This window comes from Mus caroli, unplaced genomic scaffold, assembly GCF_978045245.1.
Source record: "Mus caroli unplaced genomic scaffold, Mus_caroli_1 scaffold_4, whole genome shotgun sequence".
Classification (NCBI taxonomy): domain Eukaryota; kingdom Metazoa; phylum Chordata; class Mammalia; order Rodentia; family Muridae; genus Mus; species Mus caroli.
In genome coordinates this window covers 149,874,358-150,011,824 of record NW_028227259.1, presented here as the reverse complement: position 1 = coordinate 150,011,824, position 137,467 = coordinate 149,874,358, and the positions used below count along the sequence as shown (strand labels likewise).

Genomic DNA, 137,467 nt, shown 5'->3' with positions numbered 1-137,467 from the left:
CAGTTACCCTTTTTTACCATGGGATGGGGAAATTGCGCCTGTTCAGGAACTGATGCAACTTTTGTTGAGGGATTGCTGTGCTTTCAAATGACTCAAAATATTTCTCAGAATAGTGGCTGCGTTCAAATGTATAATCAAACAGCAGCATGGCTTGATATGCCAATTAATAGTTCTACTAAAGCTAATGCCACATGGATTCAAGGGGTGTGGCCTGCCAGTATTTCCAAAGGCAATGATACCATACCTCCCCAACCTAGATGGGCTCCCTTTTGCAAGGGTACCTGTGATTCCCTTCTGCCATGGACTGGGTGTCAGTCTAGAAAGGCAGCTTGGGCTGTAAAGAAATAGTTTACCTTTTCTCCTTATATTAGCACAGTTCGTAGTGGCTCATTTTCAGTATATAATTGGACCTATCAAAATCCAGCTCAAGTAGGAGCTAGTAATCCTTTTAATGTGTGTTTGTTGTGTGGTGTGAATGGTAGTTGCACAGATCTTTCTCCTCTGAGTATGCTATTGGGAGGGGCATGGGGTAATGCAAGTTTTTATTGGAATGGGTCTAGTGTGTTTGAAACCTCTGTATCTCAACTTGCTGGGGGGCACATTGCTTCCTTTAAGGCTACACCTGTTTGTTTGTGGCCTCCTTTTGTGTTTATTGTTTATAATGGTTGTTATGAGAATAATGTTTGTACTGGCTATTTTTGTGTCAACTTGACACAGCTGAGTTATCACAGAGAAAGGAGCTTCAGTTGAGGAAATGCCTCCATGAGATCCAACTGTAAGGCATTTTCTCAATTAGTGATCAAGGGGGAAAGTCCCCTTGTGGGTGGGACCATCCCTGGGCTGGTAGTCTTGGGTTCTATAAGAGAGTAGGCTGAGCAAGCCAGGGGAGGCCAGCCAGTAAAGAACATCCCTCCATGGCCTCTGTATCAGCTCCTGCTCCCTGACCTGTCTGAGTTCCAGTCCTGACTTCCTTTGGTGATGAACAGCAGCATGGAAGTGTAAGCCGAATAAACCCTTTCCTCCCCAACTTGCTTCTTGGTCATGATGTTTGTGCAGGAATAGAAACCCTGACTAAGACAAATGTTGTTAATTGCAGTCTTGATATTTGTTATTATAGTATTGCTGGAATGCATCTGAATATCATTTAGCTGTTGTGACTAGGATGCCTCGCTTTGTACCTTGGACTGTTCAAGCTCCTTCTGCTATGACTTTGTTTAGACCTAAGAGGGATTTTTGGCATTACTGCACTCAGTGTCACTACTCCACCGCAGCCACGGCTGCAGCCATATCCCTTACCTCTGTGGTACAAACTGCTGCAGCTGTGAATAATTTATCAGTGGCTGTTGCAGAAGCTTTGGATGTTCAGGGAAATATTAATAGCCAGCTGAAAGCAGGAATTTTATTGCTGAATCAAAGGGTTGATTTAGTCCAGGAACAAGTGGATGTTTTGATGGAGTTAGCACAATTGGGTTGTGAGTGGAAATATTTGGGACTGTGTGTTACATCTATATCGTTTGTTAATGCTAGTCATGCTGCTCACTTATCACGCAATATATCCCAGTACCTTACAGGAAATTGGTCTCAGCATTTTGATGGATTAGTTCAGGAATTGAGACAATCCATCATCCATATTAACTCCACCCATGTGGATGTGTCCATGGCTGAAGGACTGGCCAGCTGGATGTACAGCTGTCTCCCACTTGAAAGAGTGGGCTGGAATTGGTGGACTTTCCCTTTGTCTGATATCCCATTATATGAGCTCTTTACAATTATTACCAGAAACCTAGTAAATTGAAGAAGGTTCCCTTGTAAAGCAAAACCAAGAGCATTTTCAGTGAAACTCCATTTTGTATGAGACAAGGAGCTAAACTCCAGTTCCAGGAAGAAAATCACAAATCCATCTGAGCAAATAATGTATGACACCACCACCACCCCCCCCAGCAACAGCTAGTCAAGCTACAAGAGCCAGATCAAGGTACATAGAGATAACCTAAGACGTCCTGCAGAGAACAGATAACCTGATCATCCTGTCTGTGAGGTGGATCTGAATCCATGTTCAGCTCCTGCAGATTAAGCCAGAAATGAAGTTTTAAAATACTAACTTGCTGACCCATACTGAAATTCCCCTAGCATGCTGTAACCACACTAAATACCCTGCACCTCTAAACTCCAGCCCTCACTCTGACCTGCTGTGACAGGGATGATGAGAAGCCTTGCAAGCAAGCTCGTAATGGAGACTCCATATATAATTGCATTCGAATTGGTCTTTGGGGCCCTCCAATTTGGGTATAACATGCTAAGTTCAGTTTAAATTGTATCTTTGCTCTAAACCTTTTATCTGTTCTTCCCGTTCCTCCTCTCAAGTTTTTCTAGCTATGAAATTTCACCCAAATGAAAGACAGGGATCCTATATTTCTAAATCTTCCACTTTTGTTAAAGAATTTTGGCATTACATTTTTTTTTACTCAGTTGAATAATCTAATCTTCCATGATAGATAGATAAATAGATAGACAGACAGACAGACAGAAAGAAAGACAGATCGATCAGCAATGGAACTATAAAACCCCAGGTGTCATTATAGTTAGAGAAATAAGTTATAACTTATTTCCTTGTCAGGTATCACACATATCACTGGAGACATCCATTATGGTTAACCTTTATTAGGAGCAGTCATATACCCATGTGCTCCCAGAAAATTCCTTGGAGATAATAGCTGTGGGGAATTGCAGACTGGTCACCAGTGGAGCTGAGGTCTGAACCCCGATGGTCATAAATCACCTACATGACAAGGTAGGTGTTCCCTCATGCTCCTGGAACTCTGGCCTCTGCCTAAGGTACCACCTCCCACAGCCCCCACAAGAGAAGCATGGTCAGTAGTCAGACAATGGCCCAAGCTTCTGACCTTCAGGCTAAATTCCTCCCCAGATACCTAGTAACAGTAAAGTCCATAAAAAGGGGTGTTCGGCACCCACCTTGCTCTCCTTCTCCTGTGTTCCTTTACCTCTCATCTTTCTCACATCTCTTTCCCCTTTCCTTTCTCTTTGTCTTCTTCCTCCTCTCTCCTCTCCCCCTCTCTTTTTACTTTCTCTATTTCCCCTGGCATTTCTATAATAAAGCTCTTAAACCATAGAGAGTCTCTACTCCATCAAGATCTGCTGCACCACCCTCGCAGGTGTTGAGAACCTCTTCCTTCATCCCTCTCTCCATATAACCCCTCAAAGACAGGGTGTCACCTCAGGATTCCCGGTTGGGGTACCCCTTTTACACCCCCTCGCTGAGTGGTGTCAGAGGCTTATATGCCCACCCGGGGCCCACTGGAAAGCATCTGGAAGATCTGCCTGCGACTGCCTGCACAGAGCACATTAACTCTGGCCAGACATTTGGCACCTTTCCCTTTCCCTTCTTCCCCAAGGCTTTCCTCAGGACCCCCCCTTTTTTGTTTCCAGCAAATAGCCATGTCTGTCATTAAGCAACTCAACAGAAGTATTTCTCTACCTAGAAAAGCCTCCATGCATATTTTCTAAACAACCAGCACACTCCCCAAGAGCTTCCTTGTCCATAGACAAGGAAGGTCCAGGTCTTGGTTACCGTTATGAGACTCTTTGTCTTTGGTATTATCATGAGCATTTATCATCAGATGAAGAAAGTCCACTTGGTGCTGGAAGTAGAAAGAGAAGTTGGAAAAATGGAAGGTCAATGGTAAGGTTAGAGGTCAGAGCTGGATCAGGAGTGCAGAAGCTTAATTCTCTCCTTTCTGAGAACTTAGCTCCCTTAAATTCACAACTGTGGCTACACTTGCTTGAGTCATCAAGGAACAAAAGCAGGGATGGCTAAACCAGGAAGCATCCAGCTTCCACATCAACTCCTGTTACAGTAAAATGTAAAAGATACATATTGGGCTTAGTCTGTTGCTGCTATGTGTTCAAATGCTAAATACTGTCCCCAAGATCTGGTTACCCCTAATCAGGCAATCACCCTATACCCCAAGTGATACTATGTAAACCTTGCTCCCCAAGTCAACTGGTCAATAAAAGGCCAAAACCTGTGAAGGACAATAAAGAGTGAAAAGGGAATTTGAGGATAAATTGAGGGGTCCCAATAGAAATAAAGTAGGGAGAGAAGAAGAGGAGGTTGGCATGAGAGGAGAGGGGCCAGGAGAAACAGCAAGTAACAAAGGACATATGCCTGGCATATAAGTTAGAATGGCTCCAAAGCCTGCCCACTCTAGGCAAACAGCTTCTAAATAGAACACCAGGATTGTGTGTCTTTTCTATGGACTAGCTAGAATCCATTATTAATTTACAGATACAATTTTAAACACTTTCATTCTCTGAAAACTTTTCTGAAGGACAGAAAAATAGTATTCCCCCTTTTAATCATTTGTTATTTGAGAGTTTCATACATGTACACAACCAGATACAGTCATCTCAAGCCCACTGTTTCCTCCACCAAAATCCTTCTGTGTGATCTGTAACATTTCTTCCTCCACACACCATGCCTTTTTCTTAATCACCCAGAGTCCAACTAGTGATGTGCACATGTGCATGGCTTTGGGGCCATCCACTGCAGAATGGGAAACCTACCCATGTCCCACACCCTCCATCCACAGATATCAACGGTCAATTGTTCATTGGCAAAGTGCATTGGATGGAGAGATCCATTCCCATGCATGCTGGAGTTCTGTCTTGCTCAGGACTTCTCCCATGCCAATTTTTTTTTTTTTTTTGGTTCTAATGCAGGATGTTCTACTTTTCATTCGTATTACTAAGGGTTAATTCCTGGCTTATTCTCAGTCATCCTTGAAAAAAAAATGCAACTTCTCCTACATCAGAAAATATAAATATCCTTTCTATCTAATTCTAGCTTTCTCTCTCTACCGTTAACACACAGCACACATGTTCACAGCCCAATATGTTATCAAACTGTGAACCTCTAATGAGACCACCACTTATTACCTTCTGCTTAGAATCCAGGCAGTTTTCCTTTGTTCTGTCACAATGTTTTGGAAAAATGCTATTGAATCCTTTGGGAACACAGAGATCTTTAACATTTCCTATATTGGATTGAGAAATGAAAAGAATACTGGAACAAAAAAAAAAGGTTGTAATTGAAATGGACATTTGATTTAAGGAAATCATAAAGCAATCCTTAGAATAAGTCACCAGTGTCTCAACCAGAAGCCATTCTCTCTGTGACCTTGCTCACTCTGGGTCAGCACCATTATTCTCCTTCTGCACTTGCAGTGGGAGGTAGATATGTCAGAGTATGGGTGACTAAAGCTTGTCTGGTGCTCTCAACTCATGCTTACTTGCAAAATCCAGGTCTTCTGGTTGTACATGTGCTCTTAACCAATGAGCCATCTCTCCAGCCCCACTGCGTTTGATTTTGAAGGAAGTAAAAGTCTGAATTAGCAGGACATTCAGTGGGATGGTATTAAAATCTGTCATGAAGTTCAGCATTAGGACAGGGAGCTGGTGGGAGTAAAGAAAGGTCAGTGTTCAGGGCTCCATGAAGTCAAAGGTGTTGAGGTTGTTAACCAAAGGAAAAGAAGAGGCACCATTGATGGGACATACTAAGAAACTGGGTATGATTATATAGGCCTCATTCAGGATTGCATGAGCCTGAGGCCAGCCTGGTTTACATAGTGAGACTCTATCCCTAAAAGCCAAACCACTACCACCACCAAGATAAAGGGATTTATTTGGAGACAAAGTCCTAGGGTACCAAGTTCCTTAAGTGGTCACTGATAGAAAGAGGGGAGCTGGTTTCAGACATGCCCTGATAGCAGGACCTCATTGTTCCAGTGGGAGAGTGCACCTTCAGGTCTGAGGGGGGCTGGCATTAAAGGACCATAGATAGCATGACAGAGCCTGAATACTAGTGAATTGTAGGTCCTGCCATAACCATAGGCAGACTTGACGGGCTTGAGAGGAGAGATGGCAATCTACAGGTCTTTCAGATCCCCAGAAAGAAGTGAATTTCTGTTTTATGAAGGTTTGGGGGAAGGTGGTGGTAAGTTCATACTGTGCTTTCTAGCCTAACCTAGCCCACATGACCCCTGGCATGCAGGAAGCCCTGGGTAAGAGTTAATAGGAGAAGTTTAGCTCTGCCTGCCTGTCTGCCTGTGGAAGGAGATAGGCTTTTTCACATCTGCAAGTGGGAGAGAGTTGGAGACTACAAGGTTGGACAGTTGCGGTCCTCAACTTGTGGGTTTGACCCTTTTGGAGTCGCGAATCAGGTATCCTGCATATCAGATATTTATACTACGATTCTTAACAGTAGCAAAGTTAGAGTTATGAAGGATCAATGAAATAAGCTTATGGTTAAGGGTCACCACATATTAGGACCTGGATTAAAGGGGCACAGCATTAGGAAGATTGAGAACCACTGTCCTAGAGCTGGCAGAGAAATCTAGAGAGAGTTGGGGTAGTGCCTGGTTTCTGGGCATAAAGAGCTGCAGTTGGAGGTGTGATGGAACATCACCACAGTGTTTACCTCCTTTGTCACACAGATGCTGGGAGCAAGGAGAAGGAGGCTAAGCCCCAGCAGGAAGACCTGAAGAGAGGATTTTGTTGGGTTGATTTCAGATGGCTTTTGAGAAGCCACCATCCAGATTCCTGGACCAGGGTGCACTTGTGAGCAGGAGCCTGGGAGCTCTGGGACCACTCTGCCTGGGCTTCCTGCTCCTCAGCATGAGGTCCCCATGCCGATGCCCTTAATGCCCATAATTCTTTCTGGAAGCCTGTCCAGTGCCTCAAGTGTGGAAAAGGCTTTAGTTGGAGCTCCAAACTTATAAGGCATCAGCAGACCCACGAAGAAGAGAAATTCTTTGGCTACACGGAGTGCGGGAAAGGTTTCACCCTGACAGAGTACCTCATCACACCTGGGCAAGAGGCCCTACATGTGTCGCAAGTGCTGGAAGACCTTCAGTCAGAGGCATCACCTGGAGGTGAACAGGGGAGAAGCCCTACAAGTGCTCAGATAGTTGGAAGGGCTTCAGCAGGAGGCAGCTTCTGTTGGTGAATTGCAGGACCCACACCAGGGAGAAGCCCTTACACCTGTGAGTGTGGCAAGACTTTCAGCCGGATGCCAACCTGCATGTGGATCAGTGTGCACACACAGATAGAAAGCCTTATGGCTGCCAGGTGTGCAGTAAACACTTCAGCAAGGGGGAGCGACTGGTGAGACACCAGAAGATCCACACTGGGAAGAAGCCCTACCTTGCTGCAGCTTCAGCAAGAGGTCCATCCTCAAGTGTCATCAGAAGACCCAGCATCCCCACAACCCTCTGGTGCAGTGAGCCTACTAAGGGAACAGGTCTGCCATAGGAGCGACTTGTGTTGTACAGAGTGGTCTGGGCAGTGCTCAGTGAGGGACAGCAGAACGTGCTCAAGTAGGAGGAAGGCAGAGCCTGGAGTAGGTATGAGAAGCTGGCAAAGGGCCCACAGTTTCCCCCACCTCTTATGGGGAAACAATACCGTGAGATTCAGGTTTTCTTATCCTTCCTCCCACAGCAGGGATGGGAACCCACCTCCTGAGCAAGTTTATGCAAGTTTAGAGGAAAGGGAGAATTTTATTGCAAATAGCAACTTGAATCTAGGTTTCTTCTTCTTCTTCTTCTTCTTCTTCTTCTTCTTCTTCTTCTTCTTCTTCTTCTTCTTCTTCTTCTTCTTCTTCTTCTTCTTCTCCTTCTCCTTCTCCTTCTCCTTCTCCTTCTCCTTCTCCTTCTCCTTCTCCTTCTCCTTCTCCTTCTCCTTCTCCTTCTCCTTCTCCTTCTCCTTCTCCTTCTCCTTCTCCTTCTCCTCCTCCTCCTCCTCCTCCTCCTCCTCTTCCTCCTCCTCCTTCTCCTTTTCCTCTTCCTCCTTCTTCTCCTTCTCCTCCTCCTCCTCCTTCTTATTCTTCTTATTCTTCTTATTTTTCTTCTTCTCTCTCTTTCTCTTTGTCTCTCTCTCTGTCTCTCTCTGCCTCTCTCTCTCCCTCCTTCCCTCCCTCCCTCCCTCCTTCCCTTTCTCTGCCTTTTCAGTTTTTGCTCCTTGTTTTGAGCTAAGGTCTCATTTTATCTAAGCTTCTTTCAGACTACCTGTGTAGCTGAAGATGATCTTGAACTACTGATTCTCCTGTCTCCACCTTCCCAGTGCTGTGATTGCAGGACTGTGCCACCATGCCTGGTATATGTTATGTTGGAGATGAAACCCAGGGTTTGTGCATGCTAGGTGAGGTACTCTACTGACTGAGGGATGTTTCCAGCCTTGAAGCTCTCCATGTCTGTGAGATCATTAGCCCAGGCCTGCCCTCTGTCCAGCTGTCTTTCATTTACAAATATTTATTAAACATCTACTTTGCTACTGGATCTTGTGAATGCTATGGGGATGGAAACAATGATACCGTGGAGTGTGCGAGCAAAGCTGGAGCAGAGCTTGTAAGTATCCCAAAGCATGTGTTGTTGCAAGTGCCACACCAGAACTTCTGCATACTCCTTCCTGTGCCAGCCTGTCCTGTGTGTGCCCTCACATACTCTCCACCTCAGGTGGGGACTTCTCTCATAAAGCCTTGTTTATGTCACTTTCTTGGCAGCCTTACTGTCATGGACTGGAACATTCTACTCTCATCTATAAAGTCTTCCCATCCCATTATTCCTTGCACTAATCACAGCCACTGGCAAATTAATATTTTACTACTGATCACTGAATAAACGTGAAATTATTTTAAGACAGTTAGTAACTTTGCTGTAAATTCCTGGTGAATTATTCTGAAAGAAAAACTAATATTAATGCCCTATATTTAATGGAACTTTAGTATATGTACTACCTCTGAGTGAAAGAGAGTGAGGTTGTGTGTGGGTGGGCACAGGGTATTAAACCTATGGCCTAACTCATGTTATGCAAGTTATATTCCCAGCTCTATCCCTTCCCCCACACACACAAAAAAGTTTATTTTGAGGCAAGGTCTTGCTATTTTGCTCAGGCTGAACTTGGAGTTGCTTTTTGGCCCACTCAGGCTTTGAAATCTCTTGCTTGATCATGTGAAGTGTATGGAAATCCACACCTTCTCCACCAGGCTTGGCTAACCTTTATTCTAATCTCCTTCATGCTGTAAGTGTTTATTGAGATCCCACAGTGTGCTAGGAGCTCTGTAAACTAAAGTCAGATGAATCAGTGAATCAAACAGGGACTGTCCCTGGGCATAGGGCTGGGAAGACATCTTAGTGGTTAAGAGAGTTTCTGTTCTTGAAGAGAAGACCCAGGTTAGGATTGGCAGCTCACACCAGGTTGTAACTGCACCTCCAGAGCATCTGACACACACTTCTAGGCTTCTGTCTTCTTTCCTATTTGGTCACCTTCACTCACATATGCACAGACCTCTCATAAATATGAACAAGATTAAAAAATATTACAGGCTCAAGAGTTCAGCCATTATGATTGGACATTGCTCTTGCAGAAGACCTGAGTTTAATTCCCTGCTCCCACACTGAGTGGCTAAAAACTTTTTTAACTCTAGCTCCAGAGAATCATACATGCTCTTCTTTCCTCTGCACACAAATGCATACTCAAAGAGAGGCACATGTACATGTAAATAACATTTTAAAGAAATCCCTGGGCTTGTAGGCGTCACATCTTAGTGAATGAACTTGATCTTCAGATTCCTCTAAGTCTGAGGGGTTTTCATTTGTTTGTTGTATTTTTAAGATAGGGTCTTACTATGTAGACCAGGCTAGCCTCTAACTCAGAGATCTGTAGCTATGAGCTAAAATAATTCCTTTTTCCCCTTAAGATTTTTTTTGGGGGGTGTTTTTGGCCAAGTCTTTGAGCACAACAACAGAAATGAAAATATAATGGTTGGTATTCAGGTCCTTGAATATCTCAGACAACAAGAGTTCAAATAATCAGAGGAGATTATCAGTATCATAAGGATGGTAGTAAATATAATTCAGGGCAAGAAGCCGAAAGAGCTTAAACCCCACCCTTAATCCCAGCACTTGGAGAACAAAGGCAGGTAACAGCTTTATCTGAGATGCCCACAGTAAGCAATGCTGAAATCTATGTACAAAGTCAGCTCATTCTGTTCCTGATTCCAGAGAACACTAAGGGCTCCCTGCCACCCATGCCCAGTTGAATGCTTCTGATAAGAGGCTGAATTTGACCTTTGAGTAATCAGTGTATTCCAAAGCCAGGCAGAGATGAGGGTTTTATAAGCTAAAAATAATGGTTGTGCATTTCTCTGAATGAATAAATTATATACACTCCACAATAGCCACAAGTAGTATAAAATATCTTGGGGTAGCTCTAAACAAGCAATTGAAAGGAGTATATGATAAAAATTTCAGTCTTTGAAGAAGGAAATTGAAGATATCAAAAGATGTAAAGATCTTCCATGCTCATGGATTGGAACAATAGCCATCCAACCAAAAACAATCTACAGATTTATCACAATCACCATCAAGGTTCCAACACAATTTTTACAGACCTTGAAAGCACAATACTTAACTTCATATAAAACAGCAAAATATTCAGGATAGTTAAAACAGTACTATACAATAAAAGATTTTCCAGAGGTATCACCATCCCTGATCTCAAGCTGTTCTATTGCATAAAAACAGATACATTGATCAATGGTATCCAATCAAGTACCCATACATAAATCCATGTCTGATTTTTAATAAAGAATCCAAAAATGTACAATGGAAGAAAAAGAAGGCATCTTCAACACATGTTGCTGGTCTTACTGGATGTTGGTAAGTAGAAGACTAGATCCATAATCTATAACTGTGAACAAATCTCAAATCCAAGTGGATCAAAGACCTCAACATAAAACTAGATACACTGAAACTGATAGAAGAAAAAGTAGAGAACAGCCTTGAACCCATTGGCACAGGAGACAACTTTCCAAACAGAATACCATGACACATTAACTATACAATGACTCCTCCTTCCTCAAAAGTTAATGACCCATTTAAATGTGATGCAGAAACACAATTTTCTTGCATTCAAAATGAAATGTGGTTTTCGGAGTTGGCACACATCATTATCCTGAATAGATAGTTAGTGTTTAAAAGGGTAACTCCATTTTTTTCCTTTTTATTTTTTGAAAATCACATGAAAGCATAATGAATTCCGGTCATTTTCACCTCACATTGTCTTGTCTCTTCTAACTCCTACTCATGTGGAATTCTTGTCTATAATTATCCAGTCTTCCTCATGTTTTTATGTGGTTTTGGATTTTTTGTGACTTTTTATTTTATTTACTGTTGCTTGCATAATCATAAATATTAAGTTAAGTACTGGAGAATGGTCAACTATCCAGTGGCTGCACCATTGAAGGAAAACTTCTCCCTCCTCCTCCAACAATTTATTATCATACATCTTTAGGCAGGAGGCATGGGCTTCATTTCCCAACCGTGATAGAAGGATGATGTGTCTAATCTTGTGTATTTATTCACAGATGCTGTATGTTGATGAGTCCAATGTGCTTTAAGAAGATAGTACTTCACAGCACCTATTGTATGCCCTTACACTTACATTCTTTCTGATCTTAATTCTGTGTTGCTTCCTGAGCTTTGGGTGGGCTGAGAACTCCAACAATGCTTATTCTCAACACTGTTACCAGTCAAGAGTTTCTGTGTTAAATGTCTGCTACTGAAACTGAAAGTTTAATGACCAAGGTTGAGATCAGCACTAAGTTTTGAGTGTAAACATAAATATTTAGAAGACATTTGATACAATGCCCACTTAGCAAAACAACAGCAGTACACTATTATCTAGTGCCTATGATATCTGCAGCCATGGGATTTTGACCTTATTTACAGTACCAGGCATTCTTTTCCTCTGTTATTAGGACCTTCAATCCAATCATAAAATGGTTGGTTCCCCCTATCCTATAACACCACTATTACACTAGTGTGTGCCCACACATGGATGTATTTTTTAAAGAGCATTTTTCTTATCTCTACCATATGGAGACTCTTATAAGGGAAGTGTAATGAAAAGGACCTTTAGTATAAAATCCTCAGAGACAAATACCTGCAAGCAGAAGTTCAATGAACCTTTCCCAAACTACCTATGTTTACTAGATAGATGTCAAAAGGCAACTTCACATGTGTATTCTTATGCTTTTATCATTTGTTGTCATCTACTATTGTGTCTCCAGGTTCAGCAAGGAGAACAAGGGCAACATTGATCCTTATTTATACCTACCTTTGATTATGGACCCAGAAACTAAATTGGTATGAGGTTTACTCTCTTCAACATGAAACTCACTCACATTAAAGTTCTGCAGAATTTCACTTTCCAGCCTTGTAAAGAAATACAGGTGAGGGAGAAAACTATCACTCAAAATAGTGTTCTATGGGAGGCATTTGTTCCAACTGAAGGTTCTATGTATAAAAATGATTATGCAGGTTTGAGGATAATTTTTTTCTGATGCAATGAGCTATTTGTATCTAGGTATTAATTAAGGGTGCTTTGTAATAATAGAACTTAACATTATGAGGAGTCAGTGTAGGACAGTATGACAGGATTCCATGCATTCTCTTTGTATCAAGTGGAGATTGGGTATGTCATGTGCCATCCAGAGGTTCAATGTTCATGTCTTTAATGTCTGTTCATTTTGCACTCTTCTTCCAGAGCTAACAAAAGTCCTCTTATCACAGTCCTTTCAACCAGTGGATGTACATTAGAATTACAGAAGAACTTTAAAACTCATACATGAGGTCTGAGATATTTCTCAGTTGGCAAAAAGCTTGTCTGTCATGGACAAATCTCTGGTTCTACTTCCCAGAATTACATGAACAAGTCTTGATGGTAGATACTTGTAATTTGTACACCCAGGAGTTAGAGGATAGAAAATCAGAATTTCAAGTAATCTTTAGCTACTTAGTGAATTTGAAGCCAACATACTCTAGTGACTCAAAAGGAATCCAGAAACTTAAGATGCTTGGTCTTTTTTGAAATTCTCATACAACTCAGCCAGAGTGTGGATTTAAAAGCTCATTTCTCATTTCCCAGGTCATGCCAAGTTGAAAATCATAATTTTAAAAGACAGTTGCTGGGTATCATAAGATGCCTCAATCATTAAGAGCACTTGCTGTTCTTGGAAGGAACTTGAATGTAGTTTCCCATATCCACATGGTCCAGTTCCAGGGTCTCTGTTGGCCTACTCTATCTTCTCTTGAGACTTCGGAGTTGTAATATATATGCAATTTGCAGGCAGACCACTCCTATACATAAACTATTAGTCCTTAAAGAGTTACATGTTATGATGAATTTCAATCTTATGGAACCTCTTGATGATTCCAGTTCATTTCTCAGGAGCTCTGCTTTAGAAAATAGGTAGTTGTCATATTTCCAAATTTTCTTTCTTATTCTATCCTCATACTTCAAGTTCCTGTTCATGCTCTAAATGAATCTGCTTCTTAATTTTATGTCCTATGTACTCCATGTTTTACTTTTGGATCTTGCACATTATTTTCACCATCTATGTGTCATTAATCCCCCCAGTATTTTCCATTTTTGTATTGAAGGATATCTTCTGTCTTTTGTTTATTACCTCGTATTATTCCTTCCATAAAATCCAAATGGTTCTTGGATGATAACTTTCACATTGAAAACTTTTCATACCCCTTCCGTTCCATGCCAGCACCAGGGCACCTTGGGCCAAGAGACTGTGGACACCCCCAAGGTCCCCACAGGACCATCCACAGGACCTTAAGACCTCTGGTGAGTGGAACACAACTTCTGCTCCAATCCAATTGTGCGGGACCTGAGACTGCATTAATTAGGGAAGCAGAAAACCCGGCCTGATCAGGGTCACAAATCCCTTCTGGTCCATGCCTGCACCAGGGCAAGGTGGGCCAAGAGTCTGCAGGCACCCCCAAGGTCCTCACAGGACTCTCCACGGGATCTTAGAACCTCTGGTGAGTGGATCACAACTTCTGCCAGGAGGCAGATTCAAACACCAGATATCTGGGCACCTTCCCTGCAAGAGGAGAGCTTGCCTGCAGAGAGTACTCTGAACACTGAAACTCAGGAGAGAGCTAGTCTCCCAAGTCTGATGATAGAAGCTAACATAATCACCTGAGGAACAAGCTCTAACCATAGACAACTATAACAACTAACTCCAGACATTACCAGATGGCGAAAAACAAATGTAAGAATCTTACTAACAGAAACCAATACCACTCACCATCATCAGAATGCAGCACACCCACCCCACCCAGTCCTGGGCACCCCAAAACTCCCGAATAGATAGTCCCGGATTTAAAAGCCTATCTCATGATGATGGTAGAGGGTACCAAGAAGGACTTTAATAACTCACTTAAAGAAATACAGGAGAACACTGCTAAAAAGTTAGAAGAGTTTAAGGGGAAACACAAAAATCCCTTAAAGACTTGCAGGAAAACATGACCAAACAGGTGATGGAATTGAATAAAACCATCCAAGACCTAAAATGGAACATAGACACAATAAAGAAAACCCAAAGTGAGGCAACGCTGGAGATAGAAAACCTAGGAAAGAAATGTGGAACCATAGATTCAAGCATCAGCAACAGAATACAAGAGATGGAAGAGAGAATCCCAGGTACAGAACATTCCATAGAGAACATTGGCACAATAATCAAACAAAATGCAAAATGCAAAAAGATCCCAACTCAAAACATCCAGGAAATTCAGGACACAATGAGAAGACCAAACCTATGGATAGTAGGAGTATATGAGAATGAAGATTTTCAACTTAAAGGGCCAGCAAATACCTTCAACAAAATTATAGAAGAAAATGTCCCAAACCTAAAGAAAGAGATGCCCATGAACATACAAGAAGCCTACGGGACTCCAAATAGACTGGACCAGAAGAGAAAATCCTCCCGACAAATAATATAATGCACTAAATAAAGATAGAATATTAAAAGCAGTAAGGGAAAAAGGTCAAGTAACATATGAAGGCAGGTCTATCAGAATTACACCACCAGACTTTTCACCAGAGACTATGAAAGCCAGAAGATCCTGGACAGATGTTACACAGACACTAAGAGTACACAAATGCCAGCCCAGGCTATGACACCCAGCCAAACTCTCAATTAACATAGATGGAGAAAGCAAAGATTTCCAAGACAAAACAAAATTCACACATTATCTTTCCACGAATCCAGCCCTTCAAAGGATAATAACAGAAAAAAAAAACAATACAAGGACAGAAACCACGCCCTAGAAAAAAGCAAGAAAGTAATCCCTCAACAAACCAAAAAGAAGACAGCCACAAGAACAGAATGCCACCTCTAAAAACAAAAATAATAGGAAGCACCAATTACTTTTCCTTAATATCTTTTAACATCAATGGACTCAATTCCCCAATAAAAAGACATAGACTAACAGACTGGCTACACAAACAGGACCCAACATTCTGCTGCTTACAGGAAACCCATCTCAGTGAAAAAGACAGACACTACCTCAGAGTCAAAGGCTGGAAAACAAATTTCCAAGCAAATGGTCTGAAGAAACAAGCTGGAGTAGCCATTCTAATATCGAATGAAATCGACTTCCAACCCAAAGTTTTCAAAAAAGACAAGGAGAGACACTTCATACTCATCAAAGGTAAAATCCTCCAAGAGAAACTCTCAATTCTGAATATCTATGCTCCGAATGCAAGGGCAGCCACAATCATTAAAGAAACTCTAGTAAATCTCAAAGCACACATTACACCTCACACAATAATAGTGGGAGATTTCAACACAACACTTTCATCAATGGACAGATCGTGGAAACAGAAACTAAACAGGGACACAGTGAAACTAACAGAAGTTATGAAACAAATGGACTTAACAGATATCTAAGAACATTTTATCCTAAAACAAAAGGATAAACCTTCTTCTCAGCACCTCATGGTACCTTCTCCAAAACTGACCACATATTTGGTCACAAAACAGGCCTCAACAGATACAAAAATATTGAAATTGTCCCATGCATCCTATCAGACCACCATGGCCTAAGGCTGACCTTCAATAACAACGTAAATAATAGAAAGCCAATATTCACGTGGAAAATGAACAACGCTCTCATCAATGATACCTTGGTGAAGGAAGGAATAAAGAAAGAAATTAAAGACTTTTTAGAGTTTAATGAAAATGAAGCCACAACATAGCCAAATTTATGGGACACAATGAAAGCATTTCTAAGAGGGAAACTCATAGCTCTGAGTGCTTCCAAAAAGAAACTAGAGAGATCACACATTACCAGCTTGACAACACACCTAAAAGCTCTAGAACAAAAGGAAGCAATTTCACTCAAGTGGAGTAGATGGCAGGATATAATCAAACTCAGGGGCGAAATCAACCAAGAGGAAACAAGAACTATTCAAAGAATCAACCAATCGAGGAGCTGGTTCTTTGAGAAAATCAACAAGATAGATAAAACCTTAGCCATATGCACTAGAGGGCATAGGGACAGCATCCTAATTAACAAAATCAGAAATGAAAGGGGAGACGTAACAACAGATCCTGAAGAAAACTAAAACACCATCAGATCCTTCTGCAAAAGGCTATACTCAACAAAACTGGAAAACCTGGACGAAATGGACCAATTTCTATACAGATACCAGGTACCAAAGTTAAATCAGGATCAAGTTAACAATCTAAACAGTCCAATACCCCCTAAAGAAATAGAAGCAGTCATTAATAGTCTCCCAACCAAAAAAAAAAAAAAAAATCCCAGGACCAGATGGGTTAAGTGCAGAGTTCTATCAGACCTTCAAAGAAGATCGAATTCCAGTTCTGCACAAACTATTCCGCAAAATAGAAGCAGAAGGTAATTTACCCAACTCATACTATGAAGCCACAATTACTCTGATACCTAAACCACAGAAAGATCCAACAAAGATAGAGAACTTCAGACCAATTTCCCTTATGAATATAGATGCAAAAATACTCAATAAAATTCTCGCTAACCGAATCCAAGAACACATTAAAACAACCATCCTGGCCAAGTAGGTTTTATACTAGGGATGAAGGGATGGTTTAATATACGGAAATCCATCAATGTAATCCATTATATAAACAAACTCAAAGACAAAAACCTCATGATCATCTCGTTAGATGTGGAGAAAGCATTTGACAAAATCCAACACCCCTTCATGACAAAAGTCTTGGAAAGATCAGAAATTCAAGGCCCATACGTAAACATGATAAAAGCAATCTACAGAAATCCAGTAGCCAACATCAAAGTAAATGGTGAGAAGCTGAAAGCAATCCCAATAAAATCAGGGACTAGACAAGGCTAGCCACTTACTCGCTACCTATTTAACATTGTACTTGAAGTGCTAGCCAGAACAATTAGACAACAAAAGGAGATCAAGGGGATACAAATTGGAAAAGAAGAAGTCAAAATATCACTTTTTGCAGATGATATGATGGTATATAACTGATCCTAAAATTTCCACCAGAGAACTCCTAAACCTAATAAACAGCTTCGGTGAAGTAGCTGGATATAAAATTAACTCAAACAAGTCAATGGCCTCTCTCTGCACAAAGAATAACCATGCTGAGAAAGCAATTAGGGAAATAACACCCTTCTCAATGGTCACGAATAATATCAAATACCTGGGCATGACTCTATCTAAGGAAGTGAAAGATCTGTATAAGAACATCAAGTCTCTGAAGAAAGAGATTAAAGAAGATCGCAGAAGATGGAAAGATCTCCCATGCTGATAGATTGGCAGGATCAACATTTTAAAAATGGCTATCTTGCCAAAAGCAATCTACAAATTCAATGCAATCTCCATCAAAATTCCAACTCAATTCTTCAACGAATTAGAAAGAGCAATCTGCAAATTCATCTAGAATAACAAAAAACCTAGGCTAGCAAAAACTCTTCTCAAGGGTAAAAAAACCTCTGGTGGAATCACCATGCCTGACCTAAAGCTTTACTACAGAGCAATTGAGATAAAAATGCATGGTGCTGGTATAGCAACAGACAAGTAGACCAATGGAATAGAATTGAAGACCCAGAAATGAACCCACACACCTATGGTCACTTGATCTTCGACAAGGGAGCTAAAACCATCCAGTGGAAAAAAGACAGCATTTTCAACAAATGGTGCTGGCACAACTGGTGGTTATCATGTAGAAGAATGCGAATCGATCCATTCCTATCTCCTTGTACTAAGGTCAAATCTAAGTGGATCAAGGAACTTCACATAAAACCAGAGACACTGAAACTTATAGAGGAGAAAGTGGGGAAAAGCCTTGAAGATATGGGCACAGGGAAAATATTCCTGAATAGAACAGCCAAGGCTTGTGCTGTAAGATCGAGAATTGACAAATGGGACCTCATGAAACTGCAAAGCTTCTGCAAGGCAAAAGACATCGTCAATAAGACAAAAAGACCACGGACAGATTGGGAAAGGATCTTTACCTATCCTAAATCAGACAGGGGACTAATATCCAATATATATAAAGAACTCAAGAAGGTGTACTACAGAAAATCAAATAACCCCATTAAAAAATGGGGCTCAGAGGTAAATAAAGAATTCTCACCTGACGAATACCGAATGGCTGAGAAGCCCCTGAAAAAATGTTCAGCATCCTTAATCATCAGGGAAATGCAAATCAAAACATCCCTGAGATTCCATCTCACACCAGTCAGAATGGCTAAGATCAAAAATGCAGGTGACAGCAGATGCTGGCGAGGATGTGCAGAAAGAGGAACACCCCTCCATTGTTGGTGGGATTGCTAGCTTGTACAACCACTCTGGAAATCAGTCTTGTGTTTCCTCAGAACATTGGACACAGTACTACCGGAGTATCCCGCAATACCACTACTGGGCATATATCCAGAAGATGTTCCAACTAGTAAGAAAAACACATGCTCTACTATGTTCATGGCAGCCTTATTTATAATAGCCAGAAGCTGGAAAGATCCCAGATGCCCCTCAACAAAGGAATGGATACAAAAAAATGTGGTACATTTACACAATGGAGTACTACTCAGCTATTAAAAAGAATGAATTTATGAAATTCCTAGGCAAATGGTTGGATCTGGAGGGCATCGTCCTGAGTGAGGTAACACAATCACAAAAGAACTGAAATGATATGTACTCACTGATAAGTGGATATTGGCCCAGAAATATAGTGAGATATAAAATACAATTTGTAAAACACATGAAACTGAAGAAGAACCAAGACCAAAGTGTGAACACTTTGCCCCTTCTTAGAATTGGAAACAATCACCCATGGGAGGATTACAGAGACAAAGTTTGGAACTGAGCCAAAAGGATGGACCATGTAGAGACTGTCATATCCAGGGATCCATCCCATAGTTAGACTCCAAACAATGACAGCATTGCATACACTAGCAAGCATTTGCTGCAAGGACCCTGATATAGCTGTCTCTTGTGAGACTATGCCAGGGCCTAGCAAACACAGAAGTGGATGCTCACAGTCAGCTATTGGATGGATCACAGGGCCCCCAATGGAGGAGCTAGAGAAAGTATCCAAGGAGCTAAAGAGACCTGCAACCTCGTTGGTGCAACATTATGAACTAACCAGTACCCTGGAGCTCTTGACTCTAGCTGCATATGTATCAAAAGATGGCCTAGTTGGCCATCACTGGAAAGAGAGGCCCATTGGACTTGCAAACTTTATATGCCCCAGTACAGGGGAATGCCAGGGCCAAAAAAATGGGTGGGTACGGAAGTGGGGGAGGTGTGGGGGGGGACTTTTGAGATAGCATTGGAAATGTAATTGAGGAAAATATGTAATAAAAAAAAAATATATATATATATATATATATATATATATATATATATATATATATAAAAGAGACCCGAATTCCATGCTGTGTTTGCCTGTGAATCACTGTATCCATCTGAGTAAGATGCTGGATATACACTCTTAGAGGACAGCCATGCTAGCCTCTTGCCTACATGCTTTACAGAATATTATTATCAGTGTCAGGGATTGCTGTTTGCCCAGGAGATTAGTCTCAAGTCGGGCTGTTATTGATTGGCCATTCCCTCAGTATATGCTCTCGTTGTTCCTGCATTTCTTGTGGACAGACCAAATTTTGGGATAAAATATTTTTGGGTAAGTTGGTGTCCTTATTTATCCACTGGGGGTCCTACCTGAGTACATGAGGTGGCGTATTCAGTTTCCATATCAACATTGCTGTGCTTCTCAGCTAAAGTCCCCCACATTGATTCCTGAGATCCTTCCCTATTCCAGGTCTCTGTCATCCCCTAGAGATGCCCCAATAGCTCACCTTCAGGACCTGCAGATTTTCATTCACTCTTCAGTCCCTGTGACTTTCTCTCCTGTCTCTTCCCACACCAGAACCTGAACCCTCATGATGCCTTCCTCCACATTCCTGGGCACATTATTTTAATCCCAGTGCTCAGAAGGCAGAAGCAGCAGATCTCTACAACTTTCAGGCCAGACTGATCTATAGAGCAATTCCAGGACATCCAGGGCTAGCTACACCATGAAACACTGTCTCATAAAACAAATAAGTATTTATTACATATTTATTTCCTTACATATAAGCATATACGTGTATGGGCTGAAGAGACTAGAAGACAACCTGTGGAAATTCATTCTTCTATTCCATCATATAGATGCTGGGAATTGAACTCAGGTTGTCAGATTTGGAGACAGGTGTCTTTGTTCTCTGAGATACCTTGAAAGCCTATAGCTTTTTCTTTCATCATTAGTGAGACAGCTGATATCCACATTGTATTCTGTGCTAGGCATCCTGAATTTGGGTTGAATCCAGGTTGTCATGTCATGTCCTCTGTGTTGGTTGTTGTTGTTGTTACTATTTAGCTTAGGACTTTTTTGGTGTCATTCTCACAAGAAAGGCACATATTTATTGCTTTGTTCTCTTTTTTGAGTTTGATTTAAAGCAAGTTATAAATGTGGTGGGCATGGTACGCTCCATACTAAGTCTTTGGGTTGATATGGCTTTATGAAATCTTTTGGATTATATCCAAATGACCAGCGCTGTTTCCTCACGAGCAAGAAAGCGCACGGGACACAAGGATCCTTCTGCTGCCAATCTTTATTGCATATGTATGAGGAAGACCACGAGCCCTAGAAAGGTGGCGCTTATATACACCCTAGCGTGGCGTATCCACACCTGACTGGTCTCTTACCCACGATGTCATAGACACGCCCCAGGGTGGGCTATGACTTGGCGTGAACACTCTCTTTGCACATGTGCACATAGCTTGTTCTTTGTTTAAGTGGCATAAGGCACTGCGGAAGCCAGTGCCATCTTGTGATGGCAAAGGTTATGGCGGCTCTCCACATCTCCCCCTTTATGTTTTATTAAAACAAGGCTGGTCTAGGCCTCTGCAGTTATGTCCATCTGCTGTGGCTCCTGTTTTAGGTCGTTCCTCTAATGTCACAGCCTTACCCTTTATAGGGTAACCCTATCACCACCGGGCCCCATGTCTTAGGTTGGTCTGTGCACGAGGAAAGTTGCCCATCTCTGGATACCACAGTGCTGCATGACAATAACTGCTAGATGGCCTAGGGTGAACTCTACAAGTGAGGCCAGCCAGGTTTTAAGGAAAAATTTTAGTGGAGAAATCATGATCACCCTGTCACGTGCAATGAAGAAACCTCAGCGATGTGCAAGGGCTGATCAATGATCATTGAGTCTCTCTCATCCCAGTGCAATGGATCCGCAGATCCGTGGGGTGCAAGAGCAGAGAACTCAGATGCCAATTAAGTCTTAAGCATGGATAGCCAAATTTCAGGGAAGGCCCCTTGTTCAATGGCCACAAGTGCTTGAGTGATCACGACCTTGTCACATTTCTGTTGAGATCTGAGCTTGCAAACCAACCAAAGCTTGAACACTAGGCCACAACCTAAGGCCGCGACAAACAAAACAACTCCCACCCATTCTTTAAAATAAGAAAAATGCAGAGGTAAGCCAAGAGGTGAAGTCTCCAAGGGTCACTGATTCCACTCTGGTTCCATTACAGTTCAGGATCTGTATCTGCAGCTTTGTCTGCAACCTTTCCAGCTCCTGCGACCAGTTCCTCTTCAGATAATTCGATAAATCTGTACTTTTAATAAAAGAATTATTAATATACCTAACAGGATTAATGCACGTATGCAGAGTTGATGCCACACAACTCATTTGTATGACATCCATCATCTGTTCCATGTTATGTTGTAAAATATCTACTCTTTGATTCACTAACATTAGTCCTGAGGCAATATGAGAATCCACCCTTTGCAGGGTAAGCAATGCCTCAGACGTTTTTTCTGTTATCTGACTTATGGTATCAGCAGTATTGACTTGATAGGCCATAGCAATTTCTGTGGTAACCGCAGATGCTGCAGACACTGCAATGGCAGTAACAATGGCGGCTGTGATTCCAAAATCTCTCTTCCACCGGACAAGACCCATGATTGGGAACTTCTCTAGATCTGCCTCAAAAGGCACAGGGACACAGTTTGGTAAATGTACCACTAAGGCTAAGAAATTAGTTCCATTCCAGCATTGTGTCAAAAAACAAGTGACATTTGTACAATCTAACCATTCTGTATTATTTTGAAATTCAGCTAATATAAAGAAAAATGGAGGATTGACACAGACTTCTACTAGAGAAATAGTCATATTTCTGATAACTCTTTTAGATGTCACATTATCCAAATGAGTAGAGATATTGGAAAGTGTGGCAGAAACATTCAATATCCCATGAAAGGTTCCAGTCAGCAGTGCAAAGGCTGACAAACTGGTACTAGCACCTGCCTCATTACTTAAAATCCATTGGTAATATGGCCAAATATTTTCTTTTCCTGTAGCATCTCCTTTATCATACATTACAGCATAATCTAATGGTGGTGACAAAACAAAACCCTTTGCTAATTCTTTCTGAGGAAAAACATTTGATTGACAAGGTGAAAAAACTATAGGAAATGTCAGGTCTGGATGGCACTAAGGCATGCTGCGTATAGCAGTAGCATTGCCAACAGGCTATCGTGATCTTTTGGGAATAGTCACATTTCCCTTTATCATGATAGTGGTGATGTTTATAGGTGAAGTTACATTATTTCCAACATCACCTGATCCTGACTGTGCTCCTTGAGCAATTTGAGTTAAAGCATTAAATAACACTCCAGAGCTCACTTTATTTTGGATAATGGGATCTGCCCAATTAGAGATAGTCTTTTTCTTTAAAAATATACAGGGTGTAAAAGGTTTATCCACATTATGCACAAAGCATAGTGTATAATTTAAATGAAAACTAGTACTCTTATATACCCGTGGCTCTTGAGGAGTTTGTCGTGCATAAGGCACATCCAAACAACATTCCTTTGCCAAAAACAAAGGCTAGGTAGAAGAATTGGAATGTACCAGTAAAGGTACTGGCCATGATCTTACTATGGCCCACAACGGTATACTTATCCCTGTCTCAATCATCAGGAGTAAGAGGATCATCTTGGGGTTAATCTTGCTCTTTCATGGTCCTTGTCAGTCGCGTCGGGACCCAAAGTGGATTTTCTTCACCCTGTGGAAAAACACAAATAGCTACCAGGGATCTGATTAAGATAGGATCCGGGCCATACCATTTATAATCAAGGACATTTTTCCATTTGACCATTTCATTGAGCGATTGAGGCCATTGTCCGTGCCTTTAAGCTGGTGATCTCCCAGCATCATCCAGTTTTAAGAAATTAAGAGTAAATATTGCAAGGAATAGAGCCATCTTTGGTGTCATAGCCTCTATTCCCCCTCTTTGTTTTTGCAAATATTGTTTCAAAGTACAATGAGCTCTTTTAGTGATGCCTTGGCCCTGTGGATTATAGGGCAATCCAGTAATATGTTTCACTTGCATTTGTTTGCAAAATTGACTAAATTTAGAAGAGGTATATGCAGTACCATTGTCTGTCTTTAGCACTTGGGCTGCCCTATGCAGCCCAAGCCTCTAAGCAGTGGGATATGACATGAACTGCTTTTTTCCCCTGTCAAGGGAGAGGCATATAGGACATCAGAGCTGGTATCGATGGACACATGTACATACTGTAATTTACCAAAAGCTGGGATATGCATCTGTAGGAAGCCGTGATAATACGTGCCGTCATTAGATGGCGCTAAGCTCCATTGTGCGCATGTGCTGGAGCAAATGCCTGCCAAGTCACTAGTCCATCCCCCGGGACATTTGAGACTGTGGGTGGAACCGCCAGTAGTATTAACACATCACACCTGTGGGTATATATAGCAACACGTTTCTATCCTTCTTTGTTCTACCTCACGATTATGAATAAAGTGTAACCACGAAAGGTCTTGACTTGTGTTCTGTGTGCGTTCCTGCGGGACGGGAATAGCGCAGGACATATTGGTTCCGAAACCCGGGAAAAAGACGCCTGATCAACGCTCAGCGGCCAGAGGAGAACCCCTCCCACAACATCGGAGGAAGACCTGAACGTGGTGGAAGGTAAGCTCCAAAAGACATACTGGCTTTGATCTCTCTAATCCCTCCCTGTAACTGGAAGCTTTTGTTCTCGTGTTGGTGGTGTTAACCCTATACCTCCCGGTTCTTTCCTACACTCACCAGAGGTGGTTCTGAATTTTGACTGCTGCTAAGCACGCTCAGACGGACGTACATAAGCCGCAGTGCTTGTCCTGTACTTAAGCTCTCCTGTATATAAAGGAGCAGTATGGGAACTTCACATTCTGTGATTACAGCTTTGCAGTCTGTCTTAAAACAACGTGACATAAAAGTATCTACAAAAACACTACAAACATTCATTAAGGAAATTGAACGTATCTCACCTTGGTACACGTGTTCAGGATCATTAACACCTACCTCCTGGGAGAAATTAAGGGAAGACTTAATTAAGGAACAACAGAATGGGAAATTAAAGATAGGGACCATGGCATTATGGAAACTAGTGAAAACATGCCTGGAAGATGAGAAGTGTCTTTCAAATGTTATGACAGTACAAGGGATTTTAGAAGAATTACAAGACAGTATGCCAGAATTGGAGCGGGACCATAGGTTAAGAGCTCAAAAAAGGAAATGTGCACGTGAAAAGTTAAGCCCTTCCACAGACCTTGGATCTGAGAAAGTAAAAGGTTTGGGAATAAATTCCCAGGGAGAGGAAAAAGAAGAGAAGAAAGTTCAGGAAAAGAAAAGCCTTTATCCAGTAAAGGAACTGGAGGCTTTGAAGCTTGATAGATTAAAAACAGAAGAGCTTAGCTCCTCTGAGGAAGAAGAGTTAGAATATGAGAGAGCTCACTATAAAAAAGAAAGATATCCAGAAGAAAGGCAAGTAAAGAAATCAGAGAAAAAATTAAAAGTTACTGGGGACACAGAGCAGGCCACCTCTAGGCCTTCTGGTCTCAATACTCCTCCACCTTATGTGGAGAATTTTTCTGATTCTTTCCTCTCCGGGGAGGAAAAGAAAAAACTTTATCAGGCATTCCCTGTCTATAAAGTTGCTGATGGAGGGCGAGTACATGCACCTGTGGAGTATATTCAGATAAAAGAACTTGCTGAGTCTGTACATAATTACGGAGATAGTGCCAATTTTACCATATCTCAAGTTGAAAGGCTTATGACCTTGGCCATGACTCCAGGAGACTGGCAGACAACAGTGAAGGCTGCACTCCCTAATATGGGGCAGTACATCGAATGGAAGGCGCTGTGGCATGACGCTTCTCAGGCACAGGCAAAAGTCAATGCCACTGCTGAAGGCGATCAGAGAAACTGGACATTTGAATTGTTAACAGGACAAGGGCAGTATGTTAATAATCAGACAAATTATGATTGGGGAGCATACAATCAAATCTCCGCTGCTGCCATTAAGGCGTGGAAAGCACTTTCCAGAAAGGGAGAAGCTGGAGGATACTTGACAAAAATCATACAAAATCCTCAGGAGTCATTCTCAGACTTTGTAGCTAGGATGACAGAGGCAGCAGGCAGAATCTTTGGAGACCCTGAACAGGCAATGCCGTTAGTGGAACAGTTGATTTATGAACAAGCCACACAGGAATGCAGAGCAATTGGGGGTGCAGCCCATTCCCACTGACTACAAAGGGCCTCTGCCATCTGGAAGCGTCAGCCTGATACTGGGCCGGGCATCCCTTACTTTACAAGGCCTCACTGTTCACCCTGGAGTCGTAAATCAAGACTATGAAGGGGGACTTCAAGTTCTTTGTTCTTGTCCTCAAGGTGTTTTTTCTATATCACAAGGAGATAGAACAGCTCAGCTAATAATCTTGCCAAGCCTACATGGCTACTCCCCCTCCTCTGGTGTCCTTCAAGCTGCTAGAGAAATTGGCTCTACTGGCAATGATTCTGCTTACTTAATAATGCCTCTTGATTCCAGGCCATCCTTAGAGTTAGTTATAGAAGGGAAACAGTTCAAAGGGATTTTGGATACAGGAGCAGATAAAAGTATCATCTCCTCCCACTGGTGGCCAAAAGCTTGGCCCGTTACTCAGTCATCACATTCACTACAAGGGTTAGGATATCAGTCCTGCCCCACTATCAGCTCTCGCTCCTTGAGCTGGCAAGCACCTGAAGGTCAAACGGGACGATTCACTCCCTATGTCTTACCACTCCCAGTTAATCTTTGGGGGAGAGACATCTTACAGGCAATGGGAATAACCTTGACTAATGAATACTCACCACAAGCTGTTCAAATGATGAAGAAAATGGGCTATAAAGAGGGAAAGGGACTAGGGAAAGGAGAGCAGGGTAGACTTGAACCTATTCCTCAAAAAGGTAATAATGGAAGACAAGGCTTGGGTTTTTTCTAGGATCAGCTGTTGAGGGTTCCATGCCCATACCATGGCTTACAGAGGAAGTTGTATGGGTTCCTCAATGGCATCTATCCTCTGAAAAATTAGAAGCAGCCACAAAACTGGTCTCTGAACAGCTACGCTTAGGTCATGTAGAGCCCTCTACCTCACCTTGGAATACACCTATTTTCGTAATTAAGAAAAAATCTGGCAAATGGCATTTATTACATGATCTTAGAGCAATCAATGCACAAATGCGCCTTTTTGGGCCAGTTCAACGAGGGCTTCCATTGCTCTCTGCACTACCTAAAAATTGGGAAATTATAATTATAGATATTAAAGATTGTTTTTTCTCTATACCTTTATGTCCTCAAGATAGGCAAAGATTTGCATTTACCATCCCAGCCATTAATCATTTAGAGCCTGATCATAGATACCAATGGAAGATCCTACCTCAGGGGATGGCAAATAGTCCTACCATGTGTCAACTGTACGTGCAAATGGCACTTAAATCAGTTAGAAATAATTTTCCATCTCTGCTCATAGCAATTTATATGGATGACATACTCCTTTGCCATAAAAATTTACAGTTATTGCAAGAAGCATACCCTATATTAATAAAAACGTTAGGGCAATGGGGATTGCAGGTGGCCACTGAAAAGGTGCAAGTTGCTCAAATAGGAGCCTTTTTAGGAACACTCATTTATCCTGACAAAATTGTTCCTCAAAAATTAGAGATTCGCAGAGATCATTTACATACCTTAAATGATTTCCAAAAATTATTGGGAGATATTAATTGGCTCAGACCATTTTTAAAGATTTCCTCTGCTGAGTTAAAACCTTTATTTGATATTTTGGAAGGGGATTCTCATATCTCCTCCCCTAGAGCCCTTAATCCTGCTGCCAATCAGGCATTGCAGACAGTAGAAAAAGCTTTGCAAAAGGCTCAATTACAACGCATTGATGAGTCACAACCTTTTGATTTGTGTGTCTTTAAGACAGCCCAGTTGCCAACCGCAGTTTTGTGGCAAAATGGACCTTTATTGTGGGTTCATCCAAATGCATCTCCTGCTAAAATAATAGATTGGTATCCTGATGCAGTTGCACAGCTTGCCCTTAAAGGCCTAAAAGCAGCTATTACCCACTTTGGACAAAATCCTAAAATCCTAATTGTACCTTATACTGCTGCACAAGTTCAAACCTTGGCAGCCACATCTAATGATCGGGCAGTTTTAGTCACCTCCTTTTCAGGACAGATTGACAATCATTATCCAAAACATCCAATTTTACAGTTTGCCCTGAATCAGGCTATAGTGTTTCCACTAGTAACAGCTAAGGACCCACTTACAGATGGGATAGTGGTATACACTGATGGATCAAAAACTGGTATAGGTGCTTATGTGGTAAATAATGAGATAGTAACTAAGCAATATAATGAAACCTCACCCCAAGTTGTGGAATGTTTAGTGGTACTGGAGGTTCTTAAAACATTCCCAGGACCGCTTAACATCGTATCAGATTCTTCCTATGTAGTGAATGCCGTTAATATTCTTGAGACAGCTGGTGTAATAAAATCCTCTAGCAAAGTTGCCAATATTTTTCAACAAATACAATTTGTCTTATTAAATAAAAGATTCCCTGTTTATAGTACTCATGTCAGGGCACATTCAGGCCTCCCTGGCCCTATGTCTCTGGGAAATGATTTGGCAGATAAAGCCACTAAGGTTATAGCTGTTGCTCTGTCTTCCCAGGCAAAAGCAGCAAAAGAATTTCATAAGCGCTTTCATGTGACAGCTGAGACTTTACGTCACCGCTTTGCATTAACTAGAAAAGAAGCTCGAGAAATTGTTACTCAATGTCAGAATTGCTGTAAATTTTTACCTGTCCCTCATGTGGGAATAAACCCACGTGGCATAAGGCCTTTACAGGTCTGGCAAATGGATGTCACGCATGTTTCCTCCTTTGGGAGAAATCAATATTTACATGTTTCTATTGACACCTGCTCTGGTGTAATGTTTGCCACACCTTTAACAGGTAAAAAAGCCTCTCATGTTATACAACATTGCCTCGAGGCATGGAGTGCTTGGGGAAAACCCAAACTCCTTAAGACAGACAATGGACCAGCTTATACCTCTCAAAAATTTCAACAGTTCTGTCGCCAGATGGAAGTGACTCATCTGACTGGTCTCCCATATAATCCTCAAGGGTAAGGCATTGTGAAACGGGCTCACCATACTCTCAAGTCCTACTTAATTAAACAAAAGGGGGGAGTCCAGGAGGCTCTACCCCCAGTATCAAGAATAGCTGTTTCTATGGCACTCTTCACTCTTAATTTTTTAAATCTCGATGCTCAAGGCCACACTGCGGCTGAACGTCATTGTTCAGAGCCTGACAGGCCAAAAGAGATGGTAAAATGGAAAGATGTTTTGACTGGTCTCTGGAAAGGCCCAGATCCTATATTAATAAGATCCAGGGGAGCTGTTTGTGTTTTCCCACAGGAAGAAGACAACCCATTCTGGCTGCCAGAACGACTGACACGAAGAATTCTGACACCTGAAAATGACTCCTGGATGGATCCCTTGGAAACTACCTCTAGCCCTCGTGCTACCTCTGTGGATTTGGGTTCCTAGTATATTTGGAGACTATAGATGGGCAATTCTGTCTGCCTTCCCTAAGCCCATGCCTGTCCGTCATGATACAGCTGTTTTTCCCAAGTTTTTTACGACCAATAAAACTTTAGGCCTGCCATACCTACCATATGACCCTATCTGGGCACCACTGGGAGAAAAATGCTCCTTTAAGGAACGAGGTTCTCTCTGTTTCCACATTAATGAATTGGGAGATTGTATCAGACTCACCAGATGAGCTTTGGGAATGTTTATTAAGCACCGAGGAGGTTGGGTAAATACAACCCAAGACACCTCCAACAGAGATATAACCCTTACAAATCGGATTTTCTGGCAGGAGGCAATTTGGGTTAATGGTACATTTCTACTACCAAACTTTTCAGACAAAGAACGCCCCAATCAACCAAAACTGGCTCCTCATTGTGACTTGGAAGATAAAGGGCTGATCCCACCTTGGTCTGATTGTCAATCCTCCATCACTCGTTGGGCAGATAAGAGTAAAACCTTTTCCCTTTCTCCCAACATGATAGGTGACCCAGAAAAGAAATATGTTATGAAAAAGGGACTTTTCATACAAGACTTTAAAATGCATCCTTTTCATAAATGGGTACTTTGTGGGATTAATGGTAGCTGTACAGATATTAATCCCTTGGTTTTCCTCCAAGGAGGAGCTGCTGGAAAAGCGATTTTTACTGGTATTTCAAAATTTGCTCAGTTTCATCAAGTTCTATTACCTGATAGAACCATTTATCAAAATTCTACTACTGAAATCACTGGACTTAATAAGACCCTGGTAAAACAAATTAATTATCCATATACTCCAGTTTGTGTGTACACCCCTTTCTTGTTTATTCTTTCTAACGGATCCTTTAAATCCTGTACTAATGAAACCTGCTGGATGGCACAATGCTGGAACCTTAAGTGGGCCAGCTGTGCAATGCTTGCCAAGATTCCACGATGGATTCCTGTCCCTGTGGAGACTCCTTCCACCATATCTTTGCTCAGGCAAAAGCGAGACTTTGGCATCACTGCAGCTGTTGTGGTGGCAATAGCTGCCAGTGCGGTGGCAGCTATGGCTGCTAGAATTGCTATGACAACATCAGTCCAGTCAAGCACAACTATCGAGCAGTTGTCCTCCTCTGTGACAGATGCGATTGATCAACATTCAGTGCTCAGTGCCCAATTAAAAGGTGGGCTAATGATAGTGAACCAGCGCATTGATCTGGTGGAGGAAAGGCTGGAAATTCTGCTCCAAATGGCACAGCTTGGCTGTGATAGGAAATCAGGAGCCTTATGTTTTACTAGTGTCCAATATGAAAGTTGGACGCGTGCAGCTAATCTATCTAAAGAATTGTCTTTGTTTCTTACAGGAAACTGGTCTAAAGGATTTAATGAAAAGCTTAAGGCGCTACGTGTAGCAGTGATGGCGATTAATTCCACGAGCGTGGACCCGTCATTGGTTGATGGAATCAAAAGACTTACTTCCTGGACGTCTTCTGCATTCTCATATTTTAAGGAATGGGTGGGAGTAGGCCTATTTGGGGCAGCCCTGTGTTGTGGATTAGTGTTTTTACTATGGCTGGTTTACAAACTCAGATCTCAACAGAGACGTGACAAGGTGGTAATTGCTCAAGCACTTGCTGCCATAGAGCAAGGCACCTCTTCTGATATTTGGCTATCCATGCTCAGAACTTGATTGGCATCTGAGTTCTCTGCTATTACATTCCAAGGATCTGTGGATCCATTGCACTGGAATGAGAGAGACTCATTGATCATTGATCAGCCTTTTACATCACTGAGGTTTCCTCATTGCACGCGATGGGATGAGCATGATTTCCCCACTAATTCATTTTTTGGCTGGCCTCTTTTGTAGAGATCGCCCTAGGTCATTTAGCAGTTACTGTCACACAGTACTGCGGTATCCAAAGACGGGCAACTTTCCTCATGCACAGACCAACCTAAGGCACGGGGCCCGGTGGCGATAGGGTTTTCCAACGACAGGTAAGGCTGTGACATTGGAGGAACGACCTAAAACAGGAGCCACAGTAAATGGACATAACTGCATTGCCTAGACCAGCCTTGTTTTATTATAACTAAAAGGGGGAGATGTAGGAAGCCGTGATAATACGTGCCATCACTAGATGGCGCTAAGCTCCATTGTGCGCATGTGCCGGAGCAAATGCCTGCCAAGTCACTAGTCTGTCCCCCGGGACATTTGAGACTGTGGGTGGAACCGCCAGTAGTATTAACACGTCACACCTGTGGGTATATATAGCAACACGTTTCTATCCTTCTTTGTTCTACCTCACGATTATGAATAAAGTGTAACCACGAAAGGTCTTGACTTGTGTTCTGTGTGCGTTTCCTGCGGGACGGGAATAGCGCAGGACATGCATCACATCCATCTGCCAAACATCTAGGGGTCGCAATCCTCGAGGATTAATGGCCACGCAAGGTGCATTAAGAAATTCTACACATTTACCACACTGTAGGACAATATCTCAAGCTTCTGTTCGTGTGAGCTTAAACTTCTGTCGCAGTGTAGAAGCATGGACATGATAAAGTCAATGAAAATTCTTAGCACCTTCTATAGAACTTTGTGATAGGAAAACCAGATCTCTGGTGGCTGAATCAGCAATTGCATTTCCCTTAGCCATAGTTTTAGGTAAAGATGTATGTGTTCTAATATGTTGAATATAAAAGGGATGCTCACGCATTAAAATACAATCTTGTATTTTCATCAAAATTTCAGATACTGAACTAGACTGCTTAAAATTCTGGCAGTCTCTAATGTTAATACAGCATTAACTACATAAACAGAATCAGAGATAATATTTATGGGCATAAGGAGCCTTTTAAAAACTTTCCACCAATTGAGGGGCTCCTGGTATAAATTGCAACCTCACAGCTTTTCATAACTCACATAACTTCCAATTCCTGTTTTGGATCCATCTGTATAAATATCAATAGCTCCCTTTATAAGGGTATTAGCCGTCACCTTTGGAAAGATCACTGGATGCAATTGCATAAAATGTAAGAAAGGATGTTTAGGATAATGATTATTAATTAAACCAGAATAAGCACATCTAAGAATGGCCCATTCATCTATAGTAGCACACAATATTTGCATTTGTGCAGCAGTATATGGGCTCATTTATACAATTCAACTGAGCCTTTTGGATAGCTGTTTCTACCTTCCTAACAGTTTCAGAAGCCTCGGGTGTTAGTTGTCTCAATGAGGTGATATGTGATTCTTCTAAAATTTGAAATAAAGATTTTAATTCTGAAGTAGGGATCCTTAAATAAGGTCTAATCCAATTTATATCTCCTAATAATTTTTGAAAATCATTCAATGTCTTTAAATGATCTTTTCTTATACTAATCTTTTGTGGGGAAACACATCGTGAAGTAATAGTGGCTCATAAAAAATGACTAACATTAGACTGCTGCACCTTTTCTGGTGCAATAATCAAGCCATTATTTTTTAAGTTTCATTAAGCAATCCATAAGCTTGCTGTATACTTTCTTCTTTAGGTCCACAAATTACAATATCATTCATATAGTGACATACCTTTAAAGAGGGGAAACCATCTCTAACTGGCTGCAAAGCCTTTCCCACATATAACTGACATATGGCAGGGCCACCCACCATTCCTTGGGGCAATACCCACCATTGATACCCTTCATCAGGCTCCGCATGATTAATAGAAGGCAAGATAAATGCAAATCTAGGTTCATCTTTCCCACTTAATGGAATTGAAAGAAACAATCCTCAACATCCACCACTATAATTCTCCAATCCTTAGGAAGAGCTAAAAGTAGGGGTCCTTTGTACAGGACCCATAACTTGCATTTGTGCATTAATGGCTCTTAGGTCATGTAACAATCTCCATTTACCTGACTTCTTTTTTTACAACAAAAATAGGGGTATTCCAGGGTGATTGTGTGGGTTCCACATCTCCCAGGTCTAATTGTTCTTATACTAATTCTTTAGCTGCTTTTAACTTCTCAGAGGATAAAGGTCACTGAGGCATGTCATGGAATGGGCAAAGGCTCCTCAGTGGCCCCTAGAAAAAACCCAGCCCTTTTTTATCTTTCTTTTCTGTGACTTTAACTGGAGAAACTCTACCTTGTAAGTTTTCTCCAAGACCTAGTCCAGGTATATATCCCATTCCTTCCCCAGCCCTCATTGTTAATTTGCTGGTTCCCCTTACCTTGCTCTTGCTTAGAGGGATGAGTGCAGGTTGTTTTTTACCCAACGGGCAGCAGCCCAGTTGGAATGAGGTGCTGGATCCCTGACTAATCATGCATGACATCAGACAAGGGTGATTCTGTCAAATGTGAAGACCTTCACATCTGCAACACAACCCCACACCTAAATCTCAGGGGACACTGAGGAAAGGGGGCAGTAAGATTTTAAGAGTCAGAGGAGTCAGAAGTCTGCTGCTGGATGGTGTCTCTCAGAAATGCCAGGGGAGCCACCCTCATGAAACATTGACAATATGATTACCTAGACAAGATCTGAACAATGACATCTGGAATAGACATGTTAAAGTGGTCAGGTAACAAAAACCCTCTTCTAAATGAAGAACCACAGGCAATTATGATTCCTGAGAAAGGGAGACTAAATCTTCCCTTGAGATAAGTCCCACCATTCATTGTCTACACCAAGTGATCAGCCCTGAAATCATATATGTTTAAGCCACACTAAATAAACTCAACAGGATGTATTCATATATCTACATTTATATACATGGAACAATAATAATGATGATGATAAAAAGGGCCATGAATTTGAGAGGGAGTTGGGAGATTAGAGGAATTGGAGTGAGGAGATGTTCTAATTTTACTTTAATTAATAATTTTAAAAAGAGATAATTTGAACTTTAGAACTGATTTGGACTTTTTGAACGTGATCTCTTAGATCCTCATTGTATTAGGAATGAATTGTGTAACTTTGATTGAATCAGTTATCATTTGGGGCATGATTGGTTCACTTGTGACAGAGTTATCCTTCACAGAGTTGTAGATTGGAAGTTATTAGCTACTGTGGGCAAAGTTCTCAGGACAGTTAATATTAGCAGTCACTGTCTGATGTCAGCTTGGTGAGTTTTAGGTGCTCATGTATGTATGCATGTATCTCTGATTGTGTGGCCTTTTGCACTCTGAGGTTCCAGTTAGAAGGTAATGAATTTTATGACCTCAACTCCACAGTGTTGTTTGTATGATTTTCTAAAAGTCCATCTTCTTATTTAGTATGCCCTCCTATACTTAGGAGCTTTTGGATCCTGGTTTGGCTTGGAGATTTGGGGTTTTTTTGTTTTTTGTTTTTGTTTTCTACTAAATTAAAAAAGAAGTTTTGGTAGCAGCAACCCCTCCCTCCTCTCCCAGTCACAGCATCACAAATCCCTCCCCCATTGCCCTCCCTCCTTCTCTTCAGAGAAGGTAAAGCTCCTACTGGGTATCTCCCCTGGGACACCAATTCATAGCAGGACTCCTTGCATTCTCTGCCATTGAGGCCCTACTGGGCAGTCCAGATAGGGGAAGGGGATCCAGTGGCAGGCAACAGAGTCAGAGGCAGTCCCTGTTGCAATTGTTGGGGGAATCTCATGAAGACCAAGTTGAACATCTTCTATGAATGTGTAGCTGCCCTAGGTCCAATCCCTGCATGAGTTTTGGTTAGTGGCTCAGTCTCTGTCAGTCCCAAGGTTTCAGGTTAGTTAACTCTGTAGATCTTCTTGTGGTGTTGTTAACCCCTCTGGCTCACACAATCCTATCCTTCACACTTCCACAGGACTCCTTGGGCTTTCTCTGATGATGTTTTACTGTGGCTGGCTATATTTCAATAGCTAATTTTAAATTTAAATCAATATCTCTCCCTGTCTCTGTCTCTGTCTCTGTCTCTGTCTCTCTCTCTCTCTCTCTGTGTGTGTGTGTGTGTGTGTGTGTGTGTGTGTGTGTGCGTGTGTGACAACTTTTTGTGTATAGAATGTATTCTGGTTAAATTCTCTCATTACCCCAATCCCATCAGCTTTAGTTTTTCCCTGAATATCTCCTTCCCATATTGTGAAATGTTTTGTGTCCTGAAGACTTTAGTGCCATGTGTGTGACTCTGGGCATGGAACTGTCCATTAGAGTCTTGGTCACCAGTCACAAGGGGATCACAACTGAGTATAATTCTTCCCTCTCTCAATAGACAGCAGTGAGTGGCAGAACATGTCTGTTTATCACTGGCACTACAGTAAAGGGAAAACAGGTGTTGAATTCTGATGGATAGATGTAGTAAAGGAATTTTTATGAGACCTGGTCTCCCATATCTCAGGAAGGTCTAAAACATTTTATATGGTTTTGAATTTTGTCTTTGAACTTCTGACGCCCCTGCTTCTACTGTATGGTGTATTTTTAAATCAAGCCAGCCTTGGTGAGGGGGTGTTTCATATTGTTGAATTTGCTTGAATTTCTGATAGAAACCAAGATTCTTTGGCCTTACTCACATGGCACTGTTGTTTACTGATGTCACACAGAACGTTATCTTAAAGGAGGTCAACATAGGCTATGAATGAACATATATAAACTGTCCAGGCAAAGAGATGACCAAAGGCCAAGAGATGCAGGGGTAATCCATCTACTGGCTGAATTCCTGGTGCCACCCATCTCCCCAGCACATAAGTACTTCAGGCTGTCCTCAGTGCAGCAGAGTAGGCAGAAGGGAAGACCTGCAGAGAGTCACACACACATCTGGAGGGAGAACGCTGAGGAGTAAAATTGCTGACACACAAGCAGGGATGAACCTGCTTTCAGCTCTCTCACTGGATACATGGGTCCTCCTGGCAATCATCCTGGTGCTCCTCTACCGGTGAGTGATCTTCCCAGTTCCTTCCCATACCATGTCCTCAGGATTGGGGTGATACTCAGACCTCTACTCTATTATTATCAGGAAGATCAAAATGATTATCAGAAGCAGGGGCTGGAGAGATGATGGCTCAGTGTTTAAGGGCACTGACTGTCCATTCAGAGGACACAGGTTTGAACCCCACATCCAAATGGAGCTCAGAATCATCTGTAACTATAGCTCCAGGGGATTTGACAACTTCCACATTCATAGCTGGTATGGTACTTAAGGGTGGTAGCTGTTGTAACCTGGCTAGCTCCTAAACAATTGAGACAGAGACCTACTAAGTTCATTAGCAAGCTTTAAGCACTATGACTGGGCAAGTTCTAAGCTATTCTAACCGACAAAGCTATCAACATTCCTGCCACAGGCCCCATTTTCCTTGCAGTGTGACCTTTCCCTGTCTTTCTCCATTCCATGTGTGTTTTCATGGTGAGCGCTCTTGGTGATTTCTTCTCATGCCTGACCTCCTGGAAACCTTCTTCTTCCTCTACCTGCCTGCAGGCCCTTCTTCTCTTGGACCCTAACATGCCTGTGACAAACAACTTGTTCTATTCTGCCCAGTAATTTGATGTAATTTATTAACCAATAAGAGATAGCTGGGGAGTATTCTTTAAACCCCATTGATACAAGGGATTCTTTATTCCTGATGAGATTGCCCATTTCTGACCAGTATCAAAGTCAGGGGTACAGAAACCAGCATCTGAATACAGAGAATGAAAGACCCTCCTCCAACATATAGCAAAAGATGAAATTAATGCTTCTAAAAAGTTTTCAAATTTTCATGCTTTCATTTATTTTGGTTAGGGGCAGCAAATGCTATAGTGTATGTGTGTGCATGTATCTGTTTTTGTATGTGTGTGCTTGTATGTGTCTGTCTGTCTGTCTGTCTGTCTGTCTGTCTGTCTGTCTGTCTGTCTCTCTCTCTCTCTCTCTCTCTCTCTCTCTCTCTCTCTCTCTCTCTCTGTGTGTGTGTGTGTGTGTGTGTGTGTGTGTGTGTGTGTGTGTGTGTGTGTGTGTGTGTGTGTGTCTAGGTCAGAAGTTAACTTTAGAGAGTCAGTTCTCTCCTATTATGTGGGTCCCAAAGACCAAACTCAGATTATCAATATTATCAGCCAATGCCATTTCTTGTGGAGTGATCTTGAAGGCCTCAAATAAAATGAGGACCAAGTTAATTTTTCATTTTAATGTTTTGGCCATATGGGAAATCAAGCCAGACCTATATATGCTAGGGAAAATGTTTACTTCTGAGCTCTAGCCCCAGTGGTACTAACTCTTCTTAAAGTTAATACTGACTTTATCCAGATCTGCTAGGCACCCAACCCAAGCTCTTCTACAACTTCCTCTTTTAGGGTTGAAATTTCTATGCCCAGCTTTAGTTACTTAGTTTGTATAATTGCACAGAAATATATATATATTAAAGGTTCAGGCACTAAGCTGACAGATTCTGAGCTATTCTAACCTGCCTGGCCTACTCCCCAACCTAATTCCCAACATTGTGGCATATTACCTGCCATTGTAGTCTTGCTCTGGCACCTCTCTCTTCTTTGTGTCCTGATTACTGAGTCCCCAGGTCCCAACTGAGATCCTTTCCCTCACTCTGGGCACAGAATTCTCATTTTTTTCTCTCTTGCCCAGCTATAGGCTGTTGTATCCTTGATTTGACCAATCAGAAGAAGCTGGATAAGAATATATTACAAAATACTGACTCAGGAGGTGCTTCATGATAAGGACAATACCAAAGTCTGAACCAGAGCTCTGCAGTGCATTTCTGGGTACACAAAACAGGAATTGAATGTACAGTGAACAAAACCATCTCCCAGTGGTTTAATGATATCACTTAGGCTAGTTATGACCTAACTTAGTTTTGGTTATCCCTAGATCCATGATAACTCAGCAAACTTGGATATCAGCAATTGGCTAACATGAAAATTCACTATTCACAAAGCTGTCTAGGAAATGGGGAACGAGGGAGCCCAGTTGTTGATTTGTTTCAGTTTTTGATGATGGTCTTGCTTGTCTCTTCTCTTCTGTGTGTGTGTGGATTCCAGTGTTTTTGTTTCCCTTATAGATATGGGACCCGTACACATGGACTTTTTAAGAAACAGGGAATTCCTGGGCCCAAACCTCTGCCATTTTTAGGCACTGTGCTCAATTATTACAAGGTGAGTGTTGATTTAGTTTTCCTTTTGGCTTCTGCTTGCGGCCAATAATATCTTAGTTCTATTAAATGCTTCTAATGAGGAAACCCTGAGATATCAGGTCCTCATACTCTGTTTTCTCTTGATTCCTGTCAATGTCCAATGGTCCTCTGGAACTACTTTTGCCATATAAAACTAATAAGATATCTGCATGTGTCTATATTTTATAGTATGTATTTAGGTATCTGTATGTCTATGAATATCCATAAATGTGATCAGGGGCATATGCATGTCTACGTGTGTGGATGTGGATGCTGCGTGTGTGTGTAATTTTATAGTATGTCTATGGGCATTTGCATGTGTCTGAGTGCCCATATGTGTGTGCAGGTGAATATGCATGTATATGTGTGCATTTGAGTTCAGAGGTTGACACTGTGTGTTTTCCTGATTGCTCTTCAGTTTATCCTTTGAGTCAGAGTCTCTCACTTTGACCTGGCTCTCTCTGACTTAATTAGTTTAGCTATCCAGATTGCTCTCGGGGTCCCTTGTCTCTGACTCTTGCAAATAGGTTCTATTACCTCCTGCCAGGTATTTACACAGACCTTCATGGTCAAATTCTATTATTCACAGAATGCTTTTCCCACTGAAGCATCTCCATAGCTCCCATTGTCACTACTCCATTTATTTATTTTTGGTAGAGGTTGTGAATATGCCACAGCACAGCAGGGCACATGTAGGTCAGAGTTCAGGTTGTGGGAGTCAGTCTGCTTTTGCTGAAATTTTAGTCTTAGGGTTAGAGCTCAGGTTATCAGGCTTGGTAGCAAGATCCTTTTCATTTGGAGCCATCTCACTGGCTCTAGTGTCAATTAATTGAAATTTACCTTGAATAAATTGCCCAGATCTCCCTGTCAATCAGGCTTGATACTGAGGATGTGATACTCTGATCTTGTGAGCAGTAAAGGAAGAGTTTGTTTCTTGCTCAGGATAGAGTCCAGGGAGGCACTGCTGTAGTTATTTGGAGAAAATCTTGAAGGGGTTTCCAACTTCTAGGACACCAATCTATATTTACTACATTAAAATTCTCTTTCTATGAGGTATTATGAGTGACACTTTTGTTATTTTTTCTGAATATTTCTGAAGCAGCAGTCTATCACACATCTCCCAGGACCCACATTTTGGAGGCATTTTATATACTTGATTTCTGTGCTTAATTGTTAACCCCATGAAGATTTTTCTATAACAGTAGACTGAGCATGTACTATTTATGTTTAGGTTTTTCAGAAGTAGAAAATGTAGCTTCTCTCTTTATTTAGGTATGGGGATCCTGGTTAGTGTCTGTTTCATCTAGAAAGATTTTATGTGTGTAATGCACGTGTGTGCGCATGTGAGTGCAGCACCTATGGAGGACAGAAGAGGGCTCTGGATTCCCTGGAGCTGGAATCACAGGTGGAGGCAAGATACAGGATATGGATTCTGGGGACGGAACTTGGACCCTTTGCAAGGTCAGCCAGTGCTCTAGGCTTAGTGACATGTTGTAGGTTTTGTTGTTCTTTTTGTTTTTCTTTTGCTGTTGTTGTTGTTGTTTTGGTACTGAGGATGAGATACAAATCTCACACATGCTTGGCAAACTGCTCTACTCTAGGTACTGCAATGTACCTACAGCCACCTCTCTTCCTTTAAAGGTAGCAATCTTAGGCATGAGTCTCAGTAGCAAGTGAGAATATTTGAGATAGGATGATGGCTGTCAGTCAGCTTAGATCCTTACCTACATAGAGTGTTTATTTTCTTCTTTTTCTTTTAAGGATTTGTTAAAATCAAAGACCCTAGGAAAAGTATGATTTAACAAACTTATTAGAAAATTGAGTAATGAGAATGTAATGTCCTTTGTAGGTAACCTGCTTTGAAACCTGCCCCATGGTCATCCCCCCAGACACACATTCCCAAACTCACACCCAGAGGTTGAGTGGCAAAGTTTGTGCTACTGTCTGCTCTGGATTTTCTTCCTACAGGATCTGTGCTTCTCTTGCACATTCTGTAAAACAATTGTATATTATTATTATTATTATTATTATTATTATTATTATTATTACTAGAGTGTGTTGTGTGTATGCATTTGAGTTGGTGTGCACAGTCCAAAGCACCAGGTGACATGTGTCCTGTTTTCTCATTCTGTCCTTCCCCACCAACCCATCCTGCTCCTGACACATCAAACATTTCTAAATAAGAGCTTTTCTCTGTCACAGACAATAAACCTGACTTCATGGGATCTGAGGATTTTCATGCTCTGGCTACAGAATGGTCAGTACATAGAGGTCAGTAATGGATTTCATGCTATTTCTCTTTCCAGGGTTTATGGAAATTTGACATGGAGTGCTATGAAAAGTATGGAAAAACATGGGGGTGAGCATTCTGGAAAGTTCCATCTAGTTGACTGTTTTTAGGAAGAGGCACTGCACTTGTGCAAGGATGGGAGCAGCCTGAAATGTATCCATGAGTAAAGGTGATAATGCCTCCTATTAACTGCCAGGGTTCAAAGGTCTAATTGACATGAAAACATTGCACACTGAGGCTTTTTGACAGGCTTTCATGTTCCATGGATTCAAGGTTTTTTTTTCTTCCAGTAATTATTAATTTTTTCAGTTTACAACCTGGTCACTTTCGCATTGCCCATGTCCTTCACACAACCTCCCCTCCCGAATCCTCTGAGAGTGTGGGGATTTTGAGTCTCTCTCCAGGCTTCAAATTTTATGTACTGTCTCTTCTAATTTGTTTTCTTCTCTGAAACTTTCTTTTCCTGACATGCTATGCATTGCTTCAGGTCCCAATGATATGCTCTGGCAAACGTCTTGTTCCATCTCCTTGCCACATTGTGTCATTTCCATATAGAAGCCCACATTCTTCATTTAATTATTGACTTTAGTATGCCATTTGACAGTAGGGGCAGTCTAATCTAGCTAAGGTCTTGGTAAATGATTCATGCTTAGTCATTCTTCTCATAGAGACTTCATTGTTTATGTTTTATTTTGCATCATATTTTTTCCTGGATTGGGGACAAGTATGCTGGTACATATATGCATGTCAGAGGATAACTTGTGGAAGTTAGTTCTCTAATTCCAGGTTACTGCACTCATGTCATCAGGCTTGAAACAGGTGCCTTCATCTGTTGAACCATCTCCTCAGCCCATTCCAAGATTTTTTGATAAAGGTGTATATCAGATGACAGCTTGTACCAGTCAGTTCTCACTTTCCAACACATAGATCCCAGGGACTGAGCTGACCTCATCAGGTGCCTCTACCTTTGGACCATTTATTTTTCTCCTTCCAGGAACTAGCTGTGTGCAAATCTTCAGACAGGGTCAGGACCCTAATCCATTTGCCAGAATGTTGACAGTCATGCAGAGGGCATGTGGAGGCTCTCCAGCTACAGTGAAATCAGGAATACAGAAGAAATCCTATCCAGCTCTCCCCTCTGCTTCCTGACTCTCATGCTCTTTCTGTCCTGTCTTCCAGACTACCTGAGCTTTGGAGAAGTAGATACAAGCACCTCAGTTAAATTCTGTGTTTTAATATCATTGTATCAAAACCAGGATCTGCACTCTAGGCAGGTACCCTAATACTGAGCTGCATCCCAACACCAGATGTTGACATATTCTAGCATTTTTAATATTATTTTTTTTTCTTTTTCAAGTCAGGGTTCCTCTGTGTATAGCCCTGGTTGTCCAGAACTTGCTTTGTGAACCAGGCTGGCATTGAACTCAGAGATCTGCCTGCCTCTGGCTCTGGTGTACTGTAGAGGTATTGGAGATTCCTGGAGCTAGTGTTAGAGGTGATTGTGAGCTACCCAATGTAGGTGTTAGGATCCAAACTTAGGTCCTCTGCAAGAGCAGCATCTGCTCTTAACTGTGGAGCCATCACTCCAGTCACTTGCAATATTTCAAATATGCAAATTCATAGAAAATGGTATAGGTGATTCTCACATATACACATCTAGACTTGCCAAATTTCCACCTATTATTTCTAAGTGTGGTGCCTTACAGAGCTGGTTTGTCTTGAAGTGGCTCTTTTTGTCTTGAATGACATTAATTATCATTTTCCAAAGACTCCATTGAGGACATGGTCAGAATTCCTAAGCTGAACTGGGAACTCCTGTGACCATGTATTGTATAAGCAGAGTGAGGGTCCTGAAGCATTAGGATCAAAGTCTGGCTGTGGCTCTCACATCAGAACCTGGTTCATCAGCTGTCTTCCCCACACAGGTTGTTTGATGGTCAAACGCCTCTCCTAGCCATCACGGACACAGAGACGATTAAGAATGTGCTAGTGAAGGAATGTTTTTCTGTCTTCACAAACCGGCGGGTAGGTCACATTGGTTTTTCATTCATTAATTTATATATTCATTTTACATACTGTTTGCAACACCCTTTCCTCTTTTTCTCCCAGTCCCACACACACACACACACAAACACACACACACACACACGTGTGTGTGCATATATATATATATATATACATATATTCATTTTACATCCTTATTGCAGCACACTTCCTGTTTTTATCCCAGTCCTACCCTTACTGATTCCTCCTCCATAGTCCCATCTTCTTCTCTCCAGAAAAGGGGAAGTCCCCCTTGTGTACCATCTTGCCCTGGGACATTCACCAGCATCAGGACTAAGTGCATCCTCTCCCACTGAGGCACAACCAGTCAGTCCAGCTAGGGGGAGGAGATCTAGTGTCAGGCAACTGATTCAGAGACAGTCCCAGCTCCAATTGTTAGAAGATCATCACAAAGACCAAGCTGTACATCTGACACTAATGTGTAGGGAGCCTAAGTCCAGCCACTATAAGTAATTTGGTGATTCAGTCTCTGTGAGTCCCCATGGTCCCAGGTTATTTGACTCTGTATGTCTTCTTTGGGGTCTCTGACCCTTCCAGCTTACACAATCCTATCCCTGAATCATCCACATGACTCCCCAAGTTGTAGATGATGTTTGGCTCAGGCTCTCTGCCTTAGTCAGGGTTTCTATTCCTGCACAAACATCATGACCAAAATGTAAGTTCAGAATGAAAGGGATTATTAAGCTTACACTTTCCATATTGCTGTTCATCACCAAAGAAAGTCAGGACTGGAACTCAAGCAGGTCAGGAAGCAGGAGCTGATGCACAGGCCATAGAGGGATGTTCTTTATTGGCTTGCTTCCCATGGCTTGCTCAGCTTGCTTTCTTATAGAACCCAAGACTACCAGCCCAGAGATGATACCACCAACAAGGGCCCCTTCCCCTTGATCACTAATTAAGAAAAGCCTTACAGCTGGATCTCATGGAGGCACCTCCACAGCTGAAGCTCCTTTCACTGTGATAACTCCATCTTCTGTGAAGTTGACACAAAAGCAGTTAGTAGAGTATCTGCATCTGTTTTCATCTGTTGCTGGATGAATCTTCTCAAGAGTCAGGTATGCTGGGTCTCTTCTAGAGTATCATTTCTAATATCACTTACACACTGATAAAACACACACACACAAACAGACAGATATATACAACACACACACAGACACATGCATAGATACAGACATAATGACATAGCACAGGAAGGCAGACACATACAGATACACTATACAGATAGACACATAAAGACAGACAGGCATACAGAAAAACAACAGACAGACAGACAGACAGACAGACAGACAGACAGACAGACAGACAGACACACACACACACACACACACACACACACACACACACACACACCAGCTAATTTCAATATGCATTGGCTAGTTTAATGGTTTGGTACTTCTAATCTTTTCTGAGGCTAGCAAACATTCCATTCTGGTATTGCAGAGTTAACATTCTTTAAAATCAGTATTTCAACTCTGCTACTGCAGACCCAATTGGGAATGTGGTCACTAGAGTCACTTATCTGAATTCTTACATGGCTGGCCTGCCCTATGCTCCTCTCAAGGTGATTTAGCTTCTTCCTCTCTTTCCCAAGCCCAGGAATCCTAAAAGTCCTGCCTCTATCTGTTATGTACATGAATTGGCTGTTGGCATCTTTATTTACCAATTGGAGCCAACTGTGGGTAGGGTCCCTCAGTGTCTTATGTACAGGTACTCCTGTTAGCATTTTGGGGGATGAAAATTGCGTTATAACACAAGAAACATTAGGCTGAACCCATACAATAGTGAAGTAATCCTTTAAAAAATCCAAATACTAAATACTTTGTGTCCAAGGCTTAGGGAGATGGCTCGATCATTGGGTTAAAGGACCTGAGTTTGGATCCTCAGCATCCACCAAAAGCTGGGCAGAGTAACATTCATGTGTGACTCTTGAGATGTATGTTGAAACAGATAGATCTCAGGGAATTGTATGCTAGTGACTCTACCCAAATCAGAGACTTCTACATTCACAGAGAGACCTTGCCCAAAAAATTCCATAGAGAGTTGTAGGGGAAGACACCTGACCTCTGGTTTCCACATGAGCACACATGGGAATTTGTACCTGTAAGGTTATGGGGGGTCCTGCTTCTGATCCTATATAGGGCATGGTCACTTGGGTAGTCCAGATGTGGGAAATTGACCATGCTTAGCCCATGCTGTGGCCAGGTGGGTGTTGAGTGGTAGAGCAGCCACAGAACACCATACCAGGGGTGAGAAAGCACAGTCTGAGGTGTGGGACACCAAGAACTGGCTCAGGGGTCCTCAAGCTTACAAGGAAGCTAGAACTGTCTGGGTCTCAGGTTCATGGATATCCAGGCACCACTGGAAACTGTGGAAGAGCTGAGAATGGAGTGGGGGCCCCACAGGCTGGATCAAGCCTGGGGCCACGTGTTGGGAAAAGAAAAGGGGGGCCCTGGGGAGAAGGGCGAATGGAAACCCACACCCGCCAGAGTTTTACATATTCTCTGGTCTGTCAGGCGTGGGAGGGCTGCATGTCCCTTCCACTCATCCCTGGGTAATCATCTAAGCCTCTGACCCATTCTTCAGGGGGTGGTGGCAAGGGACAGCCCTACCTGGGAGTCCCAGAGCTACTTTGCTAAATCCACTGGGGTTATGGGAGAGAGGGATGAGGGAAGCGGTTCCCAACACTGACAAGAGTGAGTGCAGAGGATCTTGGCTGGAGCACAGGAAGGACTGCTAATGAGAGATTAGAAACAACCCATTAGGAGAAAGCCTGTCCCATCCCCCAAGCACAGTAGGCCTTGATGAGCAGAGGCATTCTATGGTTTAATATCTTTATTGTAGAAAGACAGGGAGGAGGAGAGGAAAGGAGGGGAGGGGAGGGGAGGGGAGGGGAGGGGAGGGGAGGGGAGGGGAGGGGAGGGGAGGGGAGGGGAGGGGAGAGAAGACTAGAGAGATAGAGAGAGTAGAGAGAAGAGAGAGGAGAGGAGAAGAGAGGAGAGAGGAGAGGAGAAGACAAAGAGTGAGGAGAGAAGACAAAGAGAGAGGAGAGGGAGTGAGGAGTAAGAGGGAGACAAGTAAGAGAGTGAGCAGCAAGAGCATAAGATAGCGAGGTGGGGGCCTAACAGCCCCTTTTATGGTCTTTACTGTTGCTAGGTAACTAGGTAGGAGTTTAGCCTGAAGGTCAGAAGCTTGGGCCACTGCCTATGTGACTTCTAGCCATGCTTCTCTTGTGGGGGCTGTTTGCGTGGTAACTTATGCAGGGTCCAGAGTTCCAGGTGCATAAGGGAATGCCTAACGTGTCATGAAGGAGAATTATCACCCTTTAGGGTTCAGACCTCAGCTCAAGTGGAGACTAGCCTGTCTTAGCATAGCCCAATTCCCCATAGCCAGGGGATAAAAGAGGGAGCTCTGGCTGGTCCAGCAGGGAAAGTCTTTGGCTTGATGGCTAGCTGCATTCTTGAGCTTAGGCTTGGTGGCACCCATATGTGAGAGCACAGAGAGACTTTCTACAGGAGACTAGATGGTGGCTCTATAGGCAAAGGCCTTCTGCATGGCTCCCCATGGCAGATCCAGATAAAGAAAGGCAGTCCAAGGTTTTAAGACATTTATTATCAAGGCAGAAAGTGGATTGTGAAACCATACCCCACTTCTCAGGTGTGCCTAAGGTTAAATATCTTTTGCAGGGAGGAGTGTCTGGGAAAGAATGCTTAATGGATAAGCCCTCCAGGCCTTTAGATACCTCACTAAAATGAAGATTTCTCATGAGCCTATGTGACCACAGGTCATGTCCTCTACATATGGAGAGGCTTGGGGCAATGCCCTTATGTGACTGAGGCCACAAACCTATGTGAGCTACAACTAGTGACAGGGTCCTGATGCCCAGTAACCAGCAAAGCACCTATAGTCTTTTCATAGTTTCTGGGGCTTCAAGCATTAGTTCAACCAGGAACCAAGCTACCTTTCATAGTTCTACATGCACCAGCATTCATATGTACACACCACACACACACACACACACACACACACACACACAGAGAGAGAGAGAGAGAGAGAGAGAGAGAGAGAGAGAGAGAGAGAGGCTGAAGACATCCTCTTCACATTGTTCATGTTGTAAATACAAAGCTGGAGAACTTGTCTGATACAAAATTAACTTTCTAACTTTCTCCAAGCCAAATTCCAACCACACAGCTCTAGAGATGGACTAAGGCTTGTTTTCACCTTGTCCCCAACCCCTGGACAAAGTTTTCCAACCACAGAGAAATTTCTTTTTAAAAGAATCCTGGAACATAAGGGGTTGAAAGCACAATAGGAAGATGAGTACATAGCTCATTTCTCATAGGCTGTGAGGCATTCTGAGGTTCTTTCTTTCTTTTTTGACTCTAGGATTTTGGCCCAGTGGGGATAATGAATAAATCTATCTCAATATCTAAGGATGAGGAATGGAAGAGATATAGAGCTTTGCTGTCCCCCACATTCACCAGTGGAAAACTCAAGGAGGTGAGTGAAATTCTTTTAACTGCAGCCTGAGTTACTGGAGTCTTCATCCTAACTGTGGATGCTTCTCTGTTTTGTGTAGATGTTCCCTGTCATTGAACAGTATGGAGACATTTTGGTAAAGTACTTGAGGCAAGAGGCAAAGAAAGGCAAGCCTATTACTATGAAAGAGTGAGTGCTGGTCCATCACTGTGGTTCTGGGAGAGGAGGGGTAACTGGGGTGCAGATCACATGGTCTAGCTGCTTGTCTTTGCCCCTTTAGACACTAGATGAAATTATACATAGTTAAAAGAGAAGAAATGTGACAGTAAGAAGTTTGCAGTGATACAGGGTAGAACAGCTGGGAAGGGATTGGTCCATACTGAGGTGGCTTTGCCTGTCTCCTGAGAGTTTTTTTTCCAGTCTCTGGCACATGTGAAATTCCGATGCCTCTCTCTCCTCAGTGTTTTAGGTGCCTACAGCATGGATGTGATCACCAGCACATCATTTGGAGTGAACGTGGATTCCCTCAACAACCCAGAGGATCCCTTTGTGGAGAAAGCTAAAAAGCTTTTAAGATTTGATTTTTTTTTTTTTTGATCCTTTGCTCTTCTCAGTTTGTGAGTGGACAGTTGTGGATTTTGATCATTGCTGTTGTCTGTGGCCTTGTTTGTTTTTCTGCATTTCTTATCCTCAATTTCCCCAAATGATCAGCTGTAGTGGTGTATAGTTCACCTGTCATATAATTAATCGCCTAAAAGCACAGTTTAGTATTTTGAGAACATGTAGTCAGATTACCTCTGTTTTCTTACTTCTTTTTTCTTTGAGACAGGGTCTTACCATGTAGCTCTAGCTGGCCTGGATATAACTGTGTATACCAGGCTGGTCTTACAGAGATCCCTGTACCACTGCCTCTTGAGGGCTGTGATTACAGTGTGCAGCCCTGAGTCCCGGGTTTATTTTAGAATTATTTTGTATAAATACTAATTGGACACTCTGTAAGTCCAGAACTCTCCATGGTTTCAATAACATACATTCATAACATCTGTCTTGATTACACCCACTGCTAACTCTTACTTTTCACATTGCTTAGACACCCAATACTTCTTCCTCCCAATTTTCTGTACTTTTCTCTGCTTTGGTAGCTAGTCGAGTCCATTTGGTGCTGCATGCTAGGATTCTGAGCAGTATTATTGGCTTGGTCTACTGCAGGCAGTCAGTTCAAGAGAGGGCTATGTCATGTCCACAATGCAGCATTTCACAGTCCTCATTCCTGCCTCTGAATTTAGTTCCACATCCCATTTCATGATCTTCCATGAGCCTTGATGTGTGGGGTGCTGATATAGATGCTCCGTTTAGGGTTCAGCATTCAACAGGTCCTTATTCTCTGTCTCCGATCTCTTTTGGGATCATCATTTACTGAAGGCACCCTGACCCATAACCATGGTCAATCAAATAGGACTTTGTTCATGCTATGGTGTAACTTTAAAGCAATATTGACCTAAGCAACCACCAGTTCACTTGCTCAGTACCTGTGTATTCTGGGCATTTCACATCAATGGGATCATAGACTATCTTGTCTCTGTGACATGCCTCTTTTATTTAACACAATATTAAATGGATCAAGTGTCACCATGTCCTGTGTCCATGAATAATTTATTCTCCCTATCTGTTGATGGACATGAAAGTTAGTCTCACATATTTGCCATGAATTTCTCTGCCATGAACCTTCATAAAAAAGATTATGTTTAAATATTTAGTTTTATGTTTGGGGGGTTATTTTGGAATCATCATTGCCGAGTCAAAAAGTAACTGAATTTTTAACTTATTAAGCAACTGAACATACATTGTCTATAGTAGCTCTGGCTACTGTACACATAAATATCTGTCATAAACGCAGGTCTTAGATGTTTTAATATATGATTTTAGATCTTCCTTTCTCTCTCTCTCTCTCTCTCTCTCTCTCTCTCTCTCTCTCTCTCTCTCTCTCTCTCTCTCTCTCTCTTTCTCTCTCTCTCTCTCTCTCAATTTTTAGGATCAGAGTTTTATCTGTCTATCTTTGGGTATCCCAGAACTCACTCTGCAGAATAGGCTGGTCTTGTACTCACCAATCTCAACCTGCCACTTCCTTTTGAGTGCAGGGATTAAGGCAAGCACCAATACTTCCTGGCTAGGTCTTCTCATACATAGCTTAATTGCTTTATCATTTTTATACAATTTATTTATTTTTGTTTTCTGTGTATGGGTGTACTACTTGCATGCATGCAGTGCCTAAAGAGGCCATAATGGAGTCTTGAATCTACTTGTATTTGAGTTACAGTTGGTTGAGAGCATCTACTTGTATTTGAGTTACAGTTGGTTGAAAGCAGCCATGTGGATGATGGGAATAAAACCTGGCTCTTCTGGGAGTGCCAATTGTTGGGGTGTTTTGTATATATATTCTGGGTACAATTAACCATGGTGTGTTATTTGGGGTTTTAATACTTTCCCTATCAACTATATTTCCATATACAGCTCATGTGTCCCCTATGCCTACATTTCATCCTTGTCACTTAGTATCCTCTGTTTCTCCTTTTAAGCATTGTATGATAAATATATTTAGACCTGTTTACATATTTATTCATAGAGGCTAGAATCTGGAAGTATGGGAAAGTATGTGATCTTTAATTCTTCCTGATTTTTTTGACACCTGTCTTTGACCTTGGGTTTTTCTTTTTTTCTTTTTCTGAGACAGGGTTCTCTGTGTCGCCTTGACTGTTCATATGTGTATACATGTACATGCACGTGCCTTTGTGATTGTGTGTCATGTGGAGATCAGAGGACAGCTAACAGCAGTTGGTTCTTTCCTTCTACCGAGTGAGATCCATGGATCAAACTCAGGTATTAGGCTTGCCTGGAGAAACTTGTAGCTCTTGATCCATCTTAGTGGCTCCTGAAATTTCTTTCTGAATCCCAATGAACTCCAGGAACAGAGTTAAATTTAAGAGTCAGGCCGCGGGCAGCACCCTTTTGGGCCCGCAGACATCTGGCACCCTCCCAGTCGGAGGACAGTGACCTGCCCTGCAGGGAGCGCCATCTTGGCTCCGGGACTCCGCCGAGCTTAGTCTGTACAGGTCAGAGTGGGGACCACGGGGGCTGACGGCTTCTGGGGCAGGCGGGAGCCACAGAGCTGCTGAGGCAGCACCCTTTAGGGGCCGCAGACATCCGGCACCCTCCCAGTCGGAGGACAGTGACCTGCCCTGCAGGGAGCGCCATCTTGGCTCCGGGACTCCGCCGAACTTAGTCTGTACAGGTCAGAGTGGGGACCACAGAGGCAGACAGCTTCTGGGACAGGCAGGAGCCACAGAGCCGCTGAGGCAGCACCCTTTTGGGGCCGCAGACTTCCGGCACCCTCCCAGCCGGAGGACAGAGACCTGCCCTGCAGAGAGCGCCATCTTGGCTCCGGGACTCCGCCGAACTTAGTCTACAGGTTAAAGTGAGGACCACAGAGGCAGACAGCTTCTGGGACAGGCGGGAGCCACAGAGCCGCTGAGGCAGCACCCTTTTGGGGCCGCAGACATCCGGCACCCTCCCAGTCGGAGGACAGTGACCTGCCCTGCAGGGAGCGCCATCTTGGCTCCGGGACTCCGCCGAACTTAGTCTGTACAGGTCAGAGTGAGGACCACAGAGGCAGACAGCTTCTGGGACAGGCGGGAGCCACAGAACCGCTGAGGCAGCACCCTTTTGGGGCCGCAGACATCCGACACCCTCCCAGCCGGAGAACAGTGACCTGCCCTGCAGGGAGCGCCATCTTGGCTCTGGGACTCCGCCGAACTTAGTCTGTACAGGTCTGCCGACAGAGGATACTCAGAATCCCCAGAAGAACAACCTCTGAACAGAGACAACTATAACAACTCCAGAGATTACCAGATGGCGAGAGGTAAAGGTAAGAATCTTACTAACAGAAACCAAGACCACTCACCATCATCAGGACCCAGCACTCCCACTTCGCCCAGTCCAGGGCACCCCAACACACCTGAAAAACTAGACCTGGATTTAAAAGCATATCTCATGATGATGGTAGAGGACATCAAGAAGGACTTTAAAGAACTACAGGAGAACATGGCTAAAGAGTTACAAGTCCTTAAAGAAAAACAGGAAAACACAACCAAACTGGTAGAAGTCCTTAAAGAGAAACAGGAAAACACATCCAATCAGATGATGGAAATGAACAAAACCATACTAGACCTAAAAAGGGAAGTAGACACAATAAAGAAAACCCAAAATGAGGCAACACTGGAGATAGAAACCCTAGGAAAGAAATCTGGAACCATAGATGCAAGCATCAGCAACAGAATACAAGAGATGGAAGAGAGAATCTCAGGTGCAGAAGATTCCATAGAGAACATGGGCACAACAATCAAGGAAAATGGAAAATGCAAAAAGATCCTAACTCAAAACATCCAGGAAATACAGGACACAATGAGAAGACCAAACCTACGGATAATAGGAGTGGATGAGAATGAAGATTTTCAACTCAAAGGACCAGCAAACATCTTCAACAAAATTATAGAAGAAAACTTCCCAAATCTAAAGAATGAGATGCCCATGAACATACAAGAAGCCTACAGAACTCCAAATAGGCTGGACCAGAAAAGAAATACCTCCCGACACATAATAATCAGAACAACAAATGCACTAAATAAAGATAGAATACTAAAAGCAGTAAGAGAAAAAGGCCAAGTAACATATAAAGGCAAGCCTATCAGAATTACACCAGATTTTTCACCAGAGACTATGAAAGCCAGAAGATCCTGGACAGATGTTATACAGACACTAAAAGAACACAAATTCCAGCCCAGGCTACTATACCCAGCCAAACTCTCAATTAACATAGATGGAGAAACCAAAGTATTCCATGACAAAACCAAATTCACACATTATCTCTCCACGAATCCAGCCCTTCAAAGGATAATAACAGAAAAAAACCAATACAAGGACAGGAACCACGCCCTAGAAACAACAAGAAGGTAATCCCTCAACAAACCTAAAAGAAGACAGCCACAAGAACAGAATGCCAACTTTAACAACAAAAATAACAGGAAACAACAATTACTTTTCCTTAATATCTCTTAATATCAATGGACTCAACTCCCCGATAAAAAGACATAGACTAACAAACTGGCTACACAAACAAGACCCAACATTTTGCTGCGTACAAGAAACTCATCTCAGAGAAAAAGATAGACACTACCTCAGAATGAAAGGCTGGAAAACAATTTTCCAAGCAAATGGTCTGAAGAAACAAGCTGGAGTAGCCATTCTAATATCAGATAAGATTGACTTCCAACCCAAAGTCATCAAAAAAGACAGGGAGGGGCACTTCATACTCATCAAAGGTAAAATCCTCCAAGAGGAACTATCAATCCTGAATATCTATGCTCCAAATACAAAGGCAGCCTCATTCATTAAAGAAACTTTAGTAAATCTCAAAGCACACATTGCACCTCATACAATAATAGTGGGAGACTTCAACACACCACTTTCACCAATGGACAGATCATGGAAACAGAAACTAAACAGGGACACAGTGAAACTAACAGAAGTTATGGATCAAATGGATCTGGCAGATATCTACAGAACATTTTACCCTAAAACAAAAGGATACACCTTCTTCTCAGCACCTCATGGTACCTTCTCCAAAATTGACCACATAATTGGTCACAAAATAGGACTCAACAGATACAAAAACATTGAAATTGTCCCATGCATCCTATCAGATCACCATGGACTAAAGCTGATCTTCAATAACAAAATAAATAATAGAAAGCCAACCTTCACGTGGAAACTGAACAACACTCTTCTCAATGATACCTTGGTCAAGGAAGGAATAAAGAAAGAAATTAAGGACTTTTTAGAGTTCAATGAAAATGAAGCCACAACATACCCAAACTTATGGGACGCAATGAAAGCATTTCTAAGAGGAAAACTCATAGCTCTGAGTGCCTCCAAAAGGAAACTAGAAAGAGCACACATTAGCAGCTTGACAACACACCTAAAAGCACTAGAACAAAAGGAAGCAAATTCACCCAAGAGGAGTAGACGGCAGGAAATAATCAAACTCAGGGGTGAAATCAACCAAGTGGAAACAAGAAAAACTATTCAAAGAATCAACCAATCAAGGAGCTGGTTCTTTGAGAAAATCAACAAGATAGATAAACCCTTAGCCAGACTCACTAGAGGGCACAGGGAAAGCATCCTAATTAACAAAATCAGAAATGAAAAAGGAGACATAACAACAGATCCTGAAGATATCCAAAACACCATCAGATCCTTCTACCAAAGGCTATACTCAACAAAACTGGAGAACTTGGATGAAATGGAGAAGTTCCTAGACAGATACCAGGTACCAAAGTTGAATCAAGATCAGGTTAATGATCTAAACAGCCCTATATCCCCCAAAGAAATAGAAGCAGTCATTAATAGTCTCCCAACCAAAAAAAGCCCAGGACCAGATGGGTTTAGTGCAGAGTTCTATCAGACCTTCAAAGAAGATCTAATCCCAGTTCTTCACAAACTATTCCACAAAATAGAAACAGAAGGTACTCTACCCAACTCATTCTATGAAGCCACAATTACTCTGATACCTAAACCACAAAAAGACCCAACAAAGATAGAAAACTTCAGACCAATATCCCTTATGAATATTGATGCAAAAATCCTCAATAAAATTCTTGCTAACCGAATCCAAGAACACATCAAAACAATCATCCATCCTGACCAAGTAGGTTTCATCCCAGGGATGCAGGGATGGTTCAATATACGGAAATCCATCAACGTAATCCAGTATATAAACAAACTCAAAGACAAAAACCACATGGTCATCTCGTTAGATGCGGAAAAAGCATTTGACAAGATCCAACACCCATTCATGATAAAAGTCTTGGAAAGATCAGGAATTCAAGGCCCATACCTAAACATGATAAAAGCAATCTACAGCAAACCAGTAGCCAACATCAAAGTAAATGGTGAGAAGCTTGAAGCAATCCCTCTAAAATCAGGGACTAGACAAGGCTGTCCACTTTCTCCATACCTATTCAACATTGTACTTGAAGTCCTAGCCAGAGCAATTCGACAACAAAAGGAGATCAAAGGGATACAAATTGGAAAAGATGAAGTCAAAATATCACTCTTTGCAGATGATATGATAGTATATATAAGTGACCCTAAAAATTCCACCAGAGAACTCCTAAGCCTGATAAACAGCTTCGGTGAAGTAGCTGGATATAAAATTAACTCAAACAAATCAATGGCCTTTCTCTACACAAAGAATAAACAGGCTGAGAAAGAAATTAGGGAAACAACACCCTTCTCAATAGTCACAAATAATATAAAATATCTTGGCGTGACTCTAACTAAGGAAGTGAAAGATCTGTATAATAAAAACTTCAAGTCTCTGAAGAAAGAAATTCTAGAAGATCTCAGAAGATGGAAAGATCTCCCATGCTCATGGATTGGCAGGATCAACATTGTAAAAATGGCTATCTTGCCAAAAGCAATCTACAGATTCAATGCAATCCCCATCAAAATTCCAAATGAATTCTTCAACGAATTAGAAAGTGCAATCTGCAAATTCATCTGGAATAACAAAAAACCTAGGATAGCAAAAACTCTTCTCAAGGATAAAAGAACCTCTGGTGGAATCACCATGCCGGACCTAAAGCTCTACTACAGAGCAATTGTGATAAAAACTGCATGGTACTGGTATAGTGACAGACAAATAGACCAATGGAATAGAATTGAAGACCCAGAAATGAACCCACACACCTACGGTCACTTGATCTTCGACAAGGGAGCTAAAAACATCCAGTGGAAGAAAGACAGCATTTTCAACAAATGGTGCTGGCACAACTGGTTGTTAACATGTAGAAGAATGCGAATCGATCCATTCCTATCTCCTTGTACTAAGGTCAAGTCTAAGTGGATCAAGGAACTTCACATAAAACCAGAGACACTGAAACTTATAGAGGAGAAAGTGGGGAAAAGCCTTGAAGATATGGGCACAGGGGAAAAATTCCTGAATAGAACAGTAATGGCTTGTGCTGTAAGATCGAGAATTGACAAGTGGGACCTCATGAAACTACAAAGCTTCTGCAAGGCTAAAGACACCATCAATAAGACAAAAAAACCACCAACAGATTGGGAAAGGATCTTCACCTATCCTAAATCAGATAAGGGACTAATATCCAATATATATAAAGAACTCAAGAAGGTGGACTCCAGAAAGTCAAATAACCCCATTAAAAAATGGGGCTCAGAACTGAACAAAGAATTCTCACCTGAGGAATACCGAATGGCAGAGAAACACCTGAAAAAATGTTCAACATCCTTAATCATCAGGGAAATGCAAATCAAAACAACCCTGAGATTCCACCTCACACCAGTCAGAATGGCTAAGATCAAAAATTCAGGTGACAGCAGTTGCTGGCGAGGATGTGGAGAAAGAGGAACACTCCTCCATTGTTGGTGGGATTGCAAGCTTGTACAACCACTCTGGAAATCAGTCTGGCGGTTCCTCAGAAAATTGGACATAGTCCTACCGGAGGATCCAGCAATACCTCTCCTGGGCATATATCCAGAAGATGTCCCAACCGGTAAAAAGGACACATGTTCCACTATGTTCATAGCAGCCCTATTTATAATAGCCAGAAGCTGGAAAGAACCCAGATGTCCCTCAACAGAGGAATGGATACAGAAATTATGGTACATTTACACAATGGAGTACTACTCAGCTATTAAAAAGAATGAATTTATGAAATTCCTAGCCAAATGGATGGACCTGGAGGGCATCATCTTGAGTGAAGTAAAACAATCACAAAAGAACTCACACAATATGTATTCACTGATAAGTGGATATTAGCCCAAAACTTAGGATACCCAAGATTTAAGATACAATTTGCTAAACGCATGAAACTCAAGAAGAATGAAGACCAAAGTGTGGACACTGTGCACCTTCTTAGAATTGGGAACAAAACACCCAGGGAAGGAGTTACAGAGACAAAGTTCGTAGCGGTGATGAAAGGATGGACCATTTAGAGACTGCCGTATCCAGGGATCCATCCCATAATCAACTTCTAAACGCTGACACCATTGCATACACTAGCAAGATTTTGCTGAAAGGACCCAAATATAGCTGTCTCTTGTGAGATGATGCCGGGGCCTAGCAAACACAGGAGTGGATGTTCACAGTCAGCTATTGGATGTATCACAGGGCTCCCAATGGAGAAGCTAGAGAAAGTACCCAAGGAGCTAAAGGGATCTGCAACCCTATTGTTGGAACAACATGATGTACTAACTAGAACCCCGGAGCTCTTGTCTCTAGCTGCATATGTATCGAAAGATGGCCTAGTCAGCCATCAATGGAAAGAGAGGCCCATTGGACTTGCAAACTTTATATGCCCCAATATAGGGGAATGCCAGGGCCAAAAGAATGGGAATGGGTGGGTAGGGAAGTGGGGGGCGCTATGGGGGACTTTTGGGATAGCATTGGAAACGTAATTGAGGAAAATATGTAATAAAAATATTAAAAAAAAAAAGAAAGATGGCCTATAAAAAAAAAAAAAAAGAGTCAGGCCGCAGCTTTGGCTACTACACAGAAGGAGAAGTATGGCGCTGACCCAGTGTAAGCAAGTTCACAGAGAGAATGACTTCTGTTTGAGAAACTGGTGATTCATTCTAGAGATTGCTTTATAATTTCTTTAAATACATTTTCCATCTCAATTAAAACTTATCTTTTTTCTTTTCTAGTACTTTTTCCATTCCTGACACCAGTATATGAGATGTTAAATATCTGCATGTTCTCAAAGGATTCAATAGAATTTTTCAAAAACTTTGTGGACAGAATGAAGGAAACCTGCCTGGATTCTAAGCAGAAGGTAAAAGGTGATGGTTTCATGGTTCAAAGTTTGATAACATGTTGGGCTGTGGACATGTAAGCTGTGTGCTAGTGCCAGATAGAAAAGGCTATATTTAGAGAGAGAGAATATATTAATGTTTTCTCATGGAGAAGTTGGAGTTTTAACAAGTTGATTGAGAATAATCTAGAAATTAATCCTTAGCAATACGGATGAAAGCTAGAACATCCTGCATTAGGACTGAAAAAAATTGGCATGGCGCTAGACCTGAACAAGGTCAAGACTTTCAGAACTCTAGTGAGGATGGGAGAGGATCTCTGTATGCAGTGCCGTTTGCTGAGGAACAATTGGCAGTTCATAGCTGTGGATGGAGGGTGTGAACATAGGTAGGTTTCCCATGAGGCAATGGATGGCCTCACAGCCGTGCACATATGCACAACACTAGTTGGACATAGTGGGTGACTAAGAAGAGGGCATGGAATGTAGAGGAAGAAATGTTACAGACAGTATAGAAGGAATTGTTTGGAGGAAACCCTATGGTGGAGATGACCATATCTGATTGTGTATGAGTATGAAACTCCAATAACAAATAAAAACTATCAAAAGGGGGGATATTATTTTCATCTCATTCAAAAACAATTTTAGAGAATAAAAGTGCTTGTTTAAAATTTTATCTATTGTAATTTATTGTAAAAGTGGTTGGTGTGGAAGCTAGATTCTTCCTAATTAGTCCACTCTTGCTTTTGTTCCTTAATGACTCTAGCAACCATAGCCACAGTTGTGAATTTAAGGGAACCACCTTCTCAGAGGGAGAGAATTAAGGTTCTGCACTTGTGATCCAACTCTGACCTTTGAACTTACCATTGACCTTCCATTTTTGTCACCTCTCTTTCTGCTTCTAGCACCAAGTGGATTTTCTTCAGCTGATGATGAACGCTCACAATAATTCCAAAGACAAAGACTCTCATGAAGGTAAGCAAGCCCTTCCTGGTCTATGGACAAGGAAACTCTTGGGGAGCAGGTGGGTTGCTCAGAAAATATGCAAGGAGGTTTTTCTAGGTAGAGGGAAACCACTGTTGAGTTGCTGAAAGACAGGCATGTTTATTATCAACATGGAATATTCTGGATTCATATGGGCATAAGTTTACTCCTAACATGAAGGGTGGCCATGATGGACCTTTCCAGTGGTCTGTCTGTTACCTGGGTGATCACATGTGATGATTGTGTCTTTCCCAGCAAAAATCTCAGAGCTCAGCCTAGACATCTGTGTCTAAACATCCAATCAGGGGCATGGACCCAAGTGGTGTTGAAGTTCTCTGGGACTCCCTGTTGAACATGTGTTCTCTAGCCTAATACATGGTAAAGATAGACTTCACTGTGTGATGTGTAAATAGCTTCTGGAGAAATCCTCTTTGTACAAATGGATTTGTCCTTTTCATTCTTTTATGTATTTAAAATCACTCATAGCTGGCCAGTGATGGAGCATGCCTTTAATCTTTGTACTTGGGAGAAAGAGGCAGGTGGATCTCTGTGAGTTCAAGGCCAACCTGGTCTACATCAGATTACAGGACAGGCAGAGCTACACAGACAAACCCTATCTCAAAAACACATAAAACTCTCACAGATTTTTATCTTCTTTGTGTAGTACATGTATGTGCCGGAGTATGGTCATACGTTCACACATTTAGGTGTATGTACACAGAACAGATGAAAGCACCCAGTGTCTTATACAATCCCTCTCTGCCTCATTTCCTTGAGACAGGGTCTTTTTTTTTTTTAAGCCCGGGACAAACTTGGCTGCCAGCAGGTCCCAACAATCCACAGTGTTGTGGTTACAAGTATGTGCTGCCCCACCTGGCTTTTTACATGGGGACTGTGGACTCAAACTCAGGTTTACCCATTGAGTCATCTCTCTAGACTCCCATATGTGGTTATTCTTTTAATTTATAATCATTATTATTGTCATGACTGATGGCATTCCAGTTCCAGATTTTAGTCTATAGATGTGCATCAGTAACTAATGGAAAGGGAGTCTTCCATTCTTACCTATCTGATTGTTTCCCATACGCTCACTTGTTTATATGTAGTTATGACCTTTTGTGTCCCCATGTTTAATATTTAAAGTGGCATGTATTTTGTGTTTCAAGTCCTTTCCTGTCTGCCCACTTGAAACCCTTTCATGTGATCGGCTAACTTCAAATTCTTTTACACCTCCTCCTCCTTTTGCTACAGGCTCCTATGTAGCCCAGGCTGACCCACATTCACAATGTGCCTGAGAATGAACTTTAACTCCTGAGACTACAGACATGTACTACCGTGCAGCACAGTTTTAGCAGAACCACTGAATCTGGAATGAATCTGGAGTGATGGCCCCTCAGCTTTGAAGTAGACTTCTGTCAGTGATTGTTATCTGAGATTTTGTGGTGTTCTTCGGAAATATTTCCGGAGTCTTTGCATACCATAGTCTGTAGGCATGCCTGGAAAGCCAGGAAATTTCCCATGACTGAAACCTGCTTAGGTGATGGGTCTTTCAAGACAATCCCTCTATCAGTTAAGAGAGTTTGGTGTATGGAAATTGACTTGCTAAAGGTGGCTTTTGTGTAACAATAAAATGAGCTTCTAGGAAGCTGTCAGTGATCAGTCCTTGAGGGGCTGATCCCCCTTCTGCTATTAAGCAGACATTTTCCATCACCGACTTTCTTCTTTCCTGTCAATCTTCCAGTGTAAACAAGAATATAGACATTACCACACTTGATTCACAAAGTGCTGGGGACTGAACCCAAGGCTTCATGAACACTAGCGAAGTACCACCATCTACTTTACATCTCAGCCCTTCTATTTAGTTTTTGTTTCATAAAATAAATATTCACTTTAAAAATAGGCACCAATTGTGGATTTATAGTCCAGTTTCAGTTTAGTAGCAAGCCCTTACACTAATTGGGAGGAAAGAATTTACAAACAATAGAATTAAAGCATTCATGGTAGAAGATGTACTACTGCCTGTAACTCTACGTTTGTGGACTCCAATGCCATCTTCTGGCCTCCCTGGACAAACACACATAAATAAATAAAATTTAAAATGATCTCAACCCATACCAGGGACCTTCTATAATTGCTTCTCTAGGGGTTTCTGACTTCCATGGACACCCTCCCCACACATGTGGCACCCTCCACACAGATACACACAAACAGAAATACTCATAAATTAAAATAAATTTTACAAACATGAAAGTCCATGTCTTGAAGCTGCCCAGTGGGGATTGTGAAAATCAGCAGAAACACTAGGAAAACCTGCCTGAAGGCTTCTTTTCTTTTTCTGGATGTGTCATTTTGCTGGCATGGTGATGACAGTCTCAGTGTGACTGAACAGCATTTCCATAGTCTGTCTAGGAAAATGGGGGCTCATTTGATTTTCTCTTCATCTCCTCTGTGATAGCACATCATGCCATGACTTACCTGAAATGTGTTTTTACTTTCAGCCCTTTCTGACATGGAGATCACAGCCCAGTCAATTGTCTTTATTTTTGCTGGGTATGAAACCACCAGTAGCACACTTTCCTTCACCCTGTATTGTTTGGCCACTCACCCTGATATCCAGAAGAAACTGCAGGAAGAGATTGACGAGGCTTTGCCCAATAAGGTGAGATGATGCTGTAGAAGGGAAAAGGAGAAATCTCAATGAAGACACAGTTTGGTCAACTGCAATGGTGTGTGTGTGTGTGTGTGTGTGTGTGTGTGTGTGTGTGTGTGTAAGAGAGTGACACAGAGAGAGAGACAGAGAGAATCAGAGAGATACACAGAGAGACAGAGAGAGGAATAGAGTGTGTGAGAGTCAGAGTGGGGGATAGAGAGAAAGTTTGTGTGTATATGTGTGTGTAAGAGATTATGTGTCTATGTGTGAGAAGGAGAGAGACAGAGAAAGAAAGAGAGTCTCTGTGTGTGAGTGAGAGACAAAGACTGTGTGAGTGAGTTGGAGTGTATGTATGTTGTGTGGGTGGTGTATATGTATTATTTTCTCTGTATATGAATTTTGTGTGTGTGACTAAGTGAGTAACCATTCACATCACTGAGCCAACCTTCCGATTCTGGTGATTTTTTTCTTTACATATATGTATGTATGTATGGGCATATATATGTACTTATATATGTGTATGAGTATATAATTGTATGGGGGCATGTGTGCTGCAGCATGTGAGTGGAGGTTAAAGGATAACCCGAAGGAATTTGTTCTCTCTTTCTGCTGCATGAGTTTTAAGAGTCCAAATCGGGTAAGTAGGCTCAATGGCAGGTGCCTTGGCTCTCTGATCTGTCTGAGCAACCCTTCATAATTTGTAACAAGAGCACAGCACTGGTTTTTCCCAGAACCATTTAGAAATTATCATGAACGTGACACAGATGGAGAAATGGGCAATAAAGACTCTCATGGCAACAGAAGGTTGTTGTGACACAGAGCTGGGCCTGGTGTGTCTGTTTTTCTAGGACCACAAGAGTACCAAGCAAGCAACATGCACACAACCTGTGTGATGTTAAAGATGTGCACTTAACATATAACTCTCTAGATGGTTCCATGATATTGCTAGTTCTGCCATGTTGTCCCTGCTGTGTCCTGAGAGAGGCTAGCCTTGGCCTAGATTAATCCACTTGGGTTGACTCAACTCTGTGCCATGATTTCCCCTATCTATTTATGGTTATAGGAGAAGTCAAGGTGTGAGCCTTGGTGCTTAAATTATGAGCTAAACACCCCCACCTCTCTATGTATGTGTTTGTGTGCATATGTGTGTGTATAGGTCATAGACCTACGTTGTGTACATTTCTAAACCACTTTCCACCATGATTTATGATACAGGCTCTCTTACCAAACCTGGAGCTTATCGATTGGGTTGGGTTGTCTAGTCAATGCAAACCAGGCATAGTTTGTCTCAGTCTACCTACTGCTGGAATTAGAAATGGGTGCCACTGTGTCAGGCTTTATAATGATTTGTATCTGAACTCTCATCATTAGGTTTGCATAGTAGACTCTTCACTAATTGAGCATCTTCCAGGCCCCCAGTGACAGTTATTCCATTTGTAAGGAGCTTGAGAGATGGCACAATGGTTAAGAACACTTCCTGCTCTGCCATAGGATCCATTCATATTTGAGTCCCAGCATGAAAATGAAGGCTTTCAACTACTCTAACTCTGGTTACAGGAGATCTGATGCCCTCCTTTTGCTTCTGTGGGCACTGTACTTATATAGTGTACATAAACATATACAAGCAAAATATCTACATATATGAATTAAAACAATCTTAGAAACCTTTTTAAATGAATTGTAAGTACTAACTAATTACTTTGAGCTGCTGAGCATGAATTTGGGGAGGCTGAGAACTCAACACTAGACACAGTTGAAAATTAAACTAAAATTGCACCAGAAAACTTTTTTCTTTCTTCCCAGGCACCTCCCACCTACGATACTGTGATGGAGATGGAATACCTGGATATGGTGCTTAATGAAACCCTCAGATTATATCCCATTGCTAATAGACTTGAGAGAGCCTGTAAAAAAGATGTTGAACTCAATGGTGTGTATATCCCCAAAAGGTCAACAGTGATGATTCCATCTTATGCTCTTCAACATGACCCACAGCTCTGGCCAGAGCCTGAAGAATTCCAACCTGAAAGGTACTAGAACCTCAGGAGCAGGAACCAACTCTGTATTCTTCAGGCCTGTATATACTATGATGTCTCTCATAGGAAGATGATCTAAGCATGATTTTACAAACCTTTTCATTGTGTTAGGAGAATGGCAGAGAAAGAGAAGAAAAGAGAGGAGAGGGGAAGTGAGACTGGTAGAAAGTCTAACTAATTACACACAGAATCTTTACCTCCTTCTTTTTCAAGTAGTTAATGACCCACTTAATTGTGAGGCAGGAACCCATTTTTCCTCTAGTTAAAATGATATGTATTTTCAGAATTGGAATACAGCATCATCCCAAATGGATTTTTAGTGTTTAACGATGTAGTTCATTTCTTGATTCTTCTTATTTTTTGACAATCTCATGAATGGATAATGAATTCTGGTCATTTTCACCTCACATTGCCCTGTCTCTTCTCCCTCACACTCATGTGGAATTCCTGTCTGGCTTCAACCTGTCTTATTTCTGTATTTATATATATTTGGATTTTTGTGACTTGTGAGTTTACTTAGGGTTGTTTACATAAGCATAGATGTACGGGTTATAACTTGGAGAATGGTCAACTCACCAGTGGCTGAACCATTGAAGAAAAACTCCTCCATCATCCACTACGCATTTATTGTCAAGAGCTCCTTCATGAGGTGGCATCTCATGAACTTTATTTCCCTCCCATAATGCAATTATTATGTGTCTAGTCTTGTGTAGGTGCTCACAGATGCTGTGAAGTCATGAGTGCAATGGGTGTGTCATATGCAGAAGATAGTACTTCCCAACATTCATTTTATGCCCTGCCTCTGACATTTCTTCTTCCCCTCCTTCTGTGATGTTTCCTGAGCCTGGGTGGGACTGAGCACTCCACCACCACTTTTCTGCACTATAACCAATCATGAGTTTCTGTGCTGTTTCTCACTGAAAACTGCAGCTTTTCTGACCAAAGCTGAGATCAGCACTAATTTTTGTGTGTAAAGATAAATATCAAAAAGGCATTTTGGTACCATGTTCACTTAGCAAAATATCGCCACATTCTCTATGATTTCTGCAGCTATAGAACTTTTAACAAATTTTCAGTGCTAGGCATTAATTTCCCCAGAGACCTGGCTCTCTAACCAATCAGAAAATGGTTGGTTTCCCCTACCCCATAATACCACTATCACACTAGTGTGTACCCAAACAATTATGCAGTTTTTCAAACAGCATTTATGTTATCTCAACATATGGAGAAACTTATAAGGAAGAGGAATCGAAAGAAAATTTAGTGTTAAGTTCTCAGAGCCAAATACCTGCAAGTAGAAATTCCATAAACCTTTCCCAACCCCCCTGTGTGTTACTGGATAGATGTCAAAAGGAAACTTCATATGTGCAGCTCTTATGCTTTTATCCTCTGTCAACTAGTCATTTATTGTGCCTCCAGATTCAGCAAGGAGAACAAGGGTAGCATTGATCCTTATCTATACCTGCCCTTTGGAAATGGACCCAGGAACTGCATTGGCATGAGGTTAACTTCATTATTTAATCATTTGTTGTCATCTATTATTGTGTCTCCTGGTTCAGCAAGGAGAACAAGGGAAACATTGATCCTTATATATACCTACCCATTGGAAATGGACCCAGAAACTTCATTGGTGTGAGGTTTGCTCTCTTGAACATGAAACTCACTCTTACTAAAGTTCTGCAGAATTTCAATTTCCAGCCTTGTAAAGAAACACAGGTGAGGGAGAAAACTATCACTCCAAATACATACAACTTCATACAACTCACTCAGAGTGTGGCTTTAAAAGCTCATCTCCAAATAGTGTTCTATGGGAGGCATTTTTTCCAACTGAAGGTTCTATGTATAAAAATGACTATGCAGGTTTGAGGAATTTTTTCTAATGCAATGAGCTATTTGTATCTAGGTATTAATTAAGGGTCATTTTGTAATAATACAACTTAGAATTATGAGGAGTCAGTGTAGTCCAGTGTGACAGGATTCCATGCATTCTATTTGTATCAAGTGGAGATTGGGTATGTCATGTGCCATCCAGAGGTTCAATGGTCATGTCTTTAATGTCTGTTCATATTGCACTCTTCTTCCAGAGCTAACAAAAGTCCTCTTATCACAGTCCTTTCAACCAGTGTATGTACATTAGAATTACAGAGGAACTTTAAACACATACATGAAGTCTAGGATATTTCTCAGTTGGCAAAAAGCTTGTCTATCATGTCCAAATCTCTGGTTCTAATCCCCAGAATTACATGAAGAAGTCTTGATGGTATATACCTGTAATTTGTACACTCAGGAGTTAGAGAATAGAAAATCAGAACTTCAAGTAATCTTTAGCTACTTAGTGAATTTGAAACCAACATGCTCTATGTGACTCAAAAAGAATCCAGAAACTCAAGATGCTTGGTCTTTTTTGAAATCTTCATACAACTCACTCAGAGTGTGGCTTTAAAAGCTCATCTCCGATTTCCCAGCTCATGCCAAGTTGAAAAATCATAATTTTAAAAGACAGTTGCTGGGTATCATAAGATGACTCAATCATTAAGAGCACTTGCTGTTCTTAGAAGGGACTTGAATTTAGTTTCCAGTATCCACATGGTAGCTCACTACTATTTAAATCCAGTAAATCCAGTTCCAAGGTCTCTGTTGGCCTACTCTATCTTTTCTTGAGACTTCCTACTTGTACTATATATGCAATGTGCAGACAAAACACTCCTATACATAAACCATAAGTCTTTAAAAAGTTAATGTTTTGATGAATTTCAATCTTATGGAACATCTTGATTATTCCAGCTCATTTCTCAGGAGCTCTGCTGTAGAAAATAAGTAGTTGTCATATTTCCAAATTTTCTTTCTTATTCTGTCCTCATACTTCAAGTTCCTGTTCATGCTCTAAATGAATCTGCATCTTAATTTTATATCCTATGTACTCCATGTTCTACTTTTGGATCTTGCACATTATTTTCCCCATCTATGTGTCATTAAAGTATTTTCCATGTTTCATCTCTCTGTATTGAAGGATATGCGCTATTTTTATCACCTCATTTTATTCCTTCCATAAAATCCAAATGGTTCTTTGATGATAATTATCACATTGAAAACTTTTCATAAATGTTTGAATGCATGGCTTACAGTTTTAATTTTTCATAAAAACATTAATTAAAAATTAACTGTACCATTTATGTGAATATTTGTATGTACATATTTTTATCCCTTAATCAAAAACATGTATAGTACTGAAATTATAAAAGAATAAAATAAGACTTATAGAAAAAGCATTTGCATTGCATTTTACTAAATAACTTGTTCTTGTTTCATGTAAAGGGAAAGGTGAAATGTATACGACTTGTATATTAAGAGTGTGGCTTCTTTATATTAATGGGTTTTTCTTTTTCTGGACAAAGAGACAGATATTTTTGTTCTTTGATCAGTTCCTTACAGCATTTGTATAGCTTTATCCACATACACCTTTACTTAAATTAGTTCTTTAAATTGTACTTGGATTTAGACAGATGAAACAAGGTTCTAGTTTTGAGACCCAGTGGCCTACCTGGCATTGGGGCAGATGTTCTTTCAAGCTCCAGTCATTTTAAAACTGACACTTATCTGCCTCCATGACAACTTTGTTCCCCTTTCTTTTCCTGTGACTAGTTTTCTTCATTGGAGGCTTTTCCCATTCATCACTGAAGAGCAAGAGGCTAAATCATTATTGAAACCTCTTGTAGAATTAGAGGTTTCTATTCATCCCATCGTTGGAAGTCAAGAATAGATGCTAGAAAATCAAGCAAAGTATCTGTCTTCTAGAAGACTTGCCCTGAATATGCTGAGGTGTAGTGGTGAGATATGATCTGAGAGTTAGGGACTGTCAATAGAGTTGCAATGTATCCTCTCATGGTTATCTTGCAAGTTGTAAAACCAAACATAACTTCTCATGACTTAAAAAATACTATGACATAAAAACTAATAAGGTTAAAAACTTCAACTGAGGGACTCTGTTCTGAAATACTGTGTCATTTTTGTATTGGGGGGGGTGGGAGAGTTTCAGAGAACAAAATTGGTTGTACTAATGCTATAATTGTTAAACAGTGCAGCTGAGTCGAGTGTTTGACAGTGTGAAAAAGTTTTGTCATCTACAAAATTCATGCCAGAGACAACAAATTGAGTTCCAAAAAACTGGATCTTCCTGCCAACCCCTGAGTTTATAATGTTTTAGATTAGTTTATGGTTTTGTGTTGTGCTGCATTCAGAGTGATTCTGGATGGAGGTGGTTTTTGTGGTATGACCACATGCAAGTGGTCATCCCTAAACTGATGTACACAAAGCAGCATTAAATAGACTTGTATCTGTATCTATATCTGTATCTGCATCTGCATATGTATATATGTATATTGTTGAGAGGAAGTTGGGTAATAGAAGTTGGAGAGGGGATGGAGATTGGAGGAAATAATGTAAATACAGTTCTCTTGTATAACAATCTCAAGAAATAAAAACAAAGGCAAGGTTTTCTTCATATTGTTGGAGAATATTGTTCTTAGATTGATGAAAACTAATAGTTTTATGTTTCTATACACAAATAGCTGTTCACTATCATTTTATTTCCAAACTTCTGGGAATACAAGATTTTTCTTTTTTTAAGGACTCATTGTGTGTGTGTGTGTGTGTGTGTGTGTGTGTGTGTGTGCTCCCACGTGTGTGTGCCTTGCCTGCAGAGGCCAGAAAATGGTTCCACTGGAACTAACATTAAAAGTAGCTAGGAAGCTCTAGATGGTGGTGGTGGTACTTGCTTCTTTTGGTTGTTGTTCTCTCCCCTATTAATTAATGTATTCACTCTATATCTTGGTCGCTGTCCCCCTCCTTGTCTCCTACCACAGTCATTCCCCCCACTTCCCCTCCCCTTCTTTTCTGAGAGGGTGGAGCCCCAACCCCACCCTGTGTACCTCCCTCACTCTGGTACATCAAGTCTCTGCAGGGTTAGGCACTATTCTTCCACTGATGCCATGCCGCTGACCCTTTTGATCCCTTGTCTGCATAGAATGGGTCTCTAGTTGCAGGTGGACAAGGAGTTGGCGAATGAATGACAGACAGATGCAACACAGGAGATTGTGTAAATCTGAATGTAATGTCAAAAAGTGAACACCAGTCTTGTATAATACAGAACACAAAGGGGTAGCATGTCACAGCAAGCAAAGTACATTGAAGTTACCTGACACAAAACAAAGGAATGACTTCAAAAGGACTTACAGGAACCAGGTAATATTTACAGCAAAGATAAAACAGCTCTGCTTAAGGTCAGATAGGGACAGGTAAGGATTTCACACCCTAGTCACAATTTGTGCTACTCCTTTCAGCATTGTGAAAGCTAGCACAAAGGGATTCTGCTCTAGCAGACCTTCTCATGAATAATGCAATACCACAACCCCATTATTTCCTAAGCCTTGATAAATTCTTGTATGAGTGTAACTTGGCTGTTCCTTTAAGTATCTGTGGAGAATCTCCATTTTTTCAGAATTCACCAACTCAATTCTAATATGCAATTTAGCCTGTTATACCTGGCTGTAGTGAAGATTCCTGTCTCAGTGGGATTCCCTAACTCTTACATGGTAAACCTACCTATTAGCCAGGCGATTGTGTATTCCCTTGTTTGATTAAGACTGGCTACTGTCCTAAGTAATCACTCTGCAGACTAGCCCTGAGCTATTCTAGCTCCATTCTTTGTAATGCCTAATTAGTTTCACTGTCTCTACTAGAAGTAAATTTGAATATTACTGAATAGATAACCTTCTCACTGAATTCCTACTGAATTCGAAATTTGTTGGCTTCAAGGATTTTGTAGGAAGTTGGAACATTGGCAAAGGCTTAGCTATGTCAGAATTCAATCTTTAAAGGCACTTAGAGAAAAATAATACTAAAAGAGAGCACGTGGATCCATACACCAGACTAATGCAGGGCTAGGGTATGAGTATACAGGTTATGAGAACGCCAAGTTTCCAGGAGGTTAAGTTTCTCTGAAACTCTTTGCCTTGTGAGTGTTTCCAGGCTTCTTGGCCTGTCAAGCAAACTACACTGGAGTGTGCAAAGCAAGGCCAGACAATAAAGCTGAGTTAGGTACCATAGAGAGGTGTAAGGGGAAGTCTTGTCTCTAAGGTCTTGTTCCCCAATTTATTCTTAACTTGTCAATAAAGAAGCCCAGGGGATAACTGCTGAAAGGAAGGTACAGGTGGGACTTCTCAGTCCCAAAAGAAAAAGGAGACACAAGGAAAGAGACAGAGGCCTTTTCTGCCTTACTCTGGAATGAAGAGAAAACAGCAGTCCAGAAAGAGGTATGTTGGAGTATGCCTGATTATTTAACACCCTTCCAAAAACAAACAAGAAAAATATCATAATAAAGTGATTACAATGCATGCAACAGAAAAATAACTGACAATGGACAAAAGCCAAGAGGAAGAATGAAAGTATAATGCCATGAAATCCATGGCAGGGAGGCTGTTTCCCTTGAAATTGGATTAAGGAAGATGGACTAATGACCCTGCAGTCACCAGCAACCAAGTAGAGAATTACACTGACCAACCAAGAACAAATGGAATTGTAAAATATAGCAAAGCTGAAAATAGAACATTTTAAATTTAATGTACTTACTATTATTTAATCCTGGAGAAGAAACTCAAGGCCTTGTACATATTAGGCAAATGCTCTGCCACTGAGATAAGTGAGCACAAATAAAATTTTATCATTATTTTAAAAAAGAAAAAACCAAAACAGCAGCCATGTAAGATATCACAGCAGCTAGGGCCTGCCTGTGGCCTCTGCTTCAGGTGTGGGCCAAGGATATTGGTGGGGGCTAGCTGATGCAAGCCACTAAATTTAGGGATGTGCGAGAGAAAAAGATAATAAATTGATGAGGGCACACATTTCCAGGCAGTAGATATCTGGGCCAAGTAATTATAACTGGAGGCAAGTTCTAAAGGTAATGGAGCAGTGTTTGTGTATTGTATCTAGGGATTCAAAAGTCTTGGGAGTGAGCTGGTAAGGCAACCCCTTAAGGAGCAAAGGCAAGTAGAAAAGGAAATCAGGAGTGGGCTGATTGTGACAGATCCCAGGGCAAAACTGGATGGAAAAAAAGGGATCCAGGAGGGGCCAGAGCCTGGGCAAAGGTAGAGAATGCTTATAAAACTACACAGAACAAACAGGCAATAGTTCTAGGGACAATCCTTGATCCAGTTGTTGAAGGATCTATGTGAAGCCTTTGCACATTTGTTACAACTGTATTTGGGTTCGTTGGCTAGGTTCAGCCCATCTATGTTCTTTGCTGGCTCATGGGGAGCTCTCAAGTTTCCAGAATTTTTGAGACTGTTGGTCTTCTTGTGGAGCTCCTTTTCCCTTTGGGGCCCACAATCTTTCCCCCAGTTTTTCCCTAAGAGTCCCCGAATTCCATGCTGTGTTTGCCTGTGAATCTCTGTAGCCATCTGAGTAAGATGCTGTATACCCTCTTAGAGGACAGCCATGCTAGATTCCTGCCTACATGCTTTACAGAATATCATTAACAGTGTCAGGGATTGATGCTTGCCCAGGGGATTGGTCTCAAGTTGGGCTGTTATTGATTGGCCATTCCCTCAGTATATGCTCTGTCATTGCCCGTGCATTTCTTGTGGACAGACAAATTTGGGAATAAACATTTTTTTGAGTGGGTTGGTGTCCTTATTTCTCCACGGAGGGCCCTGCCTGAATAAATGAGATGAACTCTTCAGGTTCCATATCAACATTGCTGTGCTTCTCAGCTAAGGTCAACCACATTGACTCCTGAGATCCTTCCCTATTCCAAGTCTCTATCATCCCCTAGAGATGCCCCAATAGCTCACCTTCAGGAGCTGCAGATTTTCATTCACTCTTCAGTCCCTGTGGATTTCTCTCCTGTCTCTTCCCATACCAGATCCTGAGCCCTCATGATGCCTTCCTCCACATTCCTGGGCACATTATTTTATCCCAGCACTCAGAAGGCAGAGGTAGGCAGACCTCTACAACTTTCAGGCCAGACTGGTCTATAGAGCAGTTCCAGGACATCCAGGGCTAGCTACACCATGAAACACTCTCTTAAAAAACAAATAAGCATTGATTACATATTTATTTGTTTATATATAAGCATATACGTGTGTGGGCTGAAGACACCAGAAGACAAGTTGTGGAAATTCATTCTTCTATTCCATCACATAGATGCTGGGAACTGAACTCAGGTTGTCAGGTTTGGAAACAGGTGACTTTGTTCTCAGAGCTACCTTGTAAACCTATAGCTTTTTTTTTCACTGTTAGTGGGACAGCTGATATCCACATTGTATTATGTGCTAGTCGTCTTGAATTTGAGTTGAGTCCAGGTTGTCATGAAATGTCCTCTGGGTTTGTTGTTGTCGTTGTTGTTGTTACTATTTAGCTTAGGACTCTTTTTGATGTCGTTCTCACAAGAAAGGCACCCATTTATTGCTTTGTTCTCTTTTTTGAGTTTGATTTGGAGCAAGAAATAAATGTTCTGGGCATGGTGCCCTCCATACTAAGTCTTTGGGTTGCTATGGCTTTGTGAAATCTTTTGGATTATATCCTAAAAAAATTTTTTAAATCCAGTAACAATCACTTTTTGCTACTTCATTCCCTTGTGTAGTTCTCCACTTCTATAACATGGGCTTTAGAGATTTAAGAAAAATCTTTATGTGTATGGGTGTCTTGCTGGCATGCATATCTGTGCACTATATGTATGCCTGTGGAGGCCAAAATAGGACTAGAAAAAAACAGGCGCTGGAGCTAAAGACCATTGTGAGCCATGAGAATGTTACTGGAATTGAACCCAGGTCCTTTACAAGAGCAGACAATAATCTTAACTTCTGAGTCATTGCTTCAGCTCCAAAATGGGGACAATAGCTTACTTATCTCAGGGAGTCGCCATGAGGACCACGAAGAAAGTGTAAAGGCACTTGTAAGATCTGATGTGCTATGTGTGTGTTAATGACTAGCGAACCTCAAGACCATCTCTTGGAAGGATTGGAAAGTAACTATTATGTGGAAATACTTGTTTGTTTTCTTTCCTATAAAAGCAATAGAATGGCTTATCCTTTAGAGCAAGAAAGGAATTGTAGAATTCCCGTTTCACCTTCCCCAGCCCTCATTGTTAATTTGCTGCCCCCCCCCTTACCTTGCTCCTGCTTAGAGGAATGAGTGCAGGTTGTTTGTTACCCATTGGGCAGCAGCCCAGTTGGAATGAGGTGTTGGATCCCTGACTAATCATGTATGACATCAGACAGGGATGATTCTGTCAAATGTGAAGACCTTCACATCTGCAACACAACCCCACACCTAAGTCTCAGGGAACACTGAAGAAAGGGGGCAGTAAGATTTTAAGAATCAGAGGAGTCAGAAGTCTGCTGCTGGATGGTGTCTCTCAGAAATGCCAGGGGAGCCACCCTCATGAAACATTGACAATATGATTACCTAGACAAGATCTGAACAATGACATCTGGAATAGACATGTTAAAGTGGTCAGGTAACAAAATCCCCTCTTCTAAATGAAGAACCACGGCAATTTTTGTCTCCTGAGAGAGGGAAACTAAATCTTCCCTTGGGATAAGTCCTTCCATTCATTGTCTGTACCAAGTGATCAGCCCTGAAATCATATATGTTTAAGTCACACTAAATGAACTCAACAGGATGTATTCATATATCTACTTTTATATACATGGAACAATAACAATGATGATGATAAAAGGGCCATGAATTTGAGAGGAAGTTGGGAGATTAGAGGAATTGGAGTGAGGAGATGATCTAATTTTATTTTAATAAATAATTTTAAAAAGATAGAGAATTTAACTTTAGAACTGATTTGAATTTTTTGAACGTGATCTCTTAGATCCTCATTGTATTAGGGATGGATTATGTAACCTTGATTTAACAGGTATCATTTGGGGCATGGTTTATTCACTTATGACAGTTATCCTTCACAGAGTTGTAGATTGGATGTTATTCACTGCTGTGGACAAAGTTCTCAGGACAGTAAATATTAGCAATCGCTGTCTGATGTCAGCTTGGTGGGTTTTAGGTGCTCATGTATGTATGCATGTACCTGTGATTGTGTGGCCTTTTGCACTCTGGGGTTCCAGTTAGAAGACAATAAATTTTATGACCTCAAGTCCACAGTGTTGTTTGTATGATTTTCCTAATGTCCATCTTCTTGTACTTAGTATTCCCTCCTATACTTAGGAGCATTTGGATCCTGGTTTGGCTTGGAGATTTTTGATTTTTTTTGTTTTTTGTTTTTGTTTTCTACTAAATTAAAAAAAAAAAGTTTTGGTAGCAGCAACCCTTCCCTCCTCTCCCAGTCACAGCATCACAAAGCCCTCTCCCCATTGCCCACCCTCCTTCTCTTCAGAGAAGGTAAAGCTCCTACTGGGTATCTCTCCTGGGACACCAATTCACAGCAGGACTCCTTGCATTCTCTGCCATTAAGGCCATACTGGGCAGTCCAGATAGGGGAAGGGGATCCAATGGCAGGCAACAGAGTCAGAGACAGTCTCTGCTGCAATTGTTGGGGGAATCTCATGAAGACCAAGTTGAACATCTTCTATGAATGTGTAGCTGCCCTAGGTCAACCCCTGCATGCTTTTTGGTTAGTGGTTCAATCTCTGTCAGTCCCAAGGTTCCAGGTTAGTTAACTCTGTAGATCTTCTTGTGGTTTTGTTAACCATGGATTTCATGTTGTTGAACTTGCATGAATTTCTGTTAGAGATTAGTTCTGATAGAAGATCCTTTGGCCTTACCCACATGGCACTGTTGTTTACTGATGTCACACAGAACATTACCTTAAAGGAGGTCAACATAGGCTATGAATGAACTTATATAAACTATCCAGGGAAAGAGACGACCAAAGTCCAGTTGATGCAGCGGTAATCCATCCACTGGCTGAATCCCCGGTGCCACCCACCCTCCCAGCATATAAGTACTTCAGGCTGTCCTCAGTGCAGCAGAGTAGGCAGAAGGGAAGACCTGCAGAGAGTCACACATACATCTGGAGGGAGAACACTGAGGAGTAAAATTGCTGACAGATAAGCAGGGATGAACCTGCTTTCAGCTCTCTCACTGGACACATGGGTCCTCCTGGCAATCATCCTGGTGCTCCTCTACCGGTGAGTGATCTTCCCAGTTCCTTCCCATACCATGTCCTCAGGATTGGGGTGATACTCAGACCTCTATTCTGTTATTATCAAGAAGATCAAAAGGATTATCAGAATCAGGGGCTAGAGTGATGATGGCTCACTGTTTAAGGGCACGGCTGTTCATCCCGAGAACACAGGTTTGAACACCAACATCCAAATGGAGCTCAGAATCATCTGTAACTATAACTCCAGGGGATTTGACAACTTCCACATTCATAGCTGGTATGGTATTTGAGGGTGGTAGCTGTTGTAGCCTGGCTAGCTCCTGAATAATTGAGACAGAGACCTACTAAGTGCATTAGCAAGTTTAAGCACTATGACTGGGCAGATTCTAAGCTATTCTAACCCACAAAGCTATCAACATCCCTGCCACAGGCCCCATTTTCCTTGCAGTGTGACCTTTCCCTGTCTTTCTCCATTCCATGAGTGCTTTCATGGTGAGCTCTCTTGGTGATTTCTTCTCATGTCTGACCTCCTGGCGACCTTCTTCTTCCTCTACCTGCCTGTGGGCCCTTCTTAACTTGGACCCTAACCTGCCTGTGACAAACAACTTGTTCTATTCTGCCCAGTAATTTGAAGTTCAGTCCTTTATTAACCAATAAGAGATAGCTGGGGAGTATTCTTTAAACCCCATTGATACAAGGGATTCTTTATTCCTGATGAGATTGCCCATTTCTGACCAGTATCAAAGTCTCGGGGTACAGAAACCAGCATCTGAATACAGAGAATGAAAGACCCTCCTCCAACAGATAGGAAAAGTTGAAATTAACGCTTCTAAAAAGTTTTCAAATTTTCATGTTTTCATTTATTGTGGTTAGGGCCAGCAAATGCTATAGTGTTTGTGTATGTGTGTGTGTGTGTGTGTGTGTGTGTGTGTGTCTGTGTCTGTGTGTGTGTGTGTCTGTGTGTGTGTGTGTCTGTGTGTGTGTGTCTGTGTGTGTGTGTCTGTGTGTGTGTCTGTGTGTGTGTGTCTGTGTGTGTGTGTGTCTGTGTGTGTGTCTGTGTGTGTGTGTCTGTGTGTGTGTCTGTGTGTGTGTGTCTGTGTGTGTGTGTGTCTGTGTGTGTGTGTGTCTGTGTGTGTGTGTCTGTGTGTGTGTCTGTGTGTGTGTGTCTGTGTGTGTGTCTGTGTGTGTGTGTGTGTCTGTGTGTGTGTGTCTGTGTGTGTGTCTGTGTGTGTGTGTCTGTGTGTGTGTCTGTGTGTGTGTGTGTAGGCCAGAAGACAACTTTTGAGAGTCAGTTCTCTCCTATTATGTGGGTTCCGAAGACCAAAAACAGATTATCAACATTATCAGTCAATGCCTTTACTTGTGGAGTCATCTTGAAGGCCTCAAATGAAATGAAGACAAAGTTAATTTTTCATTTTAATGCTTTGGCCATATGGGAAATCAAGCCAGACCAATATATGCTAGGGAAACTGTTTACTTCTGAGCTATAGCCCCAGTAGTACTAACTCTTCTTAAAGTTAATACTGACTTCATGCAAATCTGCCTGGCACCCAAAACAAACTCTTCTACAACTTCCTCTTTTACTGTTTAATTTTCTATGCCCATACTTACATTCGTAGTTTGCATAATTACACACACACACACAAACACACACACACACACACACACACACATATTAAAGGTTCAGGCACTAAGCTGACAGATTCTGAGCAATTCTATATTCTAACCTGCCTGGCCTACTCTCCAGCCTAATTCCCAGCCCTGAGGACTGTAACCTGCCATTGTAGTCTTGATGGCACCTCTTTCTTCTTTGTGTCCTGATTACTGAGTCTTCAGGTCCCACCTGAGATCCTCTCCATCTCTCTGGGCCCAGAAGCCCCACATTATTCTCTCTTGCCCAGCTATACTCTGTTGTATCCTTGATTTGGCCAATCAGAAGATGCTGGATAAGAATGTTTTACAAAACATCGACTCAGGAGGTGCTTCATGATAACAACAATACCAAAGTCTGAACCAGAGCTCTGCACTGGATCTTTGGGTACAGAAAACAGCAATTGAATGCACAGTGAACAAATCCATCCCCCAGTAGTTTAATGATATCACTTAGGCTAGTTATGACCTAACTTAGTTTTGGTTATCCCTAGATCCATGAGAACTCAGCATACATGAATACCAGCAATTGGCTAACATGCAAATTCACCATTCACAAAGCTCTCTGAGAACTAGGAAAGAAGGGAGCCCAGTTGTTGATTTGTTTCAGTTTTTGATGATGGTCTTGCTTGTCTCTTCTCTTCTCTGTGTGTGTGGATACAAGTGTTTCTGTTTCCCTTATAGATATGGGACCCGTACACATGGAATTTTTAAAAAACAGGGAATTCCTGGGCCCAAACCTCTGCCATTTTTAGGCACTGTGCTGAATTATTACAAGGTGAGTGTTGATTTACCTTTCCTTATGGCTTCTGCTTGTGGCCAATAATGTCTTAGTTCTATTAAATGCTCAAATGAGGAAACCCTGAGATATCAGGTCCTCATACTCTGTTTTCTCTTGATTCCTGTCAATGTCCAATGGTCCTCTGGGACTATTTTTGTATATAAAATTAATAAGATATTTGCATGTGTCTATATTTTATATTAAGTATACAGGTATCTGCATGTATATGAATGTCCATAAGTGTGTTCAGAGGCATATGCATGTATATGTGTGTGTGGATGTGGATGCTCTGTGTGTGTGTAATTTTATACTATGTATATGGGCATTTGCATGTGTGTGAGTGCCCATATGTGTGTGCAGGTGAATATGCATGTATATATGTGCATATGAGGAGGTCAGAGGTGGGCACTGTGTGTCTTCCAGATTGCTCTTCAGTTTGTCCTTTGAGTCAGAGTCTCTCACTTTGACCTGGCTCTCTCTGACTTGATTAGTTTAGCTATCCAGCTTGCTCTTGGGGTAACTTGTCTCTGTCTCTTGCAAATGGGTTCTATTACCTCCTGCCAGGTATTTACACAGAACTTCAGGGTCAAATTCTGTTTTTCACAGAGTGCTTTTCCCACTGAAGCATCTCCATAGCTCCCATTGTCACTACTCCATTTATTTATTTTTGGTAGAGGTTGTGTATATGCCACAGCACAGCAGGCACATGTAGGTCAGATGACAGTTTGTGGGAGTCAGTCTGCTTTTGCTGAAATCTTAGTCTTAGGGATAGAGCTCAGGTTATCAGGCTTGGTAGCAAGTTCCTTTTCATTTGGAGCCATCTCACTGGCTCTAGTCTCAATTAATTGAAATTCACCTTGAGTAAAATGCCCAGATCTCCCTGTCATTCAATCTTGATACTGAGGATATGATACTCTGGTGAGCAGTAAAGGAAGACTGTGTTTCTTCCTCAGTGTAGAGTCCAGGAAGGCACTGCTGTAGTTATTTGGAGAAAATCTTGAAGGGGTTTCTAAGTTCTAGGACACCAATCTATATTTACTAGATTAAAATTCTCTTTGTATGAGATCTTATGAGTGACAGTTTTGTTCTTTTTCTGAATATTTCTGAAGCAGCAGCTTATCACAGATCTCCCAGGACCCACATTTTGAAGACATTTAATATACTTGAGTTCTCTGCTTAATTTTTAAACCCATGAAGATTTTTCTATAGCAGTAGACTCAGCATGTACTATTTATGTTTAGGTTTTTCAGAAGTAGAAAATGTAGCTTCTCTCTTTATTTAGGTATGGGGATCCTGGTTAGTGTCTGTTTCATCTAGAAAGATTTTATGTGTGTAATGTTGAATGTGTGTGTGCATGGGAGTGCAGCACCTATGGAGGACAGAAGACGGTTCTGGATTCCCTGGAGCTGGAATCACAGGTGGAGATGAGATGCAGAATGTGGATTCTGAGGACAGAACTTGGACCCTTTGCAAGGTCAACCAGTACTCTAGGCTTAGTGACATGTTGTAGGTTTTGTTGTTCTTTTTGTTTTTCTTTTGCTGTTGTTGTTGTTGTTGTTTTGGTACTGAGGATGAGATACAAATCTCACACATGCTTGGCAAACTGCTCTACTCTAGGTACTGCGATGTACCTACAGCCACCTCTCTTCCTTTAAAGGTAGCAATCTTAGGCATGAGTCTCAGTAGCAAGTGAGAATATTTGAGATAGGATGATGGTTGTCAGTCAGCTTAGATCCTTACCTGCATAGAGTGTTTATTTTCTTCTTTTTCTTTTAAGGATTTGTTAAAATCAAAGACCCTAGGAAAAGTATGATTTAACAAACTTATTAGAAAATTGAGTAATGAGAATGTAATGTCCTTTGTAGGTAACCTGCTTTGAAACCTGCCCCATGGTCATCCCCCCAGACACACATTCCCAAGCTCACAACCAGAGGTTGAGTGGCAAAGTTTGTGCTACTGTCTGCTCTGGATTTTCTTCCTACAGGATCTGTGCTTCTCTTGCACATTCTGTAAAACAATTGTATATTATTATTATTATTATTATTTATTATTATTATTATTATTATTACTAGAGTGTGTTGTGTGTATGCATTTGAGTTGGTGTGCACAGTCCAAAGCACCAGGTGTCATGTGTCCTGTTTTCTCATTCTGACCTTCCCCAGCAAACTATCCTGCTCTTGACACATCAAACATTTCTGAATAAGAGCTTTTCTGTGTCAGAGATAATAAACCCGACTTCATGGGATCTGAATATTTTCATGCTCTGGCTACAGAATGGTCAGTACATAGAGGACAGTAATGAATTTCATGCTATTTCTCTTTCCAGGGTTTATGGAAATATGACGTGGAGTGCTATGAGAAGTATGGAAAAACATGGGGGTGAGCATTCTGGAAAGTTCCATCTAGTTGACTGTTTTTAGGAGGATTGTGCAAGGATGGGGGCAGCCTGAAATGTAGCCATGAGTAAAGGTGATAATGCCTCCTATTAACTGCCAGGGCTCAAAGGTCTAATTGACATGAAAACATTGCACACTAAGGCTTTTGACAGGCTTTCATGTTCCATAGATTTGAGGCTTTTTTCATCTAGTAACTATTAATTTGTTCAGTTTACAAGCTGGTCACTTTGGCAATGCCCATGTCCTTCACACAACCTCCCCTCCTGAATCCTCTGAGAGTGTGGGGATTCTGAGTCTCTCCCCAGGCTTCAAATTTTATGTACTGTCTCTTCTAATTTGTTTTCTTCTCTGAAACTTTCTTTTCCTGACATGCTATGCATTTCTTCAGGTCCCACTGATATGCTCTGGCAAATGTCTTGTTCCATCTCCTTGCCACACTGGGTCATTTCCATATAGAAGCCTACATTCTTCACTTAATTATTGACTTTAGTATGCCATTTGACAGTAGGGGCAGGCTAATCTAGCTAAGGGCTTGGTAAATGATTCATGCTTAGTCTCTCTTCATATAGAGACTTCGTTGTTTATGTTTTAATTTGCATCAATTTTTTTCCTGAACTGGAGACAAGTATGCTGGTACATACATGCAGGTCAGAGGATAACTTGTGGAAGTTAGTTCTCTACTTCCAGGTTACTACACTCATGTCATCAGCCTTGAAACAGGTGCCTTAATATGTTGCACCATCTCCTCAGACCCTGCCAAGTTTTTTGATAAAAGTGTGTATCTAATGACACCTTGTACCAGTCAGTTCTCTCTTTCCAACACATAGATCCCAGGGACTGAGCTGACCTCATCAGGTGCCTCTACCTTTGGACCATTTATTTTCTCCATCCAGGAACTAGCTGTGTGCAAATCTTCAAACTGGGTCAGGACCTTAATCCATTTGCCAGAATGTTGACAGTCATGCAGAGGGCATGTTGAGGCTCTCCCAGCTACAGTGAATTCAGGAATACAGAAGAAATCCTATCCAGCTTTCCTCTCTGCTTCCTGACTCTCATGCTCTTCTTGTCCTGTCTTCCAAACTACGTGAGCTTTGGAGAAGTAGATATAAGCACCTCAGTTAAATTCTGTGTTTTAATATCAGTGTATCAAAACCAGGATCTGCACTCTAGGCAGGTACCCTAAGACTGAGCTGCATCCCAACATCAGATTATGACATATTCTAGCATTTTTAATATTATTTTTTTCTTTTTCAAGTCAGGGTTCCTCTGTGTGTAGCCCTGGTTGTCCAGGACTTGCTTTGTAAACCACGCTGGCATTGAACTCAGAGATCTGTCTGCCTTTACCTCTGGTGTACTCCAGAGGTATTGGAGATTCCTGGAGCTGGTGTTAGAGGTGATTGTGAGATACCCAATGCGGGTGTTAGGATCCAAACTTAGGTCCTCTGCAAGAGCACCATCTGCTCTTAACTGTGGAGCCATCGCTTCAGACCCATGCAATATTTCAAATATACAAATTCATAGAAAATGGTATAGGCAATTCTCACATATACACATCTAGACGTGCCAAATTTCCACTTGTTATTTCTAAGTGTGGTGCCTTACAGAGCTGGTTTGTCTTGAAGTGGCTCATTGTGTCTTGAATGACATTAATTATCATTTTTCAAAGACTCTATTGAGGACAAGGTCAGAATTCCTAAACTGAACAGGGAATTCCTGTGACCGTGTATTGTATAAGCAAAGTGAGGGTCCTGAAGCATTAGGATCAAAGTCTGGGTGTGGCTCTCACTTCAGAACCGGGTTCATCAGCTGTCTTCCCCACACAGGTTGTTTGATGGTCAAATGCCTCTCTTTGTCATCACGGACCCAGAGATGATTAAGAATGTGCTAGTGAAGGAATTTTTTTCTGCCTTCACAAACAGACGGGTAGGTCACATTGGTTTTTCATTCATTAATATGTATATTATATATATATTCATTTTACATCCTGATTGCAGCACACTTCCCTCTTTTCCTCCCAGTCCTACCCTTACTGATCCCTCCTCCCATAGCCCCATCCTCTTCTCCCCAGAGTAGGGGAAGTCCCTCTTGTGTACCACCTTGCCCTGGGACATCCAACAGCATCAGGACTAAGTACATCCTCTTCCACTTAGGCCCAACCAGGCAGTCCAGCTAGAGGGAGGAGATCTAGTGGCTAGCAACTGATTCAGAGACAGTCCCAGCTCCAATTTTTAGGAGACCCACACAAAGACCAAGCTGCACATCTGCCAATAATGTGTAGGGAGCCTATGTCCAGCCCCTGTAAGTACTTTGGTTAGTGATTCAATCTCTGTGATCCCCCATGGGCCCAGGTTATTTGACTCTGTATGTCTTCTTTGGGGTCCCAGACCCATCCGGCTTTCACAATCCTATCCCTGACTCATCCACATGACTCCCCAAGTTGTGGATGATGTTTAACTGAGGGTCTCTGTCTTAGTCAGGGTTTCTATTCCTGCACAAACATGACCAAGAAACAAGTTGTGAATGAAAGGGTATATCAGCTAACACTTTTAACATTGCTGTTGATCACCAGTGGAAGTCAGGACTGGAACTCAAGCAGGTCAGGAAACAGGAGCTGATGCAGAGGCCATGGAGGGATGTTACTTACTGACTTGTTTCTCTGGCTTGCTCAGCGTTCTTTCTTTCTTTTTTTTCATTTTTTATTAGATATTTTCTTCATTTACATTTCAAATGTTATCCCTAAAGTCCCCTATACCCCCCCCACCCTGCTCCCTAAACCACCCACTCCACTCCTGCTTCCTGGCCTTGGCATTCCCCTGTACTGGGGCATATGAACTTTATAAGCTCAAGGGTCTCTCCTCCCATTGATGGCTGACTAGGCCATCCTCTGCTATATATGCAACTAGAGACACAGTTCTGTGGTCTGGTTAGTTCATATTGTTGATCCTCCTAGAGGGTTGCCGACCTTTTTAGCTCCTAGGTAACATTCTCTAGCTCCTTCTTTAGGGCCCTTTGTTCCATCCAATAGATAACTGTGAGCATCCACTTCTGTATTTGCCAGGCAGTGGTACACAAGAGATAGCTATATCAGAGTCCTGTCTGCAACATCTTGCTGGCATATGCAACATTGTCTGGGTTTGGTGGTTGTATATGGGATGGATTCCCAGGTGGGGCACTCTTTGGATGGTCCTTTCTTCTGTCTCAACTCTGAATTTTTGTCTCTGTAACTCTTTCCGTGGGTATTTTGTTCCCCATTCTTTTGTTTGTTTGTTTGTTTGTTTTGTTTTTCCAATTTTTTATTAGGTATTTACTTCATTTACATTTCATATGCTATCCCAAAAGTCCCCTATACCCTGTCCCCCCACTCCCCCACCCACCCACTCATTTTCTAAGAAGGAAGGAAGTATTCACATTTTGGTCTTCCTTCTTCTTGAGTTTCATGTGTTTTGCAAATTGTATCTTGGATAGTCTAAGTTTCTGGGCTAATATCTACTTATCAGTGAGTGCATATCATGTGAATTCTTTTGTGATTGTGTTACCTCACTCAGGATGATACCCTCCAGATACATCCATTTGCCTAAGAATTTCATGAATTCATTGTTTTTAATTGCTGAGTAGTACTCCATTGTGTAAATGTACCACATTTTCTGTATCCATTCTTCTGTTGAGGATCATCTGGGTTCTTTCCAGCTTCTGGCTATTATAAATAAGGCTGCTATTGAACATACTGGAGCATGTGTCCTTATTACCAGTTGGAACATCTTCTGGGTATATGCCCAGGAGTGGAATTGCTGGGTCTTCCGGTCGTACTATGTTCAATTTTCTGAGGAACTGACAGACTGATTTCCAGAGTGATTCTTTCAGCTTGCAATCCCACTAGCAATGGAGGAGTGTTCCTCTTTCTCCACATCTCCACCAGCATCTGCTCTCACCTGAATTTTTGATCATAGCCATTCTGACTGCTGTGAGGTGGAAGCTCAGGGTTCTTTGTTTTGCATTTCCTTGAAAATTAAAGATGATGAACATTTTTTAGGTGCTTCTCAGCCATTCAGTATTCCTCAGTTGAGAATTCTTTATTTAGCTCTGTACCCCAATTTTAATAGGACTATTTGATTTTCTGGAGTCCACCTTCTTAAGTTCCTTATATATATTGGATATTATTCCCCTGAACTCCTAAACCTGATAAACAAATCAGTTGCCTGCCTTTTTTTTATTTGTTTGTTTGTTTGTTTGTTTGTTTGTTTTTCAAGACAGTATTTCTCTGTATAGCCCTGGCTAACCTTGAACACACTTTGTAGACCAGGCTAGCCTAGAACTCAGAAATCCTCCTGCCTCTGGCTCCCAAGTGCTGGGGTTAAAGATGTGTGCCACCATACCCACCTAGTATCCATTCTTTACACAAAGGATAAACAAGCTGAGAAAGAAATTAGGGAAACAACATCTTTCACAATAATCACAAGTAATATAAAATACCTTGTTGTGACTATAACTAAGGAAGTGAGATATCTGTATGATAAGAACTTCAAGTCTCTGAAGAAAGAAATCGAAGAAGATCTCAGAAGATTGAAAGATCTCCCATGCTCATGGATTGGCAGGATTAACATAGTCAAAATGGCTATCTTGCAGAAAGCAATCTACAGATTCAATGCAATCCCCATCAAAATTCCAACTCAAATCTTTACTGAATTAGAAAGGGCAATTTGCAAATTCATCTGGAATAACAAAAAACCTAGGATACCAAAAACTGTTCTCAACAATGAAAGAACCTCTAGTGGAATGACCATGCCTGATCTAAAGCTGTACTACAGAGCAATTGTGATAAAAACTGCATGGTACTGGTACAGTGACAGATAGGTAGATCAGTGGAATAGAATTGAAGACCCAGAAATGGGTCAAAGTAACATTTGGTTACTTATTCTTTGACAAAGGAGCTAAAACCATCCAGTGGAAAGAAGACAGTATCTTCAACAAGTGGTGCTGGCTCAACAGGCAGTTAGCATGTAGAAGAAAGTGAATTGATCCATTCTTATCTCCGTGTACAAAGATCAAGTCTAGGTGGATCAAGGAACTTCACATAAAACCAGAAATTCTGAAACTTATAGTGGAGAAAGTCAGGAAACGCCTGGAATATATGGGTACAGGGAAAAAATTCCTAGACAGAACAGCAATGGCTTCTGCTGTAAGATTCAGAATCAACAAATGGGACCTCATAAAATTGCAAAGCTTCTGTAAGGCAAAGACACTGTCAATAAGACAAAAGGCCACCAATAGATTGGGAAAGGATCAGTTTGCTTTCTTATAAAACACAAGACTACCAGCCCAGAGATGGTACCACCCAAACAGGGTTCTCCCCCTTGATCACTAATTAAGAAAAAGCCTTACAGCTGGATTTGAAGCCTCTCAAGAGTCAGTTATGGTAGGTGTCTTAGTCGGAGTTTCTATTCCTGCACAAACATCATGACCAAGAATCTAGATGGGGAGGAAAGGGTTTGTTCAGCTTACACTTCCATACTGCTGTTCATCACCAAGGAGCCAGACTGGAACTCAAGCAGGTCAGGAAGCAGGAGCTGATGCAGAGGCCATGGAGGGATATTCTTTACTGGCTTTCTTTCCCTGGCTTGCTCAGCCTGCTCTCTTACAGAACCAAGACTACCAGCCAAGAGATGGCACCACCCATAAGGGGACTTCCCTCTTGATCACTAATTGAGAAAAGCCTTACAGCTGGATCTCGTGGAGGCATTTCCCCAACTGAAGCTCATTTCCCTGTGATAACTCCAGCCTGTGTCAAGCTGACACAAAACTAAGCAGTACATTAGGTCTCTTCTTAAAGCAGAGTATCATATATAATATCTCTCATCATATGGTTCTCAAGTTTGGTCAGTCTTTACTTGGTCATTCACTCATCTTTATCCCTGCACAGCTTTTAGCAAGACAGTTTTGGGGTAAACAATTTTGTGTATGAATTGATGTGCCACTCCTTCATGTGGAAGGCCTGCCTGGTTACAGGGGGTGGCCCCATCAGTCTCTGTATCCACAGCTACTAGGAGTGTTAGCTAAGAATCATTACCAAAGACTTTCAGAACCACCTCCATCAAAGGTTTCTGGCTAGTCCCAGAGATTCCTACTGCTGATTCCTGTTATCTTTCCCAGCCCTCTCTAATCTCACCCCCAACACTTGATCCTCATCCTTGTTCCCCTCTCCACTCCCTCTCCCATCCAGTTCCCTCCCTCCATACACTTTCAATGTCTATTTTGTTTTCCCTTCTGTGCGATGCATGCTTCCTCCTTCAGAACCTCCTTATTAATTAGTTTCTTTTGGTCTGTAGATTGTAGCATAGTTTCCCTGTATTTTATGGCTAATGTTCACTCATAGGTGAGTTCATAGCATGTGAGTATTTTGGGGTCTGGGTTACTTCAGTGAGGTTGATATTTTCTAGTTCCATTTATTTGCCTGATAGGGTCTTGCTTACTAGCTACATTAGCCAAACCAGAACATTCTAGATTCAAGGAGAAATTTTGCTTCAGAAATACCATAGTGAATAGAGTACCATAGAGAAAGATGGCGGACCTCTAGTCTCCACATGAGCACACATTGACATGTGCACTGGCATTCATGTGTACACTCACAAATAAATTCTCTCTCTCTCTCTCTCTCTCTCTCTCTCTCTCTCTCATAAACACACACACACACACAAACATGAGAGAGACCCATATACAGAGACAGATACAAACACAAAGACACACAGAGAGGCAGGCACATACATAGAGACAGACATACACACAGAAACAAACACACACACACACAGATATATACAACACATGTAGAAACATGCATAGAGACAGACATAATGACATAACACAGGAAGACAGACACACACAGATACACTATACAGATAGACACATAGAGAAAGACAGAAAGACACACACAAACACCAGCTAATTTCAATATGCCTTGGCTAGCTTAATGGTTGGGTACTTCTAATCTTTTCTGAGGCTAGCAAACACTCCATTCTGGTATTCAAGAGTTAACATTCTTTAAAATCTGTATTTCATCTCTGCTACTGCAGACCCAACTGGGAATGTGGCCACTAGAGCCACTTATCTGAAATCTTACATGGCTAGCCTGTCCTATGCCCCTCTCATGGTGATTTTGCTTCTTCCTCTCTTTCCCGAGCCCAGGAATCCCAAAAGTCCTGCCTCTGTCTGTTCTTTCCAGGCACTGGCTGCTGGCATCTTTATTTACCAATTGGAGCCAACTGGGGGCAGGGTCTCTGAGTATCTTATGTGCAAATGCTCCTGTAAGCAGTTTTGGGGAGTAAAATTAACATTATAACACAAGCATCATTAGGGCAAACCCATACAATAGCAAAATGATCATTTGAAAAAACCCAAATATTTAATCCTTTAAGTATCCCAATCTAAGGAGATGGCTTGATCAGTGGGTAAAGGACCTGAGTTTGGATCCTCAGCTGGGCAGAGCAAAGCTGGGCAGAGCAGCATTCATGTGTGACTCTAGAGATGCATGGTGATACAGGTAGAGGATTGTTTACTAGTGACTCTAGCCAAACTGGAGACTTCTAAATTCACAGAGAAACCTGCCAAAAAATGCCATAGAGAGTTATAGGGGAAGATGCCTGACCTCTGGTCTCTACATGAGCACACAAGGGTATTTGCACCTGAAAGGTTATGGGGGTCCTGTGTCCGATCTGCCACAGGGCACGGTTACTTGGGGAGTCAGGACATTGGAAGTTGACTGTGCTTACCCCATCCTGTTGCTGGGTGGATGTCGGGCTGTAAAGAATACCTGTAACACCATTCTGGGGGTGTAAAAGCACAGTCTGAGGTGCAGAGCACCCAGAACTGACTCAGGGGTCCTTACAAGGAAGTTGAGGCTGTCTGGGTCTCAGGCTTTTGAACATCCAGGCACCACTGAAAACTGTGGAAGAACTCAGAATGGAGTGGGGGTCCCACAGACTGGATCAAGCGTGGGTCAGGGGATAAAGGAGAGAGCTCTGGCTGGTCCAGTAGGGAGAGTCTTTGGCTTGATGGCTGGTAGCAGGCTTGAGCTTAGGCTTGGTGGCACCCCTATCTGGGAGCACAGAGAGGCCTTCTACAGGAGATTAGATGGTAGCTTTATAGGCCAAGGCCTTCTCCATGGCTCCCCAAGGCAGATCCAGATAAAGAAAAGCAGTCCAAGGTTTTAAGACATTTATTGTCAAGGCGGAAAGTGGATGTGTGAAACCATACCCCATTTCTCAGGGTGGGCCTAAGGTTAAATATCTTCTGGAGTGAGGAGTGCCTGGGAAGGACACTTCTTGAAAACGGCTTTATGGCTAAGCCCTCCAGGCCTTTAAGCACCTCGATAAAATGTAGATCTCTCTTGAGCTTATGTGACCACAGGTCCTGTCCTCTACATATGGAGAGGACTGGGTCGTTGTCTTTATTCTGATGACACCTACAGTCCTTTCATAGTTTCTGGGGTTTCAAGCCTTAGCTCAACTGGGGACCAGGCTACCTAGCAAGGTCCCATATGCAGCAGAATTCATATGTACACAATGAGTGCGCTTGCACACACACACACACACACACACACACGAGAGAGAGAGAGAGAGAGAGAGAGAGAGAGAGAGAGAGAGAGAACAGACAGACAGACAGACAGACAGACACAGAGAGATTAAGAGACAGAGAGAATGAGAGAGACAGAGACAGACAGACAGACAGACAGAGACAGAGAGATACAGAGACAGAGAGAGACAGAGAGACAGAGAGGATGAAGAAATCCTCTTCACATTGCTCATGTTGTAAATACAGTGCTAGAGAACTTGTCTGATGCAAAATGAATTTTCTGTCTTTCTCCAAGCCAAATGCCAACCGCACAGTTCTAGAGACTGACCAAGGCTTGTTCTCATCTTGTCCCCAACCCCTGGACCTAGTTTTCCAACCGAAGAGAAATTTCCATTTAAAAGTATCCTAGAATATAAAGAGTTGGAACCACAATGGGAAGACGAATGCATAGCTCATTTCTCATAGGCTGTGAGGCATTCTCAAGCTGTGTTTTTATTTTTTGGCTCTAGGATTTTTTCCCAGTGGGTATAATGAGTAAATCTATCTCAATATCTAAGGATGAGGAATGGAAGAGATATAGAGCTTTGCTGTCCCCCACATTCACCAGTGGAAAACTCAAGGAGGTGAGTGAAATTCTTTTAACTGCAGCCTGAGTTACTGGAGTCTTCATCCTAACTGTGGATGCTTCTCTGTTTTGTGTAGATGTTCCCTGTCATTGAACAGTATGGAGACATTTTGGTAAAGTACTTGAGGCAAGAGGCAGAGAAAGGCAACCCTGTTACTGTGAAAGAGTGAGTGTTGGTCCATCACTGTAGTTCTGGGAAAGGAGGGGTAACTGGGGTGCAGATCACATGGTCAATATGCTTGTCGTTGCCCCTTCAGACACTAGATGACATTATATACAGTTTAAAGAAAAGAAATGTGACAGTAAGAAGTTTGCAGTGATAGAAGGTAGAACAGTTGGGAAGGGCTTGGTCCATACTGAGGTGGCTTTGACTGTCTCCTGAGAGTTCTTTTCCAGTCTCTGACACGTGATAAATTCCTATGCCTCTCTCTCCTCAGAGTGTTAGGTGCCTACAGCATGGATGTGATCGTCAGCACAACATTTGGAGTGAACATTGATTCCCTCAACAACCCAGAGAATCCTTTTGTGGAGAATGCCAAGAAGGTTTCAAAATTTGATTATTTTGATCCTTTGTTCTTGTCAGTAGGTGAGTGGACAGTTCTGGATTTTGATCATTGCTGTTGTCTGTGGCCTTGTTTGTCATTTCTGCCTTTCCCTTCCTCAATTACCCCAAATGATCGGCTGTAGTGATGTGTAGTTCACCTGTAATGTAGTTCATGACCTAAAGGCACAGTAAAGTATTTTGAGTACCTGTAGTCCAATTACTGTTTTTGAACTTCTTTTTTCTTTGAGACAGGGTCTTACCATGTAGCTCTAACTGGCCTGGGAATTACTGTGTATACCAGGCTGGCCTTGAACTTACACTGATCCCTCTACCTCTGCCTCTTGAGGGCTGCAATTACAGTGTGCACCCCTGAGTCCTGGGTTTATTTTAGAATTCTTTCATTTGTATAAATACTAATTAGTATAAATACAAATTGGATACTCTGTAAGTCCAAAACTCTCCATGGTTACAATATCATACAGTCGTTCCATTTGTCTGGATTATACCCACCCCTCTTACTTTTCACATCACATAGACACCTAACACATCTTCCTCCCAATTTCCTGTCCCTTTCTCTGCTTTGGTAGATGGTTGAGTACATTTGGTGCTGTGTGTTAGGATGCCGAACAATATTATTGCCTTGACCTGCTGCAGGCAGTCAGTTCAGGAGAAGGTCATGTTATGTTCAAAATATGGCATTTCATAGTCCTCATTCCTGCCTCTGAATTTAGTTCCACATCCTCTTTCATGATGTCCCTTGAGCCTTGATGTATGGGGTGCTGCTATAGATGCTCCATTTACGGCTCAGCACTCAACAGTCCCTTATTCTCAGTACTCGGATCTCTTTGGGAATCATCATTGACTGAAGGCCTTCCTGGCCCATAGCCAAGGTCAATCAAAGAGGACTATGTTCTAGCCATGTTGTAACTTTCAAACAATATTGACCTAAGCAACCACCAGTTCACTTCCTCTGTATCTGTGTATTCTGGGCATTTCACATCATTGGGATCATAGACTATCTTGTCTCTGTGACAGCCCTCTTTCATTTAGCACAGTATTAAATGGATCAAGTGTCACCATGTCCTGTGTCCATGAGTAATTTATTCTCCCTATCTGTTGGTGGACATGAAAGTTAGTCTCACATGTTTTCCATGAATTATTGTGCCAGGAGCCTTCATATACAAGATTATGTTTAAATATTTAGTTTTAGGTTTTGGAGGTTATATTCAGAATCAGCATTGCTGAGTTAAAAAGTAACTGAATTTTTAACATATTAAGCAACTGAACATACATTGTCTATAGTAGCTGTGGCTACTGTATATATAACTGTATGCCATAAATGCAGGTCTTAGATGTTTTAATATATGATTTTAGATCATCTTCCTTTCTTTCTGTCTCTCTTTATCTCTGTCTCTGTTTCTCTCTCTGTCTGTCTCTCTCTGTCTATGTCTCTCTCTCTCTCTCTCTCTCTCTCTCTCTCTCTCTCTCTCTCTCTCTCTCTCTCTCTCTCTCTCAATTTTTAAGGTCAGGGTTTTTCCTGTCTTTCTTGTGGTATCCCAGAACTCACTCTGTAGAGTAGGCTGGTCTTGAACTCTCCTAACTCAACCTGCCCCTGCCTTTTGTGTGCAGGGACTATAGGCAAGCACCACCACTGCCTGTCTATATTTTCTCATACATAGATTAATTGCTTATCATTTTTATAAGATTTATTTATTTTTATTTTCTGTGTATAAGTGAATTACCTGAATGCATGCAGTGCCTAAAGAGGCCATAATTGAGTCTTGAATCTACTTGTATTGGGGTTACAGATGGTTGAGAGGAAGCAACCATGTGGATGTTGGGAATCAAACCTGGCTCTTCTGGGAGTGCCAACTCTTGGAATATATGTGTGTGTGTGTGTGTGTGTGTGTGTGTGTGTGTGTGTGTGTGTGTGTAAAGTGTGTGTATTCTGGGTACAATTAACCATGGTGTGTCATTTAGGGTTTTAATACTTTCCTTATCAACTATATTTCCATATACAGCTCATGTGTCCCTATGCATACATTACATCCTTGTCACGTAATATCCTCTGTGTCTCCTTTCAAACATTGTGTGATAAATACACTTAGACATGTTTTCATATTTATTCATATATGGTAGAATCTGGAAGTGTGGCAAAGTGTGTGATCTTTAATTCTTCCTGCTTTTCGGTGACCTGTCTTTAAGCTTTTTTTTTCTTTTTCTGAGACAGCGTTCTCTGTGTCGCCTTGACTGTTCATATGTGTGTACATGCACATGCACATGCCCATGAATTGTTCACTGTGTGGCATGTGGAGATCAGGGGACAGCTTAGGTAGGTTTCTCATGAGGAAATGGATGGCCTCATAGGTTCTTTCCTTCCACAGAGTGGGATCCAGGGATCAAACTCTTCTCTGGAGAAACTTGTTGCTATTGAGCCATCTTAAATTTTCATTCTGAATCCAAATGAACTCCAGGAACAGAGTTAAACTTAAGACTCAGGATGCAGCTTTGGCTACTCCAAAGTGCAGAAGGAGAAGTATGGTGCTGACTCAGTGTGAGCAAGTTTACAGAGAGAATGACTTCTGTTTGAAACAAAAGGTGACTTATACTAGGGATTTCTTTATGATTTCATTAAATGAATTTTCCATTTCAATTAATATTTATCTTTTTTCTTTTCCAGTACTCTTTCCATTCCTCACACCAATATATGACATGTTAAATATCTGCATGTTCCCAAAGGATTCAGTAGAATTTTTCAAAAACTTTGTGGTCAGAATGACAGAAAACCGCCTGGATTCTAAGCAGAAGGTAAGAGGTGGTGGTTTCATGAGAGGTTCAAACTTTGATAACATGTTTGTCTGTGAACATGTAGGCTGTGTGCTAATGGCAGATAGAAAAGGGTAGATTTAAAGAGAGAAATTATATTAATATTTTCTCATGGAGGAGAAGTTGGAGTTTTAACAAGTTGATTGAGAATAAGCCAGGAATTAATCCTTATCAATAAGAATAAAAGCTAGAACACCTTGCATTAGGACTGAAAAAATTGGCATGGTACTAGACCTGAACAAGGTCATGACTGTCAAAAATTCACTGTAGATGGGAGGATCTCTGTATGTACTGCCCTTTGTTTAGGAACCATTGGCAGTTGATAGCTGTGGAGGCAGGGTGTGAACACAGGTAGGTTTCTCATGAGGCAATGGATGGCCTCATAGCCATGCACATATGCACAACACTAGTTAGACATAGTGGGTGACTAAGAAGAGGGCATGGAGTGTGGAGAAAGAAATGTTACAGACAGCATAGAAAAATTGTTTGAGAGAAACAGTGAGTTGGAGATGACCATATCTGATTGTGTACGTGTATGAAATTCTCCAATAAAAAAATTAAAATGAACAGAAAGGGGATACTATTTTCATCTCTCTCAAAAACATTTTAGAGAATAAAAGTGCTTGTTTAAAATTGTAACTATTGTAATTTATTGTAAAAGTGGTTGATGTGGAAGCTAGATTCTTCCTAGTTAGTCCACTCTTGCTTTTGTTCTCTGATGACTCAAGCAACCACAGCCACGGTTGTGAATTTCAGGGAACCACCTTCTCAGAGGGAGAGAATTAAGGTTCTGCACTTGTGACCCACTTCTGACCTTTGAACTTACCATTGACCATCCATTTTTGTAACTTCTCTTTCTGCCTTTAGCACCGAGTGGACTTTCTTTATCTGATGATGAAAGCTTATAGTCATTCCAAAGACGAAGACTCTCATAAAGGTAAGCAAGCCCTTCCTGGTCTGTGGACAAGAACTCTCTTGGGAGTGAGTGGGTTAATCAGAAAATATGCAAGGAGGCTTTTCTATGTAGGGGGATACTACTGTTGAATACATGGCTATTATCAACATGGAATTTTCTGATGCACATGGGCAAAGTTTACTCCTAACAGGAAGGGTGGCCATGATGGACCTTTCCAGTGGTCTGTCTGTTACCTGGGTGAGAACATGTGATGATTGTGTCTTTCCCAGCACGAAATCTCAGAGCTCAGCCTAGACATCTGTGTCTAAACATCCAATCAGGGGCATGTACCCAAGTGTTGTTCAAGCTCTCTGGAACCCCTTTTGGGCATGTGTTCTCTAACCTAATCCATGGTAAAGATAGACCTTTTCTTTGTGTGACCTGTAAGTAGCTTCTGGGATAATCCTCTTTGTACAAATGGATTGGTGCTCTTCATTCTTTTATGTACTTAAAAATCACTCATATTTGGGCAGTGATGGAGCATGCCTTTAATCCTTGTACATGGGACTCAGAGGCAGGTGGATCTCTGTGAGTTCAATGCCAGCCTGGTCTACATTATATTCCAGAACAGTCAGTACTACACAGAGAAACCCTATCTTGAAAACCCATAAAACTATCACTTACAGATTTTTATCTTCTTTGTGTAGTACATACATGTGCAGGAGTATGTTCATATGTGCACACTTCTAGGTGTGTGTACAGAGAATAAATGAAGGCACCCACTGCTTATTCAATCCCTCTCTGCCTCTTTTCCTTGAGACAGGGTCTTTTTTAAGCCTGGGACTAAATTGGCTGCCAGGAGGTCTCAACAATCCACAGTGTTGTGGTTACAAGTGTGTGCTGCCCCACCTGTCTTTTTACATAGGGACTGAGGATTCAAACTCAGCTCTTCATGCTTGTGCCACAAGTCCTCTTAATCATTAAGTCATCTCTCTAGCCTCCCATCTGTGACTTTTTTATTTTATAACCATTATTACTATCATGAATAATGGCATTATATTTCTAGACTTTATTCTGCAGGTATGCATCGGTAGCTAATGGAAATGGAGTCTTCCATTCTAAAACTGCTTCTCTAGGTGTTTCTGACCTCCATGGACACGCTTCCCACACTTGTGGCACCCTCCACACAGATACACACAAACAGAAATACGCATAAATTAAAATAAAATTTACAAACATGAAAGTCCATGTCTTGAAGCTGCCCACTGGAGACTGTGAGGATCAGCAGAAATACTGGAACAACCTGCCTGAAGTCTTCTCATTCTCTGGATGTGCTATTTTGCTGTCATTGTTATAACAGTCTCAGAGCGACTGAATGGCATTTCCACAGTCTCTCTAGGAAAATGGGGGCTCATTTAATTTTCTCATCTCCTTTGTGATGATCCATCCTGACATGACTTATGATTTTCTCCTCATCTCATCTGATAGCCCATCATGACATGACTTACCTGAAATGCGTTTTTACTTTCAGCCCTTTCTGAAACAGAGATCACAGCCCAGTCAATTATTTTTATTTTTGCTGGGTATGAAACCACCAGCATCATACTTTCCTTCGCCGCGTATTCCTTGGCCACTCACCCTGATATCCAGAAGAAACTACAGGAGGAGATCGATGAGGCTCTGCCCAACAAGGTGAGAGGATGGTATAGGAGGGGGAAAAGGAGAAACCTCAACAAAGAAACAGTTTTGTCACCTGCTATGGAGTATCTGTGTGTGAGAGAGAGAAAGAGACAGAGAGATATAGATAGAGAAAGTCAGAGAGACATTCAGAGAGACTGAGAGTTTCAGAGAGACACACAGAGAGACAGAGAGAGTCTGTGTGAGAGTCAGAGAGAGGGGTATAGAGAGAATGTTTGTTTGTATATGTGTGTGTGTGATGTGTGTGTGAGTGTATCTGTGTGTGTTAGAGAGAAAGAGACAGAGACAGAAAGAGAGTCTCTGTGTGTAAGAGGGACAAAGATGTGTGAGTGAGGGAGAGTGAGTGTATGTTGTGTGGGAGGGGGTGTGTATGTATTTTGTTCTGTGTATGAATTTTGGGTGAGTGAGTGAGTGAGTAACCACTGACATCACTTAGCCATCCTTCCAATTCTGGTGATTTTTTTTCCTTTACGTGTATGTATGTATGTGTGTATGTATGTTTGTACATAAGTATGTACTTATATATGTGTATAAGTGTATATATGTATGGGGGCATGTGTGATGCGGCATGTGTGTAGAGGTCAAAGGATAACTTGAAGGAATTTATTCTCTCTTTCTGATGCATGAGTTTTAAGGGTCCAAATCAGGTCAATAGGTTCAATGGCATGTGCCTTTGCTCTCTGAGCTGTATGAGCAACTCTCGATAATTTGTAACAAGAGCACAGCACAGGTTTTCTTCAGCAACATTTAGAAATTATCATAAACATGGCACAAATGGAGAAATGGGCAATAAATCCTCTCATGGCAACAAAAGGTTGTTTTGACACAAGGCAGGGCCTAGTGTGTCTGTTTTCTAGGACCACAAGAGTACCAAGCAAGCAAAATGCACACAACCTGTGTGATGTTAAAGATGTGCACTTAACATATAACTCTCTAGATGGTTCTATGGTACTGCTAGATCTGCCATGTTGTCCCAGCTGTGTCCTGAGAGAGGCTAGCCTTGGCCTAGATTAATCTGCATGGGTTGACTCAACTCTGTACCATGATTCCCCCTATCTAGTTACAGTTATAGGATAAGAAGCCAAGGTGAGAGCCTTGGTGTTTAAATCATGAGCCAAACTCCCCCACCTCTATATATGTGTGTGTACATGTGTGTGCATGTGTGTGTGTATAGGTCATAGACCAACATTGTGTACATTTCTCAATCATTTTCTATCATGTTTTATGATACAAGCTCTCTTACAAAACATAGAGCTTATCGATTGTGTTAGGTTGTCTAGCCAATGCAAACCAGGCATAACCTGTCTCAGTCTTCCTACTGCTGGGATTGAAATGGGTGCCACTGGATCAGGCTTTATAATGATTTGTATCTGAACTCTTATCCTTAGGATTCCATAGTAGACTCTTCACTAAAGAGCATCTTCCAGGCCCCCAGTAACAGTTATTCCATTTTTTAAGGAGCTTGAGAGATGGCACAATGGTTAAGAACACTTGCTGCTCTGCCATAGGATCCATTCATATTTGAGTCCCAGCATGAAAATGACAGCTTTCAACTACTCTAACTCTGGTTGCAGGAGATCTCATGCCCTCTTTTCGCTTCTATTGGCACTGTACTTGTATGGTGTACATAAACATATGCAAGCAAAACATATACATATATTAATTAAAACAAGATTAGAATCCCTTTTAAATGCGTTGTAAGTGCTAAGTCCTTTGAGCTACTGAACTTGACGTTGGGGATGCTGAGAATTCAAAACTAGACACAGTTGAAAATTAAACTAAAATTGCACCACAATCTTTTTTCTTTCTTCCCAGGCACCTCCCACCTATGATACTGTAATGGAGATGGAATACCTGGATATGGTGATGAATGAAACCCTCAGATTATATCCCATTACTAATAGAATTCAGAGAGTCTGTAAAAAGGATGTTGAAATCAATGGTATTTATATCCCCAAAGGATCGACAGTGATGATTCCATCTTATGCTCTTCACCATGACCCACAGCACTGGCCAGAGCCTGAAAAATTCCAACCTGAAAGGTACTAGAACCTCAGGAGCAGGAACCCACTCTTGACTCTGCAGGCCTGTGTATACTATGATGTCTCTCATAGGAATATGATCTAAGAATGATTTTCCATACATTTGCATTCTGTGAGGAGAATGGCAGAGAAAGAGAAGAAAAGAGAAGAGGGGAAGTGAGATGGGTCGAAAGTCTGACTAATTACACACAGAATTTTTACCTCCTTCTTTCTCAAGTAGTTAATGACCCACTTAAGTGTGAGTCAAGAACCCATTTTTTCCTCCAATTAAAATGATATTCCAACATTTCAAAGTTAGAATAAAGCATCATCCCAAATGGATTTTTAGTGTTTTAGTGTAGTTCATTTCTTGGTTCTTCATACTTTTTGACAGTCTCAAGAATGGATAGTGAATTCTGATCATTTTCACCTCACATTGCCCAGTGTCTTCTCCCTCCCACTCATGTGGAATCCCTGTGTGTCTTCAACCTGTCTGATTCCTGTATTTATATATATTTGGATTTTTGTGACTTGTGAGTTTACTTAGGGTTTTTTGCATAAGCATAGATGTAGGGGTTATAACTTGGAGAATGATCAACTCACCAGTGGCTGCACCATTGAAGAAAAACTCTTCACTCATCCACTAAGCATTTATTGTCAACAGCTCCTTAGTGAGGTGGTATTTCATGACCTTTATTTCCCAACCATAATGCAATTATAATGTGTCTAGTCTTGTGTAGGTGTTCACAGATGCTGTGAAATCATGAGTGCAATGTGCATGTCATATCCAGAAGATAGTACTTCCCAACATTCATTTTATGCCCTGTCTCTGACATTTCTTCTTCCCCTCCTTCTGTGATATTTCCTGAGCCTGGGTGGGACTGAGCACTCCACCACCACTTTTCAGCAGTATGACCAGTCATGAGTTTCTGTGAGGTTTCCCACTGAAATCTGAAGCTTTTCTGACCAAGGCTGAGATCAGCACTAATTTTTGTGTATAAAGATAAATATTAAAAAGGCATTTTGGTACCATGTCCACTTAGCAAAACAACATCACCACATTCTTCTCTATGATTTATGTAGCCATAGGATTTTGACCAAATTTTCAGTGCTAGGCATTAATTTCCACAGTGAACTGGATCTCCAACCAATTAGAAAATGGTTGGTTTCTCCAACCCATAATACCACTATTGCATTAGTTTGGGCCCAAACAATGATGAAATTTTCAAACAGCATATATCTTAACTCGACAATATGGAGAATCTTATAAGGAAGGGGAATGAAAAGAACCTTTAGTGTCAAATTCTCAGAGCCAAATCCCTGCAAGTAGAAATTCAATAATTCTTTCCCAAACTACCTGTGTGTTACTGGATAGATGTCAAAAGGAAACTTCACATGTGAAGCTCGTATGCTTTTATCCTCTGTCAAATAGTCATTTACTATGCCTCCAGATTCAGCAAGGAGAACAAGGGTAGCATTGATCCTTATCTATACCTGCCCTTTGGAAATGGACCCAGGAACTGCATTGGCATGAGGTTTGCTCTCATGAATATGAAACTTGCTCTCACTAAAGTTCTGCAGAACTTCTCCTTCAAGCCTTGTAAGGAAACACAGGTAAGAGAGAAAACTATCCCTATATAGTGTTTTATGGGAGTTTTATTCCCAACTGAAGGTTCTGTATATAAAGATAATAATGTATGTTTAAGGTTTAATTATTTGTTTTCTGACCAAATGAGCTATTTCTCCTTGTGTTACCTAAGGAGCCTTTTATTCTATGTCTGTATAGAATGAAACTTAGCATTATGAAGAGTCAGAGTAGGCTAGTGAGACAAGATTCCATGCATTCTATTTGAAATTCTAGTCATGTCTATTGGAGATTGCCATGTGCCATTCAGAGTTGCAATGGTCATCTCTTCAATGTTTGTTGTTTGTTGCCCTCTTCTTCTAGAGCTCACAGAAGCCCTCTTCTCACATTCTTCTCAACTAGTGGATGTACATTAGTGTTACAGAAGAGCTTTAAAACTCATACATGGGATCTAGAATGATCTCATTTGGCAAAAAGCCTAACATTTGTAAATAAATCTCTGGTTCTTGTCCCCAGAAGTACAGGAACAAGCTCTGGTAGTACATACCTGCAGTGCCTGCACTCATGAGACAGAGGCTAAAGGATCAGAATTTCAAGTGTTTTTTGGCCAATTAGTAAGTTTGAAGCCAACATGGGCCATGTGCCTCAAAAAGAAACCAGAAACTCAAGATGCCTGGTCATTTCTGAAGTCCTAAAACAACTCAACTACACTGTGGCTTTAAAAGCTCATTTCTGATTTTCCATGTAATGCCAAGCTGAGAATCATTATTTTTAAATAATGACAAGTGCTTGGTCTCATGAGATGGCTCAGAAGTTAAGGGCACTTGCTGCTCTTGAGAAGGACTTGAGTTCAGTTTTCAGTACCCACGTGGTGGCACAAGACCATTTGTAAGAACAGGTCTTGTGAATCTGATGGCCCACTCTGGCTTCTCGAGAATTCACACATGGTATATTCACAAAGTGCAGGGAAAACAGTCTGATACATAAACTATAAGTCTTTTAAAAGTTGCTTATTGTAATGAACTTCAACCTTATGGGACATCTTTTTGATTCTGGCTCATTTTTTTCAGTAATCCTGCTCTAAAAATAGGTAGTTGTCTATTTTCCCTTTTATTTTGCTCTCATACTTCAAGTTCTTCTTCACTCCCTAAATGAATCTTCCTCTTAGGATTCTGTCCTTATTTATTCCATGTTCAACTTTTGCAGTCTGTCTTAATCACCTATATGTCATTAAAACCTCCAGGTTTTTTATGTTTGTACTCTCTCTATTATAGGATATCCTCTCTCTTTTGTATGTCACCTCATAATTATTCCTTCCACAATCTCTAAACACATCTTTGAGGATAGTTTTGACATTGAAAACCTGATAAATGTTTTAAAATACAACTTACAGTTATAATATTATTTAATAAAAACATTAATTTAAAAATGAGTACCATATTTGTAAATGTTTAGATGTACATCTTTTTTGTATGCCTCTATCAAAATCATGTGTATAGTACTTATAATCATAAAAAAGTAAAATAAGACCTTTAGTAAAAGCATTTACATTGCATTTTCCTCAATAACTTGCTCTTCTTTCATGTAAAAGCATGGCTAATATTACAGAACTTGTGTATTTAGAGTGTGGCTCCTCTTTATTGATCAGAATTTTTTTCTGAACAAAGGGACAGAAGTGTTTATTCTTTGATCTGTTACTAAAGGCAGTTGTACAAATTTATTTAAACACAACCTCACTTTTTTATAGTTTATCAGTAAAGCATTTACATTATGCATAGGGATTTAGACAGACAAAACATGGTTCTTGTTTTGAAACTCCATGGCACACTTGGCAGAGGGCAGATGCCCTTTTAAGCTCCAGTCATCTGAAGATTGACACTTTTCTGTCTCCATGACAACATTACTCCCCTTCCTTTTCCTCTGACTAGAAGATTTGTGTATTGGAATCTTTCCCCATTCATTATTGAAGAGCATGATGCTAAAGTATTATTGAAAACCCTGTGAAATGAGACATTCCCATTCACCACACCCTTGGAAGCCAAGAATAGATGCTAGAAAAGCAACATATGTTTCTTTCAGAAGTCTTTCCATAAATGGACTGACTCTTGATATGTATACATGATCTTGGAGCTGACGATTGTTAATAGCATTGACAGGTATACTCACATGGTTATCTTGCAAGTTTAAAAGCCAAAAATAACTTTGTATGACTTAAAAAATTAAAATGACATTAAGACAAAAAATAAGGTTAAATATGTGAAACTCATTTCTTTTACTCTAAATCAGCACACAGTATTAGTATAAACCAGCATGAGTTTGTTTCAGGTCCTGAAAACAGTAGCTTCTCAATCACCATTTTACATAATGTGTATTTGGATGCATACTCTCACCATCCAAGTGAGGCAGCTTGGAGAAAAAGGCAGGGAAAACATATGACTTTAAATGCAGCTCTTTTTTCCTTCATAGCATATTATCCCAAACACTGTTTTATTTTTTTACTTTTCCTTTGGTGATATTGTTGCTTCACTCACTGGTTCTCAATATTCTTCTTCCCCTCTTGCAGATACCTTTGAAATTAAGCAGAAAACTGCTTCTTCAACCAGTAAAACCCATTGTTCTAAAGGTTGTGCCACGGGATGCTGTCATAACTGAGGCGTGATTTTCCCTCAAGGAGTTCTGCTGAGTTCTTCAGAAAGTTGGAGTCTAAGAACATTGAACACTTTAGTTTCATCATGAATAAAAATCAAGATGAAATGGTGCTTAATTGATTGATTTTGATGCATGGTTAAAGATTCAGTACATCCACTGTACTTTCTCAGTGTCTGTACAAGTTTCCATCTAATACAAAAGAGATGAATAAATCAATGACAGAACAGGAAATTTGCCTTCACTGGAGATGGAGATGGGACAATATCCATCCACATCTCTTTGTCCCTTCTAATTCCTTTTGAGATCTTTTGATAGTAACATGTGTTTGTAATTTGATCAAGAATTTTTTGATGAAAATGTGAGCAATTGTAACAACTCTAATTGTTGAATTGTTATCAGATGTTTTCCTTGTGATATTTTACAATGAATTCTGCAAGAAAATGTAAATAAACACCTTAAAAATTCTCATTTTAAAAGTGTATTCATATTCTTTGAGAACTTCGAAGAATGTATTTTAATCACATTAATTCCTTTCCACCAACTCTTCCTAGATTCTGTCTTATCTCCTTTCCCAACCACTTTGTATTCTGTCACACTATTTCAAACCAAACCAAACCAAAATGAAACAAAACAAAACAAAATAAAACAAAACAAATTAGTGGAGTCCAGTTTGTGTTGGAGAGCCGTTCCTGGATGTGAGGCTTACCCTGGAGTGAAGTTCCACCCAGTGTCACCCCATTGAAGAAAACTGATATTTCCTCTGTCAGGAGCTCTCAGCTGTCCATATCTCCATTGCTAGAGTTAAGAACTTGAACTCCTCTCAGGTAGAATTTTCTTTGCTTTGAGCTTGTGCAGATTGTGTGAATTTTGCTGTAGCCTCTATAAGTTCATATGTGTACCTGACATGTTGTGTCTGGAAGTGCTATTTCCTTAAAGTCATCCACTACCTCTGGTTCTTACACTCTTGTTTCTTTCCATTTTGTGTAGATCCCTGAGCTTTGAGGCAAGATGTATGATCTAGTCATCCTACTTAGTTAGAGTTGTGCATTCCAACCTCTCTTTATGTTGACAAATTATAGGTTTCCTTGCTTACTACTGAGTACTGCATGAAGCTTTTCTAATGAGTGATAAACTATTCGATGGATATGGCAGTATTTCATTAGAATATTTTATTGCTATATCCCTTTAATAGATTAATAGTAGTATGTTTCTTCCTAGGACATAGGATGTATCTAGTCTCAGGTCCGTAACCTCGTAGACACTATCAGTTATAGGTTCCATCTCATGGAGTGGACCTGACATCCAATTTATAAAGTGATTGGTTACTCCCATAACATCTGTGCCATAGTTGTTCTAGTGGGCTTGTCTTTCAGGCAAGTCATTACTGTATCTCAAAGGTCCACAGTGAGGTGAGAGTCATGAATACTTCGCTCATCCAGTATTGTGTATTGCACCTTCTAGTACTGTGAATACGACCTAGTGACCTGAGTGTTTGACATATATTAAGAGGGAAGATAGATATATGAGTCAAGGAGAATAAGGAAGAAAATAATTTTTTAAAAAATATAATAAAACATTTCATTCTTGTAGAATTTCATATGTGTACACAACATATTTTGTTAGTATACATCTCCCTACTCTCTCCCTCAAATTCCTTTGAATACCCCACCCCAAACCTACCCACCAACTTGATGTCTTCTTTTCTGTTTATAAACCACTTAGTCTATTTAGTGTTGTTCATGTGTGCATAGATTGGGATCACCCATTGGAGCAGAGGGGCTACACCCCTGGAGGAAAAACTGACTGCCCTTCCTCTAGCAGCCATCACCTATCAGAAGCTCCAAAGCTCATGTGACACAGCAGCCCTTCTGGGATGTTGACTGGCCTGGCCTTGGGTGACTTGTGCAATTAACCAGAGCTTCTGTGACATCATGGGGTACAATGGTGTTATGTCTACCAGACACCAAAAAACTAAATATTTCTGACCTTCATAGTTACTGGTTGTATGAATCTGGTTTAGATCTGGTCTCTATGGATAGAAGAGAGCTAAATCTACTTGACTTTTCCAATTGCTTGGAAATATATACGTTCATCCTGACCTGATTTTGTGTGTGTGTTATATGTACATGTATGTGCATATATATGGAGGCCAGAGATTGAAATAATGATGTCTTCCTCAGTGGCTCCACACTTTATTATTACCATTTAAGTTTGCATTTTGGTGGGTGTGAATACATGTATATTCATCACAGTGCCCATGTAGAAGTTATAAGATATCTGGTAGGGTAATCTGAGTCCAAGGTCATTCTGGTCTACAGAGTGAGTTCCAGGACATCCAAGACTGCACAGAGACACCCTATCTGGAAAAAAAAAAACAAGCCAAACCAGACCAAACCAACCACCCGAAAAAACAAAAGTGTGGGAGTAGTGGTTCTCAGGGTAAAGATACTTGCTGGCATAACTAAGGACTTTAATTGTGTCTCTGGAGATTACATAGAGAAGATAGTTGGTTGTGCTAATGTTGCAATTGTCAAACAGTGCAGTTGAGTCAACTGTTTGACATGGTGACAAAGCATTGTTATATACAAAATTCATGCCAGAGACCATGAATTGAATTATAAGAAATTGGATCTCCCTGTTAACCCCTGAGCTTAAAAAGTATTTAAATAAGTTTAATGTTTTGTGTCAGGCTACATTCAGAGTTACTCTGGTGCAAGTGGCTTATGAGATGTGAGTTGACTCACCTGCAAGTGATTACACAAGCAGCAGTACACACGTGCTGCAGTAAATTCACTTCACAGGACTTAGAGTATATATATATATATATGTTCATATTATATGCAAAAATTTAAATTTAATCATTTGTACAGCAAACAACCATCTGAGCTCCCAGGATTTCCTGGAAATTTTGATGAAAACCCCTACAACTCCATCATTCTTGGTCTCTGCATCTAAAAAGCATCATGCAAATTCCTCAGTCTGCCACCCATGCCAACTCTGCTTGTGTCCATGGGAACTGTGGTTGCAACTGAAGATTGATCAGGTGGATAGCAGGGAGATGAATCTCAGGATGCCCTCTGGGTAAGGCTGAAGGCCATAGCTCAGGGAGGTCTAGGAATGACTTCTCCAAAGGCTCTCCCACTTTCAAGGTCTCTCTATCTCTTGATAGCATTAGATTTGAGATTAAACTTCCCATACAGTAACTCTCATGGGACAAAGTAGAAACAAAGTGTAGCACTTCAATTTTCAATATATAATATGTATAATTTCTTTTCTCCTTTTTTCACATTTTTATTAGATATTTTCTTTATATACATTTCAAATTTCAAATGCTATCCTGAAAGTTTCCAATACCCTTCCTCTGCCCTGCTTCCCTACCCACCCACTCCTGATTCTTGGCCCTGGCATTCCCCTATACTGGGGCATATAAAGGTTACAATACCAAGGGGCATCTCTTCCCAGTGATGGCCGACTAGGCCACCTTCTGCTACATATGCAGCAAGACATATGAGCTCTGGGGGTTCTTGTTAGTTCATATTGCTGTTCCACCTATAGGGTTGCAGACTACCTCAGCTCTTTGGGTGCTTTCTCTAGCCTCTCCTCTGGGGGCCCTGTGTTCTGTCTCATAGATGACTGTGAGCATCCACTTCTGTATTTGCCAGGCACTGGCATAGTCTCATATGAGACAGCTATATCCTCAGGGATAAAACAGACACTACCTCAGAGTAAAAGGCAGAAAAACAATTTTCCAAGCAAATGATCCCAAGAAACAAGCTGGAGTAGCCATTCTAATATCGAATAAAATAGATTTACAACCCAAAGTTATCAAAAACACAAGGAGGGGCACTTCATACTTATCAAAGATAAAATCTGCCAAGACGAACTCTCAATTCTGAATATCTATGCTCCAAATGCAAGGGCAGCCACATTCATTAAGGAAACTTTAGTAAAGTTCAGAGTACACATTGCACGTCAGACAATAATAGTGGGAGACTTCAACACCCCACTCTCATCAATATATACTTTATACCTTCAGCAAAATCTTGCTGGCATATTCAATAGTGCCTGGGTTTGGTCGCTGATTATGGGATGGATCCCTGGGTTGGGTAGTCTCTGGATAGTCCATACTTTCGTCTTAGCTCCAAACTTTGTCTCTGAAATCCTTTCCTGAGTATTTTGTTCCCAATTCAAAGGAGGAACGAAGTATTCACCCATTGGTCTTCCCTCACTGATTTTCTGATGTTTTGCAAATTGTATCTTGGGTGTTCTATGTTTCTGGGATAATATCCACTTATCAGTGAGTGAATACCTAATGACTTCTTTTGTGATTGGGTTACCTCACTAAGGATGATATCCCCCAGATAAATCCATTTATCCAAGAATTTCATGAATTCATTGTTTTTTAAATTAGCTGAGTAGAACTCCATTGTGTAAATGTACCACAGTTTCTGTATTCATTCTTCTGTTGAGGAACATCTGGGTTCTTTCCAGCTTTGGGCTATTATAAATAAGGCTGCTATGAACATAGTGGAGCATGTGTTCTTATTGCCAGTTGGAACTTCGTCTGGGTATATGCCCAGGAGAGGTATTGCTGGATCTTCTGGTAGTAATATGTCCAATTTTCTGAGGAACCACCCGACTGACATTCAGCGTGGTTGTACAAGTTTGCAACCCCACCATAAATGGAGGAGTTTTCCTCTTTCTCCACATCCTCTCAAGCATCTGTTGTCACCTGAATTTTTGATCTTAGCCATTCTGACTGGTGTGAGGTAAAATCTCAAGGATGTTTTGATTTGCATTTCCCTAATGATTAAGGATGATGAACATTTTTTCAGATGGTTCTCAGCCATTCAGTATTCCTCAGTTGAGAATTTTTTGTTTAGGTCTATACCCCATTTTTAATGGGCTTATTCGAATTTCTGGAGTCCAGCTTCTTGAGCTCTTTGTATATATTGGATATTAGTCCCCTATCAGATTTAGGATTGGTAAAAATCCTTTCCCAATCTGTTGGTGGCCTTTTTGTCTTATTGACAGTGTCTTTTGCCTTACAGAAGCTTTGCAATTTTATGAGGTCTATTTGTCAATACTTGATCTTACAGAACAAGCTATTTCTGTTCTTTTTAGGAATTTATCCCCTGTGCCCATATCTTTGAGGCTTTTCACCACTTTCTCCTCTATTAATTTCAGTGTCTCTGGTTTTATGTGGAGGTCTTTGATTGACTTAGACTTGAGCAATGTACAAGGAGATAAGAATGCATCAATTTGCATTCTTCTACATGATAACCACCAGTTGTGCCAGCACCATTTGTTAAAAATGCTGTCTTTTTTCCACTGGATGGTTTTAGCTCCCTTGGCAAAGATCAACTGACCATAGGTGTGTGGATTCCTTTCTGGATCTTCAATTTTATTCCATTGATCTACCTGTCTGTCAATGTACCAGTACCATACAGTTTTTATCACAATTTCTCTGTAGTACAGCTTAATGTCAGGCATGGTAATTCCACTAGAGGTTCTTTTATTGTTGGGAATAGTTTTGCTATCCTAGGTCTTTTATTATTCCAGAAGAATTTGTAAATTGCCCTTTCTAATTTGTTAATGAATTGAGTTGGGATTTTCAAGGGGATTGTATTGAATCTGTAGATTGCTTTTGGCAGAATAGCCATTTTGACAATGTTAATACTGCCAATACATGAGCATGGGAGATCTTTCCATCTTCTGAGATCTTCTTCAATTTCTTTCTTCAGAGACTTAAAGTTCTTACCATACAGAACTTTTATCCTTAGTTAGAGTCACACCAATGTATTTTATATTATTTGTGACTATTGTGAAAGATGTTGTTCCTTAATTTCTTTCTCAGTCAGTTTTTCTTCGTGTAGAGAAAGGCCATTGATTTGTTTGAGTTAATTTTATATCCAGCTACTGCACTGAAGCTGTTTATCAGGTTTAGGAGTTCTCTGGTGGAATTTTTGGGGTCACTTATATATATTATCCTATCATCTGCAAATAGTGATATTTTGACTTCTTCCTTTCCAATTTGTATCCCCTCAATGTCCTTTTGTTGTCGAATTGCTCTGGCTAGAACTTCAAGTACTATATTGAATAGGTAGGGAGAAAGTTGGCAGCCTTGTCGAGTCCCTGATTTTAGTGGGATTGCTTCGAGTTTCTCTCCATTTAGTTTGATGTAGGCTACTATTTGCTGTAAATTGCTTTTATTATATTTAGGTATGGGCCTTGAATTCCTGATCTTTCCAACATTTTCATCATGAAGGGGTGTTGGATTTTGTCAAATGCTTTCACAACATCTAACGAGATGATCATGTGGTTTTTGTCTTTGAGGGTTTTTATATAGTAGATTAAGATGATGGATTTCTGATTATTAAACAATCCCTGCATCCCTGGAATGAAGCCTACTTGGTCATGATGGATGATCGTTATGATGTGTTCTTAGATGCGGTTTGTGAGGAGTTTATTGAGTATTTTTGCATCGATATTCATAAGGGAAATTGATCTGATGTTCTCTTTCTATGTTGGATCTTTGTGCATTTTAGGTATCAGAGTAATTGTGGCTTCATAGAATGAATTGGGTAGAGTACATTCTGTTTCTATTTTTGGAATAGTTTGAGAAGAGTTGGAATTAGGTCTTCTTTGAAGGTCTGATAGAACTCTGCACTAAACCCATCTGATCATGGGCTTTTATTGGTTGGGAGACCATTGGTGACTGCCTCAATTTCTTTAGGAGAAACAGCACTGTTTGGATCATTAATCTGATCCTGGTTTAACTTTGGTACCTGGGATCTATCTAGGAAGTTGTCCATTTCATTCAGGTTTTCCAGTTTTGTTGAGTATAGCCTTTTGTAGTAGGATCTGATGATGTTGTGGATTTCCTCATTTTCTGTTCTTATGTCTCCTTTTTCATTTTTGATTTTGTTAATGAGGATACTGTCCCTGTGCCTTCTAGTGAGTTTGGCTAAGGGTTTATGTATCTTGTTGATTTTCTAAAAGAACCAGCTCCTAGTATGGTTGATTCCTTTAATAGGTCTTTTTGTCTCCACTTGGTTGATTTCAGCCCTGAGTTTATTTCCTGCCATCTACTCCTCTTGGGTGAGTTTCCTTCCCCTAGTTCTAGAGCTTCTAGGTGTGCTGTCAGGATGCTAGTGTACACTCTCTCTAGTTTCTTTTTGGAGGCACTTAACGTTATGAGTTTTCATCTTAGGAATGCCTTCATTGTATCCCATAAGTATGGATATGTTGTGGCTTCATTGTCATTAAACTCTAAAAAGTCTTTAATTTCTTTCTTTATTTCATCCTTAACCAAGGAATCATTGAGTGGAGTGTTGTTCAGTTTCCACGTGAATGCTGGCTTTCTATTATTTATGTTGTTATTGAAGATAAGCCTTAGTCCATGGTGATCAGATAGGATGCATGGGAAATTTTCAATATTTTTTATCTCTGGAGGCCTGTTTTGTGAGCACATATGGTCATTTTGGAGGAAGTACCATATGGTACTTTTGGTTTAATACATATCCTTTTGGTTTAAGATAAAATATTCTGTAGATATCTATTAAATACATTTGTTTCATAACTTCAGTTAGTTTCACTGTGTCCCTGTTTAGCTTCTGTTTCCACGATCTGTCCATTGGTGAGAGTTGGGTGTTGTAGTCTCCCACTATTATTGTGTGAGGTGCAATGTGTGCTTTGAGCTTTACTAAAGTTTCTTTAATGAATATGACTGCCCTTGTAGTTGGAGCATAGTTATTCAGAATTGAGAGTTCCTCTTGGTAGATTTTACCTTTGATGAGTATGAAGTGTCCCTCCTTATTTTTGGAGAACTTTGGGTTGGAAGTCGATTTTATTCGATATTAGAATGGCTACTCCAGCTTGTTTCTACAGATTATTTCTTGGAAAATTGTTTTCCAGCCTTTCATTCTGAGATAGTGTCTGCCTTTTTCCCTGAGGTGGGTTTCCTGTAAGCAGCAAAATGTTGAGTCCTCTTTGTGTAGCCAGTCTGTTAGTCTATATCTTTTTATTGGGGAATTGGGACCATTGATATTAAGAGATATTAAGGAAAAGTAATGGTTGCTTACCATTATTTTTGTTGTGAGAGTTGGCATTCTGTTCTTGTGGCTGTCTTCTTTAAGTTTTGTTGAAGGATGACTTTCATGATTTTTCTAGGATGTGGTTTCCCTCCTTGTATTGTGGTTTTGTTTTGTTTTGTTTTTTTTCTGTTATTATCCTTTGAAAGCTGGATTCGAGGAATGATAAAGTGGAATTTTGTTTTGTCATGGAATACTTTTGTTTCTCCATCTATGGTAATTGAAAGTTTGACTGGGTATAGTAGCCTGGACTGGCATTTGTGTTCTCTTAGTGTCTGTATAACATCTGTCCAGGATCTTCTGGCTTTCTTAGTCTCAGGTGAAAAGTCTGGTGTAATTCTGATAGGCCTGCCTTTACATGTTATTTGACCCTTTTCCCTTACTGTTTGTGATATTCTATCTTTATTTAGTGCATTTGTTGTTCTGATTATTATGTGTCAGAAAGAATTTCTTCTCTGGTCCAATCTATATGGAATTCTGTAGGCCTCTTGTATGTTCATGGGCATCTCTTTATCTTTTTTTATATTTTTATTAGGTTTTTTCCTCATTTACATTTCCAATGCTATCCCAAAATCACCCGTTACCCCCCCCAATCCCTTATCCACTCACTCGCACTTTTTGGCCCTGAAGATTCCCCTGTACTAGGGCATATAAAGTTTGCAAGTCCAATGGGCCTCTCTTTCCAGTGATGGCCGACCAGGCCATCTTTTGATACATATGCAGCTAGAGTCAAGAGCTCGGGGTACTGGTTAGTTCATAATGTTTTTCCACCTATAGGGTTGCAGATCCGTTTAGCTCCTTGGGTACTTTATCTAGCTCCTCCATCGGGGGCCCTGTGATCCAACCAATAACTGTCTGTGAGCATCCACTTATGTGTTTTCTAGGCCCCGGCATAGTCTCACAAGAGACAGCTATATCTGGGTCCTTTGAGCAAAATCTTGCTAGTGTAGGCAATGGTGTCAGCGTTTGGAAGCTGATTATGGAATGGATCCCTGGATATGGCCGTCTCTAGATGTTCCATCCTTTCATCACAACTCCAAACTTTGCCTCTGTAACTCCTTCCATGGGTGTTTTGTTTCCAATTCAAAGAAGGGGCAAAGTGTCCACACTTTGGTCTTCATTCTTTTTGAGTGACATGCGTTTAGCAAATTGTATCTTATATCTTGGGTATCCTAAGTTTCTGGGCTAATATCCACTTATCAGTGAGTACATATTGTGTGAATTCCTTTGTGATTGGGTTACCTCACTCAGGATGATGCCCTCCAGGTTCATCAATTTGCCTAGGAATTTCATAAATTCATTCTTTTTAATAGCTCAGTAGTACTCCATTGTGTAAATGTACCACATTTTCTGTATCCATTCCTCTGTTGAGGGGCATCTGGGTTCTTTCCAGCTTCTGGCTATTATAAATAAGGCTGCTATGAACATAGTGGAGCATGTGTCCTTCTTACCAGTTGGAACATCTTCTGGATATATGCCCAGAAGAGGTATTGCTGGATCTTCTGGTAGTACTATGTCCAATTTTCTGAGGAACTGCTAGACTGATTTCCAGAGTAGTTGTACAAGCTTGCAATCCCACCAACAATGGAGGAGTGTTCTTCTTTCTCCACATCCTTGCCAGCATCTGCTGTCACCTGAATTTTTGATCTTAGCCATTCTGACTGGTGTGAGGTGGAATCTCAGGGCTGTTTTGATTTGCATTTCTCTGATGATTAAGGATGTTGAACATTTTTTCAGGTGCTTCTCTGCCATTCGGTATTCCTCAGGTGATAATTCTTTGTTCAGCTCTAAGCCCCATTTTTTAATTGGGTTATTTTATTTTCTTGAGTTCTTTATATATATTGGATATTAGTCCCCTATCTGATTTAGGATAGGTAAAGATCCTTTCCCAAACTGTTGGTGGCCATTTTGTCTTATTGACAGTGTCTTTTGCCTTATAGAAACTTTGCAATTTTATGAGGTCCCATTCTTCGATTCTCAATCTTATAGCACAAGCCATTGCTGTTCTATTCAGGAATTTTTCCCCTGTACCCATATCTTCGAGGCTTTTTCTGACTTTCTCCTCTATAAGTTTCAGTGTCTCTAGTTTTATGTGGAGTTCCTTATCCACTGTGAGCTCACCTTAGTACAAGGAGACAGGAATAGATCAATTCGAATTCTTCTACATGATAACCGCCAGTTGTGCCAGCACCATTTGTTGAAAATGCTGTCTATTTTCCACTGGATGATTTTAGCTCCCTTGTCAAAGATCAAGTGACCATAAGTGTGTGGGTTCATCTCTGGGTCTTCAATTCTGTTCCATTGGTCTACTTGTCTGTCACTATACCAGTACCGTGCAGTTTTTATCACAATAAATTGCTCTCTAGTACAGCTTTATGTAAGGCATAGTGATTCCACCAGAGGTTCTTTTATCCTTGAGAAGAGTTTTTACTATCCTAGGTTTTTTTTTATTCCAGATGAATCTGCCGATTGTCCTTTCTAATTCGTTGAAGAATTGAGTTGGAATTTTGATGGGGATTGCATTGAATCTGTAGATTGCTTTTGGCAAGATGGCAATTTTTACTATATTGATCCTGCCAATCCATGAGCTAGAGAGATCTTTCCATCTTCTGAGATCTTCTTGAATTTCTTTCTGCAGAGATTTGAAGTTCTTATCATACAGATCTTTCACTTCCTTAGTTAGAGTTACACCAAAGTATTTTATGTTATTTGTGACTATCGAGAAGGGTGTTGTTTCCCTAATTTCTTTTTTTTTAAATCTTTTAGATTTATTTATTATATGTAAGTACACTGTAGCTGTCTTCAGACATACCAGAAGGGGGAGTCAGATCTCATTATGGATGGTTGTGAGCCACCATGTGGTTGCTGGGATTTGAACTCCAGACCTTTGGAAGAGCAGTCGGTTGCTCTTACCCATTGAGCCATCTCACCAGCCCACCCTAATTTCTTTCTCAGCCTGTTTATCCTTTCTGTAGAGAAAGGCCATTGACTTGTTTGAGTTAATTTTATATCCTGCTACTTCATTGAAGCTGTTTATCAGGCTTAGGAGTTCACTGGTGGAATTTTTAAGGTCACTTATATATACTATCATATCATCTGCAAAAAAATGATATTTTGACTTCTTCCTTTCCAGTTTGTATCCCCTTGATCTCCTTTTGTTGTCAAATTGCTCCGGCTAGGACTTGAAGTACAATGTTGAATAGGTAGGGAGAGAGTGGACAGCCTTGTCTAGTCCCTGATTTTAGTGGGATTGCTTCCAGGTTCTCACCATTTACTTTGATGTTGGCTACTGGTGTGCTGTAGATTACTTTTATCATGGTTAGGTATGGGCCTTGAATTCCTGATCTTTCCAAGACTTTTATCATGAATGGGTGTTGGATTTTGTCAAATGCTTTTTCTGCATCTAACGAGATGATCATGTGGTTTTTGTCTTTGAGTTTTTTAATATACTGGATTACATTGATGGATTTCCGTATATTGAATCATCCCTGCATTCCTGGGATGAAACCTACTTGGTCAGGATGGATGATTGTTTTGATGTGTTCTTGGATTCAGTTAGCAAGAACTTTATTGAGTATTTTTGCATCGATATTCATAACGGAAATTGGTCTGAAGTTCTCTGTCTTTGTTGGGTCTTTTTGTGGTTTAGGTATCAGAGTAATTGTGGCTTCATAGAATGAATTGGGTAGAGTACCTTCTGTTTCTATTTTGTGGAATAGTTTGTGAAGAACTGGGATTAGATCTTCTTTGAAGGTCTGATAGAACTCTGCACTAAACCCATCTGGAACTCGGCTTTTTTTTTTTTTTTTTTTTTTTTTTTTTTTTGGTTGGGAGACTCTTAATGACTACTTCTATTTCTTTGGGGGATATAGAACTGTTTAGATCATTAATCTGATCTTGATTTAACTTTGGTACCCGGTAACTGTCTAGACACTTGTCCATTTCATCCAGGTTCTCCAGCTTTGTTGAGTATAGTCTTTTGTAGAAGGATCTGATGGTGTTTTGGATTTCCTCGGGATCTGTTGTTATGTCTCCCTTTTCATTCCTGATTTTGTTAAATAGGATGCTTTCCCTGTTCCCTCTAGTGAGTCTGGCTAAGGGTTTATCTATCTTGTTGATTTTCTCAAAGAACCAGCTCCTCGATTAGTTGATTCTTTGAATAGTTCTTCTTGTTTCCACTTGGTTGATTTCGCCCCTTAGTTTGATTATTTCCTGACATCTACACCTTTTGGCTGAATATGCTTCCTCTTGTTCTAGACCTTTTATGTGTGTTGTCAAGCTGCTAATGTGTACTCTCTATAGTTTCTTTGTGGAGGCACTCAGAGCTATGAGTTTTCCTCTTAGAAATGCTTTCATTGTGTCCCATAAGTTTGGTTATGTTTTGGCTTCATTTTCATTAAACTCCAAAAAGTCCTTAATTTCTTTCTTTATTCCTTCCTTGACCAACGTATCATTGAGAAGAGTGTTGTTCAGTTTCCACGTGAATGTTGGCTTTCTATTATTTATGTTGTTATTGAAGATCAGCCTTAGTCCATGGTAATCTGATAGGATGCATGGAACAATTTCAATATTTTTGTATATGTTGAGGCTTGTTTAATGACCAATTATGTGGTCAGTTTTGGAGAAGGTCCCATGAGGTGCTGAGAAGAAGGTATTCCTCTTCTTTTAGGATAAAATGTTCTGTAGATATCTGTTAAGACCATTTGTTTCATAGCTTCTGTTAGTTTCACTGTGTCCCTGTTTAGTTTCTCTTCCCATTATCTGTCCATTGGTGAAAGTGATGTGTTGAAGTCTCCCACTATTATTGTGTGAGGTGCAATGTGTGCTTTGAGCTTTACTAAAGTTTCTTTAAGGAATATGGTTGCTCTTGTATTTGGAGCATAGATATTCAGAATTGAGAGTTCCTCTTGGAGGATTTTACCATTGATGAGTATGAAGTGCTCCTCCGTGTCTTTTTTGATGACTTTGGATTGGAAGTTGATTTTATTAGATATTAGAATGGCTATTCCAGCTTGTTTCTTCAGACCATTTGCTTGGAAAAGTGTTTTCCAGCCTTTCATTCTTACTGTCTATCTTTTTCTTTGAGATGAGTTTCCTGTAAGCAGCAAAATGTTCGGTCCTGTTTGTGTAGCCAGTCTGTTAGTCTATGTCTTTTTATTGAGAAGTTGAGTCCATTGACATTAAGAGATATTAAGGAAAAGTAATTGTTGCTTCCTATTATTTTTGTTGTTAAAGTTGGCATTCTGTTCTTGTGGCTATCTTTTTTAGGTTTGTTGAGGGATTACGTTCTTGCTTTTTCTAGGACGTGGTTTCTGTCCTTGTATTGGTTTTTTCTGTTATTATCCTTTCAAGGGCTGGATTCATGGAAAGATAAAGGTTGAATTTGCTTTGGTCGTGGAATACTTTGGTTTCTCCATCTATGGTAATTGAGAGTTTGGCTGGGTATAGTAGCCTGGGATGGCATTTGTGTTCTCTTTGTGTCTGTATAACATCTGTCCAGGCTCTTCTGGCTTTCATAGTCTCTGGTGAAAAGTCTGGTGTAATTCTGATAGGCCTGCCTTTATATGTTACTTGACCTTTCTCCTTTACTGCTTTTAATATTCTCTCTTTATTTAGTGCATTTGTTGTTCTGATTATTATGTGTTGGGAGGAATTTATTTTCTGGTCCAGTCTATTTGTAGTTCTGTAGGCTTCTTGTATGTTCATGGGCATCTCTTTCTTTAGGTTTGGGAAGTTTTCTTCTATAATTTTGTTGAAGATATTTTGTCCCACGCTGTTTCCTTGCCAGCAAGAAAGTGCAAGGAACACCAGGATTCTTCTGCAGCCAAACTTTATTGCATATTGATGAGGAAGACAAAGAGCCTCAGAAAGGCGCTGCTTATATACACTCTAGCGTGGCATGTCCACGCCTGACTGGTCGCTTACCCACAATCTCATAGACATGCCCCGAGATGAACTATGACTTGGCATGAACACTCTCTTTGCACATGCGCACATAGCTTGTTCTTTGTTTAAGTGGCATAAGGCACTGCGGAAGCCAGTGCCATCTTGTGATGGCAAATGTTATTGCAGCTCTCCACATCTCCTCCTTTATGTTTTATTAAAACAAGGCCGGTATAGGCCTATGCAGTTACGTCCATCTGCTGTGGCTCCTGTTTTAGGTCCTTCCTTTAATGTCACAGCCTTGCCCGCTATACGGTAACCCTATCACCTCGGGCCCCATGTCTTAGGTTGATCTGTGCACAAGGAAAGTTGCTCGTCTCTCGATACCACAGTGCTGCATGGCAATAACTGCTAGATGGCCTAGGGTGAACTCTACAAGCGAGGCCAGCCAGGTTTTAAGGAAAAATTTTAGTGGAGAAATCATGATCACCCTGTCACGTGCAATGAAGAAACCTCAGCAATGTGCAAGGGCTGATCAATGATCATTGAGTCTCTGTCATCCCAGTGCAATGGATCTGCAGATCCGTGGGGTGCAAGAGCAGAGAACTCAGATGCCAATTAAGTCTTAGGCATGGATAGCCAAATTTCAGGGAAGGCCCCTTGTTCAATGGCCACAAGTGCTTGAGTGATCACGACCTTGTCACGTTTCTGTTGAGATCTGAGCTTGCAGACCAACCAAAGCATGAACACTAGGCCAAAACATAAGGCTGCACCAAACAAAACAACTCCCACCCACTCTTTAAAATAAGAAAACTGCAGAGGTAAACCAAGAGGTGAAGTCTCCAAGGGTCACTGGTTCCACTCTGGTTCCATTAAGGTTCAGGATCTGTATCTGCAGCTTCGTCGGCAACCTTTCCAGCTCCTGCGACCAGTTCCTCTTCAGATAATTCGATAAATCTGTATTTTTAATAAAAGAATTATTAATATACCTAAGAAGAGTAATGCACATATGCAGAGTCGATGCCACACAACTCATTTGTATGACATCCATCATCTGTTCCATGTTATGTTGTAAAATATCTACTCTTTGATTCACTAACATTAGTCCTGAGGCAATATGAGAATCCACCCTTTGCAGGGTAAGCAATGCCTCAGACGTTTTTTCTGTTATCTGACTTATTGGTATCAGCAGTATTGACTTGATAGGCCATAGCAATTCCTGCGGTAACCGCTGATGCTGTGGACACTGCAATGGCAGCTGTGATTCCAAAATCTCTCTTCTGCCGGACAAGACTCATGATTGGGAAATTCTCTGGATCCGCCTCAACAGGCACAGGGACAAAGGTTGGTAAATGTACCACTAAAGCTAAGAAATTAGTTCCATTCCAGCATTGTGTCAAAAAACAAGTGACATTTGTACAATCTAACCATTCTGTATTATTTTGAAATTCAGCCAATATAAAGAAAGATGGAGGATTGACACAGACTTCTACTGGAGTATTAGTCATATTTCTGATAACTCTATTAGATGTCACATTATCCAAATGAGTAGAGATATTGGAAAGTGTGGCAGAAACATTCAATATCTCATGTAAGGTTCCAGTCAGCAGTGCAAAAGCTGACAAACTGGTACTAGCACCTGCCTCATTACTTAAAATCCATTGGAAATATGGCCAAATATTTTCTTTCCCTGTAGCATCTCCTTTATCATACATTACAGCATAATCTAATGGTGGTGACAAAACAAAACCCTTTCCTAATTCTTTCTGAGGAAAAATATTTGATTGACAAGGTGAAAAAACTATAGGAAATGTAAGGTCTGGATGGCACTAAGGCATGCTGCGTATAGCAGTAGCATTGCCAACAGGCTATCGTGATCTTTTGGGAATAGTCACATTTCCCTTTATCATGATAGTGGTGATGTTTATAGGTGAAGTTACATTATTTCCAACATCACCTAATCCTGATTGTGCTCCGTGGGCAATTTGCATTAAAGCATTAAATAACACTCCAGAGCTCACTTTGTTTTGGATAATGGGATCTGCCCAATTAGAGATAATCTTTTTCTTTAAAAATATACAGGGTGTAAAAGGTTTATCCACATTATGCACAAAGCACAGTGTATAATTTAAATGAAAACTAGTACTCTTATATACCCGTGGCTCTTGAGGAGTTTGTCATGCATAAGGCACATCCAAAAAACATTCCTTTGCAAAAAAACAAAGGCTAGGTAGAAGAATTGGAATGTACCGGTAAAGGTACTGGCCATGATCTTACTATGGCCCACAAGGGTATACTTATCCCGGTCTCAATCATCAGGTGTAAGAGGATCATCTTGGGGTTCATCTTACTCTTTCACAGTCCTTGTCAGTCGCGTCAGGACCCAGTGTGAATTTTCTTCACCCTGTGGAAAAACACAAATAGCTCCCCGGGATCTGATTAAGATAGGATCCGGGCCATACCATTTATTATCAAGGACATTTTTCCATTTGACCATTTCATTGGGCGATTGAGGCCATTGTCTGTGCCTTTCAGCTGGTGATCTCCCAGCATCATCCAATTTTAAGAAATTAAGAGTAAATATTGCGGTTCCTCAGAAAATTGAACATAGTACTACCGGAGGATCCAGCAATACCTCTCCTGGGCATATATCCAGAAGATGTCCCAACCGGTAAAAAGGACACATGCTCCACTATGTTCATAGCAGCCCTATTTATAATAGCCAGAAGCTGGAAAGAACCCAGATGTCCCTCAACAGAGGAATGGATACAGAAATTATGGTACATTTACACAATGGAGTACTACTGAGCTATTAAAAAGAATGAATTTATGAAATTCCTAGCCAAATGGATGGACCTGGAGGGCATCATCTTGAGTGAGGTAACACAATCACAAAGGAACTCACACAATATGTATTCACTGATAAGTGGATATTAGCCCAAAACTTAGGATACCCAAGATATAAGATACAATTTGCTAAACGCATGAAACTCAAGAAGATTGAAGACCAAAGTGTGGACACTGTGCCCCTTCTTAGAATTGGGAACAAAACACCCAGGGAAGGAGTTACAGAGACAAAGTTCATAGCTGTGATGAAAGGATGGACCATTTAGAGACTGCCGTATCCAGGGATCCATCCCATAATCAGCTTCTAAACACTGACACCATTGCATACACTAGCAAGATTTTGCTCAAAGGACCCAAATATAGCTGTCTCTTGTGAGACGATGCAGGGGCCTAGCAAACACAGGAGTGGATGCTCACAGTCAGCTATTGGATGTATCACAGGGCTCCCAATGGAGAAGCTAGAGAAAGTACCCAAGGCTAAAGGGATCTGCAACCCTATTGTTGGAACAACATGATGTACTAACCAGTACCCCGGAGCTCTTGTCTCTAGCTGCATATGTATCGAAAGATGGCCTAGTCGGCCATCACTGGAAAGAGAGGCCCATTAGACTTGCAAACTTTATATGCCCCAATATAGGGGAATGCCAGGGCCAAAAGAATGGGAATGGGTGGGTAGGGAAGTGGGGGGCGCTATGGGGGACTTTTGGGATAGCATTGGAAATGTAATTGAGGAAAATATGTAATAAAAATATTAAAAATTTAAAAAAAAATTAAAAATTTTTAAAAAATAATGAAAAAAATAAAAAAGAGTAAATATTGCAAGGGATAGAGCCATCTTTGGTGTCATAGCCTCTATTCCCCCTCTCTGATTTTGCAAATATTGTTTCAAAGTACAATGAGCTCTTTTAGTGATGCCTTGGCCCTGTGGATTATAGGGCAATCCAGTAATATGTTTCACTTGCATTTGTTTGCAAAATTGACTAAATTTAGAAGAGGTATATGCAGTACCATTGTCTGTCTTTAGCACTAGGGGCTTGCCCTATGCAGCCCAACCCTCTAAGCAGTGGGATATGACATGAAATGCTTTTTTCCCCTGTCAGGGGAGAGGCATATAGGACATCAGAGCTGGTATCGATGGACACATGTACATACTGTAATTTACCAAAAGCTGGGATATGCATCACATCCATCTGCCAAACATGTAGGGGTCACAATCAGCGATGATTAATGCCCACGGAAGGTGCATTAAGAAATTCTACACATTTAACACACTGTAGGACAATATCTCCAGCTTCTGTTCCTGTGAGCTTAAACTTCTGTCGCAGTGTAGAAGCATGGACATGATAAAGTCGATGAAAATTCTTAGCATCTTCTATAGAACTTTGTGATTGGAAAACCATATCTCTGGTGGCTGAATCAGCAATTGCATTTCCCTTAACCATAGGTTTAGGTAAAGATGTATGTGTTCTAATATGTTTAATATAAAAGGGATGCTCACGCATTAAAATACAATCTTGTATTTTCATCAAAATTTCAGATACTGAACTAGACTGCTTAAAATTTCTGGCAGTCTCTAATGTTAATACAGCATTAACTACATAAACAGAATCAGAGATAATATTTATGGGCATAAGGAACCTTTTAAAAACTTCTAAAACCACCAAACATTCCACCAGTTGAGGGGTTCCTGGTGTAAATTGCAACCTCACAGCTTTTCATAAATCACATAACTTCCAATTCCTGTTTTGGGTCCATCTGTATAAATATCAATAGCTCCCTTTATAGGGGTATTAGCCGTCACCTTTGGAAAGATCACTGGATGCAATAGCATAAAATGTAATAAAGGATGTTTAGGATAATGATTATTAATTAAACCAGAATAAGCACATCTAAGAATGGCCCATTCATCTATAGTAGCACACAATATTTGCATTTGTGCAGCAGTATATGGGCTCATTTATACAATTCAACTGAGCCTTTTGGATAGCTGTTTCTACCTTCCTAACAGTTTCAGAAGCCTCGGGTGTTGGTTGTCTCTATGAGGTAATATGTGATTCTTCTAAAATTTGAAATAAAGGTTTTAATTCCTAAGTAGGGATCCTTAAATAAGGTCTAATCCAATTTATATCTCCTAATAATTTTTGAAAATCATTCAATGTCTTTAAATGATATTTTCTTATACTAATCTTTTGTGGGGAAACACATCGTGAAGCAATAGTGGCTCCTAAAAAATGACTAACATTAAACTGCTGCACCTTTTCTGGTGCAATAATCAAGCCATTATTTTTTAAAGTTTCATTAAGCAAGCCATAAGCTTGCTGTATACTTTCTTCTTTAGGTCCACAAATTAAAATATCATTCATATAGTGACATACCTTTAAAGAGGGGGAAACATCTCTAACTGGATGCAAAGCCTTTCCCACATATAACTGACATATGGCAGGGCCACCCGCCATTCCTTGGGGCAATACCCGCCATTGATACACTTCATCAGGCTCCGTATGATTAATAGAAGGCAAGGTAAATGCAAATCTAGGTTCATCTTTCCCACTTAATGGAATGGAAATGAAACAATCCTCAACATCCACCACTATAATTCTCCAATCCTTAGGTAGAGCTGAGAGTAGGGGGAGTCCTCTTTGTACAGGACCCTTAACTTGCATTTGTGCATTAATGGCTCTTAGGTCATGTAACAATCTCCATTTACCTGACTTCTTTTTTACAACAAAAATAGGGGTATTCCAGGGTGATTGTGTGGGTTCCACATGTCCCAGGTCTAATTGTTCTTGTACTAATTCTTTAGCTGCTTTTAACTTCTCAGAGGGTAAAGGTCACTGAGGCATGCCACGGAATGGGCAAAGGCTCCTCAGTGGCCCCTAGAAAAAACCCAGGCCTTTTTAATCTTTCTTTTCTGTGGCTTTAACTGGTGAAATTCTACCTTGTAAGTTTTTTCGAAGACCTAGTCCAGGTATATATCCCATTCCTTTCATCATTTCCTTGCTTTTCTGTGATTCTGATTGGTTGGATCACAGAAACCTCAAAACAAAAAACAAATATGAATTGACAGACATATGGACAATTTGGTGCACCAAAAACAGATAATATACAGACAGGGAATATAACTTGGTGTCTCAAAGGGACACAAATATCCTATCCGAAGCTAAAAATATCTCCATAGGAGCCAGAGAGGAAGCAGGACATCTCCCGTTTTCCTTTTGTCCCTAGGAGGACTCTGATTTTCATTTTTTCTCCTTCTTATACTTACAGGTACCACCGATCCCCAGCTGAAGAGTTCTGAATCCATGCAGTCGGATCCTTCTCAGCAGTCTCTCTCCTTTTCCTCCACTTGTAAGCAGATGGGGATGTTCTTCTTCCAGCCCGGCATGGTGTCTGCTCCCTGAGCTTGCTCCAGGGCTTACTTGCTGGCTCGCTCAATCGCTGGTCGGCGGCTGTGGTCTCCCTTTCCCCAGCATGGAACCTGCTTGCTCAAGGGTGGAGCTTCCTGCTCATTCTTCCTGCCACGCCTACTGCTGGACCCTGCCACTTTGCTGCTTGGAGGCACACACATGTTCGTCCTGCTACTGGACCCCGAGTTACTTGGCGGGAAATCGGGTTCCCTCCCCCTTCCTTTATAACTGAGTGTCTGAAAAAAGTAAAATTGAGCTTTGATCAGAATACTGTCTTAGCTACATTTCTTTCTCTCGCCGCCTAGCCCCTCTTCTCTTCCAGGTTTCCAAAATGCCTTTCCAGGCTAGAACCCAGGCTGTGATCTGATGGCCAGACACAACAGGCGGCTCTGGGGTTTGCCGTGCCTCCTGGCTCATGCTCTCCGGCAGTTAGCAACATGCACGAGGCTGCTCAGTGGGGCTGGGGTGCCGAGGCGACTCCCTGATACATTGAGGCGATGTCACGTGCCCCACTGCTCGCATCCAAGTCTCCTGAGCTCCCCGGGGGTGGCAGTGGCGGTGGCTGTGGTGGTCAGGCCGCACAGTAACAGGGCAGAGCAGGGGAGGGGGTGGGGAGGGGTTCTGCAGCTGCGGTGGCGCCGTGTGGCGGCGAGGCCGAGGGACCGGAGCAGACCAGTGTAGGACTGCCGAGCCCCAGGAGGTGGGCGCTGGCAGGAGCTCAGGGCTGGCGCCGCCTCGCTCCGCTCCTCCTCCTCCTCCTCTAATTCTTCCTTTACTGGATAAAGGCTCTTCCCTTTTGGTGGTTTCTCCTTTTCTCTCTCTCCCTGGCCGTCCTTTCCCCATTCTCTCACTTCCTCGGATCCAAGGGCATTTTTTCTTAATTATACCCTTTTTTCTCTGAGCTCTTATTCTTTTACCCCGCTCTGTTTCTGACATGCTGTACATGCCTCTCAGAGCTTACCTTCATCCTGCAGTTCTGAATCCTCTCCGCAGGGGAGGGTCTCCTCGGCACCCAGCGATGGTGAGGCATTTGTCCCAGGATTCGGCACCAAATGTCCCGCGCTGTTTCCTCGCCAGCAAGAAAGCTCACGGAACACCAGGATTCTTCTGCAGCCAATCTTTATTGCATATAGATGAGGAAGACAAAGAGGCTCAGAAAGGCACTGCTTATATACACCCTAATGTGGTGTGTCCACGCCTGACTTGCCGCTTACCCACGATCTCATAGACATGCCCCGGGGTGGGCTATGACTTGACGCAAACACTCTCTTTGCACATGCGCACATAGATTGTTCATTGTTTAAGTGGCATAAGGCATTGTAGAAGCCAACGCCATCTTGTGATGGCAAATGTTATCGTGGCTCTCCACAATATTTGCATGTCCTTTGAGTTGAAAATCTTCATTTCATCTACTCCTATTATCTGTAGGTTTGGTCATCTCATCGTGTCCTGGATTTCCTGGATGTTTTGATTTAGGATCTTTTTGCATTTTCCATTTTCTTTGATTGTTGTGCCGATGTTCTCTATGGAATCTTCTGCACCTGAGATTCTCGTCTTCCATCTCTTGTATTCTGTTGCTGATGCTCGAATCTATGGTTCCAGATTTCTTTCCTAGGGTTTATATCTCCAATGTTGCCTCGCTTTGGGTTTTCTTTATTGTGTCTACTTCCATTTTTAGGTCTTGGATGGTTTTATTCAATTCCATCACCTGATTGGTCGTGTTTTCCTGCAATTCTTTAAGGGATTTTTGTGCTTCCTCTTTAAGGTCTTCTACCTGTTTAGCAGTGTTCTCCTGTATTTCTTTAAGTGAGTTATTAAAGTCCTTGATGTCCTCTACCATCATCATGAGATATGCTTTTAAATCCAGGTGTGTTGGGGTGCTCTGGACTGGGCAAAGTGGAAGTGCTGGGTTCTGATGATGGTGAGTGGTCTTGGTTTCTGTTAGTAAGATTCTTACGTTTACCTTTCACCATCTGGTAATCTCTGGAATTAGTTGTTATAGTTGTCTCTGTTTAGAGATTGTTCCTCTGGTGAATCTGTTACCCTCTATCGGCAGACCTGAGAGACTAGCTCTCTCCTCAGAGTTTCAGTGGTCAGAGCACTCTCTGCAGGCAAGCTCTCCTCTTACAGGAAAGATGCACAGATGTCTGGCCTTCAGACCTCCCTCCTGGCCGAAGGTGAAGGCCCAAAACAGTACCTTTCCCAAAAGCTGTGTTGCTTTGGCCTGTCACAGAAGCTGTTAGCTTCTGTAGTCCACACCCTAACATGTGCAGACTACATTAAGCGGAGTCTTGGAACCAAGATGTCTTCCGCCAATCCCGAGGCAAAGCCCTCAAGGGCCGGGCAGACACCTGTCCTCTTGCTGGGATGGTGTCCGGATGTCTGGAGCCCAAAAAGGGCGCTGCCTCAGAAGTTCTGTGGCTCCTGCCTGTCCCAGAAGCTGTTAGCTTCTGTAGTGTACACTCTCACCTATGCAGACTACTTTCGGCAGAATCCCGGAACCAAGATGGCTACCGCCGGTTCTGAGGCAAAAGCCTTCCAGGCCGGGCAGGCACCTGTCCTCTGGCCAGGAAGGTGGCCAGATGTCTGGCGCCCAAAAAGGGCGCTCCCTCAGAAGCTCTGTGGCGCCCACCTTTCCCAGAAGCTGTTATCTTCTGTAGTGCACACTCTCACCTGTGCAGACTACTTTCGGCGGAGTCCCAGAACCAAGATGGCTCCCGCTGATCCTGAGGCAAAGGGCTCCCAGTCGGTCGGACACCTTTACTCTGGTTGGGAGGGTGGCTATGTCTGGATCCAGAAAAGGATGCTGCCTCAGAAGCTCTGTGGCTCCCGCCTGTCCCAGAAGATGTTAGCTTCTGTAGTGCACCCTCTCGCCTGTGCAGACTACTTTCGGTGGAGTCCCAGGACCAAGATGGCCTCTGCCAATCCTCAGGCAAATGGCTCCTGGGCCAGGCGGACACCTCATCTCTTTCTTTAGTTTTAGGATGTTTTCTTCTATAATTTTGTTGAAGATATTTGCTGGCTCCTTAATTTGAAAATCTTCATTCCCATCTACTCCTATTATCCATAGGTTTGGTCTTCTCATAGTGTTCTGGATTTCCTGGATATTTTGAGTTTGGATCTTTTTGCATTTTCCATTTTCTTTGAATGTTGTGACGTTGTTCTCTATGGAATCTTCTGCACCTAAGATTTTCTCTTCCTTCTCTTGTATTCTGTTGCTCATGCTCGTATCTATGGTTCCAGATTTCTTTCCTAGGGTTTCTATCTCCAGCGTTGCCTCACTTTGGGTTTCTTTATTGTGTCTACTTCCCTTTTTAGGTCTAGGATGATTTTGTTCATGTCCATCACCTGTTTAGATGTGTTTTCCTATTTTGCTTTAAGGACTTCTACCTGTTTGTTTGTGCTTTCCTGTTTTTTTAAGGACTTTTAACTCTTTAGCAGTGTTCTCCTTTATTTCTTTAAGTAAGTTATTAAAGTCCTTCTTGATGTCCTCTACCATCATCATGAGATATGCTATTAAATCCGAGTCTAGCTTTTCAGGTGTGTTGGCGTGCCCAGGACTGGGCTAGGTGGGAGTGCTGGGTTCTGATGATGGTGAGTGGTCTTGGTTTCTGTTAGTAATATTCTTAGGTTTGCCTTTCACCATGTGGTAATCTCTGTAGTTAGTTGTTATCATTGTCTCTGGATAGAGATTGTTCCTCTCGTGATTCTGTTAGCCTCTATCAGCAGATCTGGGAAACTAGATCTCTCCTCTGAGTTTCAGTGGTCAGAGCACTCTCTGCAGGCAAGCTCACTTCTTACAGGGAAGGTGCACAGATATATGGTGTTCAGACCTGCCTCCTAGCAGTACATGAAGGACTGAAACAGGAACTGTCCCAGAAGCTGTGTTGTTTCAGCCGGTCACAGAAGCTGTTGGCTTCTGTAGTCCACACTCTCACCTGCGGAGACTAGTCTCTGAGGGATCCTGGAACCAAGATGGTTCCCCAGGTGCTCCGGTAAAGCCCTCCCGGGCAGGGCAAACACCTCTCCTCTGCCGGTTGTGGTGGCACATGCCGGTAGGATTTGCTGAAATAGGAAGAGGCAGGAGGATCACGAGTTCAAGGCCAGCCTGGGCTCCACTTTTTTTTTATCAGTTTCAGTGTATCTACTTTTATGTTGAGGTCTTTGATAAACTTAGATTTGAGTTTTGTTCATGGTTATAGTTTATGGATCTAGTCTTCTACTTACCAACATCCAGTTAGACAAGCAACATGTGTTGAAGATGCTTTCTTTTTTTCGATGTATATTTTTGGATTCTTTATCATAAATCAGGTGTAGATTTATGTCTGGTTCTTTAATTGGATACCATTGATCAATGTATCTGTTTTTATGCAATAGAACAGCTTGAGATCAGGGATGGTGATACCTCTGGAAATTCTTTTATTGAATAGTACTGTTTTAGCTATCCTGAATTTTTTTGCTGTTTATTATGAAGTTATGTATTGTACTTTCAAGGTCTGTAAAATATTGTGTTGGAACATTGATGGTGATTGTGATAAACTGTAGATTGCTTTTGGTTGGATGACCATTTTTACTATAAATGTACCAATCCATGAGCATGGGAGTTCTTTACATCTTTTGATATCTTCAATCTTCTTCTTCAAAGACTGAAAGTTTTATCATATAGTCCTTTCAATTCCTTGGATAGAGCTACCCCAAGATATTTTATACTACTTGTGTCTATTGTGAGGAGTGATTATAAACTATTCATTCAGAAAAAAAGCACAACCATTATTTTTAGTCTATAAAACCCTCATCTCTTCCTGGCTTTGGAATACACAGGTTACACAAAGGTCAAATACAGCCTCTTATCAGAAGCCTTCCATTGGGCTTGGGTTGCACGGAGCCATCAGTGTTCTCTGGAATCAGGAACAGAATGAGCTGACTTTGTACATAGATTTCAGCATAGCTTACTGTGGGCATCTCAGATAAAGCTGTGACCTTCTTAACATGGACTTGTGGACACAGTAACAAGATAGGGTGGTGGATTTCTGAATTAAAATTCAATAATGGGAGTCAAGGAGATTGTTCATTGATTAAGAGTACAAACTGTTCTTGTAGAGGACCTCAGTTCAATATTCAGCACCTACATAGTATGTAATACAAGACCCAGAGGATCCAGCACACTTTTCTGGTTCCCATGGGCACTAGACATACATGTGGTGCACATACACACATGCAAAGCACTCTTACACATAAAAATAGTAATAATGATGGAAAGCTAGAGAGATTTCTCAGTGGCTAAGAACACTGTTCTTCCAGAGGACCAAGGTTTAATTCCAAACATCTACATGGTGGCTAACAACCATCTATAACCCTAGTCCCAGGATATCCATGGGTACCAAGTACAGAGATAGTGCACACACAAACACACACACACACACGTGCACACACAGAATAAACGATTGTGTAATTAAGATTAATTTAAAAATAAAGTGAATAGCGCTGATGAAATGGCTTTGAGATAAAGGTACTTGCTAACAAGCCTGACAAGTAGAATCTGATCCATTAGGATTGCATTGTAAAATGAAAGAACCAACTCCTGCAAGTTGTCCTCTGCCCTCTGCTGTGGAATGTGTATCCTGCATACACTGTTGTATAGTAATTATCTCCAAACTTGAAAACGCCATCTCAGAATCATGTTCAAACTTAGAAAATCTTTTTTTTGTTGTTTTTTTTAATTTTTACTATTTTTTATTACATATTTTCCTCAATTACATTTCCAATGCTATCCCAAAAGTCCCCCATACCCCTCCCCCCCCCACTTCCCTACCCACCCATTCCCATTCTTTTGGCCCTGGCATTCCCCTATATTGGGGCATATAAAATTTGCAAGTCCAATGGGCCTCTCTTTTCAGTGATGGCCGACTAGGCCATCTTTCGATACATATGCAGCTAGAGACAAGAGCTCCAGGGTACTGGTTAGTTCATCATGTTGTTCCAACTATAGGGTTGCAGATCCCTTTAGCTCCTTGGGTACTTTCTCTAGCTTCTCCATTGGGAGCCCTGTGATACATCCAATAGCTGACTGTGAGCATCCACTCCTGTGTTTGCTAGGCCCCGGCATCATCTCACAAGAGACAGCTATATTTGGGTCCTTTCAGCAAAATCTTGCTAGTGTATGCAATGGTGTCAGTGTTTAGAAGCTGATTATGGGATGGATCCCTGGATACGGCAGTCTCTAAATGGTCCATCCTTTCATCACAGCTATGAACTTTGTCTCTGTAACTCCTTCCATGGGTGTTTTGTTCCCAATTCTAAGAAGGGGCATATTGTCCACATTTTGGTCTTCATTCTTCTTGAGTTTCATGCATTTAGCAAATTGTATCTTATATCTTGGGTATCCTAAGTTTTGGGCTAATATCCACTTATCAGTGAATACATATTGTGTGAGTTCCTTTGTGATTGTGTTACCTCACTCAAGATGATGCCCTCCAGGTCCATCCATTTGGCTAGGAATTTCATAAATTCATTCTTTTTAATAGCTCAGTAGTACTCCATTGTGTAAATGTACCATAATTTCTGTATCCATTCCTCTGTTGAGGGACATCTGGGTTCTTTCCAGCTTCTGGCTATTATAAATAGGGCTGCTATGAACATAGTGGAGCATGTGTCCTTTTTACCGGTTGGGACATCTTCTGGATATATGCCCAGGAGAGGTATTGCTGGATCCTCCGGTAGTACTATGTCCAATTTTCTGAGGAACCGCCAGACTGATTTCCAGAGTGGTTGTACAAGTTTGCAATCCCACCAACAATGGAGGAGTGTTCCTCTTTCTCCACATCCTCGCCAGCATCTGCTGTCACCTGAATTCTTGATCTTAGCCATTCTGACTGGTGTGAGGTGGAATCTCAGGGTTGTTTTGATTTGCATTTCCCTGATGATTAAGGATGTTGAACATTTTTTCAGGTGCTTCTCTGCCATTCGGTATTCCTCAGGTGAGAATTCTTTGTTCAGTTCTGAGCCCCATTTTTAATGGGGTTATTTGACTTTCTGGAGTCCACCTTCTTGAGTTCTTTATGTATATTGGATATTAGTCCCCTATCTGATTTAGGATAGGTAAAGATCCTTTCCCAATCTGTTGGTGGTTTTTTTGTCTTATTGATGGTGTCTTTTGCCTTGCAGAAGCTTTGCAGTTTCATGAGGTCCCACTTGTCAATTCTCGATCTTACAGCACAAGCCATTGCTGTTCTATTCAAGAATTTTTCCCCTGTGCCCATATCTTCAAGGCTTTTCCCCACTTTCTCCTCTATAAGTTTCAGTGTCTCTGGTTTTATGTGAAGTTCCTTGATCCACTTAGACTTCACCTTAGTACAAGGAGATAGGAATGGATCGATTCGCATTCTTCTACATGTTAACAACCAGTTGTGCCAGCACCATTTGTTGAAAATGCTGTCTTTCTTCCACTGGATGTTTTTAGCTCCCTTGTCGAAGATCAGGTGACCGTAGGTGTGTGGGTTCATTTCTGGGTCTTCAATTCTATTCCATTGTTCTATTTGTCTGTCACTATACCAGTACCACACAGTTTTTATCACAATTGCTCTGTAGTAAAGCTTTAGGTCCGACATGGTGATTCCACCAGAGGTTCTTTTATCCTTGAGAAGAGTTTTTGCTATCCTAGGTTTTTTGTTATTCCAGATGAATTTGCAGATTGCACTTTCTAATTCCTTGAAGAATTGATTTGGAATTTTGATGGGGATTGCATTGAATCTGTAGATTGCTTTTGGCAAGATAGCCATTTTTACAATGTTGATCCTGCCAATCCATGAGCATGGGAGATCTTTCCATCTTCTGAGATCTTCTATAATTTCTTTCTTCAGAGACTTGAAGTTTTTATTATACAGATCTTTCACTTCCTTAGTTAGAGTCATGCCAAGATATTTTATATTATTTGTGACTACTGAGAAGGGTGTTATTTCCCTAATTTCTTTCTCAGCCTGTTTATTCTTTGTGTAGAGAAAGGCCATTGATTTGTTTGAGTTAATTTTATATACAGCTACTTCACCAAAGCTGTTTATCAGGTTTAGGAGTTCTCTGGTGGAATTTTTAGGGTCACTTATATATACTATCATATCATCTGCAAAAAGTGATATTTTGACTTCATCTTTTCCAGTTTGTATCCCTTTGATCTCCTTTTGTTGTCGAATTGCTCTGGCTAGGACTTCAAGTACAATGTTGAATAGGTATGGAGTAATGCCAAAATTCTTTAACGAAAGTAGAAGATTTGGAAATATATGATCCCTGTCTTTCATTTGGGTGAAATTTCATAGCTAGAAAAACTTGAGAGGTGGAACAGGAAGAACAGATAAAAGGTTTAGAGCAAAGATGAGATTTAAAACCTGAACATAGCATGTTATACCCAAATTGGAGGTACCCAAAGACCAATTCCAATGCAATTACATATGGAGTCTCCATTATGAGCTTGCTTGCAAGGCTTCTCATCATCCCTGTCACAACAGGCCAGAGTGAGGGCTGGAGTTTAGAGGTGCATGGTATTTATTGTGATTACAGCATGCTAGGGGAATTTCGGTATGGGTCAGCAAGTTAGTATTTTTAAAACTTCATTTCTGGCTTAATCTGCAGGAGATGAACATGGATTCAGATCCACCTCACAAACAGGATGATCTGGTTATCTGTTCTCTGCAGGACGTCTTAGGTTATCTCTATGAACCTTGATCTGGCTCTTGTAGCTTGACTACCTGTTGCTAAGTGGCAGGGGTGGGGGTGGTCATAGGATATTTGCTCAGATGAATTTTTGATTTTCTGTCTGGAATTGGAGTTTAGCTCCTCGTCTCATACAAAATAGAGTTTCATTGAAAATGCTCTTGGTTTTGCTTTACAAGGAAACCTTCTTCCATTTTCTGGGTTTCTGGTAATTGTAAAGATCTCATATAATGGGATTGAAAGTAGCATTAGGTGGCCATTTAGATACATTATCTAAGAGATATTATGGCCAAGTCCAGCTGAAATATGCTTAGAAGACTTTAAATCAGGTGCTAGGTCTGAGTTTCTCCATGAGGCATTCCAATGAGAAATTTGGAGATATAGATGCACTTCCCATGGATGAGGAGAAGAGTCACAGGCCTGAGCCCAAGGCATCCTAAGGACACAGGTAGAACTAGAATGAGTAGGTACAAACTGGCTAGCCACATTGTCATGATGCTGTACCAGGCTGAAAGCAATGTGTCCAAGGAAACATGGTTCACTCAGTACTAGGATTTATTAGAAAATAGGAGCCATGTCAGTAGAAGGATGACACAACTCCTGAGGTGCATAGTGATGGTCAATAAAAAAGAGCTGGCCATAGCCTAAAGACTGTATCCAGTAGTACATCCACTCCCAGAGCCACTAGAGGAGTTCTGAACATTCAGTAGTTACTCTTTGAGGTCTACAGAAGTGTGTTCATTGATCAGGAATGGGATACTCACCATTAGTTGGTGTTAGATGCAGAAATCAGATATCAGAAAGCAAGAATGTATCATGTGGACTGAAGATAGGGTCCTAGCATGGAACCTCAACCCACAGGAAGTCACACAAACTCTGGAATATACTATTTGCATCTCAGCACCAAATATTGTATCTAAATGGCTTGATTCATAAAGTCACACTGTGTAACAGGTATAACTAGGAAGGTTCATTCAGGGAAGGCAAGGGAAGGGATAGAGAGGGGCCCTCTAGATGAATGTGGAAGAAAAAGAAATGAGTGTGGAAGATGACTTTTATCAGGGGTATAGCATATTCACAGGAGGAGTGTATGGGACAAGAAGCAACTGTGGGAATGGATCTCTCCTCAGCAGCTAGTGATGCCTCATCCTATTGTCACTGGGCCCTTTGGGCTGGCTTTGCAGGAGTCTGATTGCTAACAATTTGCTAAAATAGATATTGATTTTAAAGATGCCCACTGATTGTGAGTTTATAGGCCATATTCAGTTTAAGAGCAAGGAATTGCAATAATTGAGAAAAAATCTACAAATCAAAGAATCACAGCATGCATGGCAGAAGAAGTGCAAATGCCTTAACTCTATCACTGTGGGATCCAGTGCCATCTTCTGACCCCCAAGGACACCTGTACAAACACAGATATGTGAATAATTAGAATGAACAAAACATCTTAAGTTCTAGCATAGGACCGGAGTTCAGTGTCCAGTGTTTGGTTTTAGATTCTGGGACAAAGGACTGAGGTGCATATATTACATATCAAAGCAGACATGGCCTCCAGTTTCTCCCAGCATTCCTCGGTTGCTATCTGGCATACCTCACTCACAATTCTGATCTTTCCACCCCAGAGATTGGACGGCCCTTCTCCCAGAGGCTCTCCCCTACATGATCAGGTATTTTAGTCTTCTTGTCCATCCTTCTCTTTATCCTTCTCTCCCTCCTTCTTTCCCTCTCTCTACATGTGTGCTCTTTCTCCCTTTCTCTCTTTCTCTTCATCCTTCCCTCTTTCTCCTGCTCATAGCAATAAACCTACCTATGTATACTGTAACCTGGCTTGTACTGGCTCATTTTGCTTGCAAAGAAATAGCTTATCACACATTACTCGTTTATTACCAACAAAAGGCTGGGATGTTTGCTTTCAGATCTTAAGGCAAGGGAATAATGTGTACAATTTATATACCAAAGCTGACCAGGCCTTCAGATTCTTCCAGCATCCCTCATTTAATACCTGGCATACCCTGTCCCTAACCTTGAACTTTGTAGCCCAGGAGATGGGCCGCCATTCCCCAGAAGTTCTCCTTATTAATCCAGTCAGTTTGATCTTCCCACTTGCTCTCTTCCTCTGTCTGCATGGGCTTTTTCTCTACTCTTCCCCTCCCCTCTGTTTCCCTTCACTTTGCAACTTCCATGTTCTCCTTCTTTTGGGACAGTGAATTTGGAGACAGCCTGGGAGCATCTTTTCATTAAACCTGCCAATTTCATATATATGGCTTGAATTGATTTATTTGACTGGCAGAGAAATAACTTATCACCCAGCTCCTACCTCTGACAGCTCACAGCCTGAAGTAACTTTTTATTTAGAGGAGTAGATACCATTTTCTGGTCTCCATGGGTGGCTTCTTCCACATACCATCCCTCAACACAGACACACACTCCGAAATAAACATAATTGAAAATAAAATTTGCAAACAAAAGTATTGATTTTCTCTTTAACTCCTCTGTGAGTATGCATTCTGACATGACTTATCATATTCTCCTCATCTATTCAGTGATGGTTCATTTTAACATGACTTATGGTTTTCTTCTCATCTCCTCTGTGATGGTCCATCTTAACATGACAAGATTTTCTCATCTCCTGTGTGATAGTCTATCCTGAGATGAGTCATGATTTTCTCCTCATCTCCTCTCTGAGAGTCCATCCTGACATATCTTATGATTTTCTCAACTCTGCTGTAATGGTCCATCCTGACATGACTCTTGATTTTCTCATCTCCTCTGTGATGATCCATCCTGACATGACTTATTATGTTCTTATCTGTTCTGTGATGGTTCATCCTGACAGGACTTATGATTTTCTCATTTCCTCTCTTATGGTCCATCTTAAAATAATTATGATATTCTCCTCATCTCCTCTGTGAGGGTCCAATCCTAACATGACATATGATATTCTCCTTAACTCTTATGTGAAGGTCTGTCCTTACATGACATACTTGAAATGTTTCCTTACTTCCAGCCCTGTCCAACATGGAGATCAAAACTCAGTCAATTATGTTTATTTTTGCTTCCTATGAACCCACCAGCAGCACACTTTCCTTTGCCCTGTATTCCCTGGTCACTCAACCATGATAGCTAGAAGAAATTTCAGGAGAACAATAGGGCTCTGCTCAATAAGGCAAGAGGATGGTGTAAGAGGGAAATAGAGAAGCCTCAACAAAAACACTTTCTTATCACCCACAATGGTGTGTGTGTGTTTGTGTGTGCATGTGTGTCACTTCTGTCTCTGACCAGCAGAAAAGAGCGACAACACAGCATTCTTATCAAAGCAGTTTATTCAGGAACCTTTCAACATGCAAGCAGGAATCTCTCTCTCTGTCTCTGACCAAAATCCCGTATATATCCCTTCAACCACGCCCCACCAGCCCAGTCCGTGTAATCTCAGTTCATTGACCTTCATCAAATGGCCTGATCTTTCGTATTGGTACCCCTGTGCAGCTCTCACGATGGACTTGGCTTATTTTCGGGTGTATGAGGAAGTCAGGTGTAAGTCATAAGACTTGGCTGCAGTCCCGGGCACCATCTTGGGACTACCTCCACACCTGCTCCCCACATCTCCCCCTTTTTTCTTTTTTGGCAGAGAGAATGCCTGTCTTAGGTTGCCCCCTGCAGCAATACCCCTTATCCGTCATTGGGAGACAAACAGCTTTGGTTTGATCCCTGTCTTAGGTTGGTAACATGCCCAGGGAGTCTTACCTATCATTGACTACTTCTCTAGCATGTCAAGCCACACTTGAGGAGACTGTCCTGCCTCTACTGCTGCAAAAGCCTGTATCATCAAGGCTTGGGTTCTGTGCTGATGAAACTGTATATGGCAAATGCACCAAAAGGCTAGGCTTCTGATTAATATCAGACATAGGGCAAGTCCACCAATTCTGGCCCACTCTTTCAAGCAAGAGACAGCTGTAGATACAGCTGGCCCGTCCTTCAGCCATGGACACGTCCACACGGGTGGAGTTAATATGGAAGATGGATTATCTCAATTCCCAAATTAATCCATCAAAATGCTGAGACCAATTTCCTGTAAGGTACTGGGATATATTGTGGGATAAATGAACACCACAACTGGCATTCACAAACAGTATAGATGCAACACACAGTCCCGAATATTTCCACTCACAACCCAATTGTGCTAACTCCATCAAAACATCCACTTGGGATCAAGGAACTCCACATAAAACTAGAGATGCAGAAACTTAAAGAGGAGAAAGTGGGGAAAAGCCTCCAAGATATGGGCACAGGGGAAAAATTCCTGAATAGAACAGCAATGGCTTGTGTTGTAAGATCGAGAATCGACAAAGGGGCCTCATGAAACTGCAAAGCTTCTGTAAGGCAAAAGACACCATCAATAAGACAAAAAGGCCACCAACAGATTGGGAAAGGATATTTACCTATCCTATATCAGATAGGGGACTATTATCCAATATATATATAAAGAACTCAAGCTAAACAAAGAATTCTCACCTGAGGAATACTGAATGGCTGAGAAGCATCTGAAAAAATGTTCAGCATCCTTAATCATCAGAGAATGCAAATCAAACCAACACTGAGATTCTATCTCACACCATTCAGAATGGCTAAGATCAAAATTCAGGTGACAGCAGATTCTGGCGAGGATGTGGAGAAAGAGGAACACTCCTCCATTGTTGGTGGGATTGCAAGCTTGTATAACCACTCTGGAAATCAGTCTGGCAGTTACTCAGAAAATTGGACATAGTACTACCAGAGGATCCCGTAATACCTCTCCTGGGCATATATCCAGATGTTCCAACTGGTAAGAAGGACACATGCTCTTCTATGTTCATAGCAGCCTTATTTATAATAGCCAGAAGCTGGAAAGAACCCAGATGCCCCTCAACAGAGGAATGGATACAAAAAATTTGGTACATTTACATAATGGAGTACTACTGAGCTATTAAAAAAATGAATTTATGAAATTCCTAGGCTAATGGTTGGACCTGGAGGGCATGATTCTGAGTGAGGTAACACAATCACAAAAGAACTCAAATGATATGTACTCACTAATAAGTGGATATTAGCCCAGAAACTTAGTATACCTTAGTATGTCTTAGTAAACTTAGATATAAGATACAATTTGCAAGACACATGAAACTGAAAAGAACGAACACCTAAGTGTGGACACTTTGCCCCTTCTTAGAATTGGAAACAAAACACCCATGGAAGGAGTTACAGAGACACAGTTTGGAGCTGAGACGAAAGGTGGACCATCTAGAGACTGCCATATCCAGGGATCCATCCCAAAATCAGCCTCCAAACGATGACACCATTGCATACACTAGCAAGAATTTGCTTAAAGGACCCTGATATAGCTGTCTCTTGTGAGAGTATGCCGGGGCCTAGCAAACACATAAGTGGATACTCACAGTCAGCTATTGGACGGATCACAGGGCCCCCAATGGAGGAGCTAGAGAAAGTATCCAAGGAGCTAAAGGGATCTGCAACCCTATAGGTGCAACAACATTATAAACTAACCAGTACCCCGGAGCTCTTGACTCTAGCTGCATATGTATCAAAAGATGGCCTATTCAGCCATCACTGGAAAGAGAGGCCCATTGGACATGCAAACTTTATATCCCCCAGTAAAGGGGAAAGCCAGGGCCAAAAAGTGGAAGTGGGTGGGTAGGGGAGTGGGGGGGGGTATGGGGACTTTTGGGATAGCATTGGAAATGTAATTGAGGAAAATACCTAATAAAAAAATAAATTAATTTAAAATAAATAAATAAATAAATAAGAATAACCACCAGAAAAAAAAGAAGAAAAAAAAAAAAAAAACATCCACTTGTTCCGGGACTAAGTCAACCCTTTGATTCAGCAATAAAATTCCTGCTTTCAGCTGGCTATTAATATTTTCCTGAACATCCAAAGCTTCTGCAACACCCACGGATAAATTATTCACAGCTGCAGCAGTTTGGGATATGGCTGCAGCCGTGGCTGCAGTGGAGCAGTGACAATGGCCGCAGTAATGCCAAAAATCCCTCTTAGGTCTAAACAAAGTCATAGCAGAAGGAGCATGAACAGTCCAAGGTACAAAGCAAGGCATCCTAGTCACAAGAACTAAATGATATTCATATGCATTCCAGCACATACTATAATAACAAATATCACTACTACAATTAACAACATTATTCTCATAACTACCATTATAAACAATAAACACAAAAGGAGGCCACAAACAGGTATAGCCTTAAAGGAAGCATTGCGCCCTCCAGCAAGTTGAGAAACAGAGGTTTCAAAGACACTAGACCCATTCCAATAAAAACTTGCATTACCCCATGCCCCTCCCAATAGCATACTCAGAGGAGAAAGATCTGTGCAACTACCATTCACACCACACAACAAACACACATTAAAAGGATTACTAGCTCCTACTTGAGCTGGATTTTGATAGGTCCAATTTTATCCTGAAAATGAGCCACTATGGACTATGCCAATATAAGGAGAAAAGGTAAAATATTTCTTTACCGCCCAAGCTGCCTTTCTAGACAGACAACCAGGCCATGGTGGAAGGGAATCACGGGTACGCTTGCAAAAGGGAGCCCATCTAGGTTGGGGAGGTATGGTATCATTGCCTTTGGAAATACTGGCAGGCCACACCCCTTGAATCCATGTGGCATTAGCTTTAGTAGAACTATTAATTGGCATATCAAGCCATGCTGCTGTTTGATTATACATTTGAACGCAGCCACTATTCTGAGAAATATTTTGAATCATTTGAAAGCACAGCAATCCCCTCAACTGAAGCTGCATCCGTTCCTGCACACACAGGTGCAATTTCCCCATCCCATGGTAAAAAGGGTAACTGCAGTGAAGCATTTGATGTGAAAAATCAAGGGAACACTTGTGCCAAATGTGTCAATGGCATGGGTTTGCGAACACAGATAAGATTCCCCAGTGTGGATCTTCAGTCATCACCACAGGAAGTATCCTCAACATGAAGAACATCCATGCCGTCCCCACTCCGCTCATTTTGGACTGCTCTGTTCAACCACTCTGGTACCCACAGCAGCTGTTGATGATCCTGGGAACTTACCAGCTAGCTGCCCTGACTGCAATGAGTTCTGAACAAAGAGAAGGATCCCCATAAGGGCAACCACTGTCGCTTCTTTCTCTGACCAGCAGAAAACAGCGACGACACAGCGTTCTTATCAAAGCAGTTTATTCAGGAACATTTCAACATGCAAGCAGGAATCTCTCTCTATGTCTCCTACCACAATCCCTCATATATCCCCTCAACCACACTCCACCAGCCCAGTCCGTGTAATCTCAGTTCATTGGCCTTCATCAAATGGCCTGATCTTGTGTATTGGTGCGCCTGCGCAGCTCTCATGATGGACTTGGCTTATTTTCGGGTGTATAAGGAAGTCAGGTGCAAGTCATAAGACTTGGCTGCAGTCCCGGACACCATCTTGGGACTGCCACCACAACCGACCCCACATCTGTGTTTGTGTTTGACACACACACACACAAACAGAGAGAGAGAGAGAGAGAGAGAGAGAGAGAGAGATTGAAAAAGTGTGGGGTTTGTACGTGTCTGTGTTAAGGTGTTTGTAAGTGGGCATGTGAGTATATGCTTGTAAGATTGTGTATGAGTGTGAGTGTGTGTGTATGTGTGTGAAGGTTAGAGGACAACTTTGGGGTTGGTCCTTCCTTTTTTCCTACTTTTACACAGGGTTACTTTGTTGACACTGCTGCATACATCAAACACTATAGCCAAGGAATTTAGGGACTCCAGTTGCTACCTTCCATTTTGCTGTGAGAAGAATGAGATTACAGATCTGTATTTACATGATGGTGTGTCTGTTTGTGTGTGTGTGTGTGTGTGTGTGTATGTGTGTGTGTGTGTTTGTGTGTTTTTGTGTGTGTATGTGTGTGTGTTACACATCTGGGATTTAAGAGGAATCAGAATTGAAGTCCTTACACTTCCATAGCAAGCATGCACACCACTGAGCCATCTTTCAAATTCTGGTGATTTTATTTTACATTTTTCTATGTATGTATGTATGTATGTATGTATGCATGCATGCATTTATGTAAGTATATATGTATGTGTGTATATATATGTATGGAGGTGTGGGGCATTGGGCTATGCACAGTCAGACAGTCTGGTCTCCAGTAGAGCTGAGATATTGAACCCTGGGACCCGGTGGTCATAATTTACCTACATGGGATGAAAGAAGTTCTCTCATGTCTCCTGGAACTCTGGCTCCTGTCTAAGTTACCACCCCCCTCAGCCCCCACAAGAGAAGCATGCCTAGCAGTCATGTAGGCAATGTCCC

The 137,467-nt window shown here is 41.3% G+C and overlaps 2 protein-coding genes across 4 annotated transcripts; both read left to right on the top strand.

The window, feature by feature from the left end:
- The first annotated feature begins 36,156 nt into the window (after nt 1–36,156).
- LOC110287806 (cytochrome P450 3A11-like) lies at nt 36,157–65,090 on the top strand. The gene is made up of 15 exons (XM_085836394.1): nt 36,157–36,227; nt 38,335–38,428; nt 40,752–40,804; nt 42,661–42,760; nt 47,183–47,296; nt 47,376–47,464; nt 47,737–47,864; nt 50,365–50,385; nt 57,059–57,186; nt 58,068–58,137; nt 60,645–60,805; nt 62,600–62,826; nt 64,252–64,335; nt 64,470–64,548; nt 65,070–65,090. Exons 1-15 carry the CDS (start codon nt 36,157–36,159, stop codon nt 65,088–65,090), a joined length of 1,440 nt encoding a protein of 479 aa, XP_085692520.1.
- Nucleotides 65,091–73,911: 8,821 nt separating this feature from the next.
- LOC110287807 (cytochrome P450 3A16) lies at nt 73,912–100,199 on the top strand. Of its 3 annotated transcripts, none has more exons than XM_021154331.2 (13): nt 73,912–73,982; nt 76,292–76,385; nt 78,715–78,767; nt 80,608–80,707; nt 87,856–87,969; nt 88,049–88,137; nt 88,409–88,557; nt 91,196–91,323; nt 92,209–92,278; nt 93,768–93,928; nt 95,750–95,976; nt 97,407–97,569; nt 100,104–100,199. In XM_021154331.2, the coding sequence occupies exons 1-13, from the start codon at nt 73,912–73,914 to the stop codon at nt 100,197–100,199; spliced, it is 1,515 nt and encodes a 504-aa protein (XP_021009990.1). The 3 variants fall into 3 exon arrangements, with proteins under 3 accessions (XP_021009990.1, XP_085692471.1, XP_085692469.1); XM_085836345.1 differs by having other exon boundaries at nt 91,196–91,330; nt 92,216–92,278; XM_085836343.1 differs by having other exon boundaries at nt 91,196–91,333; nt 92,216–92,278.
- Nucleotides 100,200–137,467: the final 37,268 nt, after the last annotated feature.

What these genes read in the sequence shown, in the direction of transcription:
- LOC110287806 (XM_085836394.1), top strand. Translation starts at nt 36,157, where the DNA reads ATGAACCTGCTTTCAGCTCTCTCACTGGATACATGGGTCCTCCTGGCA. An exon ending in AAGCCTATTACTATGAAAGA is followed by an intron (nt 47,465 to 47,736) that starts GTGAGTGCTGGT and finishes CTCTCTCCTCAG; the next exon opens with TGTTTTAGGTGCCTACAGCA. An exon ending in GCCGAGCTTAGTCTGTACAG is followed by an intron (nt 50,386 to 57,058) that starts GTCAGAGTGGGG and finishes TTTCTTTTCTAG; the next exon opens with TACTTTTTCCATTCCTGACA.
- LOC110287807 (XM_085836343.1), top strand. Translation starts at nt 73,912, where the DNA reads ATGAACCTGCTTTCAGCTCTCTCACTGGACACATGGGTCCTCCTGGCA. An exon ending in AAGTATGGAAAAACATGGGG is followed by an intron (nt 78,768 to 80,607) that starts GTGAGCATTCTG and finishes TTCCCCACACAG; the next exon opens with GTTGTTTGATGGTCAAATGC. An exon ending in TCCTTTGTTCTTGTCAGTAG is followed by an intron (nt 88,558 to 91,195) that starts GTGAGTGGACAG and finishes TTTCTTTTCCAG; the next exon opens with TACTCTTTCCATTCCTCACA.